This window comes from Lycium barbarum, chromosome 12 (genome assembly GCF_019175385.1).
Source record: "Lycium barbarum isolate Lr01 chromosome 12, ASM1917538v2, whole genome shotgun sequence".
Classification (NCBI taxonomy): domain Eukaryota; kingdom Viridiplantae; phylum Streptophyta; class Magnoliopsida; order Solanales; family Solanaceae; genus Lycium; species Lycium barbarum.
Genome location: NC_083348.1, coordinates 21791883 through 21936061, shown reverse-complemented (window position 1 = coordinate 21936061; position 144179 = coordinate 21791883). Strand labels below are relative to the sequence as shown.

The window sequence follows — 144179 nt, the reverse complement described above, 5'->3', positions numbered from 1 at the left end:
CCTCAGATCGAACCTTTTGTACTACTGGGAACAAATGCGGTACTTAGTCTTCATTGCCTCTTCCGCTTCCCAAGTCACTTCCTCAACATTCTTATTCCTCCACAAGACTTTAACGGAGGCTACATCCTTGGTCCGTAACCGACGGACCTGTCTGCCCAATACAGCCACTGGAACTTCTTCGTATGATAACTGCTAAGTCACCTGAATATCATTCACCGGTATCACTCTCGAAGGATCTCCGATACACTTAAGAAGCATAGATACATGAAATACTGGATGCACCGACTCTAACTCAGAAGGCAATCCTAGCTCATATGCGACCGTGCCCACTGTACGAATGATCTTATATGGCCCAATATATCGAGGGCTCAACTTACCCTTCTTGACAAACCTCATCCCTCCCTTCATAGGCGAAACTTTCAGGAACACCTAGTCGCCTATCTCGAACTCTAGCTTACGTCGCCGATTATCCGTATAGGATTTCTGTCGGCTCTGAGCTGTTAGCAACCTATCTCTAATCACTTTCACCTTATCAACTGCTTGCTGAATTAAGTCTGGGCCTAATAACTGATTCTCCCCGACATAACACCACCCTATGGGCGATCTGCATCTCCGCCCATATAAGGCCTGATAAGGAGCCATCTGAATACTGGAATGGTAACTGTTGTTGTACGCAAACTCAATAAGAGAAAAATGATCATCCCAATTGCCTTGAAAGTCAAGTACACAAGCTCTAAGCATATCCTCAAGGGTCTGTATAGTACGCTCCGCCTGCCCATCTGTCTGGGGGTGAAATGCAGTACTAAGACTCACCTGAGTCCTTAATCCTTGCTGAAAAGACTTCTAGAATTTGGCTGTGAACTATGCTCCCCTATCTGAAATAATGGCTGAAAGAACACCATGAAGTCGTACAATATCCTTAAGATAAAGCCTTGCATAATTCTCGGCTACATAAGTAGTTCTGACAGGTAGAAAATGAGCTGACTTTGTGAGCCTATCAACTATGACCCATATCGAATCACACTTCCGCTGAGTACGGGCAACCCAGTAATAAAGCCCATATTAATTACCTTCCATTTCCATGTTGGAATCTCCATAGCCTACAATAGACCTCCAGGCTTCTGGTGCTCTATTTTGACCTGCTAACAATTTGCACACTGAGCGACAAATTCTGCTACATCCCTCTTCATGCCATCCCACCAGTAAAATTCCTTGAGATCATGGTACATCTTCGCTGAGCCGGGATGAATAGAATAGCGGGAGTAATGTGCCTCTCCCATAGCCTGCTGACGGAGCCCTACAATATTAGGGATACATAATCTTCCTCGATACCTGAGTACTCCATCACCTGTGATCACAAAGGGTGTCTTTTCTTCCTGAGGCGTTGTATCTTGGTAATGAACTAAAATAGGATCCTCATACTGACGCTCCTTTATCTCTACTAACAAGTATGATACCACTGTGTCTTGAATAGTAACTCCTGCATCACCTGAATCTATCAATTGAACCCCGAGGCTATCAGATCGATGAACCTCACAGACCATTTTTCTTCTCTTTGGCGACACGTGAGACAAGCTACCCATAGATTTATTATTAGGGGCATCGGCTAATACATTAGCCTTCCCGGGATGGTACAAAATATCCACATCATAGTCTTTTAACCTCTCCAACCATCGCCTCTGACGCAAGTTCAAGTCCTTCTGCGAAAAGATGTACTGGAGACTCTTACAATCAGTATAGATATCAACATGGACGCCGTATAAGTAGTGCCTCCATATTTTCAAGGCATGAATCACTGCCGCTAACTCAAGATCATCGGTTGGATAATTCTTTTCGTGCTTCTTCAACTGTCTAGAAGCATAAGCGACAACCTTACCATGCTGCATCAACACACAACCCAATCCAACACCTGAAGCATCACAATATACCACATAGCCATCTGCTCCTTCTGGAAGGGTCAAAACTGGTGCTGAAGTTAACTTATCTTTCAGCGTCTGGAAACTCTGCTCACAAGCATCTGCCCATTGGAACTTAGCTGATTTCTGAGTTAATTTAGTCAATGGGGCTGAAAGAGATGAAAATCCTTCCACAAACCTTCTATAATAACTTGCCAAGCCTAAGAAACTATGTATCTCCATTGGTGCCGTGGGCCTTGGCCAATTCTTCACAGCCTCAATCTTCTGGGCATCCACTCTAATGCCTTCCTCTGAAATAATGTGAACCAGAAAAGCCACAAGGTTCAACCAGAACTCACACTTAGAAAACTTGGCATACCACTCTTTACCTCGAAGAATTCCAAGCACTGTCCGCAGATGTTCTGCATGATCGGCCTCTGACGACGAGAATATCATCTATGAACATAATCACAAAAAAATCTAGAAAGGGCCTGAATACACGATTCATCAAATCCATGAATACAACTGGGACATTATTTAGCCGGAACGACATAACACGAAACTCACAGTGGCCATATCTAGTCCGGAATGCCGTCTTCGGAATGTCCTCTTCCTTGACCCTGACCTTGTGATATCCGGATCTCAAGTCTATCTTCGAGAAATATTAGCACCTTGCAACTGATCGAATAAGTCATCAATCCTCGGGAGCGGATATTTATTCTTTACAGTCACTTTATTCAATTGCCTATAATCAATACACATTCGCAAAGAGTCATCCTTCTTTCTTACAAATAGTACCGACACTCCCCACGGTGATGTACTAGGCCTGATAAAGCCCTTCTCAAGCAAATCTCTCAACTGCTCCTTCAATTCTTTCAACTCCGCAGTTGCCATCCTATAAGGAGGGATAGATATTGTTGAGTGTCCGGTAATATGTCAATAGCAAATTCAATCTCCCTCTCTGGGGGAATGCCTGGAAGCTCATCTGAAAATACTTATGGGAACTCATTAACCACAGGAACAGACTGAAGAGTCAGTGACTCTGCTTGCACATCTCGAACTCGAACTAGGTGATAAATATACCCTTTTCTGATCATCTTCTCTGCCTTAAGGTAGGAAATAAACCTACCTCTAGGCGAAACAGCATTGCCCTTCATTGTAGGACTGGCTCGCTTGGGAACTGGAATCGAACCATCTTTGCTCTACAATCAACATTAGCATAACAAGAAGCCAACTAGTCCATGCCCATAATAACATCAAAATCAATCATATCTGACTCAATTAGATCTGCTATGGTATGGAGATCACAAACTATAACAACACAGTCCCGGTCTACTCACCTAGCTATAACCGGATCACCAACTGGAGTACACACCACAAAATGTCTAATCAACTTGGGCTCTACCCCAAACATTTCGGCAACAAAGGGCGTAACATATGATAATGTGGAACCTGGATCAATCAGTGCATAAACGTCATGGGAGGAAATTGATAATATACCTGTAACAATATCAGGAGATGTCTCACGGTCCTGACTACTAGCCAATACATACACGCAGTGCTGAAGGCCACCCGAGCTGGATTATCCACTCCTCCCCTGACCTCGCCCTGTTGGCATCTGAAAAGCTTGCCCTGAAGGGCGTACTGCAGAAGATGAGCCAGCCACAGACCCTGTAGGCTGAACCATACCTGAACCAACCCCCATCGGGCACTTCCTCATCCTGTGGCCTGGCTGTCCACAAGCGTAGCAAACATCTGAACCCAACCGACACTGACCTGCATGTAACTTGCCACACTGGGTACATCGCGGAAAAAAGGGGCCTTATCTGGCCTGACTCTGGTCGGTACTGAGAGCCTGACGCTCTAGAACTCTGGCCCACTCCAGAATAAGAAGATCGGTCAAACCTCGAACCTGGGAACCGTGGAAGGGCACCCTCCGCTGGCTGATAAGAATACTTGGGATACTGCTGTCTCTGTCCACCCCTGAACTCACTAACCATATCAAAAGATCTAGACCTCTTACCACGGCTTCGGTCACGCTCACGCTCTATCCTCTACTAGCGTTTACGATCCTCTAAATTCTGTGCTAACGCCTGTATACGGGAGATGTCCATGCCTGGCTGTAGTGCAGCAGTCGTGCACCCATCTATCAAGTGTGGCCCTAGACCGACAATGAAGAGATGAACTCTATCCTCCATCTCCGCCACCATGACTGGAGCATATCTAGCCAAAGAATCGAAGTGTACACAATACTCTTGTACATTCATACTACCCTGCTCAATACGTAGGAACCTGTCTATTCGGGCCTGTTGGACCTCTGGAGGTAAGTAATGGCGAACAAAAGCATCTGAGTACTCTCGCCACACAGCTGGAGGGGCATTTTCTCCTCTTGATAACTCCCATGCCTGATACCATTGTATCGAAATATCTCGGAGTCTATATGAAGCCAACTCTACCGATTCAACCTTATCCGTGTGCATAACCCTCAAGGTCCTCTACATAACATCAATGAAATCCTGGGGGTCCATATTTTTCTTCACCACAGAAAACTCAGGAGGATCTAACCCAAGGAAGGTCTTAACCCTCTAACTAATGGCCCTGTCTGCCGGGTCAATACCAACTCTCTACTGCTATTCCTGGGTGGCTACTAATCTGGTCTACAACTATACCGCATCCCATACATCCTGGGCCTCTCCATCCTGCTGAGGAACTGGGCCTGGTGCTGGAGGCCGGGTATGCAATGTCTCAGACGGCCCCTCACTCGGAATCTCATCCTGGGCCCTCGTGGCCTGTCGGGTATGGCTAGTGGCCTCACCGGCCACCATCTTGCCTTTCTGGGCTGCTGTAGCTTTCTTGCGGGGCATCGCTGAAATCAGAACAATTCATCAGGAGCGAACGCATAACACAGGGCTCTATCGCACAATCTAAGAGAAAAAAAATGACATCATCTTAAATGTTCTGTAGCCTCATGTTTATAAGTATGGTGCACAACACGCAGATAAACAAGACTCTTCTAGACACGGTCTGTAGACAACCCTAGAACGAACTTCTCTGATACCACTTCTATCACGACCCAAACTAATGATCCACGATGGGCGTCTGACCTCTAGCGGCCAAACACCCCTAAACACTTATCTGAAACATACTGAATATCAAAGGCCCATAAATGGCATAAACTGATCTCAAAAAAGGAACATCAGAACTTTGTACAATCTGCATATATATATACACAACATGCGGAAGAACAGTGCAAGCTGGCTAGGCTGCTACATATACTATACACAAAAGAATAGAAGCCGACAAGGATACATCATCTGACTACTACATACAACTGTCTACAGAACTCTACAGGAATAAAAGCTGTAGAAAGGACGGGATAAGGCCCCGTCATACCCATATGCATACACATCTCTAAAGGGGCATACCAAAACTGACTGTAGCTCCGGATCGAATGGAGCGTACTGACCACTGCTAAATCTAGAGGTCCTACTGAGCTGGACCACCTGTCTGTCTCCCTGTACTTGCGGGCATGAACGCAGCCCCCTGAGTAACGGGGAGTCACTACGGTATCCGTACCGAGTATGTAAGGCATAAGAACAACATATACATAAAAATCATGGATAAAATCTGAACTCATAAACTGAAATGACTGATTGCATGTACTTATATGAACTAGTAACTGTCTAAATCGACATAAATCTGCGTGATTGACAATGCCCCTATGGGCACATAATATGCATGCTCATACCTATCAATGATGATCGTGCATCTATATGAGTGCGTATATAACGCCTAATGTGTGTGCGTATATAACGCCTGTAAGCTTCTATGGCATCTCATCATATCATATTGGCTCCTCTCTAGCCATAATCAATATCATTATCATAGTAGTAATGCGTATATAACGCCTGTATTTCTTCTCATACTTTACATATATCTAGTATTCGCGTATATAACGCCTGATATGCGTGTGCGTATATAACGCCTTCTAGTCAATTGTACATAAATATATAATGAATGTAATGCATGACTAAGCTATATGCACAGAACTGGCTACATAAGACTGGATCCATGAATAGAGGGATTTCTCATTAATAGGGTAAATGAACATCAAAGACTGAAGTACTTCTAATTCTTCTAAGAGTAGAGTAATGTGAAAGCTCGCTTACTCGCTTGTTGGATCATATCATAGGATCATGCCAAAAGAAGATAGGAATGACCTCAACATACCTTGGAGTATACTCAATCGTCCAACTTCTACCTCTTGAACTTGCAAGTCTACAATTAAGATAACACAGGGATTAGTTAGATTAGTTACTTCACTTACTAACCATCCTCAAATACATACAAAGCTCACAAACTATAGACAATAATATCCTTTATGAGCTTACAACTCTCCAACTCCTCATTCGATCCCACATCAACTACAATACTCACATTAACAATGAAAACATATATGCATATAAAAATATAATCACATCCATCCCTAATCATCTCTTAACATAACCCTAAGTCACTATCTTGCCCATCATCAACTTACCACTTCCACAACTATCCCCTCTTTACTATAATCACTAAAACTCTTGATATTAAACTTAAATACAAGGGTAGGAATCATTTACATACCTTGAGGGGTCAATAATCTCAAGAATCACTTTAACTTCAACTCCCTAAGCTTCACATTCTTGGAGAAACCCTAGAAGCAACCTTTTTCTTCACAAGCTCGGGTTTACGGGGTCCGGGTCTTGTCAAATCTTCACTAATATGCTATAAATGTTGGGAGAGCAAAATATTAGGGTTTTCTGATTTGGAGAGAAGGAAAATATGAAATAGGGTCGTGGACCACCTATTTATACTTGGAAGTCAAAAAGGCTACAGCGGTCCGGCTCGACGAGCGGGTCGACCATCGACTTGCACCATCGACCTACGCCTGTAGATGCTAGGATGAGGGATCCAATCGACGCCGCACGTCGACAATCCATCGAACATGTCGATGACCCGTCGATGATGACTGGTGTCCTGCAGGTTTTCTGATTCAGTTCAGATCACGTCGATTCGATTCGTTCAACTTCTAACTCTATAAATTGCCAGGAATATCTGCTGGTACCCTCGTACACGGGGTAAGACATTTTCTACCTCCAAACTCAGGCTCGGATCTCTATTCCAAGGGCAGACCCAACTAGGAAACCATAATTTCTACTACTATGAACACGAGGGGTGTAACACGAATGATCGATGATATCCTGAGATTAGGCCATCTATACATAAACCATAACTAGTTCTGACGGAAAGGGCCATATACCTGTAAATAAGATGATGGAGAACTTAGGTCAGATATATATGAGAATACAGCCCCTTTGTCCTTATTAAAAGGATTGCTCCTTAACTGACTCTCTTTTTCCTCTATCTCGTACTCCGCACGATCTGTGGGTATCTCCTGGATAACTAAATCCCAAGATAGGGAACTAGGTACCTTTGTGATACTAACATCAGAAGCTGGCCTAATATAATGCTGAAATGTAGGGAAAATCTGGATGTACCAAGCTCTGTACTTCCTCATTTGCGTCTTCGTCCACAAGAGTCTCGTGAAGCCTTAAACGGGTCTTTGTCATATGATTTCTCAGTCGGGTCTCCTCCTACTAGAACCACATCCTCCGATGGGCCCGTCTCAATGGAATAGCTGATGCTCTTTCTTATACCTCTCGACATCCCCGATCCTAAGTCGACGGGTGATACGGGTCTCATGTCCACCATCGGATCCTTACTTACACTCCCATTAACTGTCCTCTTCTCCAATACAATCCCGCAATTTAACAAAAATCATACCAAGAATGAGCTTTCCTATCATTGGCTCTACTGCACTATCTATGATCAGAAAGAAAGATGACCATCCTAAATATCCTACAGCCTCCTGCCTATAAGTGTGGTGCACGACACACCCATAGACAAGACTCTGCTGGATACAGCTCATAGACAACCCTAGGACGAACTGCTCTGATACCACTTTTGTCATAGCCCAGCCGAAGGGCTATGATGGACACCCAGAAGCTGACCTCCTAGATGCTACAAAACATGCATAACATACCTGCTCATGCTCATTCTGGGCCACCTGAGGGCGCTCACAACATGATCTGCTGACTGATAGATATCACAAACTGGAGGGTCACAGCCCTCAAAAGATATATATACATGCATCACTAAACTGAAACGGGGTACAAGCCGACAAGGCTACCCGATAAAACTATGTAACCAAACATGTGTCGAGCTGGCTACACTGTCTGACTGAATATAAGCTTCTATGAGCCTCTACTGACATACTAGACATGCTATGGACGGGATAGGGCCCTTGCCTTACCCATATACATCAAAACATATATCCGGTCTAGACGGAAACTCCGGCAAGAGAGGAGTGCTCCGCTATCCAGCTGAAGAAGCAGCCTAAGGATGCGATCTGTCTTCCTGGCTATCTGAACCGGCGGGCATGAATACAACCCCCCGAACAATAAGGGAGTCAGTATGGATAATGTATTGAGTATGTAAGGCAGAAGAGTAACATACACATAGGAGTCACGAAGAAAATATGAAAATCATAAGCTAAACTGACTGACTGAGTACATCTGTATGAATGCATCTATATGTATGACTATCTGAACATATATGTATATCTCTGCTTACTGAAAATGCCTCTGAGGGCATATGATATGCATAAGTCATAGTGCCGAGGAACGTACGGCCCGATCCATATCCCATATGATAGTGCCGAGGAACGTACGGCCCGAACCATATATCATATAGGCCCCTTGGGGAAGCCCTTTCGGGCATCATAATCATCATCACTTTGCACCAGCTGATCAGGTGGTAATGCTTATATAATGACTCGTCCTTTCCCCATACCCTGCATACATATAATATACGCGTATATAACGCCTTCTGGTCACGGGTCTATATGTATATATGTAAATGACTGCAATGTATAAATGTGAACTAACATAATCATGATACAAAATTCAGGACCCATGAACAAAATGGACAATCATAAGAGGGGTACAGGAATATCAAAGACTGAAGTACTCCTAGTGCTTCTAAGAGTAAAGTAATATGGAAGCTCGTTTACTCTTTGTTCGCTCATATCATAGGATCATGCAAAAAAGAAAGAAAGGGAAAGCCTTAACAAACCTTTTTCGTCGCCTTAACTTTAATTACTCAACGCTTGGCCTCCCAAGCTAGTAAATCTATATTCAAAAAAATTTATACTATTGTTAGACTCATCTTCATAGGCCTATCTTAAGCCCTCAAACTAACTCTTTCTAGAATCTGCCGAAATTTCGGCAGCATCTCCCCTGTTTATATCCCTAGCCCGAAATCGCAATTACCAACAACCAACAACAACAACAACAATACCAACATCAACAACATCGTCACTAACATCAACATACTCCACCTTCGTAAATAAACCTAGGTCAACATTAATAAGGAAAGATTCATACCTTAGTCTTATTAAAACAGCAACATCTCCGATGTTCACCTTGAATCCACGCCAAATTCCACCGTGAAACTATGCTATAGTCAAAACTATGCACCACCCGAGCCTTGATTAGCTAAAGTCACTCAAATCCCTCAATTTTTTATGACCAAAATGACATTATATTTTGCTGAGCCTTTAGATCTGATTTTTGGTGAAAACAATGGGGTTTTGATCCTTTTATAGATGGATAAAGTCGGTTCGGGCACTGTAGCAGTTACTGTAGTACGTCGGTTACAGTAGCACGTCGGTTACTGTAGCGCGCATTTTGCTCTGTCAGCCTAACTTGTAACGTCCGTAATTCTCTACTCTGATGTCGTATCGATGAGCGGTTTGTTGCGTTGGAAACTAGACTCGACGAGCTTCATTTTAGGCTTTTGAAACACCTTAAAACTCCTTAAAACTCCAAATATACTAGGAGAAATCCCGGAACCTTTAGACACTTGCTTAACACTTGTTAAGAGTATTCATTAACCTTATAAGGGTTCCATGACCTCTCCGAGCTTACGTTAGTTTACTCACAATGCACATGACGCGAAAATTTCGAGGTGTAAGAGGAAGTCTCTTCATGGAAGTCTTGAAAATAAGGATCCTAGCATAAGACACACAGCGGACAAAAATTGCGATTAAATGTGAAAGAAGGTCAAAGCTGACCATGGGTTTTCCCTCTCCACCATTCGGAGGAAATAATTCTCCAAGTGCGAGTCAGGTCGCGAGAAGTGCCAAGCAACGCAACGACCCAGTCAAAAATTCTGATTATAAGCTCCAATTTAATCGAGATTGGAGTGGGGTTCCACACTTCAAGAAAGGGTTCTGATAGAGGACGATAGAGTTGATCCGTCCAGATAATCAGAAACCGGTGTAGCCATCCTCTGTCATAGTCATCTTCCGGGTCAATAAGACCTAATTTTCCACGAGGATACAAATGCACTAGACCACCTCGAATAACTCGAGGGACGTAGATATAGATCAAATGGTCGAGGGTAAGAGAAACTCTGGCTATGTTAGCCAAAAGATTGATGCAGTATACCAATCTCCAAATTTGCGGAGCAACTTGTCCGATAAAAATTCGATAGCGACGACATAAATCTTATATTACCTGAGGAATGGGGAAAGAGTAACCAATTGCAAAAAGATATGTAAACCAGGGAGTAATCTACAACTTGATGATTCATCCTCATCTCGTTGCTAACCTGGACGGCGTCAATGTCGGCACTGAAATTATGGTTGACACGAACCTTAGAGATAGTGATAGCATCAACAAAAGATTCAAATTTATCAATGGACTCGAGATGGTTTGAAACCCTACAATCATATTGATACTTGAAGCCGACGGGAAGGATGTCAGCAGCAAGAAACACAAGTTCGTCTTTGGAACTAGAAGCAGCCATTGAGTATTGAGGTGAAGAAGGAGATGGCGATGCGGGATTAGCAGGAGACTAAGTTAGTAGAGCAATAGAAGACATTGTTGAAAGGGGTTTCAAAAGCTCTGACATAGGGTTTCTATTTAGGGTTTTTGATGTGTAAGGAAAATAACTGCATGGCTAATGTGAATGAAACACTTACCTTTTATACACAAAAAGATTGGAAGTTGAAAGGTTAGACGTCCTGATGTCACACGGTTTCCAAGGATGATCGCTTCAGTGGAGTAATAATGATCGATCAACATCGTGCAGAGTACAAAATTGGAGAATGTCTTTTCAGGCAGCAGAGCTGGACCTTCAGTGTTGCTACCATGGTTCTTTTTTGTTATTGGTTCAAATCCATTCCTCGGAATCAATACTTTCCACCGGGAAATGGAGGAACTATCTGTATACGGTATAAACCAGGGTAAAATATTTGGGTCCGTCGATGGGAGATCGGAGGTCGACGGACCCAAATATGAGAGTTGGCTTTAAGATGTAATGTCAGTTTAGGTTCGACCAGTCGGATAGAAGAAAGCCTAAGGGATCACAAACCGGAGGGGCAATAGTTGACACAAATGCGAGAAATCCAACCTGAAACGGATTTCTCGCCATCCGTTAAGCAAGCCGTCACCCTACCGACCGTTGAGGCGCCCGAGATCTTCAGAATCATTATCTCCTTAACAGTTTTAGTTACCATGTATAACTCTAACTCTTGTAATATAAATACAGAGGTGGATCCTCTCATTAGGGGGGCAGATTCTCGCTTTACACACATATTTCATATTCTTACCTCTGTAATCACAAAAACTATTCAAATTCTCTTAAGATTGGATCTAGTTCGTGACAAAAAGGCTCCAAGCTGGACCAATTAGCTGTGTTACTCAATTACCAATCAAGGCTATCTCTTTTCTTGCTCTTTACGAATCTTTGCTTGTTATTGCTTATTTCATTACTTTACAAACATATTACACCACATATCCTTTAACCACGTATAAATTCAATTGTTACCTTTTTAAGGGAAAAAACATAATTATTGTGTTAATTGTGACAAGGTTGAGGCTTTTCAGATAAGTTACTCACGGTAAATCCTCTTGAATCCTCACTAAGCCGTTAAGGTATGTGAGTTCAACCTACTTCAAATATTTATTTTTTATTTTCATAGTTAAATCTTTCTGGAAAGAGTTGTATTTGTCCGATTTTATTATTGCAGAATCTTTTTCATACTAATAGGTGAGATGAAATTGTTAAGTTTCAGTTATTGAAAGAGATCAGTTATGATAATTATTTTATACCTAATTCCCTTGAATATTCATCAAACAATCAAGCTAATGTATGTGACTTCAACCCACTTCCACAATCTATTATTTATTTTTATATTTTTATCTTTCTGGGAAAACTAATAATAATTTTATCCAATATGAAATCTATTGTTGAAGGATAAAAAAGGTAAACATATTTCGCTAAGGGGTTTAATATAGATATAGAGAGATAATATTTCTTTCTCCTTTTCTATCAAACCAATATTATATTTATTTAATTTTGAAAATTATATTAAAAAATTAGAGAAATAATTAAAAAAATATGTAATCTAATTAAGTATAAACATCTTATTTATTTAAGGTAGTAACAATATATAGAAATTTCCCCTTTTAATTAGTAACCCTATGGAAATTGCCATCACGTTGAAAACTGCTTTAAAATATTATGACAAAATAATTAAGTAAATATTTAATTAAGGTATAATACTTTCACTTTTAATGGTAGTACAATATATAGAAACTTCCCCTTTTACTTATTACATTATAATTAATTAATTATAAATGCCGTTTATGGAAGTTGCCGCCCGCAAATATAAGAAAAAGAAAACGTAATAATCCTATTTGTCCCAAATAATATATATTTTAAGGTCTCAAATAGTAGGACTTTCTACATAACTCAAATAAGGAAGAAATTAATAGCCAAAAATTTAGTTGATATCAGAGTCGAAAATATTAGGAATTATAATTTCGTCCAATGTGAAATCTATTTTTAAATCGTAAAAAAGGCGAATGACTATATATGTAGATAATTTTAGCATACAATCTCTAAAATAATTTACACGGGATGTCACGCACATACTATAAACATACGGTATAGATGAAATCATCATTTATTATTTTTCTCAAATTATTATTTAATTATTTTACCTTATAAAAATATACCCTGAAAATTAATACTTACCAAAAATTAATACTTGTAGGTAACCAATTTTATTTCATTGTTGCTCCCAAATGCACACACAAGTATACGCGGTCGTACAAGTAATATAGGATTTTTAATTCCAGATATCGTACCCACAGAGACTTATGATTAACTATTTACTAAATTAAACTAATGCTAATTATCTAAACAAGAAATAAAATCCAAAGTTATATTTATAAACTAACTAAAAATTAAAGAAAAACAAATAATGAACTTCAACCAAGAAAGAGCAGATTATTATCGGAGAAGAGGATGATCTAGGGCTATGACCACTAACAATCCAGTTGAATCTTTTAATGGTTCTACCTATTTAATTTCTTGGGTTACTAGTTGACGGGTTAATTGTATCTTTATGATATTCTCATGAACTACTCACAAACCTGTAGATGCTACTATAACGCCTATATCTCTATGGTCGCCAGAGGTAACAAGAATACATTTATTTATTCGTATTAAACTAAGTAGGGCTAAAGGGTATATCTCTATCCTTAGTAGCTAAACGATTAAATCGAACAAATTCTATTTATTCTTATTACGTACGTGAATTTCCTCTCTCAAGTCCAATTCACGCACCACAGATAGTGTCTAACTATTGGCCAAATAATCAAACAATTAAGCACAAGAATAAATAAGCAACCCAAAGATGAAAATTCAATAGATATAAACAATAATCAAACGTCAACTTTCGTGTCTGTGTCAAAACCCTAGAACTAAAGAGTTTAGCTCCACATAGATATGAAGGAAAAACAACAAATCATCTAAATAAAAAACGTAAAAATAAGTATTACAGATAAGAGAAGATAAAACCCTATAACTACGGCCTCCACGATGGCTCCAAATGTCCAAAATTATGTAAAAACCATGTATAATATAAATTTATAGGGTACCAAAAGGCCTGGACTTTTAAAAATCAATTCCAACTCGGATCGGGAAAAATAACAGGCTTGCGTCGCGGGTGCAACACGGAAGACTAGAAAAGATTCAGCGGCTGATTTTCTTCGCGTCAGGCGGGCGACGCGAGTGGCAATGTTGCCTTCGTCAATTTGCTGCCACGTAAACGAAAATCACCGACCCCAAGTCTTCCACTTCAATTGCATTTGTGGACTGTGATATGAATTTGTGCAAGTTAATACTCCATTTTTATGGAGTTAGTTATAATGGAAATGATCAAGCATTAAGTTGGGGAAACTTGTGGAAGAAGAAGAAGTATATTTTTATTTCATATATGTGCATTATGATGTTGCACGGTTTTTATACAACTTTTGTACATGTGCACGTGACTATCACATGTTAATCATCTAACTAACTTTCTCTCACTCACATGCTAACTAACTCTAACAAACTCATTTAATGCTAATCTAGTCTAATCTCCCATACTCCCCCTCAAGCTGGAGGTTGCGTAGACATCAAGAACTCTAAGCTTGCTGAGTAGTAGGTGATGCTGAGATGCTCCCAAACCTTTTGTAAACAAGTCTTCCAGTTGGTTTCTTGTGTTGACATACTCAGCTTGCACAAAACCTGCTTTAATTTTCTCTCTTACAAAGTGGCAATCTATCTCTATGTGTTTAGTTCTCTCGTGAAAGATAGGATTTGCAGCAATTTGGATTGTTGCCTTATTATCACAGTATAACTTGACTGGTGTCTTGACTGGTACATCTAGTTCCTTCAGAATTCCTACTAGCCAAATTATTTCTGATATTGCAGCTCCCATACTTCTATATTCTGCTTCAGCTGAGCTCTTGCTTACTGTATGCTGTTTTTTTTTACTTCCTTGATATAAGAGAGTTTCCCAACTTGACCAAATAACCTGTCACTGATCTCCTAGTGTTGGGACATGCTTCCCAATCTGAGTCACAATATGCTGACAGTTGTGCATCTAAATCACTACTTAAAAATAACCCTTGTCCTGGACTCCTTTTGATATATCTGATCAGCCTCAAGGCAGCCTCCCAATGTGAATCTTTTTGTTGTTGCATGAACTGAGATAGCATTTGAACAGTGAAGCTTATGCCAGGCCTTGCGATTGTGAGATATAACAATCTCCCAACTAGTCTTTGGTATCCAGTGGTGTCCTTTAGTAGAGGATCATCTAATTTCCCTGTGTATTCATCATGATCCACAGTTGTGAGTTTCACATTTTGTTCTAATGGTGTGCTTGCAACTTTTGCACCACCAAGACCTGAGTCTGATATTAGCTCAAGAGCATATTTTCTCTGAATGAGTAAGATCCCAGACTTGGACCTCAATACTTCAATTCCTAGGAAATACTTGAGATCTCCAAGGTCCTTCATTTTGAAGTGACGGTGCAAGACTGATTTCAGTTCCTGAATCAACTTCATGCTCCTGCCTGTGAGAAGTAAATCATCTACATAAACTAATACAATTACAATGTCAAGACCATCATTCTTTGTGAACAATGAATGGTCATAGGAACTTTGTGCATACCCTGCAGTGAGTAATGCTTCAGTGAGTTTGAGATTCCACTCCCTAGAAGCTTGTTTTAAGCCATAGAGTGATTTGAGTAACCTGCACACCTTGTACTCCCCCTGCCTTTGGAAACCTAGAGGCAACTCCATGTATACCTCTTCTGATAAATTACCTTGTAGAAAGGAATTATGAACATCCATCTGGTATACGTGGTCGTACAAGTAATATAGACTATTAACTCCAGATATCGATCCCACAGTGACTTAGATTCTACTGTTAAACTAATTCAAATTCGAATGAAACTATTCAAGAAAGCGAAAAAATCAAGATTGTTTGTGGTACTAAACTAAAATTGAAAAGTAAACAATTTGTGATGGGTGTTTTTATGACTGGGACTACGTCGACAAAGATTGTAAGAAATTTCAGATGAGAGAAAGATCTAGGGTTATGGCGTTCGACAATCCAGATGATCTTCAGACAATTCCACCTATTTTATTTCCTGGGTTACTAGTTGACGGGTCAATTATGCTTTATGATATTCTCTCGAACTACTCACAAGCCTGTAGATGTTACTTTAATGCCTCTATGGTCATTAGATGTAAAAAGAACGCCTTTATTTTACCGTATTCAACTAAGTAGGGCTAAAGGGTATATCTCTATCCTCAGTAGCGAAACGGTTAAATCAAACAAACTCTATTTATTCTTATTACGTACGTGAATTCCCTTTCTCAAGTTCAACCCATGCACCACAGATAGTGTCTAACTATTGGCCAGATAATTAAACAATTAAAACCAAGAATAAATAAGAAACCCACAATATGGAAAATCAATAGATAATAATCGTCATCCAATCAACTTTCAAGTGTTTCTCCACAACCCTAGAACTAGGAGATTTAGCTACTCATGATTCGATCATAGACAAAAGAAGCCATGAATAAACTAGGGTTGAAAAAGATGAAAAATAAAATAACCTAGAGAGATAAAAAGGAGAACAGTGGCTTACAAATCCTTGAATAATCCCAGCATACCGTTCTCAGCTATAAAAACGTGTATATATAGGCTAGGGTAAACATAATAAATAAGGAATCCAAATCCTAGTCTAATCGGGAAAACGTCCGCAGAGTCCCGCTTTCCTTCCCCATCGCGAAAGGATCGCGCAATGGTCTACAGCTTCACGCCTTCTTCACGCGATGCGGATCGATCGCCTAACTTTCTGGAGCTTCTCGCAATCCTTCCGCGATGCGGAAGGAAGGCGAGGATCTGTAGTCGATTAACTCTCCTTTTAGTTCGTCCTTTGCGGTCATCGACTCGCCACCTCAGCCAATCGACATATGCTACGAATTCCAATCATTTCAAGCACATTTTCCATCGTTTGTCGTCATCGTACCTATACATAAGAAATGTAACGACATAAGTTCAAATACGACGGTTTCGTCATGAATTAAGCGATAACAGTCATAAGAAGAAGTTATAATACGACACAAAACATGATATACTCCCCTTGCCTCTGGAAACCTAGAGGCAACTCCATGTATACCTCTTCTGATAATTACCTTGTAGAAAGGAATTATGAACATCCATCTGGTATAAGGGCCAGGTATGTGATGCTGCAACACTTATGACAATCCTGACAGTGACCATTTTTGCCACTGGGGAAAAAGTCTCATAATAGTATAATCCCTCTTGATGGTTATAGCCCTTAGCTACCAATCTAGCCTTGTATCTCTCCACTTCACCATTTGCCTTATGTTTTACCTTACACCTACTTAGAACCAATAGCTTTCTTACCAGGAGGCAAGTCAACTACCACCCAAGTCTGGTTCTGTTCCAAATTATCCACCTCTGCTTGCATTGCCTCAACCCAATGTTCATGCCTAGAAGCATCCTTGAAATTAGATGGTTCTAGGGCAACTGAAAAAGCAGCAACATAGTCTTGATATGCAACACTAAGATGAGAGTAGTATAAGCAGTCTCCACTGGGATCTAAGCAGGCTGAATTGGCTTTGTGTTGCAGAACATAATCTCTGTGCCAAACAGGAGCTTTAGAGGTTCTACTTGGTCTGCTAGGATTCTCAGCAGTGGTAACTGCCACTGCATCGTCAGTCACAGGTTCTACTTGATCTATATCAGCCACAGTGTTTGTGGTGAATTCAAGTATGGTAGTATTCTCCAAGCCATCTTGAGTTTGCTGTTCAATAGGTTCAGCTGGAGGCAGTTGCTCAGCAGGCTCTATCGCCTGAACTGGTTGTATGGTGTGATCAATAGATGGAGGTGCTGCCCTTAGATCAGCATCAGCAACAAAAGAGACTGATCCAAGTGGATCTGCAGGTAGGAATATGTCTTTAGATTCTCCTGAGTTGGTCTTGAATGGAAAAACATGCTCCATGAAGGTGACTTCTCTACTTACCAAGAAGGTTTTGGATTCTATGTCTAGCACCCTATAACCCTTTTGTGTCTCTGAATAACCCATGAGAACAGCCTTCCTGGCTCTAGGAGCAAATTTGTCTAGTCTTGGTAGAACTGTGACAAATGACATTCATCCAAATACCCTTAAGTGATATATTTTAGGTGGCTTTCCATATAGAACTTCAGATGGAGATTTGCCTTGTAAAACTCCAGTAGGGAGTTTATTAATCAAGTAAGTAGCAGTTTTCACACAGTGTCCCCAAAATTTGATGGAAATGTTAGCCTGAGTTCTCAAAGCTCTAGCAGTGTCTAGTATGTGTCTGTGCTTTCTCTCCACAATGCCATTCTGTTGTGGAGTATATGCACAAGAGCTTTGATGAACAATGCCAAGAGTAGAAAATAATTCTCCACATTTTGATTTAAAAAATTCTGTGCCTTTGTCTGATCTCAACACTTTCACTTTAACATCAAATTGAGTATTGACCATAGTGAAGAAGCCTTGTAAAACAAAACACACTTCAGCCTTAGATTGAAGCAAACAAATCCAAGTAAATCTGCTGAAATCATCAACTACTGTAAAAAAATATTGTTTCTTATCATAAGTTGGAGTTTTTTAAGGACCCCAGACATCTACATGTACCAGCTGGAAAATATGAATGTCAGTCTACTTTGCTTAGCTATAGGACAAATTTGACAGCAATCTAGATCATTAGCATTTATGTTATCCTTGAGAGAGGAAATGTGTTGCATTGCTTTGATGGATGGGTGGCCAAGTCTAACATTCCACGGTTCAGTCAAGCTAGTGTCCCTTATTGCTGCTCCTACAGTTGCATTTATTTCACTCCTCAACAAATCCAAGCCATTTGACTATCTACCAAGCCCAATTACCTTGCCACTGTAAAGTGCCTACAAGACAAATAAATTAGGAAAGAAACTAACACTACCTTATAGTACCTTGGTTAGTTTAGCAACTGAGAGAAGGTTGAATTTGAAGTCAGGAACATGCAGAACATCCTTCACTGTCAAGTTTCGCAAAATAACTGAATTTCCTGTATTTGTTATTTGAACTTTGTTTCCTGTAGGTAGCTGAACTGTACTAGATGCATACTCTTCTAGACACTTCAAATCTTCTAACAAGCTTTTACAGGCAGTTATATGGTGTGTTGCTCCTGAGTCTACAATCCAATTACATATAGTAGAATTTGGAATTAGAGACATATTAACTGCCAAATTTTCTCTGGAATCACTTGGTCATGCACTGTGATTCAGGTTCAAGTTACTCAGTTGATTATGCTCCTCCTCAAAAAGGCCAAAGTCCTGCACTTGTCCATCAGCTTGTGTATTGTTTGCATAAGGTCTAAAGTTGGTTGTCCTTTGTTGAGTTTGAGTGTTTGTTCTAAAACCACCAGTGTTGTTTTGATAAGATCCAGCTGCATTGTTCCTTCTCTTGCTCTTAAAGTCAGCAGGATACCCTACTACTCTATAGCAGTCCTCTATCAAGTGATTTTTAAATCCACACACTTCACATCCTGCACCTCCTAGACCTGGTACTTTCTTTCCCTTAAAACCATATCCTCTTCCTGCCATCATTGTGAGGGGTTCCTTATGCCTTTCTACTACACCTAACAACCTTTGGCTCTCCTTTTGTGTTACTATTGCATAGGCTTGATTCACACTTGGAACATTAGTCTTGAGTAGAATGTCACTCCTCACGTGACTAAATGATTCATTTAATCCCATTAGAAACATCAGTAACCTCTGTTGACATAAGTGTTCTGCATATGGTTTTTATTCAAGGCATCCACATGCAGGTGCTGGAACTATCATATCATATTCATCCCACAGGTTTTTCATCTTAGTATAGTAGTCAGTCACAGAATCAATACCTTGTCTTAGAGTTGCTACTTCTGTCTATAGTTGATACACTCTTGTTAGGTCTGATTTTGCAAATCTTTATTTGAAATCTTCCCACACTCGTTTTGCATTTGAAGCATAAACAATGGTAGTCATCAAGCTAGGTGCAACTATACTACTAATCCAAGAGAGAACCACTACATTACATCTCTCCCACTGGTCAGCCAATTCTCTTTTGTATTGACTTTTCGAACAGGTTCCATCTATGAACCCTAATTTGTTCTTCACCAATAGTAATAGTCTCATTGCTCCACTCCATAATCCATAATTCTCAGGACCTGTGAGTTTAACGACAATTAATGCTACACCTGGTGTGTCAGAAGAATGGAGATATAAATGATGACTGTGTTCGAGTGTTGCAACAGTTAATTCCGCCATTGTTGAGTTTCAATTCGAACCAAAAACTTCAATTTTCAATCTCTAATTCTATTCAGTAATCGCTGCTCTGATACCATGTTAATTTGTGGAATGTGATACGAATTTGTGCAAGTTAATACTCCATTGTTATGGAGTTAGTTCTAATGGAAATGATAAAGCATTAAGTTGGGGAAACTTGTGGAAGAAGAAGAAGGATATTTTTATTTCATATATGTGCATTATGAAGTTGCACAGTTTTTATACAACTTTTATACATGTGCATGTGAGTAGCACATGTTAATCAACTAACTAACTTTCTCTCACTCAGACGCTAACTAACTCTAACAAACTCATTTAATGCTAATCTAGTCTAATCTCCAATATCTACACATCGTTTTATAAGGAAATGAGTGGAAGAAATGGAGTAGTACGACTTTGGAAAAAGGATGGGTAATGTTTTGTGTGAAACTTTTGGTCCAACTTGGTAGACGAATATCTCTTAGGATATTAAGTGTTTTAAGGTGAAGCAAAAGCCTAAAATGAAGTTCGTCGAGTCTAGTTTCCAACGCAACAGATCACTAGTCGATTTGACTTCGGAGTAGAGAATTATAGTTGTTAAAAGTTCAGCTGACAGAGCAGAAAAGTGTAAAATTAGTGCTACAGTGAACCGACCCGAATTTGAACTTTATAAAAGGGGAAAACTCCCATTTGTTTCACAAAAAAAAATCAGATTGGGAGCTCAGCACATATAGGGGTATTTTGGTCATAAAAAGTTGAGAGAATTGAGTGATTTTAGCTAATCAAGGCTCGGATAGTGCGTAGTTGTAATCACGGTATTAACTTGCGTTGGATTTAGCTTGCATTCAAGGTGGAATCTTGAAGATATTATCGTTTTACCAAGAAAAAGGTATGAATCTTTCTCTTTTGGTATTATTTAAGGCTTATTTACGGAGATAAAGTCGTTAAATAATTGTGTAGTAAGTTGGTTAGTTATGGAATTTGGAAAACAGCGTGTGGGCTGTTTTATGGTACATATTTGTGTTGGAAATGATGTTATTGATGTTGGTACTGTTGTTGTTGTTGTTGGTTACTGAATTGAGATTTCGGGCTAAGCATATAAACAGGGGAAATGCTGCCCGATTTTCAGGAGGATATAAAATAGTTTGACTTGAGAGCTTAGCACAAATATACTACGATGAGTTTAACGATTGTGTCACGACCCGACTAGGGGCCGCGACGAGCACCCGGTGCTATCCCACCCGGGAACCCCCTTGACATACTTTTACATAACATCTAGGTGAGCCGTAAATCAAATCATGCATTCAAGTCATCCATCATACTAGTCCCATTGGACGGCAACATTTCTTATATCATCATAGGCATCTTTGCAACATCAATATACATGGGCCGACGAGGCCAACAAAATGATTTACACAATATAGGCCGATAAGGCCAAACACATCTAACCACATACACATGTCTACGAGCCTCTAAGAAGGGTATAACATATCACATGAGCGGGACAGGACCCCACCCATAAATATGTACACAAAAGAATCTATACCAAAAGCTGCGGCTCCGGATGAGATGGAGCTCCGCAATGTAGTCCCTGAATAATGAGGCTATGGATCGAGTCTATCTCCCTGGCCACCTGCAGGCATGACGCAGCGTCGACAAACAAAAGGACGTCAGTACGAAGAATGTACTGAGTATGTAAAGCATGATTAACAACAATACAGAAGCATAGTAGTCAACATATGAGATAGCATAGCATGGGAGATAATAATATCGTCGTCATAGCACTTACTTGCGTTCCACAAGGACATTCCATTTCTATTGCGTATCCGTGTACATACACCCATGTCCGTACTTAGTTACCTTCACATTCATTTTCGCATTAATATTCTTGTTCCCAATCATAATCATATTCATAACACATTCGTACTCATATTGATGTCATATACTTAGCATATATGTATATATATATACATAGCGTGCCCGACCATGAAGGTTCGGTGTTTCATGCATACTTGGCCAACCCAGGCTCAAGGTCATACATACCTGGCCCTACCAAGGCATCAGGGTTATCCGTACCATCTGCAGAGGTGTGCGCGTGTTACGTAATCATATACATACTCTATACATATTCATTTACATATATTCTACCCGGCATCATAAGCTCGGGGACTTATTATAGCCCTTCATAGGCACACATACATATCATAGCTCATAAGCATCTTTAGCATCATTTTATTCTCATCATCATTACTATCATTATCATTACATCTATCTTATAGGCCTACTCGTCATACGAGGAACTTAGTACTATCGTAGCACACCAAGCATCGTGAGCTTACTAGCTTAGAAGGTCAATCATTCGAAGAAATCATAGACTTATAGAAGATTTAGACGTTAGGCCAAAGAACCATGCCTTATGAAATAAGGGTTAGCCTTACATACCTTTCGTTCGAATATATATCACTAGTACGTTCTCTTTCAACGCTTGCGTTTATACCTTCATTAAAGGTCATACTATCGTTAGAATCGACAACTAGCACACATGGCTAAAGCTAGAGAAAATCGGGCAGCATCTCCTCTATTTATACGACATTCCTTTCATAATGTATTTCAACTCCCAAACATCAATAATACATTCACAATACCATAACAATAGTCATTATTCATCCACATTATCCACATTCCTCAATTGCTTTCAATTACTCCTCTCCATGGCTATAATACACACGACTACGCCCATTCACATACATTGTTCATCTCATGTTCTCAACGTCATTTATATCGTATTTACATCACAACACATCAAGAACCATAATTCAATTCAAACTATTTCTCAAAATGACACTATTCCATATTCATGACCCATTTTACCATCCCCTTCTACCATCCAAGCATTTCAACTCTTAATACCTTAAACAACATATAAATATCATAAATCTTACCTTAGATGTTGTAGGAACAAGCTTTAGTTGATAATACTCCACTTGAGCAAAAACCCTAGTTTATCTCCATGAGATTTCTTGACTTGAATGATCCTTAATGGGTTTGCTTACACTTGATTCACTTGATTTATGTTTTTGATCACTAAATATCCTTGAACATTTGTGGAATAAATGTAGAGAGATGTTTTAGAGAGAAGGGGTGTGATGTAGAAGTGAAATGAAATAACACTTGGCCCCTTCATTTATTGATCCAAATCTGTCCCGACCAAATATACGGACCAACATACGGTCCGTATAAATTGTACGGACCATATGTTTGGTTGTAAATTTGGTCCAGAAACCTTTTCCTTGCTGGGCTGATTATACTGTCCCAAACATACGGACCGTATAAATTATACGGCCAGTATGTTTGGCCGTATAATCCCCAGTGATTCCGAAGTCCGTTTCGTCGACTCGTTTGATCTCCAATCCTTATGGAACCTTCTTAACACTTGTTAAACACTTCAATACCAATCTAAGGTACGTTGTCACTCTTCTCCAAGACATCCTTAATGCCTCGCTAACTCGTTACTCGTATTTCCTTTCCGATACGTATCAAATACTTTGCCTTCTCTTGGCGATCTTCTTCCCCCAACTCTAACATCTTTGAAATCTTATCTAGAGTTCGTCGAGCGTCATCGCTTACTCATGAACATATCGTATACTCATACCCTTTGCTAGCCCATTCACTTATGCATTAACAAAAGATTTTCCAAGGTGTAACATTCTTCCCCCCTTAAGAACATTCGCCCTCGAATGTTAAAGTGTTCGGGAATTCTATAAAAATTTCGCCAGAGTTTCCCCTATAATATGGCGCTACCATCCTGTCACAACAACCCACAATAGCAATGCCTCATAGGGCAACAACATAATAGCAACAAAATTTGGCCACACACGACCCAAAAGCATAAAAGGAAAACATACATACCTCATGATCTTGATATCTCATCTTGGATCTCCTCCAAGGGCTGAAATAAATGTGGGTGTTTGGATCGCATTCTTTCTTCCGCTTCCCATGTCATCTCCTCTCGTTTACTGCTTCTCCATAGAACTTTAACTGAGGCCACTTCTTTATTTCTAAGCCTCCGTACTTGCCTATCTAATATGGCAATGGATATTTCTTCATAAGTCAACTTTTCTGTCACTTGAACATCATTTACTGGGACGATCCTCGTAGGATCTCCAACACATTTTCGAAGCACGAGACATGGAACACTGGATGAACGGACTCTAACTCCTGAGGTAAATCTAGCTCATAGGCCACTTTGCCTATTTTTCGCATAATCTCATATGGCCCAATGTATCGGGGACTAAGCTTCCCCTCTTGCCAAATCTCATAACGCCCTTCATCGGCGACACTTTCAAGAACACCAATCTTTCACTTGGAACTCTAATTCTCTTCGATGATTATCGGCATAGGACTTTTGGCGACTTTGAGCTGCCAATAATCGATCTTGTATGAGTTTGACTTTCTCTATGGCGTGCTGGACCAAGTCTGGCCCTATCAATTTGGTCTCGCCTATCTCGAACCACCCAATTGGGGATCTACACTTTCGCCCATATAAAGCCTCATACGGTGTCATTCGAATGCTAGAATGATAACTATTATTGTAAGAAAATTCAATGAGTGGCAAATGATCATCCCAATTACCTCCAAAATCTACCATACATGCCCGTAACATATCTTCAAGATTCTGTATGGTGCGCTCAGCTTGTCCATCAGTCTGTGGATGAAATGTCGTGCTAAGGCTCACTTGGGTCCCTAGGCCCTCTTGGAAAGACTCCCAAAATTTAGCTGTAAACTGAGTCCCTCTATAGGAGATAATCGATACCGAAGCACCATAGAGTCTCACTATCTCTTTAAGATAAAGTTTTGCATAATCTTCTGCCACGTAGGTCGTTCTGACCGGTAGGAAATGAGCTGATTTAGTGAGTTTATCCACAATCACCCATATGGAATCATACTTATGTCGAGAACGGGGCAAGCCTGAAATGAAGTCCATGTTAATCACTTCCCACTTCCAAGTTGGGATTTCTATAGCTTGCAACAATCCACCCGACTTTTGATGCTCGATTTTCATTTGTTGATAATTGGGACATTGAGCTACAAATTCTGCTATATATTTTTTCATTCCATTCCACCAATATACAGACTTAAGATCATGATACATTTTCATCGCATCGGGGTGAACAGAATAACGGGAACAATGAGCTTCCCTCAATATCTGGTGGCGTAGACCCGCCACATTGGGAACACATAATCTGCCTCGGCATCGGAGAACTCCGTCTCCTGAAATATCAAATGAGGACTCCTCTTTCTGAGGGAGTGTATCTCTGCACCGCATTAGCATGGAATCTTCATATTGTCGCTCTTTCACTTCTGCTACTAGCGGCGAGACTGCTGAATTCTGAATTGTAGTTCCCCTACTACCTGAGTCCACTACTCGAACTCCTAGGCTAGCTAACTGTTGGAGCTCACGAGCCATCTCTCTCTTCTCTGGTTGTATATCACATAGACTTCCCATAGATCTGCGGCTAAGAGCATCGGCTACAATATTTGCCTTTCCGGGGTGATACAAGATATCAACATCATAGTCTTTTAGCAGTTCTAACCATCGTCGTTGCCGTAAATTTAACTTTTTCGACTTGAAGATATAGTGAAGGCTCTTATGATCTGTGTAAATATCCACATGGACACCGTATAAATAATGTCTCCATATCTTTAAAGCATGAACCACTGCAGCCAATTCTAAATCATGGGTCGGGTAATTCTGTTCATGTTTCCGTAATTGCCTTGAAGCATAAGCAATCACCTTACCAAGCTGCATCAATACACAGCCCAGCCTAATGACCAAAGCATCGCAATATACAACATATCCTTCCAATGCCTCTGGAAGTGTCAAGACTGGGGAAGAAGTCAACCTATCTTTCAACTCTTGGAAGCTACGCTCACAAGCGTCTGTCCATTGAAACTTTGCTGACTTCTGGGTCAGCTTTGTAAGTGGTGCTGAAATAGAAGAGAAACCTTCAACAAATCTCCTGTAATAACCTGCTAAGCCCAGAAAGCTACGAACCTCTGTAGGAGTTGTGGGCCTTGGCCAAGTTTTCACGGCCTCAATCTTTTGACTATCCACTCGAATACCATCGGCTGCAACAATATGCCTGAGGAATGCCATTGAGTTCAACCAAAACTCACACTTGGAGAATTTTGCAAACAACTCTCGAGTTCGAAGAACTCCAAGGACAGTGCGCAAATGGTCCGCATGTTCTGCCTCGGATCTAGAATACACCAAGATATCATCGATAAATACGATCACAAATAAATCCACGAAGGGCCTAAACACATTGTTCATCAAATCCATAAATACTGTCGGTGCATTAGTTAGCCCAAATGACATCACCCGAAACTCGAAATGACCATATCTTGTTCTAAAGGCTGTCTTAGGGATATCTTCCTCCCGAACCCTCACTTGGTGATACCCAGACCTCAAATCAATCTTCGAAAATCACTTGGCACCTTGTAATTGATAAAATAAATCATCAATCCTCGGAAGAGTATATTTATTCTTAATCGTCACCTTATTCAATTGTCGATAGTCAATGCACATTCTCAAGGAGCCATCTTTCTTTCGGACAAACAATACGGGTTCCCCCCACGGAGATGAACTAGGCCTAATAAAGCCTTTTTCAAGCAAGTCTTTCAATTGCTCCTTCAACTCTTTCAATTCTGTCGGAGCCATTCTATAAGGAGGGATAGATATAGGCTTAGTGTCTGGCAACACATCAATAGCAAAATCAATCTCTTGCTCGGGAGGAAGGCCTGGAAGCTCTTCCGGGAACACATCCGGAAATTCGTTTATTACGGGAACTGACTGAAGGGTTGGCGATTCAACTTCCATATCTTGAACTCGTACTAGGTGATAAATACATCCCTTTGTGATCATCTTCCTTGCCTTTAGATAGGAAATAAACCTACCTTTTTGTGATGCCGTATTCCCTTTCCATTCTAAAACTGGTTCTCCCGGAAACTGGAAACGAACCATCTTCATTCTACAATCAACATTAGCATAACAAGAAGCCAACCAATCCATGCCCATAATGACATCAAAATATACCATCTTTAGTTCATGCAAGTCAACTATAGTACGGCGGTCACATATCACAACTACACAATCTCTATATACTCAGCTAGCTATTACCGATTCAGCCACGGGTGTAGACACCTCAAAAGGTTTGATCGACTCTGGTTCGACTCTAAATCAACCCGCAATATATGGAGTAACATAGGACAATGTGGAGCCCAGATTAATCAAAGCATATACATCATGAGAGAATACCGATAATATACCTGTGACCACGTCACGAGAAGACTCAAGATCTTGGCGTCCAGCCAAAGCATAAATACGGTGCTGAGGACCGCTAGAAGTGAGAGCACTCCCTCTGCCTCTACCATGGCCGACTGGCGCATGTGGCCCTGGCCCCATAGGGCATACAGATGCTGAAGATCCGGCTACCGACCTTGAAGGTTGGGTCCTACCTCTACCATGAACTGAGGGGCAATCACGCATGATATTTCCTGGTCGACCACATGAATAGCAAATATCTGAACCCAATCGGCATCGACTCCAATGCAACTTCCCACACTGGGAACATCGTGGTGCGGGTGGCCTTGCCTGACCCGAATCATCTCTAAACTGAGACCCTGAAGAACTCGGACTCGTCCCTGCACGAGCAGATCTATCAAATCTCTGGCCTGAAAACCGTGGAGGTGCACTGGTCATAGAGTAGCCTGAATGCCTGGGAAACTGCTGCCTGTGCCCACCTGTAATCTCACTCATCGGACCCGAAGATCTGGCCCTCATGCTATGGCCCCTATCTTGCTTACGTTCCCTTCTTTGTTGTTGCAGGCTTTCTTCTAAGTTCTGAGCATGGGCCTGAATACGTACAATATCCATACCATCTAGAAGGGACGCAGTCAAGCACCTATCCATCAAATGTGGCCCTAGGCCTTTCACAAATTGGTGCACTCGGTCACCCATGTCCGCTACCATGGCCGAAGCATACCTAGCAAAGGAATTGAAGCGGAGACTATACTCTAGAGCACTCACGCTACCTTGCCTCAAGTTTAAGAATTTATCGGCCCTAGCTCGCCGAACTTCTGGAGGCATATAATGTCGGAGAAAAGCATCAACGAACATTTGCCATACCGGGGGAGGTGCATTGGCTCCCCGTGAGGCCATCCAAACCGTATACCACTGGATCGAGACATCTCTCAATCTATACGACGCTAAGTCCACCGACTCGGTGTCTGAAGCATGTATCAGGCGAAGCGTCCTTATCATACCATCAATAAAATCCTGAGGGTCCTCCTCCGTCTTTGATCCAAACAATTTCGGAGGGTTCAAAGTAATGAAGTCACGGGCCCTTGCACTAACAGCCCTATCACCTGTCCCTGTACTTTGCCGCTGAGTCAGAGAAGCAACCAACTGAGTAAGCAAGTGTATGGCCTCTTTCACATCTTATCCTGAGGCATCCGGTGGAGGAGCTGGAAGTGCTGGAGCTAGGGCTGAGGCTCCCTTACGCTCCTCAGTAATAGGCACTGTCTGGGAGGACTGGGATTGAGCCGCACTCTGGGACTCATTTTCCTCTACTACCGGTGGCGGTGCTCTTTCAGTCCGCTTTTCTGCCACCGTCTTGCCCTTTTGGGCTGCTGTAGCTTTTCTCTTACTAGGCATTTCTGAAATACACAACACACGATTAAGGAACAAGAATTTCTTACACCATAGCTCTTTCGCACGATTCTTATGAAGAAAGAAGGCCATTCATTCCTAAAAATGTCCGCAACTTCTTGTTTATAAGTGTGGCGCGCAACACACCCACAACCAAGACTCTACTAGACATGGCCTGTAGACACACCCTAGGACTGAACTGCTCTGATACCACTTTTGTAACGACCTGACTAGGGGCCGCGACGAGCACCCGGTGCTATCCCCCCCGGGCACCCCCTTGACATACTTTCACATAACATCTAGGTGAGCCGTAAATCAAATCATGCATTCAAGTCATCCATCATACTAGTCCCATTGGACGGCAACATTTCTTATATCATCATAGGCATCTATGCCACATCAATATACATGGGCCGACGAGGCCAACAAAATGATATACAGAATATAGGCTGACAAGGCCAAACACATCTAACCACATACACATGTCTACGAGCCTCTAATAAGGGTATAACATATCACATAAGCGATACAGGACCCTGCTATGCCCATAAATATGTACACAAAAGAATCTATACCAAAATCTGCGACTCCGGATGAGATGGAGCTCCGCAATGTAGTCCCTGAATAATGAGGCTATGGATCGAGTCTATCTACCTGGCCACCTGCGGGCAAGACCCAACGTCCATAAACAAAAGAACGTCGGTACGAAGAATGTACTGAGTATGTAAAGCATGATTAACAACAATATAAAAGCATAGTAGTCAACATATGAGATAGCATAGCATGGGAGACAATAATATCGTCGTCATAGCACATACTTGCGTTCCACAAGGACATTCCATTTCTATTGCGTATCCGTGTACATACACCCATGTCCGTACTTAGTTACCTTCACAGTCATTTTCGCATTCATATTTTTGTTCCCAATCATAATCATATTCATAACACATTCGTACTCATATTGATGTCATATACTTAGCATATATATATACATAGCGTGCCCGACCATGAAGGTTCGGTGTTTCATACATACTTGGCCAGCCCAGGTTCAAGGTCATACATACCTGGCCCTACCAAGGCATCAGGGTTATCCGTACCATCTGCAGAGGTGTGCGCGCGTTACGTAATCATATACATACTCTATACATATTCATTTACATATATTCTACCCGGCATCATAAGCTCGGGGACTTATTATAGCCCTTCATAGGCACACATACATATCATAACTCATAAGCATCTTTAGCATCATTTTATTCTCATCATCATTACTATCATTATCATTACATCTATCTTATAGGCCTACTCGTCATACGAGGAACTTAGTACTATCGTAGCACACCAAGCATCGTGAGCTTACTAGCTCAGAAGGTCAATCATTCGAAGAAATCATAGACTTATAGAAGATTTAGACGTTAGGCCAAAGAACCTGTCACGACCCAACTCAGTAGGCCGCGACTAGTGTCCGTGCTGGACACCCAGACGTACCCGATAACCCAAATTAGCAAAATGACAGAATATTTCAAATATAAAAGTCACTTGACGTTAGTAATTAGCATAAAAGAACCGACACAGTACATGGAGGCCGATGAGGCTGTCACAGATCGTATCATACCCGAACATATCAGAACCCACACAAGTATGTCTACAGACCTCTACAGATCATAACATAATCATAAGACGGGACAGGGCCCCGTCATACCCCTGAATAGCATACATATATATAATAGCGGCAAACTGTACCAATATACAAACTCTGAACAAAAGAGCGCTCCCAATATAGCAGAATAGATGTCCTAGGCAGGCGGTCAGCAAATCTGTCTTCTGTACCTGCGCGGCATGAAAACGCAGCCCCCGAAGAAAGGGGGTCAGTACGAAATATGTACTGAGTATGTAAAGCACAAAACGTAGTAAACAAAGTCATAATCAGAACAGAAGGTACAGAAAATGGACAGAATATCCAGATTAGCAAAATATTGATCATAAAGCATAAATAGTATTTGTTGAAAACATATGTCGTACCTGGTCCCAATACGGAACAAGATCATAACCGAAACAGGACTTACAGAGAAGTGAGTGTGACATCTGAAGTATCAAATGCATATTAGCAAAACATGAGGAGTGTGTTCAGAAACATACAACATATCATATCCGGCCCCTGTCAAGGGCTCGACAAACAGAACGTGGCCACCCCCCGACGCTGGTGCCACCATACATACGGAACAGAGTAGGGGATAACCCCGTAACATAACATATCATATCAGATGGCCATATCAGATCATAGCATATCAGAATGTGTGCACATGGCACAGCATACTCCAAAACCCATGTACATATATACCTGCCCCCTCACATCGAGGCACGGCGAACAATGCAGTGGAATACGCTTGACAACATATCCTGGCCCGGGCTCAGTGTGGGAAACATTGAGGCATCCACGAATGGAGTAGTGAGAAGCTAAATGCAATAAAAACATCATAGATTTCCAGAGACTCAATGAGGCATATCGAATGACAAATCAAATCGATGAAGTCGGACGAAATCATAGCAAGTGTATGTCATATGTCATAATGAGTTACGGAAGAATAATCCTCCTGAAATCTTTTTCATATTCCAAAATAGCTTACCAAACTCGAGGGAGTCAGCAAACGATTTTCCTTAGTAGTTGAAAGGATAGTTAAAACATTTTATTTTATATTATTCGAAAATAAGGCAATAGTACAATAAGAGGGCAAAGCGGGAATAGTGGAGCTAAATGTAATACAAAATATCGTACCTTTACAGAGACTCGATATAGTATCCAGAATAAGTATCATTAGTAGTCGGAAAAGTAGTTAAGACGTTTCCTTAAAAATTGCTTGAAATCAAGTTACAAAGGACCATAAGGGTAAAATCGGAAATAGTGGGCCTGCCTCGGGACAAACAAGGCGGCGGGCTCAAATTACGTATATTAAGCTTATGGGGTCACCTACAGAGGTCTTAGGGGTATTCCATAACTTTCTAGGCAGTTTGGAGAAGTTTGCATAATTTTTCAGTAAGCCTGCTTAGAGGGTTCAATTCTATTGAACGAAAAAGGAGCATTTTCAATTGCGGATTCCAATGGGCAGGATGTCTTCCGAAGTTCAAATCCAATCCTAGTACACCTAGGACATGCCAAGAGAAGAATCGGGATAGCTTTACATACCTTTTACGCACTTTATGCCTTTCCAAGTTCACTTCCCGTTTCGTCCAAAATCTGCAAATGGTCACATTTACCAAATGTTAACCATAAGGCTTTAGGCTTAAATCTCAAGTCAACACTTTTCTACAAATATTTGGGCAGCATCTCCCCTATACACGTAGCATCCCCGAGAATTTAACTCGGCCAAAACAATCAACAACAACCCAACAACAACATCAACAACAACAACAATCACTATAACCACAATATAACTTAACTAGCTATCTTTTCAACATAATGTCATAACCTTCATTTCAACTTCAATTTCCAAACTAATCTCAATGGTTTCACATTCATCATTAATCTAGATCATCACAATATAATTTGGAAATATTTCATATCATTTCTACGAAATATTCACAAGATATACAAAATATACAAACTTTCCACCAAAACATAATTCACCCAAAACTTCAAATCTTCAACCTACATATTCATAACATATTTCCATCTTCCAATTTCATCAACCATAATCATAATTTACATCTTAACAACTTCATTTCCATAATATCACAAAATTATTCTAAGGTGACATAATCTTCTACATTCCAACTTCAATCAAAATTCATTCAACTTTCATTCCCAATATAATTTCCATCATTACCACAACTAGAATACAACATAAATTCAACTCATATCATATATACAACAATATACACACACGGCTACATACACTATATTTCATACCCACTTTGAAATCTTCCATTTTTCCATATAATCAACTCATTCCCACATACTACAACACAAACAAGACTTCATAACACAAATAAAAGGGATGAATTCTTACCCTTTTTCCTAATCTTCTTCACTTGAATATATGATCAAATTGAGGAACCAAGTGCTCCTTCTTCCAAAACAACTACACCAAGTTGTAGAGGGACCTTGAATTAGTAGGAATTCAACAAGAAAATAATTTTAGAGGCAAGATTTTGGGGGTTGATTTTTCTATGGCCAAACCCGAAATTGGCTTGAGTTGTTGTTCTTGTCTTCTCCTTATGTTGTTTTCTTGAACCCTCTATAGGATAATGACTACTATATATTATTAGCACATGGAAAATTTAATTAGGACCATGGGTTTGGGCCATTGTTGGCCGGCCACCCCTTTGAGTTGGGCCCAAATTTTTCTTTTCATTTTTTTGGGCCAACTCGGTTGGTCCCGAGTTGGGCCTAGCCCACTGACCTTTCGACCTTAAAACGTTCATATCGCCTTGTATCGACGTCACCTTGGAATCCACGACCTATGGATGGAAAGCTAATTCAATTAGCTACAACTTCTATTTCTTGGTATTTTCCAAATTCGAAACTTATAATACCGTTTTTTCCCCCCAAAGTCAGGTCACCCGAAAACGTTTTCTTAAAAATATTCGTTTGGAGGACTTCCACTTTGATTTGGCCCAAGGGTCCTTCTTGAGTTGTGTTTAACTTCACATATGTGATTCATATAATTTGTCACATGTCCCAAAAAAAAATCTTGACGTGTGGGCCCCACCTCAACTTACAATTAATTCGACGTTCAAAAATACGGGATGTAACATCCTCCCCCCCTTTAGAACATTCGTCCTCGAATGTTAGATTAGGCTTATAGGGTCTGTAAGTACTTCGGGGAAGTTTCTCTTTATGGTCAGCACACATAATACACATTCATTAATGAATATAACTAAGCAAAGCTTTTAAATTACCTGGAGGGATAGCGAACAACTGAGGATATTTCTTCTTCATCTTCCCAGGTCATCTCCTCCCTGTTATTATTCCGCCACAGCACCCTAACGGAAGCTACATCTTTGTTCCGTAATTTTCTTACTTGGCAATCCAGAACGGCTACAGGCTGCTCTTCGTACGATAGTTCCTCCGTCACCCGAACATTATTTGCTGGAAATATTCTAGGAGGATCGCCGACACATTTTCGGAGCATGGATACGTGAAATACCGGATGTACTTCTTCCAAATCAGATGGTAGGTCTAGCCCGTAAACGACATTCTCAATTCTTCGAACAATCTGATAAGGTCAGATATATCGCGGATTGAACTTACTCTTTTTACCGAATCACATTATGCCTTTCATAGGCGATACTTCAAAAATACCCAATCACTAACCTGGGATTCCAATGGTCGACGCCGTTTATCAGAATATGACTGCTGTCGACCCTAAGCTGCTAATTGTCTCTCTCGGATAAGTTTCACCTTATCAACTGCCTATTGGATCATATCTGGGCCTATTAATTCTATTTCGCCAATATCAAACTAGCCGATGGGTGACCTGCATTTTTTTGTCATACAAAGCCTCGTATTAAGCTAGAATGGTAGCGGTTATTATAAGCAAACTCGATCAACGGCAGATGATCGTCTCGGCTACCTCCGAAATCAATAATACAGGCTCGCAACATATCTTCTAGCATTTGTATAGTGTGCTCGGCCTGTCTGTTACTCTGAGGATGGAATACTGTGCTTGGACTTACCTGAGCCCCTAATCCTTCCTGAAACGAATCTCCAGAAATTAGTCATAAACTGAGTATCTCTGTCAATGACAATAGATATAGGAGCTCCGTGGAGTCTCATTATTCCTTTAATACATATAGTCTGGCATAATCCCCAACCGAATAAGTGGTTCTGACGGGGAGAAAATGGGCTGATTTTTGTCAGTTTATCAACTATACCACATATGGAAATCATACTTCCGTGGAGCGCGAGGCAAACCCGTAATGAGATCCATACTAATTATTTCCCACTTCTAAGTCAGAATTTTCATTTCCTGAAACAGTCCACCCGGTTTCTGATACCCAATTTTAACTTGCTGACAATTTGGGCACTGGTCAACGGGTCTTACGATGTCGGGCACACATAATCTTCCTCGGTATAACAATACTCATCCGGTAAAACCTCGAGCTGGATCTTTTCCTTTTCAAAGGTTGTATCTCTGTACGATACTAGAATAGAATCCTCAAACTGACGCTGTTTTACCTTTCCCATGATCGATGATTCAGTAACTTCTTCGGACAAAATTCCAATATCTTCAGAACCGACCAAACGGACTCTAAGGCTAGCTGACTAATGAGTTTTACAGACCAATTCTTTACTTCTGAATGTACGCCGGTCAAGCCGTCCGTAGACTCACGACTAAGTGCGTCTGTCACAGCTTTAGCTTTTCTGGGGTGGCACAAAATATTAACATCATAATCCTTCAATAATTGAACCATCTTCTCTGCCGCGAATTCGGCTCCCTTTTTCTTAAAACGTATACTGGCAGCCCTTAGGATCCGTATAAATATCAACGCGCACCCCACGTAAGTAATACCGCCATATCTTTAAAGCATGAATCACCATAGCTAATTCCAGACCATGGGCGAAATAATCTTTCCTCGTGCGGTCTGAGCTGCCGAGGGACATAGGCCATAATCTGACCATTTCTAGACAACTACATATTTCAGTCGATGTCGAAGGCCTAGACCAGTCCTTTATCGCTTCAATCTTCTGTATGTCAGTTATTTTCGTTCATGCTTAATTTATTTTACTTTCATTCGCTCCCCCTCCTTGGGGTTATACTTACACCATATTCGAATCTTTTCCTTCTAACCTACAACTTGATTATCTTCGTACGAAACCTTAACAGAATCATAATTACATAGTACACAATCTTACTCGATAGTTGGCACTCAAGTGATATAATTAGGGTAGTTGCTTATCTCATAGTAACCACATACGTTCTTCATACCCATTCCTTATCTGTCGTCCTATTTTCTCGACAATCGAATTATTTGATATTCACATAATTCATCATTTCATGTCGTAAGTTTTTCTTTGCCCTGTACTATTCCATTTTAGTTTGCTTTCGCAATTAACTTCGTGCTTTGCCCGTCGACTCTTTCAGAGGCTCCGCTTAATTACGTTTCTCATGGTTCACTTCTCCTGACATTTGGATCTTCCAATCTCAACCGGTAGCGAAATAAGTATCAATCTATTTCGTAACATTGGCACCACACCTTTCCCTTTTTCTCGTACATTCTCTCCAGTTAATGTTTTTCGTATATGACAACACTGGCTATTAGGGTTCACCAATCAATCGACATCATCATAAATGGGGGGGGCCTACACATACGCATATATATCACTGCCATTTCTTTTACAATAAATCTTCAATCACTTGTTCGAATTTACTCTAATTTCAGGGCTGCGCTGCTTTTTCTTTCTTTTTAACAATCCAATCCGTCTCAGCTCGTGTGACCCCTATAAAATTTCTAGCCATTCCACATATCCTAATTCCATTTAGGTTACCCCGAATTTCCTATTCGTCTCTCATATCTATGTTGCGAAAATTTTGTACATTTCCCAGGGGGTCACCCATCCCAGAATTGCTCTGGCCCTGGCACGCTTAACCTTACAACTTTAATGCATTTAGGCACGTTAAGACCGGTATAATTACATCGATTGCCCTGCACAACCTTTGTCACGTAATTTAAGGCAAATCGGGGTCTTAACAACTTTTCAAAACGTTCTCGTGGCGGGTGCCACCCCGACTTAGCGAGAATTCTTTTACTTTTCTGACTATATAGTTACCGTGTCGCCCCTTGTACGTCCTCAATATTTACCTCCATGTATATATATATTATTCTAGACGGCCCCCGAGTTGGAGTTTTTATTCCACAAATTCCATCTCCAATCAGTCGAGGAAAACTGATAAAATGTTACTGTAAGGCATCTTCCGACCACCAACAAAAGAAAACTAGAGTCCGACGAACTTCGCGGAATCTTTTAGTACTTAATTCACATAACTACCTCCATATTTTTATATATATATATTTGAGTCGTGAGCGAACCACTCAATTCCCGCCTGCTTGTCATACGCTTTGTATTCTTTCAATTAGAGGAAACTTGATCGTCGGACATTTTTGCCCTTCCGCATATTTTGCCCTTCACATGGGCTATGCTAAAACAAAATGGGGTTAGAACATATTTCTGGTCCCTCCAAATAAATTGTGAATTCGCTACTCGTATATGCTTTCTCGAGATAAAATTTTCCATATGAGGATAACGCTTCTTACGAATGACATGGAGGGTATGTCTTAAACTTTTAACCCAACATAAGAGATTTACCCTATCGGTATCGACTTTCAAGACATATTAAGAATTTATATCTTATTTTCCTGTTTATATTTCTGGAAAAATTTGGGCAGAGGTTCCTCTGTATTTCTTACTATCCCAAAACCTGTACACAGGAAATACCAACCATGCCTCACAGGGCCAACACATATACGTATATACATATCATATCATATCATATCATATCGCATCATAGCCACACGGGGCTAACAATTTCAAATAAAAGTACAAAGATCCCGAGGCTTACCTCACATGCCCAACTCAAACTGCACCTGTTACACTTTCCTGTTTACTTTCCCTTACGATTTTAAACTTTATGTTTCAATCGTACTTCAATACCTTACCCAGCATACGTCTTTCATACCATTGCTTACCTGTGTACTGTGTAGCTTCCAATATCATCAATCGCTGTCTTACGTCGATACCGTTCTCCAGCTGCAATCAAGGGTTAGTAAAAAAAAGGACTTCATTTCCTACAGCTGGCTCTATCGCACGATCTAAGATTCAAAGAAAGGTAACACCCTAAATGCCCTGTAGCCTCCTGTTTATAGATGTGGTGCACAACACACCGATAAACAAGACTCTACTAGACACGGTCTGTAGACATTCCGAGAACCAAACCGCTCTGATACCACTTTTGTCACGACCCAACTCCGTAGGCCGCGACTAGTGTCCGTGCTGGACACCCAGACGTACCCGATAACCCAAATTAGCAAAATGACAGAATATTTCAAATATAAAAGTCACTTGACGTTAGTAATTAGCATAAAAGAACCGACACAGTACATGGAGGCCGATGAGGCTGTCACAGATCGTATCATACCCGAACATATACAGAACCCACACAAGTACGTCTACAGACCTCTACAGATCATAACATAATCATAAGACGGGACAGGGCCCCGTCATACCCCTGAATAGCATACATATATATAATAGTGGCAAACTGTACCAATATACAGACTCTGAACAAAAGAGCGCTCCCAATATAGCAGAATAGATGTCCTAGGCAGGCGGTCAGCAAATCTGTCTTCTGTACCTGCGCGGCATGAAAACGCAGCCCCCGAAGAAAGGGGGTCAGTACGAAATATGTACTGAGTATGTAAAGCACAGAACGTAGTAAACAAAGTCATAATCAGAACAGAAGGTACAGAAAATGGACAGAATATCCAGATTAGCAAAATATTGATCATAAAGCATAAATAGTATTTGTTGAAAACATATGTCGTACCTGGTCCCAATACGGAACAAGATCATAACCGAAACAGGACTTACAGAGAAGTGAGTGTGACATCTGAAGTATCAAATGCATATTATCAAAACATGAGGAGTGTGTTCAGAAACATACAGCATATCATATCCGGCCCCTGTCAAGGGCTCGACAAACAGAACGTGGCCACCCCCCGACGCTGGTGCCACCATACATACGGAACAGAGTAGGGGATAACCCCGTAACATAACATATCATATCAGATGGCCATATCAGATCATAGCATATCAGAATGTGTGCACATGGCACAGCATACTCCAAAACCCATGTACATATATACCTGCCCCCTCACATCGAGGCACGGCGAACAATGCAGTGGAATACGCTTGACAACATATCCTGGCCCGGGCTCAGTGTGGGAAACATTGAGGCATCCACGAATGGAGTAGTGAGAAACTAAATGCAATAAAAACATCATAGATTTCCAGAGACTCAATGAGGCATATCGAATGACAAATCAAATCGATGAAGTCGGACGGAATCATAGCAAGTGTATGTCATATGTCATAATGAGTTACGGAAGAATAATCCTCCTGAAATCTTTTTCATATTCCAAAATAGCTTACCAAACTCGAGGGAGTCAGCAAACGATTTTCCTTAGTAGTTGAAAGGATAGTTAAAACATTTTATTTTATATTATTCGAAAATAAGGCAATAGTACAATAAGAGGGCAAAGCGGGAATAGTGGAGCTAAACGTAATACAAAATATCGTACCTTTACAGAGACTCGATATAGTATCCAGAATAAGTATCATTAGTAGTCGGAAAAGTAGTTAAGACGTTTCCTTAAAAATTGCTTGAAATCAAGTTACAAAGGACCATAAGGGTAAAATCGGAAATAGTGGGCCTGCCTCGGGACAAACAAGGCGGCAGGCTCAAATTACGTATATTAAGCTTATGGGGTCACCTACAGAGGTCTTAGGGGTATTCCATAACTTTCTAGGCAGTTTGGAGAAGTTTGCATAATTTTTCAGTAAGCCTGCTTAGAGGGTTCAATTCTATTGAACGAAAAAGGAGCATTTTCAATTGCGGATTCCAATGGGCAGAATGTCTTTCGAAGTTCAAATCCAATCCTAGTACACCTAGGACATGCCAAGAGAAGAATCGGGATAGCATTACATACCTTTTACGCACTTTATGCCTTTCCAAGTTCACTTCCCGTTTCGTCCAAAATCTGCAAATGGTCACATTTACCAAATGTTAACCATAAGGCTTTAGGCTTAAATCTCAAGTCAACACTTTTCTACAAATATTTGGGCAGCATCTCCCCTATACACGTAGCATCCCCGAGAATTTAACTCGGCCAAAACAATCAACAACAACCCAACAACAACATCAACAACAACAACAATCACTATAACCACAATATAACTTAACTAGCTATCTTTTCAACATAATGTCATAACCTTCATTTCAACTTCAATTTCCAAACTAATCTCAATGGTTTCACATTCATCATTAATCTAGATCATCACAATATAATTTGGAAATATTTCATATCATTTCTACGAAATATTCACAAGATATACAAAATATACAAACTTTCCACCAAAACATAATTCACCCAAAACTTCAAATCTTCAACCTACATATTCATAACATATTTCCATCTTCCAATTTCATCAACCATAATCATAATTTACATCTTAACAACTTCATTTCCATAATATTACAAAATTATTCTAAGGTGACTTAATCTTCTACATTCCAACTTCAACCAAAATTCATTCAACTTTCATTCCCAATATAATTTCCATCATAACCACAACTAGAATACAACATAAAATTCAACTCATATCATATATACAACAATATACACACACGGCTACATACACTATATTTCATACCCACTTTGAAATCTTCCATTTTTCCATACAATCAACTCATTCCCACATACTACAACACAAACAAGACTTCATAACACAAATAAAAGAGATGAATTCTTACCCTTTTTCCTAATCTTCTTCACTTGAATATATGATCAAATTGAGGAACCAAGTGCTCCTTCTTCCAAAACAACTACACCAAGTTGTAGAGGGACCTTGAATTAGTAGGAATTCAACAAGAAAATAATTTTAGAGGCAAGATTTTGGGGGTTGATTTTTCTATGGCCAAACCCGAAATTGGCTTGAGTTGTTGTTCTTGTCTTCTCCTTATGTTGTTTTCTTGAACCCTCTATAGGATAATGACTACTATATATTATTAGCACATGGAAAATTTAATTAGGACCATGGGTTTGGGCCATTGTTGGCCGGCCACCCCTTTGAGTTGGGCCCAAATTTTTCTTTTCATTTTTTTGGGCCAACTCGGTTGGTCCCGAGTTGGGCCTAGCCCACTGACCTTTCGACCTTAAAACGTTCATATCTCCTTGTATCGACGTCACCTTGGAACCCACGACCTATGGATGGAAAGATAATTCAATTATCTACAACTTCTATTTCTTGGTATTTTCCAAATTCGAAACTTATAATACCGTTTTTTCCCCCCAAAGTCAGGTCACCCGAAAACGTTTTCTTAAATATATTCGTTTGGAGGACTTCCACTTTGATTTGGCCCAAGGGTCCTTCTTGAGTTGTGTTTAACTTCACATATGTGATTCATATAATTTGTCACATGTCCCAAAAAACAATCTTGACGTGTGGGCCCCACCTCAACTTACAATTAATTCGACGTTCAAAAATACGGGATGTAACAGAACCATGCCTTACAAAAGAAGGGTTAGCCTGACATACCTTTCGTTCGACTATATATCACTTGCACGTTCTCTTTCAACGCTTGCGTTTATACCTTCATTAAAGGTCATACTATCGTTAGAATCGACAACGAGCACACATGGCTAATTTAGAGAAAATCGGGCAACATCTCCTCTATTTATACGACATTCCTTTCATAACGTATTTCATCTCCCAAACATCAATAATACATTCACAATACCATAACAATAGTCATTATTCATCCACATTATCCACATTCCTGAATTTGCTTTCAATTACTCCTATCCATGTCTATAATACACACGACTACGCCCATTCACATACATTGTTCATCTCATGTTCTCAACGTCATTTATATCGTATTTACATCACAACACATCAAGAACCATAACTCAATTCAAACTATTTCTCAAAATGACACTATTCCATATTCATGACCCATTTTACCATGCCCTTCTACAATCCAAGCATTTCAACTCTTAATACCTTAAACAACATAGAAATATCATAAATCTTACCTTAGATGTTGTAGGAACAAGTTGATAATACTCCACTTGAGCAAAAACCCTAGTTTATCTCCATGAGATTTCTTGACTTGAATGGTCCTTAATGGGTTTGCTTACACTTGATTCACTTGATTTATGTTGGTGATCACTAAATATCCTTGAAAATTTGTGGAATAAATGTAGAGAGATGTTTTAGAGAGAAGGGGTGTGATGTAGAAGTGAAATGAAATAACACTTGGCCCCTTCATTTATTGATCCAAATCTGTCCCGACCAAATATACGAACCAACATACGGTCCTTATAAATTGTACGAGCCGTATTTTTGGTCGTACATTTGGTCCAGAAACCTTTGCCTTGCTGTGCTGATTATACTGTCCCAAACATACGGACCGTATAAATTATACGGCCAGTATTTTTGGCCGTAGTGATTCCGAAGTCCGTTTCGTCGACTCGTTTGATCTCCAATCCTTATGGAACCTTCTTAACACTTGTTCAACACTTCGATACCAATCTAAGGGACGTTTTCACTCTTCTCCAAGACATCCTTAAAGCCTCGCTTACTCGTTACTCGTATTTCCTTTCCGATACTTATCAAATACTTTGCCTTCTCTTGGCGATCTTCTTCCCCCATCTCTAATGTTATATCCCGTATTTTTATATGTCGATTTATTCGCAAGAGAATCGAATCAAGTTAAAGACGGGATCATTTTCGGATACGAAATAGGAACCTTTAATTTTCAATTTTAATTAGAACATAAATTGTTATAAATTTTATTTAGTGTAAAAATATTATTAGATATTAGGGATTGATTAATTGTGATTAGATTATTAAGTAAGAATTAGTGATTAATTAAATTAATTAACCTAATTTCTATAATGGGCCCCACCCGAATATATTAAAAAACAACATATACTAAAATGGAGAGTCAGCATGGAGGGGCACGTGTAGGGTGAAGGGAATCCATATATATAGTTAAGCTAAAGATCAAATGAGCATTCATTTTTCATTTTGCAATTTAAGGTTAAGAAAAGAGAGAAGAGCTTGGCCATGGTTGCTGCCTTCGGCCAGCATGGCTGATAAAGAAAAATTGGGTTTTATTGCTTGATTAAATTCTAAGGTGCATTACAAGTTCAAGAGGTTGATAGCAACATTGGCTATTAAGTTGGAGAAGAAGAAATTGTAAAATTGGAGCAATTGAGCGTAGAAATCCCTCCGAGAAAAATTTGGTAAGATTTTCTTATTTTATGGTGTAATTGTGTTAATAGTGTTGGAATAGAATTAATAAAATTGGATTGGACGAAATTGGAATTAAGAAAATGCAGGAAATTGTTATATAAAATTGTGGGTTGAAATGGATTAAGAAAGGTTGTTGGGTTGTTAGAATTGTTATGGGCTGAATTGTAAGAATTTTGTATGTATATCTATATTGTTGGTATTTCTGTGATGACAGGAGAATAATTGGAAATTCGGGTTAGGCGAATATATAGGGGAAATGCTGCCCGATTTTCGTTAAGTCCTTCACTAATGAAAAACCCTAAACGAGAAAGTGTGAGTTAAAGAATAAGTTCTATAAGCGATAAGCTGCGGAATTACGAACTAGAAAGTATAGTACTAACGATAGCGTTACTTTTATATTAAATAGGCTAAAGGGGCGACGAAGCGAATACGATGTCGATTAATCGTTAACAAGTATGTAAAGCTAACCCTTCTTTTGTTTTTGGCATGATCTTTATGAAACAAACAGACGACGTATATATATGACTCCAAAGAAGCTCCTATTCTTAGAGCCACTAGGATGGATAACGTTCTTGACTTCCAGAAGCTATTTCATTATGTCTTGATACGTGTATATGATTCCAGAAGTTCTATTTGGATATAATCCATAGTGATATTCGAAAGGTACTTGATATGACTATTGTCTTGATTTTCAAATGATAGTTCATTTTGATTATTCTATTGAGTCTCAGATATGACTTAGTTTGCATATGGTTGCTCACTACTCTGCTCGTGCATGCCGTAATATATCTTTCAATGAGTCCCGGGCCGGGTATGTTATCGTGCACAGTTTCACTGCATTGTTCACCGAGTCCCTCACTAGAGGGTCGGGTACGGTATATATATATATATATATATATATATATATATATATATATATATATATATATATATATATATATATATATATATATGATATGATGATATGTTATGGCAGCCAGGAGGGCATATGATGACTTTATTCACCGAGTCCCATAATGGGCCGGGTATGATATATGATATTGACATGCATGATTTATGTTTCAAAAGGCAAGTGTTTTGGTATTCTGAATATTGTACTTGCTTCCTGCACTCCCTATTTCGGTTATGATCCTCTTTACTGTATTTCATGCTTTACATACTCAGTACATATCTCGTACTGACCCTCTTTCTTCGGGGGGCTGAGTTTCATGCCCGCAGGTGCAGATACTCGCTTTGGTGATCCGCCAGCTTAGGACATCTATTCAGCTGTTTGGGAGTGCTCCATTGTCCCGGAGCCTAGATTTTTGGTACAGACCTTCTTATGTATATATATCTGTTTGTCCAGGGGTACGACGGGGCCCTGTCCCTTCATATTTCACTGTTGATACTCTTAGAGGTCTATAGACATATGTGTGGGTTGTGTATCAGTTCTGTTCAGCCGTGTTTAAACGTTGTGCTATGGGTATGTTCGTCTGTAATGGCAGCCTTGTCGGCTTGCATATGACATGATATTGATGTGTAGTGGTAGCCTTGTCGGCTTGCATATTATTTCATGATATTATTAGTTGTGACTCCTCAAGAGACAGTTTATCTGAATATATATATATGACGACATTATGAACTTTGGAGTTCCTTTATAAGTTTCCATATTGTCGTAGTTTCAGTTTTACTATATCTAGTAGATACGTATACGGGTGTCCAGATCGGGCACTAGTCATGGCCCACGGGGTCGGGTCGTGACAAAAGTGGTATCAGAGCAGTTCATCCTCGGAGTGTCTACAGACCGTGTCTAGTAGAGTTTTGTTTATCGATATGTTGTGCACCACATCTATAAACAGGAAGCTACAGGACATTTAGGATGTTACCATTCTTTCATATCTAAGATCGTGCGATAGAGCCCAACCATAGGAAATGAAATTCCTTATACTAACCTTTGATTTCAGCTGAAGAAAGACATCGACAGAAGGAAGCGACTGATGATATTGGAAGTTACAAAGTACACAGGTAAGTAACGGTGCGAAAGAAGCATGTCGGATAAGGTAAGAATATTGAGGTATGATCGACATGTAAAGCTGAAGAATTAAAGGGGAGGTAGATCAGAAGGTATGACAAGATAGATCGTTAAAGGATCAGGTACGTCTCGAGGTGCGATATGTGAGGTAAGTTCCGACACCTTTATACTTTTTACTGGAAATTGGGAGCCCTGTGTGGCTATGATACGATATGATATATGCGTATATATGTTGGCCCTGTGAGGCATTGTTGGTATTTCCTACGTGCAGGTTTTGGGATAGTAAGAAGTACAGAGGAAACTCTGCCAAAGTTTTCTTAGGAATAACAAGAAAATGACCTATAAGTTCGTAATATTTTGAAAGGTCGTGTCAACAGTAACGATAAGATTTGACTAAGTCGCAAGTACATTTGACTTCGAGACATGAAGAGTAACCGTTGAATTGATAATAATAGTAAATATGAGGTCGACATTGATATGGTAAATTTATCATGTTGGAGTAAGGCTTTAAGAGATACCCTCCATGTCAACTGTAAGGGGCATCAATCCTATTTGGAAAAATCTGATTTCGAAGAAGAAAATATGGGCAACAATGTTCGAAATTCATTTGAATGGACCAGATACTTCCCAGCCGCATTTTACCTCAGAAAAAGCTCGTGTTGAAGAGCAAAAACATCTAGCAGTTAAGTTTCACTTTTATTCGAAGGGTATGAAGCATACAGTAAATAATTTATGAACTAAAAGGTTCGCTCACTACCCAAGAACAAATCTAGAGCTGAACTATGTGAATCAAGCATTAGGAGCCCCGTGATGCTAGTCAGATTCTAGTTCCCCTTCTTATGGTGGTTTGGAGGATTGTTATAGGAATGAGTAAAGCCCGGTGAGGAAGTAATTAAAAGATATGACGTGATCTATGTGACTAAGGTATAAAGGCAAATATGAAATGAAAAGGTGGGGTATAGAACAAACAAGAAAGACCTACAAGTCCTATAGAGAACGTTCAGAATAGAGGTCAAGTGGTAACGAAAGTGAAAGCGAGCACAGGAAGAGAAGGAGTTAATAGAAGAAAGGAGATAAGAAGAAAGCGAGTGGGATTACAGTGTAGCGATGTGTTATGACGTGTATAGCTGAGAAAATGAGAAATATAAGCGACAGAATTGTGAAAGATCGAAATAAGGGAAGATAAGCAACGAGACAGAGTGAATGCCAGCAATGACTAGTACGATAAGAACAAATAAGGATGAAGAGAATATGTTTTGACAATGAAAAAAAAAGGGGTTATGTAGAAGTAGTGTTTTCCGAAGGATACAGGAGTAGCATGAAATTCCTCGTGCACAAAATAAAAGATGGGCATGGACTGAAGAAATGAAAGGAATACTAAAGGAAGCACCCAAGATAGACGTAATTAATAGAATACGAGTATAGAATAAAAGGGAAATATATAGCTACGAACTTAAAGGAAGTACGATGACAAGGTGTTAAGATATACCATTATTAAGACGAACTTGATGTGATTCTGAGTAAGTCAGAAGTCAGTGTTGGGTACGCAACAGGGGTAAAAGAGCATAAGGCATAAAGGCATACTGCGTGTATATGACTTCACCTCGGAAATAGGGGAATCCTTAACAGACAAGGACTGTAGGCCTGAAGGACAAATAAGATATTATAAACCTAGTAAAGGAAACATATGATACCGGTTGGGATAAAGATAACGTTACAGCAGATCTTTGAACACTTATCATCGAAATATAAGTACTACCCAGTTAAGAATTTAGAATGACTGCAAGTACAGATCCTTAGATGAGAGTTTACACTATATATAGAAAGGTTCTCATCGCTTCGTGATTTTGTTAAGGTCTCGTACGAGGATAATCAAGTTATAGATTATAGAGAAAGACGTGGGTATGGTACAGTATAACAAGTGAATTGGAAAAAGGATCGAGTGAATTTGAGATTAGAAATAGGGGCATAGGGCGGAATATAAACGGATAATGGTATAAGTACACCCTTAAGGGGGGGAGGCAGACAAAAATAAATGCAAGTATAAGATGGAAACAATTGACACTACAATATATTTGATATGGATACTTAAACTTTAGATGAGATCTCTTGCCGAGACTAGTTAACAAGATCTGAAAGCCAACAATCAATGGATAGAATTTAGGATGGTATTTGAGATAGTGCTGAGAATTATTAGCAAAGATTTGGGATAATACGACATTAGAAAGTGAGGCTTATAAAAAAAAAGAATACAAGAAAATGATAACGAGTAACTTAGGAGATAGTATAAAGGGTAGCAATGGAACCCTGGATTAGAGGTTAGAACGTTGACAATAGGGTTACTTGCTAATGATACTGTAACTTATAAGTAGCGAAGAAGAAAGGATAGGAAATCTCCTATAGTAGGATATGAGAAAAGCAAATGGTGAATAAAGGAATGGAAAGGAGCATGACAAGATAGAACGCAACTGAATTTTAGTACAAATAAGATATGCAAAACAGGATGAACCAAGAGAAGGAAGGACTATGACTAAGATTGGATATACTTTATACAAGTTGTACAATAATAGTTATGCAATCTACAAATATTGGTATGTTAAGAATGAGACTAAGCGTGTACTTGATAAGAAGGATAAGATGTCACGACCCAACCCCGTGGGCCGCGACTGGTATCCTAACTGGATACCCATACGTACCTACCTAACCGAATTGGCGTACCATACAGATTTTATTTTTCAAACAGGTGTTTACAGAATCAAGTTAATACATATACGGCGCACGCGCAAACATACGCATACCTGGACATACAGAAATTTACAGACAAGCCGATGAGGCTAACATACAGATGGAGTCACAAAATCGTTCGTACTTACCTAAACAGATGAAACCCATAACCCACATATCTATCTACAGGCCTCTACATACATACAGAATCAGATGACGGGACAGGGCCCCGCCGTACCCCAAAATACCATACATACAGAGTCTACAGATGACAGAAGATATATACCAAAAGTATTTGCTCCGGATCAAAGGAGCTCTTCCAAAACAGCAGAATCGATGCCCTAAACTGGCGGCGTATCACCTGGTGCGTCTGTACCTGCGAGCATGTAGCGCAGCCCCCCGAAGAAAGGGGGTCAGTACGAAAAATGTACTGAGTATGTAAAGCAGAAACACAACAAACATAATCATAGTCTGAACCGGAAGCATATATATATATAGCGGACAGAACCATAAATCAAATGGACGGACGGAATCATAATCCCGACAGACGGACAGAATCATGGTTCAGACAGACAGATAGAATCGTAAACCATACGGACATACAGAATCAGAATCCATACGGACATACAGACAACATTGTAATCCAGACGGACGGACAAAATTATGCATGCAGAATCATACAGAGTTATACAGAATCATATAGAGTCATACAGAATCATACAGAGGCATGTACTTATATAAATTCTGATGGCACATGCATACATACATACAGATCCCGGCCCTGTCTGGGGGGCACGGTAACAGAACCCGGCCCTCTTAGTACGGGACGCGGTGGACAGACAGAATCAGATTAGATCATATGCCATCCTGGCCGCCATCCCCATACACAGATCTTAATATCATACAGATATAAACAGATCCCGGCCCGCACACCAAGGGACGCGGTGAACAATGCAGAGGAATATGCACGATAACAGAACCTGGCCCGGGACGCAGTGAAGGAATGCATTGAGACAGCCACGAACGGATTAATGAGAAACCACATACATACAGACTCAATCAAACTGAAGGGTGCCAAACGGCGAGTGAAATCAGAGTATCCGGATAGTATGCATAATACGCGCCTATGTCCTACTTGGGAAGGCACGACAGATTATTATCAGAATCAGATTCTCAGATGTCCAGAAATCATTTTGTAAGATTTGCATAAAAATAGTCATTTCATAATCAAAATAATAGTCCAGATGTTTTCTGAGAAAATCGGACAGAACCAAAGTAATTAGGGTTATACAGAAAGCATCGGGCCTTGTGGGCCCGCCTTGGACCAACTCGAGGCAACATATCTAAATCACTGATAATAGACCTTATGAGGTCATCCATAATCATTTGGAAGTATTCCGACTCCGTTTAGGAAAGTTTTATACAAAGGTTCACTTTAGGGACAAGTTATAAGAGAAATGATTCAATCTTACTAAAGGAATTGGAGCGGATTTCCATCTCGAATTCCGAGGAACGGAGTCATACTTAAGGCTCGCGGCCGAGCCTATTAAATTCAGAACATACCTAAGAATGAAGGGGTAGGCTTTACATACCTTGGTTGCGGCCTACGCTCGTCCAAACTCGATTCCTGTCTCGCTCAAAAACTGCAAATGGTCACATTTACCAGTTACTATTCATGAGACTTAACATTTCTAATCTTAACCGATACTTGTCTATAAGAATTTGGGCAGCACCTCCCCTATACATATAGCCTCCCCGAGATTCAACTCGGCTCCAAACAACCAACAACAACCCAACAACAATATCAACAACATCAATAACAACAACAAGCATAAAAACACATAATATGGCATAACTAGCCATCTTTCCGACATAGCACAATATCTTTCGTTCCGACCTTACACTTCCAAACCAATCTTATTATTTTCATATTCATCACTTATCAAGATCACTACAACATGATTCGGAGGCATATCATATCGTTTTCACCAAATATACATAAGGTATACGCAATATACAAGCTTACTACCAAAGTCATATTTCACCCACAACTTCTAATCTTTAGCATATATGTTCATGACATATTTATATCTTCCAACATCATCAATGACAATCATAATTTGCATCTTACTACTTTCATTACCACACTTACATAAACTATAATAAGGTTGCATAGTTTCTTACAACAACTTAACAACAAGTTTTCCATGACAACAAAAACCATTATTCTTTCATTCACTTCACAATAACACAATTAGCATACTAAAGAAATTTAATTCACTTCCATTTCAATCCCTACAACACACGACCACATTCCTACATTTTCCAACTTCCACTAATTCATTCAACTTTCATTTCTAATACAAATTCCACCATCACCACAACTAGATTATAACATAAATTCAAGTCATCATAACATACAATAAATACACACACACGGCCTCCATCATATAAACACACCCACTTTGCAAACTTCCATATTTTCATAATTTCTACTTACTTCTACATATTACAACATAAACCAAACTTCATAACATAAGAAAATGAATTGATTCTCACCTTTTCTTCAAGTTCTTCACTTGCCACCAACACTACTTTCTTGCCAAGATACTTATATCACTTTGTAGAGAAAATCTCACTTAGTAATAATCCCACAAGAAATGGATTTTTGAACCAAGGATTTAGCTCCAAGATTTTTTTTTCTTTTTTCCTTTCTTTCTCTCTATCTTGGCCGTGATCCTCTCCTATTCTTGCTCTTGATTTTTCTTGAATGTTCTAAGGATGAACATTGATGTAAATATACATACTTATCCTCTTAATTAATTGGTCACATGGAATAAATTCCATGGACTTGGGCTTGGGCTTGGCCGGCCACTTCTTCACTTTGGGCCTTAGTTTTCTTATATTTATTTTTGGCCCAATTGGCTATGGATCATAATTTGTAATTTCCGAAACCAATTTCCAAATTTCCTATTTTGCCCTTGGCCTCCTCTCGTATTTCCACACCAATGTTGTCATAGCCAACACATTCATACTAAGTCAAATCCAAATATAGCTTCATTCATTATAAGTCCAGTTATCTCGAATTTTTCGAATATACAAAAATGCCGGATGTAACATAAGAATTCAGTAACAACAATGTGGGTATGTTAAGGAAAGTTGGAAAATGGTTTGAACCAAATTACCGGGACAGAACTAGTACTGAGGACTATACTAGGTTATACCACAAGGAAATAGCGAGACTTCAGGTTCCCACAGCTATTATCTCCGATAGAGGAGCCCAGTTTACATATAACTTCTGGAGATCCTTCCAGGAGGAATTGGGGACACAAGTGAGTCTTAGCACAGCATTTCATCCTCAGACTGACGGACAGGCTGAGCGTACCATTCAGACACTACAAGATATGTTACGGGCCTGTGTTATTGATTTCAGGGGTAGCTGGGACGATCATTTGCCACTTATCGAATTTTCTTATAATAACAGCTACCATTCGAGTATTTAGATGGCACCGTATGAGGCCTTGTATGGGAGGAAGTGCAGGTCACCTATTGGCTGGTTTGATGTTGGTGAGACTAAATTAATAGGCCCAGACATGGTTCAGCAGGCCGTCGATAAAGTGAAGCTTATTCAGGAGAGGTTACTGGCAGCCCAGAGTCGACAGAAATCATATGCAGATAATCGACGTCGACACTTAGAATTTCAGGTTGGTGATTGGGTGTTCTTGAAGGTGTTACCCATGAAGAGTGTCATGAGATTCGGCAAGAAAGGGAAGCTAAGCCCGAGGTACATTGGGCCTTATCAGATTATCCGTAGGGTAGGCCGGGTTGCCTACGAGTTGAACCTACCGTCTGATTTGGAAGCAGTACATCCAGTCTTTCATGTGTCAATGCTTCGCAAATGTATAGGCGATCCCTCCAGATTATTTCCCGTAGATGATGTCCAGGTGACGGAGGAGTTGTCATATGAGGAGCAACCTATAGCCATACTTGATCGGCAGGTAAGGAGATTGCGAACCAAAGGCGTGGCTTCCGTCAAAGTATTATGGCAAAACAACAATAGAGAAGAGATGACCTTGGAGGACGAGGAGGAGATGAATAATAAGTACCCTTACTTGTTCCCTACGCCTACAGGTAAACCTAAACTTCTCACTCGATTATATTGATTGACCGATGAAACTATATGTTATAACAATAAGGGAGACTTCCCCAAGATTCATATAAAACCTTACGGGACCAATTCAACATTCGAGGACGAATGTTCTAAAGGGGGGGAAGGATGTTATATCCCGTATTTTTATACGTCGAGTTATTCTCAAGAGAATCGACTCAAGTTAAAGACGGGATCATTTTCGGATACGAAATAGGACCCTTTAATTTTCAATTTTAATTAGAACATAAATTGTCATAAATTTTATTTAGTGTAAAAATATTATTAGAGATTAGGGATTTATTAATTGTGATTAGATTATTAAGTAAGAATTAATGATTAATTAAATTAATTAACCTAATTTCTATAATGGGCCCACCCGAATATATTAAAAAAATAAAAAAAATAATAAAACCATATACTAAAATGGTGAGTCACCATGGAGGGGCATGAAGGGAATCCATATATATAGTTAAGCTAAAGATCAAATGAGCATTCATTTTTCATTTTGCAATTTAAGGTTAAGAAAAGAGAAAGAAGAGCTTGGCCATGACTGTTGCCTTCGGCCAGCATGGCTGATAAAAAAAAATTGGGTTTTATTGCTTGATTAAATTCTAAGGTGCATTACAAGTTCAAGAGGTTGATAGCAACATTGGATATTAAGTTGGAGAAGAAGAAATTGTAAAATTGGAGCAATTGAGTTTAGAAATCCCTCCGAGAAAAATTTGGTAAGATTTTCTTATTTTATGGTGTAATTGTGTTAATAGTGTTGGAATAGAATTATTGAAATTGGATTGGACGAAATTGGAATTAAGAAAATGCAGGAAATTGTTGTTATATAAAATTGTGGGTTGAAATGGATTCAGAAAGGTTGTTGGGTTGTTAGAATTGTTATGGGCTGAATTGTAAGAATTTTGTATGCATATCTCTATTGTTGGTATTTCTGTGATGACAGGAGAATAATTGGAAATTCGGGTTAGGCGAATATATAGGGGAAATGCTGCCCGATTTTCGTTAAGTCCTTCACTAATGAAAAACCCTAAACGAGAAAGTGTGAGTTAAAGAATAAGTTCTATAAGCGATAAGCTGCGGAATTACGAACTAGAAAGTATAGTACTAACGATAGCGTTACTTTTATATTAAATAGGCTAAAGGGGCGACGAAGCGAATAGGATGGCGATTAATCGTTAACAGGTATATAAATCTAACCCTTCTTTCTTTTTGGCATGATTTTATGAAACAAATAGACGACGTATATATATGACTCCAAAGAAGCTCCTATTCTTAGAGCCACTAGGATGGATAACGTTCTTGACTTCCAGAAGCTATTTCATTATGTCTTGATACGTGTATATGATTCCAGAAGTTCTATTTGGATATAATCCATAGTGATATTCGAAAGGTACTTGATATGACTATTGTCTTGATTTTCAAATGATAGTTCATTTTGATTATTCTATTGAGTCTCAGATATGACTTAGTTTACATATGGTTGCTCACTACTCTGCTCGTGCATGCCGTAATATATCTTTCACCGAGTCCCGGGCCGGGTATGTTATCGTGCACAGTTTCACTGCATTGTTCACCGAGTCCCTAACTAGAGGGTCGAGTACGGTATATGATATGATGATATGTTATGGCAGCCAGGAGGGCATATGATGACTTTATTCACCGAGTCCCATAATGGGCCGGGTATGATATATGATATTGACATGCATGATTTATGTTTCAAAAGGCAAGTGTTTTGGTATTCTGAATATTGTACTTGTTTCCTGCACTCCCTATTTCGGTTATGATCCTCTTTACGGTATTTCATGCTTTACATACTCAGTACATATCTCGTATTGACCCCCTTTCTTCGGGCGGCTGCGTTTCATGCCCGCAGGTGCAGATACTCGCTTTGGTGATCCGCCAGCTTAGGACTTCTATTCAGCTGTTTTGGAGTGCTCCATTGTCCCGGAGCCTAGATTTTTGGTACAGACCTTCTTATGTATATATATATATTTGTCCAGGGGTACGACAGGGCCCTGTCCCGTCATATTTCACTGTTGATACTCTTAGAGGTCTGTAGACATATGTGTGGGTTGTGTATCAGTTCTGTTCAGCTGTGTTTAAATGTTGTGCTATGGGTATGTTCGTCTGTAATGGCAGCCTTGTCGGCTTGCATATGACATGATATTGATGTGTAGTGGTAGCCTTGTCGGCTTGCATATTATTTCATGATATGATTAGTTGTGAATCCTCAGGAGACAGTTTATCTGGATATATATATGACGACGTTATGAACTTTGGAGTTCCTTTATAAGTTTCCATATTGTCGTAGTTTCAGTTTTACTATATCTAGCAGATACGTATACGGGTGTCCAGATTGGGCACTAGTCATGGCCCACGGGGTCGGGTCGTGACATATAACATCTTTGAAATCTTATCTAGAGTTCGTCGAGCGTCATTTCTTACTCATGAACATATCGTATACTGATACCCTTCGCTAGCCCATTCACTTATGCATTAACGGAAGATTTTTTGAGATGTAACAGATTGTGTGAATCCTCTTAAATGTAGACTTGCAAGCTCGGACGAATAAGTGTAGATAATTGGAGGCTGAACAGGTATGATAAGGCTCGTCCCTTTCTTTCAAAGGCATGATTCCTATGGTATGATTTCATAAATGTTTCCATAACCTTCTTGTTTTCAAAAACTAAAAGTCCATGGTTCTTAAAGCTTCTCATGATGTGGAGGATAAAAATGATTTTATAATGGTGACAACGATAATGATGATTTCGTGTTTTAAGAACTCAAGTTTATGATTTCAAAGCAAATATGAGAATGTGGAGCTACTTCTAGATTTTCTCAATTTTACTCATTGATGATTACTCTACTTCTAAAGGCTCCAAAGTGTATGTAAAGTTATCCCTTCCTTCTCTTTTCCTTGAATTACATAAACTGAGCGAACGATGTATATACATGACTCCAATGAACTCTAGTTCTCAGTGGTACTTGACATGACAGTTGTCTTTGATTCTCAAGTGTTGGTTCATTCTAATTATTCTATCAAACCTCAAATGATGAATCAGTTTGTACATGATTGCTCCTAATATTCTATTCATGCACGTTGTTAGGGCCTCATTTCACCGAGTCCCTCACTGGAGGGGCGGGTACGGTATATATATGATTATTTCACCGAGTCCCTCACTGGAGGGTCGGGTACGGTATATATATGATTATTTCACCGAGTCCCTCACTGGAGGGCCGGGTACGGTATATATATGATGATTTCACCGAGTCCCTCACTAGAGGGCCGGGTACGGTATATATATGATGATTTCATCGAGTCCCTCACTAGAGAGCCGGGTACATTATATATATATGATAACTTCATCGAGTCACTCACTAGAGGGCTAGGTACGGTATGTATATGGTGATTTCACCGAGTCCCTCACTAGAGGGCTGGGTACGGTATATATATAATTATTTCACCGAGTCCCTCACTAGAGGGCCGAATACGGTATATTATATATGTATGCATGACTCATCTTATAAGGCACAGATGCATTGGTATCTTTGATTATCATACTCGTCTCCTGTCAACTTTTTGCTCAGTCATGATCTTCATTATTGTACTTCATGCTTTACATACTCAGTACATTTTCCGTACTAACCCCCTTTCTTCGGGGGCTGCGTTTCATGCCCGCAGGTACATACACTCAGTTTGGTGATCCTCCGGTCTAGGACTTCTGCTCAGCTGCTTGGAGAGCTCTATTGTTCCGGAGCTTGAGTCATTTTGGTACAGATCCTTTGACATAGGCTTTGTTATACTCTTAGAGGTCTGTAGACATATGTGGGTTGTGTATATACGGTTTGGTCAGCTATATCGATGTAGTTCGTCTGGGACGTCCCCGTGTATAGCGGCAGCCTTGTCGGCTTGCATATTTGTTATGTTTTGGTTAACTGTGACTTCTCAGCAGACAGGTTCTTTCTGATGTATGATATGATGAGTTCACAGCATGCTTTTACAGAGTGCCATATAGTTTTCTGTTTCAGTCTGATTATATCTAGCGGGTCGTATACGGGTGCCCAGCTCGGGCACTAGTCATGGCCCATCGGTTTGGGTCGTGACAAAAGTGGTATCAGAGCAGTTAATCCTCGGAGTGTCTACAGACCGTGTCTAGTAGAGTCTTGTTTATCGATGTGTTATGCACCACATCTATAAATAGGAAGCTACAGGACATTTAGGATGTCATCTTTCTTTCTGATCATAATCGTGCAGTAGAGCCAATGATAGGAAAGCTCGTTCTTGGTACGATTTTTGTTAAATTGTAGGATTGTATTGGAGAAGAGGACAAGTTCAGTTAATGGGATCGTAAGTGAGGCTCCGAAGGGGGACATGAGACCCGTATCGCTCGTCGACTCAGGATCGAGGATGTCAAGAGGTATAAGAAAGAGCATCAGTTATTCCATTGAGGCGGACCCATCGGAGGATGTGGCTCCAGTAGGTGGAGACCCGACTGGGAAATCATATGACAAAGACCCGTTTAAGGGTCACGAGACTCCTGTGGATGAAGACGTAATTGAGGAAGTACAAAGTTGGCACATCTAGATTTTCCTTACGTTTCCGCATTATGTTAGGCCAGACTAGTGGTCGGTGGGAAGACAAGGATGAAGAGCACACTTCACTCTATAGCCTACCAGATCAGGCTAAGCACCGATCGGCTACAGGCATACGTGTTCTTATTAGAACTTCCTATGTGCGTATGTATTTACTTCAGGGTAATACTAAATAGTGATGACCGAAAATCCTAAAGGGGATCAGTGACTTAAGTATTCGGAAGTAACTGTGATCAAGATGCCTTCGCCAGCATTGGGAATCTTGAAAGCTAGGATGAAAAGTAGTCATACATGCAGATTGAAGGTGATTATTGAGGATTTCAAAGGCCAAAATAACATTTGCTTAGTCGGACGAGTAAGCGATCCTTTCTAATTCGGAGGGAGATGCATTACGAGAATGTTTTGGAATCTGTTAAAACATCAACTTGCTTTAGGTTATGTGATGAAGGTCACGCAGTAAGGTGTATGCAATTATACCAGCACTAACACACCGGATCCCATTATCACTCCAAGGTTAAGCATGCTGGGTGAGAGAAATACTAGGATGGGTGACCCCCTGGGAAGTATATTAAGAGTCCTACAAATTCAGACATAAGAGACAGATAAGCTAGAGTAGCCTAAGGGAAATTGGAGTATGCGGAGTGGTTAGAAACCATAAAAGATCGCGAAGGATGAGGCGGACTAGACCGGCAAAGAGAAAAAAAAAGTGCATCACAGCTTTAGAATTAGGATGCGTTCGAATAGTATTAGGAAGTACTTCGTAAGCGAGGCGTTAGTAAACATATATATATATATATATATATATATATATATATATATATATCTGTGTGTATGGCATCCTATATGCGGCTATGCCAACCGGTATGTGTTTCCCAGCAACTGACGTTGCTATATACAGATGTCACGACCCAGCTAGGGGCCGCGACGGGTACCCGGGGCTAACCACCGAGCACCGCTCGTTCTATTATTCGTCATACTCATTTAATGCTCTTCTATCAATTTCATATTTAAATCATAAGGAAATCATCTTCCATTTGAAAACGTAAATACTTTCATGTACATATGACTCTCGGCCATCAAAATAATATATACACATAATAGCATCTTGCGAGACCATCTAACCCACACCGCGTATCTACGAGCCTCTACTAGAGTACTAGCCATACGGACGGGACAAGACCTATGTCAAGACCCAGCTAGGGGCCGCGACTGGTACCCGAGGCTAGCCATCGAGCACCACTCGTGCTACCACTCATCTTGCTTATTTAACGGTCTTTTATCAGCTTTATACTCAAATTACAAGAAAATCATATTTTATATGGAAACATAAATACTTTTATATACATTTGCTTCTCGGCCATCAAAATGATATATACATATAATAGCATTCTCGTGAGACCATCTAACCCACACTACGCATCTACGAGCCTCTACTGGAGTGCTAAGCATAAGAACGGGACAAGACCCGGTCATGCCCAAAAGTACATATACATGAATATACACAAAAGAATCATCATAAGCACCTCCGAACGAAGGTGCGCTTTCAATCAGCTGACGGCTACTGCTGGTCGGGGTTGAGCTCTCCTGCCTGTCTACCTGTGGGCATGATCACAGCGTCCAAAGAAAACGGACGTCAGTACGAACATTGTACTGAGTATGAGAGGCATAAACAATGAAATAGAACAATGACATAAAGGAAATATCAATATGGAACATCTATATCTAACTGTCATGTATAAAAGAATTAAGCCATGCTGTCTTACTCATACTCGTCATCATATCATGTATGCATAATGTATAAGCTGCCCGCTCATATAGGTGCAGTGTAATAATGTATAAGCTACCTGTCCATATCGGATCGGTGTAATAATCATAACATTAGCCTGCGTCCAGGCCTCCCGCGCCCGGGGTATCATCTCATGCCGCCCACTAGTGGTGTCTGCCCATGCCATTGGCCATGGTGTATCGTATAGCTGCCCGCCTTAGCGGTGACTGCCCGACCAACTAGGTGCGGTGTTATATCATCATCATACATACTCATCATAATATGCTTATCGTAACATAATTATCATAATACATGCATAAGGCTTATGAACAACTTTACTCGACCGGGGTGACGTAAGGTCGTGATCCCCCGATTTCATTATGGAGTATTCATTGACATGCTGCCTCACCTTGAAGGAACTAACATATAAGGTGAGTGTGAGCAATAAATAACATCATGCCATTTTAAGATCATCATATCATATCTCTTATCTTATATTACCATTCATAGATATAGGCTTTTAGCTTTCCGGAATATAGGAACTCATGAAGAGGAAGGAAATTCATGCTAGGAGATTCATGCCATTACAAAGAAGGGACTAGCCTCACATACCTTTGACTTTTAACTAAGCTATCGTTCGGTTGTTTTCCTTCGATATCACGTTTCTACCTTCAAGAGTGAATTCGTACCATCGTTAGTCAATCGGCGATAAGAACACGCTACTATTTCTAGGGAAAATTGGGCAGCGTTTCCTTTATTTCTACTACTTTTCCCATGTTTCATTTCAACTACCAAACATTCATAACAACACTCACAATATCACATCAACAATCGTCATTTATCTACATCTACCACATCCCACCATTTTTCTCCAATTTCTCCACATTTATGGGTTTTAGCTCATCGTCACATTTTCTTATATATCACACCCATTTAATGGTCTACACGTCATTTATAACATCTTTATACTCACAACACATCAACATTCATAATTCAATCCAACTATCATTCAATTATGGCACTATTCACATTTTATGACCCATTTACTACACTCTTCCATAATCCAGTGTTCCAACGTATAAATACTTCAATAATAATTAGAAGGTCATCAAACTTACCTTAGATGTTGTAGGAACGAGCCTTGAGTAGCAATACTCTTCTATACCAAAAATCCTATTTCACTTCCTTTGCAATTTCTTGGTGTAAATGAACTTTGATGAGTTTCACACTCTTGATTTCATGGATTTGGTGTTATTGACCTTGATTTCCCTTTGGTCCTCTTGAATTCTTGTGAATGAAGTATTTAGAGTGTTCTAGAGACTTCTTGAGTCGTGTAGATGAGAAATAAATAAATGAGCTTAGGGTCCCTTTTAATAACTCAAAAAGTGATTTTTAATGAACAGTAGTCGGTTGCACAGTGGCCGTAAACCCAGTTTACGGGCCGTATTCTGGTTTACGGTCCGTCCTTCACGACCGTTTTTAAGCATATCAGAAACAAAAAGGTTTGCTGGAGTCCTGGTGGTTTACGGTTGCAGTTTACGGGTCGTATTTCAATTTACAGTCCGTATTATGAGTCGTATTTAACCATTTAGACATTTGGCAGAAAGTTGAAGTTTTTGGAATGTTGAAGGACGATGGCAGTTTACGGTCCGTAAACCACTTTACGGGTCGTATTCTATTTTACGACCCACTGGGTTGAAGTGCAAATCTGTAACTTTCTCATTTCCAAATTTCATAAATAGTCATTCCCTACATAGTAAAACATCACACACTCATACACTTCGTTGGTCTACTCGTTGTACGTTCACGGAGAAATTTCCGAGGTGTAACATTCTTCCCCCTTTTGGAACATTCATCCTCGAATGTTAAACACTCGGGATTCTACGAAAATTTCGCCAGAGTTTCCCCTGTAATTTGGCCCTACCAACCTGTCACAACAACCCATAATATCATTGCCTCACAGGGCTACATCACAACATCGACATATCTATGGCCACACGCGACCAAAAGCATGAAAAAAATTAAGCATACATACCTCATATCGTTGGCGTTTCATCTTGAATCTCCTCTGGGGGTTGGAATAAATGCGGGTACTTGGACTTCATCTTCTCTTCTGCCTCTCAAGTCATTTCTTCCCGATTGTTGTTTCGCCATAAGACTTTGACTGAAGCTACCTCTTTATTTCGGAGTCTTCGTACTTGCCTGTCTAAAATAGCGATAGGCACCTTTTCATAGGTTAGCTTTTCTGTTACTTGCACATCATCTATCGGGACAATCTTTGTGGGATCTCCAATACACTTGCGGAGCATCGAAACATGGAAGACTGGATGGACTGATTCAAGCTCCGAAGGCAAATCCAGTTCATAGGCTACATGGCCCACCTTGCGGATAATTCTATAGGGTCCGATATATCTAGGACTTAACTTTCCTCTATTGCCAAATCTCATCACCCCTTTCATGGGTGAGACTTTCAAAAATACCCAATCATTAACCTGGAATGCCAAGTCTCATCGACGATTATCCGCATACGACTTTTGGCGACTTTGGGCTGTCAGCAACTGATCTCTGATCACCTTAACTTTTTCCACCGCTTATTGAATTAATTCCGGGCCTACTAGTTGTGATTCCCCTATTTCGAACCATCCGATTGGGGATCTACATTTCTTTCCATATAAGGCTTCATATGTGGCCATTTGAATGCTAGAATGATAACTATTATTGTATGCAAATTCGATTAGCGGTAAATGATCGTCCCAACTTCCACCGAAATCCAACACACATGCTCGTAGCATATCTTCCAAGGTTTGAATAGTACGCTCGGCTTGTCCATCGGTCTGCGGGTGAAATGCCATGCTAAGCTTCACTTGAGTGCCTAGACCTTCTTGGAAGGACTTCCAGAACTTAGCTGTGAACTGTGCTCCTCTATCTGTGATAATGGATAATGGTATACCATGGAGGCACACAATCTCCTTGAGATACAACTTTGCATAATCTTCAGCTGAGTATGTAGTCTTGACTGGGAGAAAATGGGCTGCTTTCATCAATCTATCCACAATCACCCATATAGAATCATACCTGCCGCGGGAACGAGGAAATCCCACGATGAAATCCATGTTGATCACTTCCCATTTCCAAGTAGGGATTTCTATTGCTTGCAACAAGCTTCCTGGCTTCTGATGTTCAACATTTACTTGTTGGCAATTTGGGCACTGTGCTACAAATTCGGCTATGTTTCTCTTCATGCCATCCCACCAATACATCATCTTGAGATCACGATACATTTTAGTTGCGCCCGGGTGAATAGAATACCGGGAACAATGTGCTTCTTCTAGAATTCGTCGGTGCAATTCTGCTACATTCGGCACACATAGCTTGCCTCGGTATCTAAGAATTCCATCCATAGAAACTTCAAATGAGGACATCTCTTTTCCATAAGATGTGTCTCTGTAACGACACAATTGAGGATCTTCATATTGCCGTTCTTTCACTTCCATGCCCAAGGAAGAAATTGTGGGATCATTGATACTAATACCCACATTACCCGAATCGATTACACGTACTCTAAGATTAGCTAGTTGGTGGAGCTCATGAACCATTTCTTTCTTTTTCCGAGGGACTTCACATAAACGACCCATTGATCGGCGGCTAAGCGCATCGGCTTCTACATTCGCTTTTTCAGGTTCAACTCCTTTGGCTTGAAAATGTACTGAAGACTTTTGTGATCTGTATAAATATCAACATGCACACCATACAAATAATGCCTCCATATTTTTAAGGCATAAATAACTGCAGCCAATTCGAGATCATGAGTCGGATAATTCTTTTCATGTTTCCGTAATTGTCTCGAAGCATATGCAATAACTTTCCCATGCTGCATTAATACGCATCCTAATCCGACACCGGAAGCATCACAATATACCACGTAGCCATCTAACCCTTCTGGAAGTGTTAAGATCGGAGCTGAGGTCAACCTGTCTTTCAACTCTTGGAAGTTGCGCTCACAAGCATCACTCCACTGAAATTTGGCTGACTTCTGGGTTAGCTTCGTCAATGGGGCTGAAATAGATGAAAAGCCCTCTACAAATCTTCTATAATAACCTGCCAACCCCTGGAAGCTACGAACTTCTGTACGCGTCGTAGGCCTCGGCCAAGTCTTCACAACTTCGATTTTCTGAGTGTCGACTCGAATGCCATCATCTGAGATAACATGGCCCAAAAAAGTCACAGAATTTAGCCAAAAATCGGACTTTGAAAATTTTGCATATAATTCCCGGGCTCGAAGAATGCCAAGAACAATTCGCAAATGATCTGCATATTCTGATTCCGTGCGAGAATACACCAGAATATCATCAATAAATACTATCACGAATAAGTCCAAGAGAGGCCTGAATACATTGTTCATCAAGTTCATAAACACGGCCGGAGCATTAGTCAACCCAAATGACATTACTCGAAACTCATAATGGCCATATCTTGTCCTGAAAGAAGTCTTGGGAATATCCGCTTCTCTAACTCTTACTGGATGATAACCCGACCTCAAGTCTATTTTAGAAAACCACTTGGCACCCTGCAGCTGATCAAACAAGTCATCAATCCTTGGAAGAGGATATTTGTTCTTTATCGTCACCTTGTTCAGCTGTCTGTAATCAATGCACATTCGTAGGGAACCGTCCTTCTTTCTCACGAACAAGACTGGTGCACCCCACGGCGATGAACTGGGTCTAATAAACCCCTTTTCAAGCAAATCTTTCAACTGTGCCTTTAGCTCTTTTAATTCCGCCGGAGCTATTCAATAAGGAGGAATAGAAATAGGCTTGGTGTCCGGCAACACGTCAATAGCAAAACCTATTTCTCTTTCTGGAGGAAGACCTGAAAGCTCATTAGGAAATACATCTGGGAAGTCATTCACTACTAGAACGGATTTGAAAGTTGGCGACTTTGCCTCGGTGTCATGGACCCGAACTAAATGATAAATATAGCCCTTGGCTATTATCTTTCTTGCCTTAAGATAGGAAATAAACCTACCTTTCGGAGATGCTGCATTACCCTTCCATTCAAGTACGAGCTCTCCCGGAAATTGGAATCAAACTACTTTCAATCAGCAATAAACATTTGCATAACACGAAGCCAACCAATCCATACCCATGATTACATTGAAATCTATCATTTTTAGCTCAATCAAATCAGCTCTGGTCTGACGATCACATATCACAATGACATAATTTTTGTACACTTGCCTTGCTATCACGGGATCACCAACCGGGGTGAGTACCTCAAAAGGTTTAATTGACTCGGGTTTCACCCCAATGCAACTAGCAACATATGAGTAATATAAGAAAGAGTAGAACCCAGATCTATCAGTGCATATACATCACGGGAGAATATAGACACTGTACCTGTGACCACATCCGGGGAGGACTCTAGATCCTATCGTCCGGCTAAAGCATATACACGGGGCTGAGTGGCAACTGAAGTAGATGCTGCCCCTCTACCTCTACCTCGGCCAGCTGACATCTGGGGAATCTGTCCTACCGGGCGTGCTAAGGAAGAACCAGCTGCTGAGCCTGTAGGCTGAACTCCAACTCTGCCACTCATCGACGGGAAATCTCTCATCACGTGCCCCACCTGGCCACAAGTATAACAAGCGTCCAAACCCTGGCGACACTGTCCGGAATGCAATCTATCGCACTGGCTGCATCGCGGTATTGGGGGTCTCCTCTGGCTATAATCTTCCCTGATTTGGGAATATGGGGCCCTCGAGCTCTGACCCTGTCCTGAGCGGAAGGAGCGATCAAATCTCCTACCTTCAACTCAGGGAGGTGCACAGGTCACCGACTGTCCTGAGTAACCAGAATATGTCTGCCTTGATCCCCCTCTATAACCACTACCTACTCCCATAGATCTAGCCCTCTTGCCTTCTTTCGTCATCGCGGTCACTTCTTGGTTGTTGTTATCGCCCCTCCAAATTCTGAGCATGGGCCTGTATTAGGGAAATATCCTTCCCGTCTTGCAAGGAAGCCGTCAAACAATCTCTGAATAAATGTGGCCCTAGGCCACTTACAAATCTATATACCCGATCTCCCATGTCGGCCACAATAGCCGGGGCATATCTAGCCAAAGAATTAAATTGCATGCTATACTCCCGGGAACTCATTTTTCCTTGCCTCAGATTTAAAAATCTGTCCACTCTAGCTCAGCGGACCTCGGGTGGCAAATAGTGACGAATAAATGCAACCACGAATTCTTGCCAAACCGGAGGAGGCGCATTCTCTCCTCTTGATAATACCCAGTTGTTGTACCATAAAACAGCCACATCCCAGAGTCTATAAGAGCCAACTCCACGGATTCAGTGTCCTCAACACCTCATCTATGAAACCTTGCGGGTCTTCATCCGGCTTTGACCCGAAGAACTCCGGAGGATTTAGACTCATGAAATCACAGGCTTTGGTACTTGCTTCCTGATCACTTGAACTTGTATTTTGTCGTTGTGCTTGTGCGACAACCAATTCCATCAATAAATGAATGGCCTCGGTCATTTGTTGACCCGAAGCAGCCGGTGGAGGAATTGGAGCTGGGGCTCCTCCTTGCTCTTCCACATTAGGCGGGGTAGAAGAAGTATTAGACAAGGCCTCATTATGTGATTCACCTTCTTCTGTATTCATCGGAGGCTCTCTTTCTACCCGCCACTTAGCTGTAGTCTTGCCCTTCTAGGCGGCTGTAGCGTTTCCCTTTGGCGGCATTCTGAAATCACAACACACTATTAGGGAGGATAAAGTCTTATACATGGCTCTATCGCATGATTTCATAAGAAGAAGGATGGTCATTTTTCCTAAATGCCCTATGGCCTCTTCTTTATTGATATGGCGCGCAACACACCATAAACAAGACTCTACTAGACACGGCTCGTAGACACTTCCTAGGACAGAACCGCTCTGATACCACTTTTGCCACGACCCAGCTAGGGGCCGCGACGGGTACCCGGGGCTAGCCACCTAGCACCACTCGTGCTACCACTCATCTTGCTTATTTAACGGTCTTTTATCAGCTTTATACTCAAATTACAAGAAAATCATATTTTATATAGAAACATAAATACTTTTATATACATTTGCCTCTCGGCCATCAAAATGATATATACATATAATAGCATTCTCTTGAGACCATCTAACCCACACTACATATCTACGAGCCTCTACTGGAGTGCTAAGCATAAGGACGGGACAAGACCCCGTCACGCCCAAAAGTACATACACATGAATATACACAAAAGAATCATCATAAGCACCTCCGAACGAAGGAGCGCTTTCAATCAGCTGACGGCTACTGCTGGTCGGGGTCTAGCTCTCTCTCTGTCTACCTGTGGGCACGATCACAGCATCAAAAGAAAATGGACGTCAGTACGAACATTGTACTGAGTATGAGAGACATAAACAATGAAATAGAACAATGACATAAAGGAAGTATGAATATGGAACATCTATATCTAACTGTCATGTATAAAAGAATTAAGCCATGCTGTCTTACTCATACTCGTCATCATATCATGTATGCATAATGTATAAGTTGCCCGCTCATATAGGTGCGGTATAGTAATGTATAAGCTGCCCGTCCATATCGGATCGGTGTGATAATCTTAACATTAGCCTGCGTCCAGGCCTCCCGCGTCCGGGGTATCATCTCATGCCGCCCACTAGTGGTGTCTGCCCATGCCATTGGCCATGGTGTATCGTATAGCTGCCCGCCTTAGCGGTGACTGCCCGGCCAACTAGGCGCGGTGTTATATCATCATCATACATACTCATCATAATATGCTTATCGTAACATACTTATCATAATACATGCATAAGGCTTATGGACAACTTTACTCGACCGGGGTGACGTAAGGTCGTGATCCCCCGATTTCATTATGGAGTTATCGTTGACATTCTGCCTCACCTTGAAGGAACTAACATATTATAAGGTGAGTGTGAGCAATAAATAACATCATGCCATTTTAAGATCATCATATCATATCTCTTAGCTTATATTACCATTCATAGATATAGGCTTTTAGCGTTCCGGCATATAGGAACTCATGAAGAGGAAGGAAATTCATGCCATTAGAAAGAAGGGACTAGCCTCACATACCTTTGACGTTTAACTAAGCTATCATTCACTTGTTCCCCTTCGATATCACGTTTCTATCTTCAAGAGAGAATTCGTATCATCGTTAGTCAAACGGCGATAAGAACACGCTACTATTTCTAGGGAAAATTGGGAAGCGTTTCCTTTATTTCTACTACTTTTCCCATGTTTCATTTCAACTACCAAACATTCATAACAAAACTCACAATATCACATCAACAATCGTCATTTATCTACATCTATCACATCCCACCATTTTTCTCCAATTTCTCCACATTTATGGGTTTTAGCTCATCATCACATTTTCTTATATATCACACCCATTTAATGGTCTACACGTCATTTATAACATCTTTATACTCACAACACATCAACATTCATAATTCAATCCAACTATCATTCAATTATGGCACTATTCACATTTTATGACCCATTTACTACACTCTTCCATAATCCAGTGTTCCAACGTATTAATACTTCAATAATCATGAGAAGGTCATCAAACTTACCTTAGATGTTGTAGGAACGAGCCTTGAGTAGCAATACTCTTCTATACCAAAAATCCTATTTCACTTCCTTTGCAATTTCTTAGTGTAAATGAACTTTGATGAGTTTCACATTTTTGATTTCATGGATTTGGTGTTATTGACCTTGATTTCCCTTTGGTCCTCTTGAATTCTTGTGAATGAAGTGTTTAGAGTGTTCTAGAGACTTCTTGAGTCGTGTAGATGAGAAATGAATAAATGAGCTTAGGGTCCCTTTTAATAACTCAAAACCTGATTTTTAATGAAAAGTAGTCGGGTGCACAGTGGCCGTAAACTCAGTTTACGGGCCGTATTCTGTTTTATGGTCCGTCCTTCACGAGCGTATTTAAGCATATCAGAAACAGAAAGGTTTGCTGGAGTCATGGTAGTTTACGGTTGCAGTTTACGGGCCGTATTTAAATTTATGGTCCGTATTCTGAGTCATATTTAACCATTTAGACATTTGGCAGAAAGTTGATGTTTTTGGAATATTGAAGGACGATGGCAGTTTACAGTCCGTAAACCACTTTACGGGTCATATTCTATTTTACGACCCACTGGGTCGAAGTGCAAATCTGTAACTTTCTCATTTCTAAAATTCATAAATAGTCATTCCCTAATTAGTAAAACATCACACACTCATACACTTCGTTGGTCTACTCGTTGTACCTTCACGGAGAAATTTCCGAGGTGTAACAACCCCGTCAAGCCCAAAATATATATGAATGTACACAAAAGAATGATCATAAGCACCTCCGGAACAAGGGAGTGCTCTCTAATCAGCTACTGGCACCTATGAGTCTGGAGAAAATTCTCCTCCCTGTCTACCTGTGGGCATGAACACAGCGTCCAAAGAAAACTGACGTCAGCACGAATATTGTACTGAGTATGAGAGGCATAAACAAATATGAAACATCAATGAAATGAGGAGGCATCAAATGAGAAACAATCTATAACTGACTGTGAATCATAAAAGATATAAATCATACTGTCTTACTCACACTCGTCATCATATTATATATGCATAAATGTATAAGTGTAAGGTGCCCGACCATATAGGTACGGTGTAATATCATCATCATAATATGCTCGTCATCATGTACCCCTCATCATATACTCATCACAGTATTGATTATCATAATGCATGCATAAAGGCTCATGGACAATTATACTTGGGCGAGGGACGTAAGGTCGTGATTCTATGCCACAATCGACGCTCTTCTGCAACTAGTTTTACTTGTTTTTAAGCAAGTCTATCTGATTTTACGCGGCTTTATGTGTTTTTCAGTAAACGGAACAGATTTGGAATGAACAATAGTTAAAAGTGTAATAGTGGTCGTAAACTTAGTTTACGGTCCGTATTCCAAAATACGGGTTGTATTCCATGGGCGTATTAAAGGATGACAGAGCCAGAAAGTCAGGCTGAGGACATGGTGATTTACGAACTCAGTTTACGGTCCATATTTCAGTTTACGGTCCGTATCTCAAGGCGTATTTAACCATTCAAGCATTTGACAGAAAGTCGAAGTTTTGGAATTTGAAATACGACATGGCAATTTATGGCCCGTAAACCACTTTACGGTTCGTATTTCATTTTACAATCGACTGGGCCAAAGTGTAAAAATCTGCAACTTCCACTTTTTCAGAACCTATAATTAGTCATTGTGGAGCATTTCACGAGTATTCTGAGGTGAGTATATACAATACATAACATCATCGATCTTTAAAGGAACATCATCTCATAGACTCTTGGCTTTCCGTGATATAGAGAATTCATGAAGAGGAAAGAAGGATCATACCATCGGATTCATGCCATTGAAAGAAAGGACTAGCCTCACATACCTTTTACGTTTAACTAATCTATCGTTCGCTTGTTCTCCTTCAATGCCACGTTCTACATTCAAGAGAATTTGTATTGACATTAGCTAAACAATTACAAGAACGTGCTTACTATTTCTAGGAGAAAATCGGGAAGCATTTCCTTTGTCTATACTACTTTTCCCACATCATATATCAACTCCCAAACAACCACAACAACATTCACAATATAGCACAACAATCATCATTTATCTACATTTACCACAATTCACCATTTCCTTCCAATTTCTCCACCATTATGGTCATAGCTCATTATCGTGTTTTCTCATATATAATACTTATTTCATGTTCTAAATGTCATTTATAACATGTTTACAATCTCAACATATCCATTCTCATGATTCCTTCCAACCACTATTCAACCATGATACTATTCACACATTTATGACCCACTTTCTACACTCTTCTACAATCCAAGTGTTTCAACCTATCAATACTTCAAACATCATGAGAATACCATAAAACTTACCTTAGATGTAGGAACAATCCTTGAGTAGCAATACTCTTCTTGCACCAAAAACCCTAACTCACTTCCTTTGAATTTTCTTGGCTTAGATGACTTTAATGAGTTTCTTACTCTTGATTCTTGTTGGTTTGATGAAGTTGATCATCAATTTCCTTTGAATTCTTGTGGATGAAATATATGGAGCCACCTAGAGGTCTTGAAAGATGAAGGAGTCTGAAATGAAATGAAAATGAAGTGAAATGAGAAGGGTCCCTTATATAAAATCATAAAAGCTGTCCCGACCAACTTATACGGACCAATCTAAGGGACATCATTACTCGTCTCTAAGGTGTCATTAGAACGTCATTAACTTAATGCTCGTAATTCTTGTCCGACACACAACATATGATTTTCTTTCCTTAACAACTTTCTTTCCTTGCCTTATATGCCTTCGAAATTTCGTTCAGGGTCATCAAATACTATTTCTTACTCATCAAAACGTCGTATACGTTATGCCCTTCGTTAGCCTATCCACTGTACGTTCACGGGAAAATTTTTCCCGAGGTGTAACATTTTTCCCCCCTTTTGGAACATTCGTCCTCGAATGTTTAGTCATCGGGGATTCTAGAAAAATTTCGCCAGAGTCTCCCCTATGATATGGCACTACCATCCTGTCACAACAACTCATAATTTCACTGCCTCACAGGGCCATAACACAATAAACTCTAAGAAAGATTTACGAAAGCTCCCGAAGGAATGGGATATAATATCTGAGTGATGATGGAAATAGGGGTGTTCAGTTACTCTAATTATTACACTTCATTTACTGCATACATACCTTATATTGTTGGCATTTCATCTTGAGTCTCTACTGGGGGTTGGAATAAATGCAGATACTTGGACTTCATGCTCTCTTCCGCTTCCCAAGTCATTTCTTCTCGGTTGTTGTTTCGCCACAACACTTTGACCGATGCTACTTCCTTATTTCGAAGTCTTTGTACTTGCCTGTCCAGGATGGCAATAGGCATTTCTTCGTATGCTAGTCTTTTTGTTACTTGAACATCATCAATTGGGAAAATCTTCATAGGATCTCCAACACACTTGCGGAGCATCGAAACATGAAAAACTGGATGAACTGATTCAAGTACCGGAGGCAAGTCCAACTCATAGGCTACATGACCCACCTTGCGGATAATTTTATAGGGTCCAATGTATCAAGGACTTAACTTTCCTTTCTTGCCAAACCTCATCACCCCTTTCATTGGTGACACTTTACCCAATCATCAACCTGAAATTCCAAGTCTCGCTGGCGGTTTTCCGCATAAGACTTTTGACGACCTTGGGCTGTCAACAATCGATCTCGAATCACTTTGACTTTTTCTACCGCTTGCTGAATCAATTCAGGGCCTATCAATTGTACTTCTCCTGTTTCGAACCATCCAATTGGAGATCTGCACTTTCTTCCGTACAAAGCTTCATACGGAGCCATTTGGATACTGGAATGATAACTATTGTTGTATGCGAACACAACCAGAGGTAAGTGAACATCCCAGCTACCACCAAAATCCAGCACACACGCTCGTAGCATATCTTTAAAGGTCTGAATAGTACGCTCGGCTTGCCCATAAATTTGCGAATGGAATGTCGTGCTAAGCCTTACCTCAGTACCTAGACCTTCTTGAAAGGACTTCCAGAACTTGGTTGTAAACTGTTCTCCTCTATCGGTGATAATGGACAGTGGAATAACATGGATTCGCACAATTTCCTTAAGATACAATCTCTCATAATCTTCTGCTGAGTAGGTAGTTCTAATCGGAAGAAAATGGGCTGATTTCGTGAGTCTGTCCACGATCACCCATACAGAATCATACCTGCCTCGAGAACGGGGTAATCCCACGATAAAATCCATATTGATCACGTCCCATTTCCAAGTAGGAATCTCCATTGCTTGCAATAAGCCTCCTGGTTTTTGATGTTCGACCTTTACTTGTTGGCAATTTGGACATTGGGCTACAAATTCTGCTATATCTCTCTTCATGCCATCCCACCAATACATCATCTTGAGATCATGATACATCTTGGTTGCACCTGGGTGAATAGAATACCGGGAACAATGTGCTTCTTCTAGAATTCGTCAGTGCAATTTTGCCACATCCGGCACACATAGCCTGCTTCGGTATCTAAGAATTCCATCCGTGGAAACTTCAAATGGAGACTTCTCTTTGTCATGAGACGTGTCTCTATAATGGCACAATTTAGGATCTTCATACTGAAGCTCCTTCACTTCCATATTCAGGGATGAAACTGTAGGATCATTAATGCCAATCCCTGCACTACCTGAATCAATTACACGCACTCCAAGATTTTCCAATTGGTGGAGCTCATGAACTATCTCTTTATTTTCCAGAGGGACTTCGCACAAGCTGCCCATTGATCGGCGGCTATGCGCATCAGCTACTACATTTGCCTTTCCGGGGTGGTATAAAATGCTAACATCATTGTCACACCCCGACTTTACTAGGGTGTGATGGGCACCCGACCCCATATCTGGAGCCGAGCGAACCCGCTGACTCTTGTTACATATAGAAACTCTTGAATCAATTAAGAGAGAAATACATAGTAAGCTCTCCCGCATATTTTTTTTTCATAAGTAAGATCTGACATCATATAAGACTCGTGACATGAGCATAATAACATATCGGCTGCTGGAGCTGCTTATAGACTGACAACCCAATACATACGACTCTGTCTGCAAAGTCTCTAACATCAAACAAACATCATAGCTCAGATACTCTGACTCGGCAGCACTCCAGAACAACTGGAGCCTGCCAACTCCGCTGGAACATCTTCTATGATAGCTGTGGCTCATCTGGTGTACCTGCGCGGCATGAACGCAGCCCCCGAAGAAGAGGGGTCAGTACGAGTAATGTACTGAGTATGTAAGGCATGAATAGTAACATAATAAAGGAATATACAGTATGAATAATAACGGAATAGACATATGGAGATTATCCTGGGACAGATGTAACCTGCACATATGAATGCCTTTCTGCGGATGCCATGCATGCTTAGTTTCTTATTCAGAAAAACGGTGCTTCTTCTTTACATATACAGAAAAACAGAACATTTCAGAAAACGGTGTTCTTTATTTACATTCACAGACGCCGAGTACATCGGCTCTCCTACCCCCCTCCCCAACAGTGTCCCAACATATTATATATATATCACATATACAGACTGTCACGACCCGACTAGGGGCCGTGACGAGTACCCGATACCTGAACCGAGCACCCCTTGTCTATCATTTTACCTTTAGCTCTTAGCAAGCCGTATAAACAGTGCCATGTTTTTTTTTTTGAACATCAACGAACATTAACATTAGCAGCTTTATTATGAACATAAACTAGTAAACTTCGTTATCACTTTATACAACAACCATGCCAAAACACCATATGTCTAACCGTACCTGACTGACTGTACATATCTTTCTACGAGCCTCTAGACATAGTATACTTATATATAGAGAGGGCCGAGTACTGTCGGGCCCGAATATACATACACAAAATAGTACCGCTGGAGTGAGGCTCCGAAACAACTGGAGCGCTGTCAAGTGCGGCTGGTAGGGCTTCTAAAGATCACGTCCACCTGTCTGCTAACCTGCGCGGCATGAAACGCAACGTCCACAAGAAGGGACGTCAGTACGAATAATGTACCGAGTATGTAAGGCATGGAAGATAATACAAGTAGTAACATAGAGTACAATTAATAGTATCATGGAGTCGTAGGACGTACAACGAGGTAAGAAAGTAACCTGCACTTAGGGAGGCCCCTTTTCAGGCTGGCTGTCATGTAGGCTTGTCCTTTTTTTTCTTTTTTTTTTCTTTGAAACATTTCTTTTTCATAAACATGGAAAATGGGGTTTAAATCATGTTATTTTTTTTATCATATTACATTCTGCACTATCATAGCATGTCGTATCATATCATATCGTAGCATATCATGTCATGGAAGTATTATATCCTAGCGTATCATGTCACAGCATAGCTTGTCATATCATAGCATAGCTTATCATATCATAGCATGGCCTGTCATATCATAACATAGCTTATCGTATCATAGCATGTCATGTCATGGCATATCATAGCATATCATGTCATAGCATAGCTTGTCATAGCATTTCTTATCATAGCATCGCGTTTCATAGCGTATCGTGTCATATCATAGCATAGCATGTCTGGTCATGACATGGTAGGTCATATCATAGCACCGAACAATGTCGGCTCACCCACATAGCGCTGATGTAGATACGCACCGGCTCACCCATATATCCCGCGTCCGGGCACCCCGCGTCCGGGATGATAAGCCAGCTGATCAGGTGGCAGTGAAACATATTTCCCTTCCCATTCCCCCATGTATCCCTTCCCCCCAGCCCAGGTTCATATACATAGCTTGCATATATGTACTCTGTATGCATATACACATCTTTTATATGTACACATATTTTTGTATTCATATACATAGCTTGTATACATATACATGTCTTATATACCTTTACTTATCTTATATACATATACATATTTTATATACTTATACATATCTTATATACATATACATGTTTTATACATATATATCATATAAGCACACAAAGGAGCCCAAAGAAAAATCACGTAGCCATCAGAGTGACGTAAGGTCGGTGACCTCCGATTACATTATGGAATACTCGTGATCGCTCTTGTCTCACCTCGAAGGGACGAATAATTTAAGGTGAGATGGTCAACGGAGAATAGTAATAAAGTAAACGTAGAATGAAATCATGGGCGTCGTAGATGACAGTTCATAGGTTTGGGAGTCTTTAGAAAATAAAGTCATAGCTAGGGGATATAAATAAGATTCAAGAATTAGTTTATCACTTTCATATTCACATAGAATACTTAGCTTATAAATCTTAGTCATAGGATCGTTCCGGTAGTACATATCATTGGCATATCCTCTTGTCTAACATCATTGTTATCATTATCATCATGGAAGTCTCCTCGTTGGAGTACTTATAGTACTTATCATTTGGTAACGAAATCGGGATCAAAAGATTCCCTTGGATTCAACTTCTAGTAAGTACAACAAGACTATAAGGAAAATCCGATAGTAATGGGCCCACCTCGGGCCGGATGAGGTAGCATATACTATTTGTATATGATACATGTCGTAACGTTACTTGTGAGGGTTCTAGGGTAATCGGGTCCCATTTGTACAAGTTCTAAGGGTGTAGGAGGTTTTTCCAACAATTGGCACACTTTCTAGTTCAATTCTAATGAACAAAAAGTGGAAAACTTTAGGTGCGGATTCCGGGAAACCGAGTTGTCCCCGAGGCTCGTACCCAACTTATTACAACTAAGACATGCCATAGAAAGAAGGGTGAAGCCTTACATACCTCTTTCCGCTCCTTTAGCTATTCCAAATTCACGTTGCAATCTCGTCGAAATCTGCAAATTGGTCATTTTTACCCAAAACTCTCATTAGCATACTCAGAGTTAGAATCTTAAGGAAACACTTGGCTACCGAAATTTCGGCAGCATCTCCTCTGTACATACACCATCCTCAACATTCAACATAGCCAAATTCTCAACCAACACAATCCGGGAATTCAAACCCGGCCAAACTATTAACAATCGCACTAGCAATTCACATATTTCATCCAAGATGCATGATTTCAATTTATTACTTTCTTCAAAACCTTCCGACTCCAATGAACACGATAACAACCTTATAGTATATATTCCAACGACATCATACCAATAGCATTACATACTATCCATGCAAGACATTATTCTTCAATATACATAATCTTCCAATTACCAATACTTTACCAAACTTATCAAGTCTTTACTTGCAATATGCAATATAAAATCTACAACACAACAACCAAAACACTAGATATAACTTGCTCATTATTCTTTCACAACTCACCAATATACACGGCCATACATCATGTATACACGGCCACATATACATGCCACAACTCATGGCCACAACATGCATACACCACTACAATCTCTCCAAACTCATTAAACTTCCATTTTCCACATATCATTCACAACAATAACAACCAAACATTAATTAAAATAATTGAAGCATGACTCCTACACATATATATATATACACGGCCATATACTATATTCCTCTCCTTCATGAATTTCATTCATTTTAGCATACTACAACACATATAAACCATGTATAACACATAAAACAAGATCAAAACTCACCTTTCTTCTTCAACTTCTCACTTGCCTATACCTTGGCAACTTGTATGATAATGAGTCTTTCTTGCTCCAACAACAACTCCACCTTGTTAAGCACCCTCTACTTGGTAGAAAATGATTTTTGAAAGAATTTTTATCAATTTTTCCTTGGAAATTTTACTATGGCCGAAGGCCTTGAGGGTTTTCTCCTTCTTTGTTTTGTTCTTCTTTTCTTGAAAATTCTAGAGATTATGAGATAAAGATGACTTAGTCATCTTATTTATTGACCAAATTTAGTTCAATGTGGGCTTGGACCCTATGCATGGCCGGTTGGGCCTTCCATTTCTTTACAAAAAAAAATGTCAAGCCCACTTTGTATTCTTGGCAAATTCTTTTAATTTATGAAACATTTTTTCCTACTTCCAAATTTGCCCTTCGCCTTTCGCCATATTTCCACTTCTAGACTTTTCATAAGCAACTCACGTACCAAACAAAATAAAATATGGCCTTACTTGTTATCTTCCCGCGATTGTCTTGAATTGTCCGATTGCACGAAATGCGGGATATAACATCCTCCCCCCCCTTTAGAACATTCGTCATCGAATGTTAAACTGGCCTCATAGCGTAGTATAATACTTCGGGGAGGTCTCTTTTGTGGATACCTCGTGTCGCTTAGCATATCCATCTTAGGAGCTTAGGTTGCCCTTTGCAATCTTTATGGATGTAATCCCTTCTTCGTGGCGTCTGTCGCGTCTATCCCCTCACTAGACATGTTCCCATACATCGCCACACCGGGGATTTGTTGCCTTAATTAGTGTGGACTCAATATCGGTCTCACCCTGTGACATCTGTACCCTTTTCCTTCATCCTCAAAGCTTTCTGTTGCTATGGCTTCCCCTTTTCTGTTAGTTTAGCCCGTCTCGGCCTATATGACTCGTACGGGGTTTCGCATTTACGAAATTTTACGCTCGTCTCTTGTTTTCGCATTTACGAAATTTTCAGCATATTTCCCAGGGGGTCACCCATCATGGAATTACTCCCACCTGAGCACGCTTAACCTGGAAACTTTAATGCATTTCAGGGTCTCGGTGTTAGTATTTTTACTTCCGCTTTTCCGTGCTACCTATATCGCATAATATGGGACGCGTTGGGGTCTTAGCAGGTTTCAAAACATCCGCGTAACACATCTTTTCTTTTATTTACAGTTCTAACCTCCGCAATCTCCAGTATCCGCCTTTTACCTATGCGTATGGCCACTTTTCGTCCAAATTTCCAAAATCTTAATATGTTCCGTAATACAGAGGATAGTATAGAGTAAAATAAAATCCGAATTGATTAACACACGGTTATAATAGAAAATACTGAAAAAGTACCTGTGGCCGCATCGGTGGAAGGTCCAGTATCCTGCCGCCCTGTCAATGCATATATGCGGCGTGAAGGACCAGCTGAGCTAGGCGTCCCTCCTCTGCCTCGGCCACGACTTGCAGGAGCCTGGAAGGCTTGTCCCGGAGGGCGCACGGACGGTGACGAATCCACAGCTGATCCGGCAGGCTGAACTCTGCTTCCCTCATTCCTTAGCGGACAATCTCACATCAAATGGTCGGTCCGTCCGCAAGCATAACATGCACCTGTGTCCCGGTAACACTGTCCCGAGTGTGGCCTGCCACACCGAGTACACCGTGGCGGGGGTGGCATCATCCTGCTAGAATCATCCCTATACTGGGATCCTGAAGCTCTAGTGCCCTGACCTGCTCCCGAATAAGTAGAACGGTCAAATCTCCTATCCGCAATTCGAGGAGGTGCACTGGCCGCTGGTTGGTCTGAGTACCTGAATTGCCCCTGTGCCTGTCCCCCTCTGTACTCGCTCCTAGTCCTGGAAAACTTGTCCCTTTTTCTGGAACCCCTATCCGGATAACGCTCCTCTCTCCGTGGCTGATATTGTTCCTCCAGATTTTGGGCGTGGGCCTGGATGCGGGTAATAGTCATCCCATCCTGGAGTGAAGTCGTCAAGCATTCCTTAACCAAATGTGGCCCTAGCCCACTTACAAACCGGTGCACATGGTCTCCCCTATCAGCTATCAGGGCAGGGGCATACCTGGCTAGCGAGTTGAAACGAAGGCTGTATTCTCGGACACTCATATTTCCCTGTCTCAGGTTCAAGAACATATCGGCTCGAGCCCGTCGAACCTTTGGCGGTAGGAAATGTCGTAGGAAAGCCTCAGTAAACTCCTGCCAAACCGGAGGGGGTGCATTAGCTCCCCTCGATGATATCCAGTTACCGTACCACAGAACTGCCACATCCCGCAACCTGTATGAAGCCAACTCTACGGACTCCGTATCCGAAGCATGTATAATTCTCAGAGTCCTCAGCATCTCGTCTATGAAACTCTGCGGGTGCTCCTCTGGTTTTGATCCATAGAACTCTGGTGGCTTCAGGGTAATAAAGTCTCGGGCCCTTGCGCTTACCGCCCTGTCTCCCGTGTCTACATCTTGCCGCTGAGCTTGTGCGGCGACTAACTGGGTCAATAATTGGATGGCCTCTGCCATCTGATGGCCCGGAGCTGCTGGCGGTGGAACTGGAAGTGCGGGGGCTGGAGCTGGAACTCTTCCCTGCTCTGCCGGTGCAGGGGGAGCAAGAACAGTCTGAGGGGGGAGCCTCATTATGAGATTCTTCTTCTTCTAGCTCCCGTTCAACTCTGCTGGCTGCCACCCTCTTGGCTTTCTCGGCCATCGTAGCCTTTCTCTTCCGCGGCATTACTGAAACCATAACATAGGTTTAGGAAAAGGAATATGGAAGCCTGGCAACTTAGCTCTATCGCACGATTTCAGAATGCAAAGAAGGTCACATTTCCTAAATGCCCTGTAGCCTCCTGTTTATAAGTGTGGCGCGCTACACACCCATAAACAAGACTCTACTGGACACGGCTCATAGGCAAACCCTAGGACCGAACTGCTCTGATACCACTTCTGTCACGACCCGACTAGGGGCCGTGACGAGTACCCGATACCTGAACCGAGCACCCCTTGTCTATCGTTTTACCTTTAGCTCTTAGCAAGCCGTATAAACAGTGCCATGTTTTTTTTTTTTTGAACATCAACGAACATTAACATTAGCAGCGTTATTATGAACATAAACTAGTAAACTTCGTTATCACTTTATACAACAACCATGCCACAACACCATATATCTAACCGTACCTGACTGACTGTACATATCTGTCTACGAGCCTCTAGACATAGTATACTTATATATAGAGAGGGCCGAGTACTGTCGGGCCCGAATATACATACACAAAATAGTACCGCTGGAGTGAGGCTCCGAAACAACTGGAGCGCTGTCAAGTGTGGCTGGTAGGGCTTCTAAAGATCACGTCCACCTGTCTGCTGACCTGCGCGGCATGAAACGCAGCGTCCACAAGAAGGGACGTCAGTACGAATAATGTACCGAGTATGTAAGGCATGGAAGATAATACAAGTAGTAACATAGAGTACAATTAATAGTATCATGGAGTCGTAGGACGTACAACGAGGTAAGAAAGTAACCTGCACTTAGGGAGGCCCCTTTTCAGGCTGGCTGTCATGTAGGCTTGTCCTTTCTTTTCTCTTTTTTTTTTCTTTGAAACATTTCTTTTTCATAAACATGGAAAATGGGGTTTAAATCATGTTATGTTTTTATCATATTACATTCTGCACTATCATAGCATGTCGTATCATATCATATCGTAGCATATCATGTCATGGAAGTATTATATCCTAGCGTATCATGTCACAGCATAGCTTGTCATATCATAGCATAGCTTATAATATCATAGCATGGCCTGTCATATCATAGCATAGCTTATCGTATCATAGCATGTCATGTCATGGCATATCATAGCATATCATGTCATAGCATAGCTTGTCATAGCATTTCTTATCATAGCATCGCGTTTCATAGCGTATCGTGTCATATCATAGCAGAGCATGTCTGGTCATGACATGGTAGGTCATATCATAGCACCGAACAATGTCGGCTCACCCACATAGCGCTGATGTAGATACGCACCGGCTCACCCATATATCCCGCGTCCGGGCACCCCGCGTCCGGGCACCCCGCGTCCGGGATGATAAGCCAGCTGATCAAGTGGCAGTGAAACATATTTCCCTTCCCATTCCCCCATGTATCCCTTCCCCCCAGCCCAGGTTCATATACATAACTTGCATATATGTACTCTGTATGCATATACACATCTTTTATATGTACACATATTTTTGTATTCATATACATAGCTTGTATACATATACATGTCTTATATACCTTTACTTGTCTTATATACATATACATATTTTATATACTTATACATATCTTATATACATATACATGTTTTATACATATATATCATATAAGCACACAAAGGAGCCCAAAGAAAAATCATGTAGCCATCGGAGTGACGTAAGGTCGGTGACCTCCGATTACATTATGGAATACTCGTGATCGCTCTTGTCTCACCTCGAAGGGACGAATAATTTAAGGTGAGATGGTCAACGGAGAATAGTAATAAAGTAAACGTAGAATGAAATTGTGGGCGTCGTAGATGACAGTTCATAGGTTTGGGAGTCTTTAGAAAATAAAGTCATAGCTACGGGATATAAATAAGATTCAAGAATTAGTTTATCGCTTTCATATTCACATAGAATACTTAGCTTATAAATCTTAGTCATAGGATCGTTCCGGTAGTACTTATCATTGGCATATCCTCTTGTCTAACATCATTGTTATCATTATCATCATGGAAGTCTCCTCGTTGGAATACTTATAGTACTTATCATTTGGTAACGAAATTGGGATCAAAAGATTCCCTTGGATTCAACTTCTAGTAAGTACAACAAGACTATAAGGAAAATCCGATAGTAATGGGCCCACCTCGGGCCGGATGAGGTAGCGTATACTATTTGTATATGATACATGTCGTAACGTTACTTGTGAGGGTTCTAGGGTAATCGGGTCCCATTTGTACAAGTTCTAAGGGTGTATGAGGTTTTTCCAACAATTGGCACACTTTCTAGTTCAATTCTAATGAACAAAAAGTGGAAAACTTTAGGTGCGGATTCCGGGAAATCGAGTTGTCCCCGAGGCTCGTACCCAACTTATTACAACTAAGACATGCCATAGAAAGAAGGGTGAAGCCTTACATACCTCTTTCCGCTCCTTTAGCTATTCCAAATTCACGTTGCAATCTCGTCGAAATCTGCAAATTGGTCATTTTTACCCAAAACTCTCATTAGCATACTTAGAGTTAGAATCTTAAGGAAACACTTGGCTACCGAAATTTCGGCAGCATCTCCTCTGTACATACACCATCCTCAACATTCAACATAGCCAAATTCTCAACCAACACAATCCGGGAATTCAAACCCGGCCAAACTATTAACAATCGCACTAGCAATTCACATATTTCATCCAAGATGCATGATTTCAATTTATTACTTTCTTCAAAACCTTCCGACTCCAATGAACACGATAACAACCTTATAGTATATATTCCAACGACATCATACCAATATCATTACATACTATCCATGCAAGAACATTATTCTTCAATATACATAATCTTCCAATTACCAATACTTTACCAAACTTATCAAGTCTTTACTTGCAATATGCAATATAAAATCTACAACACAACAACCAAAACACTAGATATAAGTTGCTCATTATTCTTTCACAACTCACCAATATACACGGCCATACATCATGTATACACGGCCACATATACATGCCACAACTCACGGCCACAACATGCATACACCACTACAATCTCTCCAAACTCATTAAACTTCCATTTTCCACATATCATTCACAACAATAACAACCAAACATTAATTAAAATAATTGAAGCATGACTCCTACACATATATATATATACACGGCCATATACTATATTCATCTCCTTCATGAATTTCATTCATTTTAGCATACTACAACACATATAAACCATGTATAACACATAAAACAAGATCAAAACTCACCTTTCTTCTTCAACTTCTCACTTGCCTATACCTTGGCAACTTGTATGATAATGAGTCTTTCTTGCTCCAACAACAACTCCACCTTGTTAAGCACCCTCTACTTGGTAGAAAATGATTTTTGAAAGAATTTTTATCAATTTTTCCTTGGAAATTTTACTATGGCCGAAGGCCTTGAGGGTTTTCTCCTTCTTTGTTTTGTTCTTCTTTTCTTGAAAATTCTAGAGATTATGAGGTAAAGATGACTTAGTCATCTTATTTATTGACCAAATTTAGTTCAATGTGGGCTTGGACCCTATGCATGGCCGGTCGGGCCTTCCATTTCTTTACAAAAAAAAAATGTCAAGCCCACTTTGTATTCTTGGAAAATTCTTTTAATTTATGAAACATTTTTTCCAACTTCCAAATTTGCCCTTCGCCTTTCTCCATATTTCCACTTCTAGACTTTTCATAAGCAACTCACGTACCAAACAAAATAAAATATGGCCTTACTTGTTATCTTCCCGCGATTGTCTTGAATTGTCCGATTGCACGAAATATGGGATATAACACAGACGCCGTATCCGGCTCTCCCATATCCCGCGTCCGGGATGAAATCCAGCTGAATCAGGTGGTGATATAACAGTGGCCCTTCCCCTTTCCCCATATACACATACATATACATATACATATTCACATTCATATACATATGTCATACAATTGGCATGCATGAGAGCCCAAAGAAAGTCATGTGTCCATCGGAGTGACGTAAGGTCGGTGACCTCCGATTACGTTATGGAATAATCATGGTCACTTTGTCTCACCTTGAAGGAACGAGTATTTTAAGGTGAGACTACCAACGGAAAATAGCCTTAAGAGAGAGCATAGAATGAAATCATGGGCATTATAACCGCCAACTCATATGCTTTGAAGTGTTTTAGAAACTAGTGTCATAGCTAAGGAATAGAATTGAGGTTCAAGAACTAGTATAACACTTTCACGTTCTCATTAAATTCTTAGCTCAAGACTCTTAGTCATGGAATCATTCTTATCGTACTTATCATAGGCATATTCCCTTTCTTAACATCATCATTATCATTGTCCTCATAGAAATATCCTCGTTAGCATACTTACAGTACTTGTCATTCGATGAACGGAATAAGGATCAAAAGTTTTCTTTGGATTCTGCTTCAGTTTAGATCAAACGGAACAATAAGAAAAATTCGGGGATAATGGGCCCACCTCGGGTCAAATGATGCGGCGTACCAAATTTATGTACATTACACTTCGTGACGTCACTTGTGAGGGTTTTAGGGTAGTCGGATCTCATTGGTGCAATTTCTAGTTGTTTAGGTAGTTTCCCGACATTTGATAACATTTTGAACTCAATCTTATTGAATGAAAAAGGGCCAAATTCAATTTCGGATTTCTAGGGATAGGATCGTCCCCGAGGCCCGTATCCAGTCCTATTACATCTAAGACATGCCAAAGAAGGAAGGGTAAAGCCTTACATACCTTTTCTACTTCTTATGCGACTCCAAATTCACGTTCCAAATCCGCCCAAATCTACAAATTGGTCGTGTTTACCAAAACTTAATTAGATCATTTAGAAGTGGAATCTTAAGGCAACATATGTCTACCGACATTTCGGCAGCACTTCCCCTATAACTACACCATCTCCAAAACTTCAACTTAGCCAATTTTAACCAACAACAATCCGGGAATTCAACCCGGCCAACCCAACAACAATACTAGCAATCATTCTAGCAATACTCCAACATTCAATTCAATTCAATTCAAATCAATTCATATGATATTCAAAACGATCCAATCAACATACTACATTATCCGAAACCTTCAAATTCAACACCAACCATACATTTCATTATTATTCATATACGTTAAATTCAGCAACACCCTTCATTCTACATCACATAATCCATAATGACAACAACTAAAATGTCAAATAACATCAATTTACCATAACTTACCAAAACACCTACCATTCGGCCACAACCACTTCTTTACATATTCCAACACAACACAAGACTAAGTAAAATTAATTAATTCTTTCTTTCCATGCAACACAACACCCACACGACCAACTTAGGCAATACAACACACAACACAACACACGGCCAACCTTAACATGCACACTTCCATAAATTTTCATTCATTTCTTGACATAACAACAACCAACATGATACATACATAATCAACCACCACATACACCACACGGCTTCTACCATATGCATGTATTCCATGTTTTTCATCCATTTTCTATACTACAACATATACAAACCATCCACAGCATACAAAAGAAGATGAAACCTTACCTTTTCCTTCAACTTCCCACTTTGTTTAGGGTTGGTACATGACACCAAGGAGTGTTCTTCTTGCTTCAATACTTACTTCATGTTGTAGAGGGCCTTCCATTAGGTACGAAAAGTGGAAGAAAATAATTTTTCTTGGCCAATTCCATGGACCCAAATTTTTGGGGAGTTGGCCGAATTCTCCCCCTTCTCTTCTCCTTTTTTTTTGTTTTGCTTGTTCTTTCTTTCTCTTCCACTCTCTTTAATTAAAAGATGACCACATATATATATAGCTCTACAAGCATATGAGGGGCACATGCCCCTCCTTCCTTCTTCTTTTCTCTAGATCTTTCTTTCTTTTTCTTGAAATTTCCTTAAAAATAAAAGATGACTCCTAGTCTTGCCATGTGCACTTTGGCCCTTATATTTCCATCACATGGCCAATATGCCCTTTTTGGAACCTTCATGAACCTTGTGTAAAATTCCCATTTCGCCCCTCGACTTACTTTAATATTACCATTTTGCCCCTAGCCTTCCACATTATTTCCATGGCCCGTTTTTGTGAATTTCTCTTTTTACCCTTAGTATCTTCTCGACATTTCCATACTAATAATGTTCATAAATGATATTCATAACCAACTTGTACATTAAAATAAATTTGGAGAATGGTCATCCCCTTAACTTACCACGACTTTCTTGAAATATCCAAACGTATAAAGTACGGGATATAACATCCTCCCCCCCTTTAGAACATTCATCCTCGAATGTTCAACTAATCTTGTGGGGCGTCACAATACTTCGGGAGGGTCCCTTTTTAGTCGTTCTTCTCTTTATGCCTGTTCCTTATCCTTTACCTTATTTCTTTTATACTTGCACTTCTCAGTTTTTACCTGAATCTTCTTCCCATGTCATGGGTTTGCTAATTTTGTTGGGCCTACGTATTATCCTTGTATTTCTCAGATCATCTCTTTTCTGTTACTTTTTCATGACCATATCTTATCAAAAGCCACACCTTCAGATTCTTACTACAACTATTCTTTAGTCTCTTTTCGTATCTCTCAATACAGGTACACTTGTCTTTGACTTCATGTGCTGGTGCTCGTTTCGTTTATCGTCATTCCCTGTAAGCCCAATATGGCCTCCCCCCCCCCCCCCTTTAAGGGGTTCCTTATATGCTCATAGTCCTTTATGAAGTCTTCGCTTATACCTTTATCCCTCACCTTCTTTTCCAGCTTTGTGCCTAACATAACGAAAACTTCTTATCTTAAGCTTTTCTTTTACTTCCTGTCTAGGTCCTCATTTGTCCACATTTCCATACCTTTCTATCCTTTATTCGTCCTTTCACTTGCTTAGCTCTCTTGTTCGTAATTCTTTCTTAACTACGTGTTCGTGTTGTAGCTGTGCGTCCGTATTTCTTAAGCGGCCCGTTACTTTCTTAGACCTCTAAGCATATTACTATAGCTACATACTTGTCCTTTTACAGATCTTAACACCATCACCATCCTGAGCATTCCTTCTCTTACTTCACATTCCTCTACCCTGGTCACCATTCTCTTAGACCTACTTGTTGAAATCAACTCTCAACCTCTCCACATTTCTCCTTGTTTCCTTTTGCCTCACTCTATCTCGTCTCACATGCCTACTTGAATTTTCATCCTAGTGGTCTCATACTTTTACCATTAATTTCTCACAGGGATTTCACTTACTAAGGTTTTCTTAACTCTCACTCTTTTTCTACATTTAAGATTTCTATCTTCCATCCATTTACTCTCTTTCCTTTCCAAGTATCGCTGCACTAAATCTTTCAATTCTAACCACGGTAAAATAATAACGATTTACCTTATGACGGTGGCACCATTTATTCTTGCTGTCACTCATACTTCTGCACCTTTGCGTGATCAATACCTTTCTTCCCGTAGTTTCGGTTGTTGGGGTTCGCACGCCACCGATACAATCATATGCGGGATATCTTACACATTCATATATACATACATATTTACTATCAACTAGTTCACAAAATACTTTCAAGCGCTGTTCAAGCCTATCCTAATCCCGGGACTGTGGTGCACTTTCTGTCCTTTCACCGAGCTAGTCTGCCTTGTTCTACGTGTCTTCTTATGGTCTCCAGCCACCTTATATGCCGTAGTTTCACGTAGGCTATTCTAGTTTTCCATTTGTCTTTTATGTCAGAATATGTAAAATTCCTTATAAACTTCCCAGGGGGTCACCCATCATGAAATTGCTCCCAGCTGAGCACGCTTAACCCAAAAGCTTCGCTGAAATTCGGTGCCTTAATGCCGATATTTTCGCGTCAGCTTCCTCACATGACCTTTATTGCATGCTCTGGAGCAAGTCAAAGTCTTACAAGCTCCGAAACATTTTCGTAACATGTCCTTTCTTTTATAATTACCGTTTTGCCCTCTTTGATTTCCAATGTTCACCTTCCGCTTGTGTATATGGCTACCCCCTATTCTGGACTTCCGGATTCTCGATAGTAACGTTCATACCTCCGTTGCCATACCAAATCCATGACCTTTCTGGAACAACGCATCTTACCTATTGCCGGTTTGCAATATTTCCTTTCCACGCGCCTTCCTGTTAGGCGTATCCATTCTTACAGAATCTCCTTTACCATTCCCACTCTTCACAGTCTGTACGTAACAATTATCGACGATACTTTACAGAACATACAGCTGTATGACATATTCCAGCCATTCAGAACTTCCTGTCCCAAGTAACAGAACAAATATCCCAACTTACCTCTGTGTCTTACCGTGTCGTCATTCGCCTTTCTCCGTCGCTATTGGACGTCTGTGAAAATTAACGATTAGTACCAGGAATCTCATTTCCTATAGCTTAGCTCTATCGCACGATCTAAGACTGAATGAAGGTCAACATTTCCTAGATGCCCCGCAGCCTCCTGTTTATAAATGTGGCCGGCTTCACACCCATAAACAGGACTCTACCGGACACGACTTTGCAGACAACCCCTTAGACCGACCTGCTCTGATACCACTTTATCACACCCCGACTTTACTAGGGTGTGATGGGCACCCGACCCCATATCTGGAGCCGAGCGAACCCGCTAACTCTTGTTACATATAGAAACTCTTGAATCAATTAAGAGAGAAATACATAGTAAGCTCTCCCGCATATTTTTTTTTTCATAAGTAAGATCTGACATCATATAAGACTCGTGACATGAGCATAATAACATATTGGCTGCTGGAGCCGCTTACAGACTGACAACCCAATACATACGACTCTGTCTGCAAAGTCTCTAACATCAAACAAACATCATAGCTCAGATACTCTGACTCGGCAGCACTCCACAACAACTGGAGCCTGCCAACTCCGCTGGAACATCTTCTATGATAGCTGTGGCTCATCTGGTGTACCTGCGCGGCATGAACGCAGCCCCCGAAGAAGAGGGGTCAGTACGAGTAATGTACTGAGTATGTAAGGCATGAATAGTAACATAATAAAGGAATATACAGTATGAATAATAACGGAATAGACATATGGAGATTATCCTGGGACAGATGTAACCTGTACATATGAATGCCTTTATGCGGATGCCATGCATGCTTAGTTTCTTATTCAGAAAAAACGGTGCTTCTTCTTTACATATACAGAAAATAGAACATTTCAGAAAACGGTGTTCTTTATTTACATTCACAGACGCCGAGTACATCGGCTCTCCCACCCCCCTCCCCAACAGTGTCCCAACATATTATATATATATCACATATACAGACGCCGTATCCGGCTCTCCCATATCCCTCGTCCGGGCATCCCGCGTCCGGGACGAAATCCAGCTGAATTAGGTGGTGATATAACAGTGGCCCTTCCCCTTTCCCCATATACATATACATATACATATTCACATTCATATACATATGTCATACAATTGGCATGCATGAGAGCCCAAAGAAAGTCATGTGTCCATCGGAGTGACGTAAGGTCGGTGACCTCCGATTACGTTATGGAATAATCATGGTCACTTTGTCTCACCTTGAAGGAACGAGTATTTTAAGGTGAGAATACCAACGGAAAATAGCCTTAAGAGAGAGCATAGAATGAAATCATGGGCATTATAACCGACAACTCATATGCTTTGAAGTGTTTTAGAAACTAGTGTCATAGCTAAGGAATAGAATTGAGGTTCAAGAACTAGTATAACACTTTCACGTTCTCATTAAATTCGTAGCTCAAGACTCTTAGTCATGGAATCATTCTTATCGTACTTATCATAGGCATATTCCCTTTCTTAACATCATCATTATCATTGTCATCATAGAAATATCCTCGTTAGCATAGTTACAGCACTTGTCATTCGATGAACGGAATAAGGATCAAAAGTTTTCTTTGGATTCTGCTTCAGTATAGATCAAACGGAACAATAAGGAAAATCCGGGGACAATGGGCCCACCTCGGGTCAAATGAGGCGGCGTACCAAATTTATGTACATTACACTTCATGACGTCACTTGTGAGGGTTTTAGGGTAGTCGGATCTCATTGGTGCAATTTCTAGTTGTTTAGGTAGTTTCCCGACATTTGATAACATTTTGAACTCAATCTTATTGAATGAAAAAGGGCCAAATTCAATTTCGGATTTCTAGGGATAGGATCGTCCCCGAGGCCCGTATCCAGTCCTATTACATCTAAGACATGCCAAAGAAGGAAGGGTAAAGCCTTACATACCTTTTCTACTTCTTATGCGACTCCAAATTCACGTTCCAAATCCGCCAAAATCTACAAATTGGTCATGTTTACCAAAACTTAATTAGATCATTTAGAAGTGGAATCTTAAGGCAACATATGTCTACCGACATTTCGGCAGCACTTCCCCTATAACTACACCATCTCCAAAACTTCAACTTAGCCAATTTTAACCAACAACAATCCGGGAATTCAACCCGGCCAAACCAACAACAATACTAGCAATCATTCTAGCAATACTCCAACATTCAATTCAATTCAATTCAAATCAATTCATATGATATTCAAAACGATCCAATCAACATACTACATTATCCGAAACCTTCAAATTCAACACCAACCATACATTTCATTATTATTCATATACGTTAAATTCAGCAACACCCTTCATTCTACATCACATAATCCATAATGACAACAACTAAAATGTCAAATAACATCAATTTACCATAACTTACCAAAACACCTACCATTCGGCCACAACCACTTCTTTACATATTCCAACACAACACAAGACTAAGTAAAATTAATTCATTCTTTCTTTCCATGCAACACAACACCCACACGACCAACTTAGACAATACAACACACAACACAACACACGGCCAACCTTAACATGCACACTTCCATAAATTTTCATTCATTTCTTGACATAACAACAACCAACATGATACATACATAATCAACCACCACATACACCACACGGCTTCTACCATATGCATGTATTCCATGTTTTTCATCCATTTTCTATACTACAACATATACAAACCATCCACAGCATACAAAAGAAGATGAAACCTTACCTTTTCCTTCAACTTCCCACTTTGTTTAGGGTTGGTACATGACACCAAGGAGTGTTCCTCTTGCTTCAACACTTACTTCATGTTGTAGAGGACCTTCCATTAGGTAGGCAAAGTGGAAGAAAATAATTTTTCTTGGCCAATTCCATGGACCCAAATTTTTGGGGAGTTGGCCGAATTCTCCCCCTTCTCTTCTCCTTTTTTTTTGTTTTGCTTGTTCTTTCTTTCTCTTCCACTCTCTTTAATTAAAAGATGACCACATATATATATAGCTCTACAAGCATGTGAGGGGCACATGCCCCTCCTTCCTTCTTCTTTTCTCTAGATCTTTCTTTCTTTTTCTTGAAGTTTCCTTAAAAATAAAAGATGACTCCTAGTCTTGCCATGTGCACTTTGGCCCTTATATTTCCATCACATGGCCAATATGCCCTTTTTGGAACCTTCATGAACCTTGTGTAAAATTCCCGTTTCGCCCCTCCACTTTCTTTAATATTATCATTTTGCCCCTAGCCTTCCACATTATTTCCATGGCCCCTTTTTGTGAATTTCTCTTTTTACCCTTAGTCTCTTCTCGACATTTCCATACTAATAATGTTCATAAATGATATTCATAACCAACTTGTACATTAAAATAAATTTGGAGAATGGTCATCCCCTTAACTTACCACGACTTTCTTGAAATATCCAAACGTATAAAGTACGGGATATAACAATCATAATCTTTCAATAGTTCTAACCACCACCTCTGCCGCAGATTCAACTCCTTCTGTTTGAAAATATACTGAAGGATCTTGTGATCTGTATAGATATCAACATGCACACCATACAAGTAATGTCTCCACATTTTCAATGCATGAATAACCGCCGCCAATTCGAGATCATGAGCTGGATAGTTCTTTTCATGTTTCCGCAGCTGTCTCGAAGCATAAGCAATAAATCTACCATGCTGCATTAGTACATATCCTAATCCAACACCAGAAGATACACAACATAGCCATCTGACCCTTCTGGAAGTGTTAAGACGAGAGCTGAGCTCAATCTGTCTTTCAACTCTTGGAAGCTGCGTTCACAAGCATCATTCCACTGATATTTAGCTGACTTCTGGGTTAGCTTCGTCAATGGGGCAGAAATAGATGAGAAGCCCTCTACGAATCTTCTATAATAACCTGCCGAACCCAGAAAACTATGAACTTCTGTAGGCGTTGTAGGCCTTGGCCAAGTCTTCACAGCTTCAATTTTCTGAGTGTCGACTCGAATGCCATCATCTGAAATAACATGGCCCAGAAATGTTACAGAATTTAGCCAAAACTCGCACTTTGAAAATTTTGCATATAACTCCCGGGCTCGAAGAATGCCAAGAACAATTCGCAAATGATCTGTATGTTCTTATTCTGTGCGAGAGTACACCAGAATGTTATCAATAAATACTATCACGAACAAATCCAAGAGAGGCCTAAATACATTATTCATCAAATTCATAAACACGGCCGGAGCGTTAGTCAACCCAAACGACATCACCCGGAATTCATAGTGGCCATATCTCATTCTTAAAGCTGTTTTGGGAATATCTTCCTCTCTAACTCTCACTTGATGATAACCCGACCTCAAGTCTATTTTAGAAAACCACTTGGCGCCCTACAGTTGATCAAATAAATCATCAATCCTCGGGAGAGGATATTTGTTCTTTATCGTCACTTTGTTCAATTGCCTGTAATCGATGCACATTCATAGGGATCCGTCTTTCTTTCTCACGAACAAGACTGGTGCTCCCCAAGGTGATGAACTGGGTCTAATAAACCCTTCTCAAGCAAATCTTTCAGCTGTGCTTTTAGCTCTTTCAGTTCTGCCGGAGCTATTCAATACAGATGAATAGAAATAGGCTTGGTGGCCGGCAACACATCAATAGCAAAATCAATCTGCCGCTCGGGAGGAAGGCCTGAAAGCTCTTCCGGGAATACATCCGAAAATTCATTCACTACCGGAACTGACTAGAAAGTTGGCGACTTTGCCTCGGTGTCATGAACCCGAACTAGGTGATAAATATAGCCCTTGGCTATCATCTTTCTTGCCTTAAGGTAGGAAATAAACCTACCTTTCGAAGATGCCGCATTACCCTTCCATTCAATCACGGGCTCTCCCGAATATTGGAATCGAACTACTTTCGACCGGCAATCAACATTAGCATAGCACGAGGCCAACCAATCCATACCAATAATTACATCGAAATCTAACATTTCTAGTTCGATCAAATCAGCTTTGGTCTGGCGATCACATATCACAAGTGCATAATTTTATACACTTGTCTCGCTATCACGGGATCACCAACCGGAGTAGATACCTCAAAAGGTTTAATTGGCTCAGGTTTCATCCCAATACGACCAGCAACATACGGAGGAATATAAGAGAAAGTAGAGCCCGGATCTACCAATGCATATACATCACGGGAGAATATAGACAATGTACCTTTAACCACATTCGGGGAGGACTCAAGATCCTGCCGTCCGGCTAAAGCATATAAACGGGGCTGAGTGGCACCTGGAGTAGATGCTGCCCCTCTGCCTCTACCTCGACCTGCTGACACCTGAAGAGGCTGCCCTACCGGGCGCACTGACGATGAACCAGCTGCTAAACTTGTGGGCTGAGTCCCAAATCGACCTTTCATCGACGGGAAATCTCTCATCATGTGCCCAATCTGGCCACAGGCATAGCAAGCATCTGAACCCTGGCGATACCGTCCGGAATGTAATCTACCACACTGGCTGCACTGCGGTACTGGGAGTCTCCTCTGGCTATGATCTTCCCTGAACTGGAAATCTGAGGCCCTCGAACTCTGACCCTGTCCTGAACGAAAGGAGCAATCAAATCTCCTGCCTGCGAATCGAGGAGGTGCACTAGTCACTGACTGGCCTGAGTACCTAGAATGTGTCTGTCTTGATCCCTCTCTATAATAACTGCCTGCTCCCATAGATCTGGCCCTCTTACTTTTCCTTCTATCAATATCACGATCACTTCTTTGTGGTTGCTGTCGTTCCTCTAGATTCTGAGCATGGGCTTGTATTCGGGAAATATCCATCCCGTCTTGCAATAAATCTGTCAAACAGTCTTTAAGTAAATGTGGTCCCAAACCACTCACAAATCTATGTAACCGATATCACATGTCGGCCACTAAAGTCGGGGCATATCTAGCCAATGAATTAAATTGAAGGTTATATTCCCGGGCACTCATGTTTCCTTGCTTCAAATTTAGAAATATATCCCCTCTAGCTCGGCGGACCTCGGGTGGAAAGTAATGGCGAATGAAAGCATCTATGAATTCTTGCCAAACCGGAGGAGGCTCATTCTCTCCTCTTGATAATACCCAGTTATTATACCATAAGACTGCCACATCCCGGAGTCTATAAGATGCCAACTCCACGGATTCAGTTTCGGAGGCATGGACAATCCTCAACGTCCTCAACATTTCATCAATGAAACCTTGCGGGTCTTCATCCGGCTTTGACCCGAAAAACTCCGGAGGATTTAGAATCATAAAATCACGGGCTCTGGTACTTTCTGCCCGATTACTTGAACTCACATTTTGCCGCTGTGCCTGTGCGGCAACCAATTGAGTCAATAGATGTATGGCCTCGATCACTTGTTGACCCGAAGCAAATGGTGGAGGAATTGGAGCTGGAGCTCCTCCTTGTTCTTCCACATTAGGCGGGGTGGAGGAAGTATTAGATGGAGCCTCATTTTGTGACTTTCCCTCTTCTACATTCATCGGAGGCTCTCTTTCCACCCGCCTCTTTGTCGTAGTCTTGCCCTTCTGGGCGACTGTAGCTTTTCCCTTTGGCGGCATTCTAAAATCACAGCACACTATTAGGGAGGATAAAATCTTATGCACGGCTCTATCGCACGATCTCATAAGAAGAAAGATGGTCATTTTTCCTAAATGCCATGTAGCCTCTTGTTTATTAGCGTGGCGCGCAACAAACCATAAACAAGACTCTACTAGACACGGCTCGTAGACACTTCCTAGGACTGAACTGCTCTGATACCACATTTGTCACGTGTTATATCTCGTATTTTTGAACGTCATATTATTAACTGAGGTGGGGCCCACACGTCAATATTGTTTTTGGGACACGTGACAAGTTATATGAATCGCATATGTAAAGTAAAACACAACTTATGAAGGGCCTTGGGGCCAAATCAAAGTGGAAGCCCTCCAAACGAATTGTTTTAGAAAACGTTTTCGGATGACCTGACGTGGAGGGGCAAAATCGGCATTATAAGTCTGGAACTTGGGAAAGCGCCCAAAGTAAAAGTTGTAGATAATTGAAATATCTTTCCAACGGTAGGTCGTGGGCTTATAGGTGACATCGGGATAAGGAGATATGAACATTTTAAGGCGCAAAGGTCAAGCTGGGCAGTGAAATGGGCCCAACCCGATTCCAATCCGGGTCAGGCCTATTTCCTTGTTATTTAAGGGAGGTTTCAGCCTCCTCCTCCACATTTTCAGATCAGAAAAGATCCAGAAAATTCTATAGAGAGAGAGGGAGGAAAGACTTAGAGAGATAAATAAAGTTTGATCAAAATCTGAGCCCTGAATCCCGAAGCCCATGAAGAGAAAACTGTTCTACGTCGCGTTGCCTTCGATTTGAGCTAAAAATCAACTAAAAATAAGAGGGTGGACGTGGTAGCTGTGCACTTAAGGTATGATTAAGGCTCTTTTTCATTGCCAACAAGTTTATTTAAAGTTTCAACGGAATAGAACGGGAAAATAGCGATATAAATTCGTCCGTTGGCATTGAAATTGATTGTAGAAGATTATGTCATTTTAATATGATTTTATGATATTATGGAAATGAAGTAGTTAAGATGTGAATTATGATTATGGTTGATGAAATTGGAAGGTGGAAATATGTTATGAATATGTATGTTGAAGATTTGAAGTTTTGGATGGATTATGGTTTGGTGGAAAATTTGTATATTTTGTATATCATGTGAATATTGTATAGAAATGATATGAAATACTTCCAAATAACATTGTAATGGTCTTGATTAATGATGAATATGGAAATTATGATACTAGTTTGGGTTTGTGAAGTTGAAGTGGAAGTTGTTGGACCATGTGGAAAACAAGGCTAGTTATGCCATACTATGTGTTTTGTAATGCTTGTTGTTGTTAGTGATGTTGTTGTTGGGTTGATGTGTTGATATATTAAGCCGAGCTAAGTCTCGGGGATGTCATATATATAGGGGAAATGCTGCCGAAATTTCGGTAGGCAATTATGTGATTAAGCTTAGATTCTCGAAAAGCTTGAAATTGACAATTGGTAAACATGACCATTTGTAGATTCTGGACGAAATTGGAATTGAAGCCAAGCGAGCGTAAGGCGCAATCGAGGTATGTAAAGTCTTCCCCTTTGTTCTTTGGCATGTCCTAGATGTACTAGGTCAAGATCGGAGCCTCGGGGGCGATTCTGCTCATAGAAACTCGAGATTGATTTTTGATACTATTCATTCAATTCAATTGAATTTCAAAAGGCGCATTTTGCTAGAAAAGTGGTTAAACCTCCATAACTTGTACAAATGTAACCCGATCACTATGAAACCTTCCTGGATGACTCCGTAGAGTCTAATGGGTGTGATTCTTGTCCGCCGCCTCGACTTGGCCCGAGGTGGGCCCGTTATTCCCCGATGCCTCTCTTATTGTTCTGTCTGTCTTATTCCCATACGATAAGTCGAGGAAACTTATGGCTATTGTTCCGACTACTAAACGGGAGTTATTTTAACGAACCTGAATTGATTTAATGTTCATGGAAACAATTATAGGGACAGAAACCCTGATATAAATTTTGTATGGCTTTAGCCAATGTACTCGTGTCCGGAGCTCGCAGGTAGCTCCTGGTTATTATGTTGTTTACTATACGATAGGTGCTATGACCACCTTTATGAGCTTTATAAAATATTTTTTTGACATTTAAAACGTTTTGAAAATATTACCCTGATATTTTGGATAAACTACTTACCTCCCGTACATACTGATATACGATTTTGGTATACCTGAATCTTGTGTGATGTATGATCCTGGCGTGTGTGATTATGTTGGGAAAGTGATAATTTGGCATTCTGTATGGTTGTTTTCTGTTTTACCGAGTCCCGGGCCGGTTATGTGAATATGCGCATATGTAATATTGGCCGCTGGACCCTCCACCGCGGCGTGTCCGACATTGACAGCTGGACCCTTGACCGCGTCATGCCGGACGTGTGGCATTGACTGCTGGACCCTTGACCGCGTCTGCCGCACTTGTGATTGTGCCTGACATAGACCGCTGGACCCTTGACCGCGGTATGTCAAATGTGTGATTGTGACCGCTGGACCCTCGACCGTGGTATGTGTGATTGTAACCGCTGGACTTTTGGTCGCGGTGTGTGTGATTATAACCGCTGGACCCTTGGCCGCGGTACGTGTGATAGTGACCGCTGGGTACTTGGCCGCGGTATGCGTGGTAGCAACCGCTGGACTTATGGTCGTGGAAATTGTGCGTTGATTCCTTTATATGTGTGAAACAAAAATGTTTTTCAAAAGAAAGTAAAGCATTTTGACATTCTAACTGCCGTATTTGCCTGCTGGAACCTCTTGGGTATGACTTGTGGACTAGAGGCGACCCTGTGGCGACCTGGTTATTCGTGCACACCCCAGTGCACTGTCCATTGCGCCCCTCACTAAAGGGCCGAAACCTGAGGTAAATATATACTACCTGTGCTTGTGTAAGTTTATGATTCTGCATGCATGGTTCTGCCTGTTACATTTCTGGACAGCGGATTCGGAGAATGATTCTGTTGGTGTTGCTTCTGCATGATTGAGCCGGACTATGCTTGAGTCGGCTATAGTTCTACACCCCTAGCTTCGGTTGCGGGTATGTCAGTAGCACTCTGTGCCCCGATCCGCACGATGATCCTGCCAGTTAGGCTTTGTACCTCTGTTTCATATCACGATTCAGACGGCTACACCCCGTGCTTATGATATATATCGTGGTCCTGGCCACACACTCTGTATTTCCGTTTCGGACTTGGATCCGATACTACCTGTTCTATTTCTATACTTCTGGCTCGGTTTTGCTTATATTGTTATATTTCCGCTTTACATACTCTGAACATTTCCGTACTAACCCCCTGTTCTTCGGGGGCTGCGTTTCATGCCGCGCAGGTACTCCCAGTTGAGTTGAGGACAGATGGAAGATGTTCCAGTGCAGATGGCAAGCTCCATTTGTTCCCGGAGTGCTACCGAGTCAGATTCTGTATGTTATGCTTTTGGGATCTTATTAGAGACTTTGCAGACAGTGTCGTGGGTATTGGTTGTCGGTCTGTGTACGTAATGAATTTTGTATGATCACAAGTTTGTTCGGCTTGAAAGCCAGGAGAAAGAATATTTCTGAAAGAAAAGTTTTGCTATGTACTTTATGATTTGTTTTAAAGAAAAAAAAAGAGTTGACGTGATTTTATGTGCAGCGAGAGTCTGAGGGTTCGCTCGGCCCTAAGTAAGGGTCGGGTGCCCATCACACCACAGCGAGGTCGGGGTGTGACATCACGACCCACCTAGGGGCCTCGACGGGTACCCGGGGCTAACCACCGAGCACCGCTCATTCTATTACTCGTCTTACTCATTTAATGCTCTTTTATCAATTTCATATTTAAATCATAAGGAAATCCTCTTCCATTTGAAAACATAAATACTTTCATATATATATGCCTCTCGGCCATCAAAATAATATATATACATAATAGCATCTCGCGAGACCATCTAATCCACACTGTGTATCTATGAGCCTCTACTAGAGTACTATACATACGGACAGGACAAGACCCCGTCATGCCAAAAATATATATGAATGTACACAAAAAAATGATCATTAGCACCTTCGGAACAAGGGAGTGCTCTCTAAGCAGCTACTGGCTCCTATGAGTCTGGAGCAAATTCTCCTCCCTGTCTACCTGTGGGCATGAACACAACGTCCAAAGAAAACGGACGTCAGTACGAATATTGTACTGAGTATGAGAGGCATAAACAAATATGAAACATCAATGAAATGAGGAGGCATCAAATGAGGAACAATCTATAACTGACTATGAATCATAAAAGAAATAAAATATGTTGTCTTACTCACACTCGTCATCATATTATATATGCATAAATGTATAAGTGTAAGTTGCCCGTCCATGCAGGAACGGTGTAATAATAAGTAACCTGCGTCCAGGTTTCCCGCGTCCGGGGTATAAGCTGCCCACTATAGTGGTGTGTATATCTGCCCGACCATATAGGTACGGTGTAAATCATCATCATAATATGCTCGTCATCATGTACCCCTCATCATATGCTCATCACAGTATTGCTTATCATAATACATGCATAAAGGCTCATGAACAATTATACTTGGGCGGGGGACGTAAGGTCGCGATTCTATGCCACAATCGATGCTTTTCTGCTACTAGTTTTACTTGTTTTTAAGCAAGTCTAAGTGATTTTACGCGGCTTTATGTGTTTTTCAGTAAACGGAACAGATTTGGAATGAACAGTAGTTGAAAGTGTAATAGTGATCGTAAACTCAGTTTACGGTCAGTATTCCAAAATACGGGCCGTATTCCATGGGCGTATTAAAGGATGACAGAACCAAAAAGTCAGGTTGAGGACATGGTGATTTACGAACTCAGTTTGCGGTCCGTATTTCAAGGCGCATTTAACCATTCAAGCATCTGGCAAAAAGTCGAAGTTTTGGAATTTGAAATACGACATGGCAGTTTACGGCCCGTAAACCACTTTACGGTCCGTATTTCATTTTACGGTCGACTGGGCCAAAGTGCAAATCTGCAACTTCCACGTTTTCAGAACCTATAAGTAGTCATTGTGGAGCATTTCACTAGTATTCTGAGGTGAGTATATACAATACATAACATCATCGATCTTTATAGGAACATCATCTCATAGACTCTTGGCTTTCCGGGATATAGAGAATTCATGAAGAGGAAAGAAGGATCATACCATCGGATTCATGCCATAGAAAGAAAGGACTAGCTTCACATACCTTTTACGTTTACCTAATCTATCGTTCGCTTGTTCTCCTTCAATGCCACGTTCTACCTTCAAGAGAATTTGTATTGACATTAGCTAAACAATTACAAGAACATGCTTACTATTTCTAGGAGAAAATCGGGCAGCATTTCCTTTGTTTATACTACTTTTCCCACATCATATATCAACTCCCAAACAACCACAACAACATTCACAATATAGCACAACAATCATGATTTATCTACATTTACCACAACTCACCATTTCGTTCCAATTTCTCCACCATTATGGTCATAGCTCATTATCGCGTTTTCTCATATATAATACTTATTTCATGTTCTCAATGTCATTTATAACATATTTACAATCTCAACATATCCATTCTCATGATTCCTTCCAACCACTATTCAACCATGATACTATTCACACATTTATGACCCACTTTCTACACGCTTCTACAGTCCAAGTGTTTCAACCTATCAATACGTCAAACATCATGAGAATACCATAAAACGTACCTTAGATGTTGTAGGAACAAACCTTGAGTAGCAGTATTCTTATTGCACCAAAAACCCTAACTTACTTCCTTTGAATTTTCTTAGCTTAGATAACTTTAATGAGTTTCTTACTCTTGATTCTTGTTGGTTTGATGAAGTTGATCATCAATTTCCTTTGAATTCTTGTGGATGAAATATATGGAGCCTTCTAGAGGTCTTGAAAGATGAAGGAGTGTGAAATGAAATGAAAATGAAGTGAAATGAGAAGGGTCCCTTATATTAAATCATAAAAGCTGTTCCGACCAACTTATACGGACCAATCTAAGGGACGTCATTACTCGTCTCTAAGAAGTCATTAGAACATCATTAACTTAATGCTCGTAATTCTTGTCCGACACACAACATATGATTTGCTTTCCTTAACAACTTTCTTTCCTTGCCTTATATGCCTTCGAAATTTCGTTCAGGGTCATCAAATACTATTTCTTACTCATCAAAACGTAGTATACGTTATGCCTTTCGTTAGCCTATCCACTGTATGTTCACGGGAAAATTTTCCTGAGGTGTAACAACTGAAGGCATCAATCGAACAGAGTAGTGAAGTTCAAGTTGGAAAGCCTTAATGTGATAGAATCAGGGAAAGGAAGAAAGTGAATAAATAGAAAGTAAAGAGATTAGAATGTCTTGGAAAAAAGAAGTGTAAGAAACGAGGGTAAGTGAAGCTTCCAAGAGGGATGATGGGTAAGGCAAGGGACTATTTGGATAAAATTCGAAGGTAGGCATGCGAAAGGGATAAAGTATAGTAGTGTGAAACAATAGATGAATGTGTGGGGTTAGAAAACAGACTTCGATAAGTGGGACTAAAGGATAGTAATCACAAATAGGGATGTGAAGTAAGAGAGGGAATGATCAGATCTTGCAACGATACTAAGAGATTTCAAGCTCTCGAGAGGTGTATAAAGGGATAAATGTGTAGTTATACTGACACGGTTGCCTCGGAAACGGAGAAGCTTTCCTAAAAATGATTTAAGAATAGAACGGATTTGCATGTTTAAAGGAATATTTCACGAATGTTACAAGGCAAATTGATGTTATTTTCACTACAGGCTAGAGTTGGAAAGCCTTAATGTGATAAAATCAAGGAAAGGAAAAAAGTGAATATATAGAAAGTAAAGAGATTAGAATGTCTTGAAAAAAAAAGTGTAAGAAACGAGGGTAAGTGAAGCTTCCAAGAGGGACGATGGGTAAGGCAAGGGACTATTTGGATAAAATTCGAAGGTAGGCATGCGAAAGGGATAAAGTATGGTAGTGTGAAACAAAAGATGAATGTGTGGGGTTAGAAAACAGACTTCGATAAGTGGGACTAAAGGATAGTAATCACAAATAGGGATGTGAAGTAAGAGAGAGAATGATCAGATCTTGCAACGATACTAAGAGATTTCTAGCTTTCGAGAGGTGTATAAAGGGATAAATATGTAGTTATACTGACACGGTTGCCTCGGAAACGGAGAAGCTTTCATAAAAATGATTTAAGAATAGAACGGATTTGCATGTTTAAAGGAATATTTCACGAACTTCAGGGTCAATACTATGAAATAACAAGTGGAGAAGGGTGCTCGAGAAGGAAGGAACTCAAGGAAGGTTTGAGGAGGGAAGCAGGAAAGGTACACTAATGGGCTTGTCAAAAGGAGAGCAGAGAAGAAGAAGGAAAAAAAAAGGAAAATTGAGCAATCACCAAGGACAACCTAGAGCATAATGAACTAACAAAGCTAACCGGGAGGTAGTACATCAATGACATGGGATGAGGATAAGGAATACCGAGGTTTAATTATAAAGGAAATAGAAGGATGTATGGGAAATATTCATGAGTATGGACTAGCCTTGGCGGCAGGAAGGAGAAGAAAGAAGAGGGTATATTTGCAAGGAATTCATGACACGAACAAGAGTGACAGAACACTGGAAGAACTACAACGCATAGGTAGGACGCACATAAGTAGTCAAGGAAATTTTCGGATAAGTGAGCTAAGTGAATAAAAGGATTGATAGTGGAAAGGGAAGAGTGTAGCATATTAACTCTCAATGATATATTGTAGACGTAAAGTGAGACCGGAAACTCAGAGTAAGTAGAATTTTAGTGATAATAGTTGTAGAGGAAGACGAGGGATAAAAGAGCGAAGTGTGACCAAACGTTCCGTAAAATGTGTTGATGGATTCCAATGTTCCCATTAACCCGTTGATTTGGGAAATGTTCAGTCATAAAAGGTAGATGTAGAAAGGCCTTAAAAAAAGGCAGCGAGAATGGATCTGTAATACATAAGCGCTTCGTTTAAATGAAAAGCCCTCGATTAGCAGAAAGGAAAATAAGTCAAGCTATACGATGAGAGAATTCCGATATTATAAATGACCAAAATAGTTGGAGGATCGTTAGGGTAGGTCGATGACTACTGATACTCGGGAGTTACTAGTGTATAAGAACACCCTTAAAAAAGGGGGGGCAAGAGTAGATCTAGTCCTGAAACGAGGTATGGCATTGTCAAAAGTCCAAGGAAAGAAAAAGGTTAGCTTAAGGAGGCCACAATTCGGGACGTAGTGGCATACCAAGAATGCATTAAGAGGGAGCAGGAACAAATTAAAGATAAGCATAACACAAAGCAGGTATGAAAAGGAATTAAAATGGATCAAGAGAATACTTCATGCGGACGTGAGATATGATATTTCTAGACTAGGCAAATTTGTGTTGCACCTAAATAGGCAGCGACGTATCCTAAAGAGTAATAAAGAGAGTAAGAAAGCTCTGCAAGCTAACTACAAAGAGAATGATGAAATTGATGATGAGTACAAAGGACACTTTGGGTTACAACGGAAGAAAATCTTGATATTAAAGGAAAAATATAAGAATCTGAACAAAGGGAGTAACGATAAGCGATATGGCGATCTCTAAAGAGAGAAAGAATGATTTGGGTGCAGATAGAAAGGCAGCAACATCAATAAAAATTAGAAAGTATATCACGGGTCACTAACCATACTGAGCATAAGGGTATGTATTATAGAATTATATGAACCATCAGCGTAAGGTTATGCCCCACAGATGGGAATGGACACACCGGAAAGCCAACAAGGAATGACAGCTAACTAAGTGATCACTGGAATAAGGAAGTCAAGGGTAAGTATACCATACCGATGTTGGAAAGAAGCTGTGGTAAAGTGAGAATTTCCCTAACCTTATAATTATAAGTTATATTGCAAGATTTGAGGCAAAGGAATTAAAGGGAGAGTTTGACAAGAACTCTAAGATATTGTGAGCTATAGACCGATCCGAACTATGATTATTGGTTCATCGCAATATATAATCCTACTACGAGGAATAATAGAGATGGTGATGGAACATTAGGAATGTACGTATTTAAGAAATCGTATTGAGGATATGGTTATAACCTATCATGGAAAGGAATTAAGACAGATGGTTGAAGAAACGTAACCGTTAAGAGTAAGGATTTGTCAGTAGTAGAGTAACGTTGAACAAGCAACGGGACATTAGTATAAGAAAATATATGATGAATCGGAAAGCTTGGCTGATGAATTACGAGGGGATAATCTAGCACATATCTAAGCTCAACAAGTACAAATAGGGATAGCCAAGATAGCATCGGAGGAGTCAACAAGAGAAAGAAAAAAGTGCTATATTCGAGCAAGGGAGTTATCCGTTAATAAAGAAATGAGGAACGAAGAGGAAGGACGCTCGCAGGACGGCGAGTAACCGTGGCGTGGCTAGTTAAACCACAGGAAGGAAGACAGAATGAGAATGGAATACTAGCTAACTTGTATACATGAGGATTGAAGACTGTACGACTCACAAATGAATTTGATAAGGAGCTAAGAAAAAGTAGGACAAAACTGACCAAATTATAGTATAAGTATATGGTAATCGAACAAAAATTCAATGAGGATATTAAGGATCGGCTCACTACAACATTCGAGGATGAATGTTTTTAAGGGGGGAAGGATGTTACACCCCGTATCTTCGAAGGAGCACTTATCAAATTTGAAATATCAGTACGTTGAGTTATGGTTAAGTAAAACCACTTTGGAATATAAGGATCAAGCATTATTAAGTATATTTAATGAGGAAGCATGTATATAAGGTATACCAGAAGGTTTTATAAGGAAATGAGGGGAAGAAATGGAGTAGTACGACTTTGGAAAAAGGATGGGTAATATTTTATGTGAAAATTTTGGTCCAACTTGGTGGATGAATATCTCTTAGCATATGAAGTGTTTTAGGGTTAAACAAAAGCCTAACATTAAGTTCGTCAAGTCTAGTTTCCAACGCAACAAACTGCTCATCGATTGGATTTCAGAGTAGAGAATTATGGACGTTACAAGTTTAGCTGACAGAGCAGAAACGTGTGCTACAGTACTGCTACAGTACCGACTTGCTACAGTGTTGATACAGTAAAATGCTACAGTGCCCCCCGAATTTGAACTTTATAAAAGGGGAAAACCCCCATTTTTTCACAAAAAAAAAAATCAGATTGGGAGCTCAGCACATATAGGGGTATTTTGGTCATAAAGAGTTGAGAGAATTGAGTGATTTTAGCTAATCAAGGCTCGGATAGTGCGTAGTTGTAATCACGGTATTAACTTGCGTTGGATTTAGCTTGTATTCAAGGTGGAATCTTTAAGATATTATCGTTTTTTCAAGAAAAAGGTATGAATCTTTCTCTTTTAGTATTATTTAAGGCTTATTTACGGAGATAAAGTCGTTAAATAATTGTGTAGTAAGTTGGTTTGTTATGGAATTTGGAAAACAGCGTGTGTGCTGTTTTATGGTACATATTGGTGTTGGAAATGATGTTATTGATGTCGGTATTGTTGTTGTTGTTGTTGGTTGCTGAATTGAGATTCCGGGCTAGGCATATAAACAGGGAAAATGCTGTCCGATTTTCAGCAGGATATAAAATAGTTTGACTTGAGAGCTTAGCACAAATATACTACGATGAGTCTAACGATTGTGTGAATCCTCTTAAATGTAGACTTTCGAGCTTGGACGAATAAGTGTAGATAATTGGAGGCTGAACAGGTATGATAAGGCTCGTCCCTTTCTTTCAAAGGCATGATTCCTATGGTATGATTTCATAAATGTTTCCGTAACCTTCTTGTTTTCAAAAACTAAAAGTCCATGGTTCTTAAAGCTTCTCATGATGTGGAGGATAAGAATGATTTTATGATGGTGACAACGATAATGATGATTTCGTGTTTTGAGAACTCAAGTTTATGATTTCAAAGCAAACATGAGAATGTTGAGCTACTTCTAGATTTTCTCAATTTTACTCATTGATGATGACTTTACTTCCAAAGGCTCCAAAGTGTATGCAAAGTTATCCCTTCCTTCTCTTTGGCGTGAATTACATAAACTGAGCGAACGACGTACATACATGACTCCAATAAACTCTAGTTCTCAGTGATACTTGACATGACAGTTTTCTTTGATTCTCAAGTGTTGGTTCATTCTAATTATTCTATCAAACCTCAAACGATGAATCAGTTTGTACATGATTGCTCCTAATAATCTATTCATGCACGTTGTTAGGGTCTCATTTCAACGAGTCCCTCACTAGAGGGCCGGGTACGGTATATATATGATTATTTCACCGAGTCCCTCACTAGAGGGCCGGGTACGGTATATATATGATTATTTCACCGAGTCCCTCACTGGATGGCCGGGTACGGTATATATATGATTATTTCACCGAGTCCCTCACTGGAGGGCCGGGTACGGTATATATATGATTATTTCACCGAGTCCCTCACTAGAGGGCCGGATACGGTATATATATGATGATTTCACCAAGTCCCTCACTAGAGGGCCGGGTACGGTATATATATATATATATATATATATATATGATAACTTCACCGAGTCCCTCACTAGAGGGCCGAGTACGGTATGTATATGGTGATTTCCCCGAGTCCCTCACTAGAGGGCCGAGTACGGTATATATATAATTATTTCACCGAGTCCCTCACTAGGGGGCCGAGTACGATATATTATATATGTATGCATGACTCATCTTATAAGGCACAGATGCATTGGTATCTTTGATTATCATACTCGTCTCCTATCAACTTTTTGCTCAGACATGATCTTCATTATTGTACTTCATGCTTTACATACTCAGTACATTTTCCGTACTGACCCCCTTTCTTTGGGGGTTGCGTTTCATGCCCGCAGGTACATACACTTAGTTTGGTCCTCCGGTCTAGGACTTCTGCTCAGCTGCTTGGAGAGCTCTATTGTTCCGAAGCTTGAGTCATTTTGGTACAGATCCTTTGACATAGGCTTTGTTATACTCTTAGAGGTCTGTAGACATATGTGGGTTGTGCATATATGGTTTGGTCAGCTATATCGATGTAGTTTGTCTTGGATGTCCCCGTGTATAGCGGCAGCCTTGTCGGCTTGCATATTTGTTATGTTTTGGTTAACTGTGACTTCTCAGCAGACATGTTCTTTCTGATGTATTATATGATGAGTTCACAGCATGATTTTACAGAGTGCCATATTGTTTTCAGTTTCAGTCTGATTATATCTAGCGGGTCGTATACGGGTGCCCAACTCGGGCACTAGTCATGGCCCATCGGTTTGGGTCGTGACACTATCTACATCTGTATTATTATAAAAACATATGAATACCTTCTGGTTTCTATTTATATCATTTAAAAGAAAAAAGGTGTTCTCATTTTTGTTGGTCTAAATTCGATCATATATTTGTATAATGATATCTATGTATCCATATGAGAGATTAAATATGAACTACTCATTTTCAGGACAACATAGGTAGTTTTTGCCTGCGTATAATTGACAAACTTAAAATTTATTTGCTATTGCATACATGTTAGTTTTAAAGAAAAATGCGCCCATCATGCTACTGAGAAACTTAGATACATCAAATGGCTTATGCAATGGTACAAGGATGGTATGTCGAGGTTTTGACAATAACGTCATACATGTAGAAATCATGATGGGTCAATGTGCTTCCAAGCATGTGTTCATGAATTCAATTGTCGCCACCAGAAAATGAAGGATATCCTTTTAAATTTATCCGAAAATAGTTTCCAGAGCGCTTATGTTTTGCGATGACAATAAATATAGAACAAGGCTAAACAGTCCCGTGTTGGTTTGTATTTGCCTTAACATGTTTTTTTCGCATGGGTAATTGTATGTTGCACTTTCAAGAGGGATACCAATGTCAACAACAAAAGTCCTGGTGATGACGGAGCAACCAAAACGTCAAAAGGGAACCTACAAAAAAAACATCGTTTATAAAGAAGTCTTAGGTAATGTATAATCACATTGCATTTTTCATACTCTAACTACGTAACAATATTATCTAAGTATATAGCTTTCTGTTTTGTGGATTTTTATCTAAATATTATCACATTGCAGGTACATACACTCAGTTTGGTGACAGAGCAACCAAACAAACTATATAACTTTCTTTTTTGTGGATTTTATATGATATGAGGTAATGGGAATCTTTGTAAGAAAATTCGATTAAAAAAAAAGGAAATTAAAAGGTGATTTTGAAGATGGCAATAAATGCTGGGATCGAAATAATTAGAGCGTCATGCGGAAGCTAATAATTTGCAAACCTTGAACGACGATTAATCAGATGACAAAGAAAATATACTAAAAAGATATAATATTCTAATAGGGTTTAGTCAATTGACCTACATATGAAAAACTAATATAAAAAGCATAAAACCTATTGAGAGAATTTATCTCCCCCTAAACAAGACTCTTTAATGACTACATTGTGGATGCTATTGTGTTATGTTGTATGAGAGGGATTTTTCAATGTATAGAGGTCCAGACCTTTTCCTCTAAGAAAAGAACTAGCTAAATATAGAAGAGAATTATATTTTTCCTTCAGGAAAAGTAAAACAATTATGGTAACACTTTGACTTTCCTTCAAGAGAAAAGCAAAACTCAAATTTGGTAAGAAAAAGGGGCAAAACCCCTAACAAATCTCCCCTTGTGGCCTCGATTATCTTGACAAAACTTGATCCATCTTCTTCACATAATCTTCATCACTGCTTCTTGCCATGGTTAAAAATAAGGTTAAAAATATTATGATTTAAAAAATATTTGCTTTATTTTTAAAGATGCAACAACAGTGATGTTGAAAATATGGTTGAAAATTCATCTCCACATGTAGTACTCTGTACAAAATCTTCATTATCTTGAAATTGGTTGCAACTTGATTTGAACACGCATTGAACCTGTCTTCAACTCACTAAACCATTGGCTCTAATACCACTTGTTGGGATCGAAATAATCAGGTCATCATGCGGAAGCTATCAATTGCAAATCTTGAACAACAATGAATCAGATGACAAAGAAAAACATACCAAAAGAAAATAATATTTAATATGGTTTGGTCAAGCGACCTACATATCAGAAACCTAATTTAAAAGAAAGCATTAAAAACTATGGAGAGAATAATCTCCCCATAAACAAGACTCTTTAATGACTATATTGTGGATGCTATTATGTTCTGTTGTATGAGAGGGATTCTTCAATTTATAGAGGTCCAAACATTTTCCTCCAAGAAAAGGACTAGCCAAATATGGAAGAGAATTATATTTTCCCTTCAGGAAGCAATTATGGTAATACTTTGACTTTTCTTAAAAAAAAAAGTAAAACTCAAATTTGGTAAGAAAATCAGGACAAAACCCCTAACAATAAATAGGGCGTGAAACAGTAGGATAATTTTGAAAAAGAGATCAAACCAATTGATGAACTACAATTATGGATAAGTTGATTGACATGGTTCTATTTTGTATTTAGTCAATTGAATTATATTCAAGTCATAATGAAGTGATAGTGATTTACTTGCATTATATGATTACCCTGCACTTTGAACTCTTATAAGACTACGCTGCCAATAGATTGAATTTTGATTTAATCATCGAACGAGCGGTGTCCACAAGTTACAATGTAGAGGTATGATTTCTAACTTTAGTTTCTAGAATGGTGGTATGGCCGTTTTTGTTGGTAATACTGACATCACATGCATATACTCATCTGTCACCACTCACCAAAAGGTATGGGGAGGTTTACCCGATAATGGAATAATTATTTGGTTTAAATTTGGTATTTGCTTGAAATGAACATTTGTTATTCTTTTCCTTATAAATTTAATATTACATCATGTCCAATACATAGTTATTTCCTTTTCTGCCAGTAGGGTATTTGAATCAATTATTTGCTCATACGATTGGTAATGCTTTTGGATTTTACAAATCGAAATTATTTAAATATACAAACTAAAACACTAACAACGACTGCCTACACAAGAATGTTTTATTTTAAAAAAAATATTCTAAATAGTAATCTATTTCAAATTATTTTTGTTAGGTTCCTGAGTTTAGTACTTTTACTTATTTAGATTAGCTGAGAAATCATTGATCATTCCCAATGTTGTACTTATGTTTTATGTATAATTAATTAAGCAATTTGTTTTAACAATATTAATATAATATAATTCTATAAAATGGTATACTACTTGACCCGGCATATACATGCAACACACTTGTCGAGAAGCTAGTACTATATTAAAAGCACGAAGGACTTTAGAAATGTTGATTGAACTTTTTGTCCTCCATTAAAGGACTCTCAAATGGACAAAATTGTCATTTACTATTTTCTTAATATTTAAAAACAATTATTTAATTAATTTTCTAAAACTTATGACTTAAAAACCAACAAAAGTTTAGGTATTTCATACTTTTTTGTTTGAGCTATGTTTAAAGTCATCCTTTTAAGTCTACGACAAGTAAAAATTTGATTTTGTTTACCCCGAATTTCGATAACAATTGAATTTGTAAGTGAGATATAGGATATGTGGATGAATTTTTGGTTGATATGAAAAATGTGTGGATTTGTTTGTTATAATATATATATATATGTATGTATGTGTGCTAATACCGTGGATGAGTATATTGGTATTGGTGATTAAGCTAAATATTTATATACGGCAATATATTATGTTGAATGAATGAACAAAGGTAAAGAACACCGCTGATTCAGACTAAAATCACAGAGAGAGAACTTTTATATCTTTTTCTATTACAATGTTGTGGATCTCAAGAAGCCAACCCCCAAAAGTAGGAAAATGTCATCTAGTTATAGGTTTGCCTCATGGGCCTTGAATACAATACAAAGCCTTTTAGAATAAAGAAACCCTAAAAGGATAAGATAGGACCGTATGGTCTGACACCCGTACGGTTGTCAGCACAAAACGACAAAACGTTCTTATCGCGTAGCAGCACCGCAACTGGTTAACCGGAGCAATGGCCACGTTCAGTTCGGACATGAAGTAACTGAACTAACGGCCACGTGAGTTTGACTTGAAGTAACCGGACTAACGGCCACGTTGGGTTTGGTTCAGAGACACCGGATCAATGGATACACTTCTCTTATGTCGGGTCAGCCGCATTCGGTGCAATCCCTCCGATCTAAAGAAAAGACCGAACATACTCGTGCTCATCTGGACCTACCCTCGGCCCCCGGTCTCACCGGTCTTACATTGACCTGGATTTCACCGTATACAGATAGTCCCCACACTTTCCGGACCGTAGCTTTATTGGAGTAACGGGAAGTGGATAAGTCACAAAACCGGTGGTTTCATAAACTCGTTATTATCTTTTAATTTTGGCGAGAACAGTTATGTCACGTCCTTCTGACATCGACCACGTGTCTCGTCCCGAATGGCTGACCTCGGGAACCGCCGTAACGCACGTCGCTTCATATCACGTCTCATTAATTGTGGGACACGTGTTGCTGCCCGATTGGCTGCCCTCTGTAACCGCTACAGTTCCCACACCTATATAAGGCCCTTAACCATTTCACTTTTCCACTTTCACTTCTTCACTTCTTCATTTCTTGCTCCTGATCATTTCATTTCTTAATTTCTTGCTCATTTGATCGTAAGTAGCCAACTTGCCAGTTCTCTATTTGCTATATTTTGATCGAAAGTGCATCTTTGCTACCTCTTTCATTTGTCATTTTGCATTCTTCAACTGCTTTTTTTCATCTTTCATATATTTCCTTCAACTGTTTCGTTTCCCACTTCAAATTCTCAAATCTTCTCTTTCACACCTTCCAAATGTCTGCCAACCGAAACTACTTCCCAGGACGCTCCCTCGGTTTCTTCTCAAGGAGTCGAGCCAGCCTCTAAACCCAAGGGAAAAACATTTGTTGAACCGACTGCTTTGGAAATTGTGCCCTCCAGACCCAAACGAGTTTGACGTCGGGAAGCCTTCTTTGATCACGGATAGAGGTTTTGACATAAGGCGCTACCCTTCGTCTATTACGGAGGATCTCCTTGACCAGGTCCGGGCCGACTATGGATGGGATAATCGTCTGGTACAAGTGTTCACCCCCGGGCCCGACGACTCTATTACCGACCATAGGGAAGGTTTCCTATGCGTTTACACTTATCCATTTATGCTCAAACTCAACCCTCCAATTGATCCGGTTATTTTGGAGATGTGACGGACGTACAATGTGACCTTGGCCCAAATTGGGCCGATTATCTGGAGGACCGTGGTCTGCCTCTGGTTATTGGCCAATAACGTCAAAAGGAAATTCACAATGGCGCACTTCATCCGGTTATATTCCCCGAGGCTCTTCCGAGGGGGCGTGGTAAAGCTCGCCAAGCGAGGTCGGAACCCAATCTTTTCCAAACTCGACGAGGACAGAGATCGAGGGTGATTGGAACGCTATGTCCGGGTAAGGACCGTAGACATTATTTCGGCCGATTACATGCCCTTTCCAAAGAGGTGGAACGATAGGCGTAAGTTTCTCAATTTTCCCTTCTATAATTATTCTTCCTCCATGCTTTCTCAACACTTGCTCCCTTACATACATATGATTTCTGTCATTTTTTCTTTTTATTAGCCAAGGCATGGATACCTCCGGCTGTCCGGAACATTACCGAATGGGTTGAAGCAATCATCAGTCAACACACTCATGAACGAAGGACACGGGGGGACCCGTCGTGTGGCCGATGGGTTGCCCAAAATCACGGTAATCTTCTCCTTGATTTGTTATTTATTGCATCCTCCCCTTTTTCCTTTTCTTTCTATAACCCCTTCGGTATTCAAGTTTACCCAAGGGCTCGGTGGAGCCAAGACACGAATCAACCACCGATCCTGCTGCTTCGGATCTTGAATTTGAAATGGCAGGGTCATCCCGGCTCATTGCTGTGGCCGATAAGAGACGGAAAAAACCCTCGGCCAAAGGGCAGAAACCGAAGAAGAGGGCGCGAAGTGTTGTTCGGACCTGGGGGATAAATCCGAGCCCGATATAATTATTCGAAGGGTCGATACAAGCTCCTTCGTAGCCTCTATTCTAGAGGAAGAAACTACCGTTCTGGTCTCACCTATAGCGGAGGAAGGAAGTTCCGTCCCGACCCCGTACACAGGTGGGGAAGTAGATGTTCTTTTTCCGATTCCACTGCGATCTGTTGAATTTATCAATATTTCAGGTGATGCCTCGCCTGAAGTGGTACCCTTGGTGAAGAGGCCTAGAAGATCCGCGCCATCTTCGACTATTGATGCCGAACAAAGATCAGAGTCGGCCCCCGATACCGAGGCTCCAATGGATACCAGCCCACTGCCCGGTGGTGAACAAGCTAATACATCTGAGGCACCTGCCCCTACCGAGGCTACTGGAGTTGTTCCTGCTTCTCCTACTCTTGCTGTGAGGTCCGATAACCTTGATGACTTGTTCTCGGATACTCCTCCCGCAACCGGGGAATCTGCCGGTTTCGGACATCTCCCTATTCCTCGAGCCCCGAGGGTAGTTAGCCGAGCCACCGAAATGGGTGCAAGGGACAGTCTAGTACGTATCTTTCCGGCCCTTAGCGTGGAACAGAGAAGGACGAGGTCGGCCATGTTCACCGTCCCCAAGGATTGCAGCTTTTTGTCCCGTCTTGTGGGAGTAGCGAGTTATTTGAGGCCTCTTATTTTAGACTCGGATAAGATAAAAATGACTGGAGTCCCTTAGCAATGCCTTATTAATGAGGGCATGCACGCGGGCAACCGGGTAAGCTTAACATCCAATCTTTCCGTAATCCCATATGATCTTCAACACTAGTTTTATCCAAATTAACTTGATTTGTTTCTTCTGCAGAGTGTTGTACTCGTCAATGAGGGCTTTATCCGTGCCCAACACGAGGTCGATGACTTAAAGGGCCAGCTGGATGCCCAGGGCCGAGAAACGGAGAAGTTCCATCACCTTCTACAGGAAAAAGAAGACCAATTGAGCTGGGCCGCTGCTCTTCCCAACTTTCAACCCGAGCTTGATGCTTCAAAGGCTGAAAATCTTCGTTTGAAGGCCGAGTTGGCAGAAGTGATTGAAAAGAATCGGCTCTTTGAAGCAGATAATGCCGGTCTTAACCGAGACAATGCCCGTTTTATTTTGAGGCTGGGTGAACTCGAGGCCATCATTTTCCAGCTTCGAAGTGAACTTGATTCGGTCAAGGCCGATGTCGTGAGGATGGTAGAAAGGCACCGGCAGCTTGAATTCAAGAGTGCTAGTGACAAGGAGAGGTTTAGGGTGGCCGAACAGAAGGCCGAGGCTCGAGGCTGGATTAGTGATGAGCTTATGAGCAGGTTCGAGGAGGCAGTCGAGGCTAATGACGTGCTTCAGGCCGAGCTTGAGTCGGCTAACCAAATTCACATATTCCTTCTCGAAGAGAGATCTGAGCTATCAGCAAAATTGGCAAAAGTCAAGGCCGACTTGGAAGAGTCTCTTAAGGACATAGAGATCGCCGAGGCTCGTTCTATGATTCTGGTTGAGTACGAGCGGTGGAAATCCCAGAGGGTTACCCGTGAGCATGTTGAAAATGGGATAGACAACCTGCGGGCCTTGATACTCGAAGCCAAAGAGATCGAGGAGAGGGCCAAGAAAGCTCTCGATGCTGAGTCTGAAGATTACGAGCAAACGGTTTCCGAGAACTTCGGTTCCAACCATATCGGGTAGATTAGGGCCTGTACGAGCCTTTATTTTGTTTTTGTTTTTGACTTGTGAAAAGTCCAAATGTAAAGACTTGGTTTTTTATATGAAATGCATATTTTCTAGCAGTCCCTATTGTTTTCTTTATTCGTTTATCTGAATGCACGTTACGACATTTGCCTTAATCGTTTATCCGGCAGCAGATGATCCGAGGTTCGAAGTCACCTTTTTGTCCGAATTGCGCTTATATTATCAAGTATTGGCTTTTTCTTCGTACGGTACGTTTTGATCGGGAATTTTATTAAATGGCTTGCCCGCGGGGCTTATTTATGCTTCGTGAATTCAGACGTCTCTAAATCACATTGGGCATTTTCAGTCGAGGTTTTTATAGTTCGAACCTTATCCGACCGCTTACTTATAATAGATTAGGTTCGGATACCTGAATCCCTGCCTCGTCAAATTTCGAGACGGCAGTCCCCATTCAAGGGTGTTAAATGATTTTGGCTCGGTTCAACGTCACCTTGTTGCCTTTGCCGAATATCGATGGCAGTCCCCGGTATAGAGTATTCCATAAAAATAAACCGAATTTTGACGGTAGTCCTCGGTATAGGGTATTTAATAAGAAAACATGTCTCAGATGAATTTTTCATAATTTTCTTTATATTGCAAGTATTTGCACGTACATAATAAAGACTTCATCCATTTCCTTCTGTTTTTGCCGTAGCAAATACTAAGTGGACACGATTCATTTTTGATCATTGTGTCCTTACATCGAAGCCTAATACAGAAGGTTCGGGAGTAGATAAAAATGAGAAATAAAATTTCGAGAACCTATCCGGGGTAGCCCTTTACAGTGTTTCTTCGTCTGCTTTAGTGAGTTGAACCCATTCGACCTTTCCGGGGTAATCCTCGATGTGGGTATGATAGTCCCCTAGTGTTTATCCGAGCTACATGATCGGTAAGCACTATCAAGTCCCCACTCAGGGGGTAGACAATTCATTCTCGGGCACTTTGCCTCGTTTGACACGTTGTACTTGTTGCCTCATTAAAAACCTAGTCAGAAAACCCACTTCGGGACAAAACCGTACTAAGGAAAAGAGTGCAACATGTGTTTTCAGACCTAACTTCGTTCGGTACTCTACTTCTGCAAAAAAAGAGACAGGTTAATAAAATATGATCACAAGGGTGGGTATCCATACCTTAGCAGTAGTATCTCTTCAAGTGAGCCACATTCCAATTATTGCGCAGCCGTTGTCCGTCCATAGATTCCAGCCGGTACGATACTTTGCCCGTTATTTTGGTTATCTTATACAGCCCTTCCCAGTTCGTACCCAACTTCCCGTCAATGGGATCCTTGGTGTTTAAAGTAACTTTCCGAAGTACCAAGTCCTCAACTCGGAAATGTCGAAGATTGGCCCTCCGGTTGTAGTACCTCTCCATTCTTTGTTTTTGAGCTGCTAAACGGACCAGCACATTTTCGCATAGTTCGTCCGCAAGGTCAAGTTTTACGGCCATGGACTCCTCGTTGGACCCTCTGGTAAAGTATTTGAACCGGAGGCTTGGTTCATAGAATTCTACGGGAATCAGAGCTTCGGCGCTGTAGACCAACGAGAAAGGTGTTTCTCCCGTGCTTGATTTTGACGTAGTTCGGTAAGCCCATAATACCTCCGGCAGCACTTCCCTCCATTTATGTTTCGATGTTTCAAATCTTTTCCTTAGATTTTGAATTATCATTTTTTTCTTGGATTCAGCTTGTCCGTTTGCACTCGGATGATACGGAGTCAATACAATCTTCTTGATCTTCAACCCTTCGAGGAAATTGTTGACCTTATCGCCAACGAACTGGGGGCCGTTATCATAAGTTATTTCGGTTGGGATGCCGAAACGACAGATAATATGGTCCCATATGAAGGCAATGACCTCCTTTTCTCTAATATTTTCGAAGGCCTGCGCTTCAACCCATTTTGAATAGTAGTCAGTCATAAAAAGAATGAAACGAGCTTTACCTTGTGCCCACGGCAAAGGACCGACGATGTCCATTCCCCACTTCATGAACGGCAAAGGTGATAATACTGGGTCCAACAAGTCCCCGGGTTGACGAATCAATGGGGAATGCCTTTGGCACCCGTCACATTTCCGGACAAAATTCTTCGCATCATCCTCCATCTTATTCCAACAATAACCGGCTCTGATAATTTTTTGAACCAAGGCTTCCGCACCGGAGTGGTTACCGCAGGTACCCTCATGGACTTCTCTCATCACATAATTTGTTTCTCCGGGACCCATGCACTTGGCTAGGGGTCTGAAGAAGGACCGTCTATACAATTGGCCGTCTATTAAACAGAACCGTGCTACTTTGGTCCGAAGTGACCGTGATTCCTTTGGGTCATTCGGTAGCTTCCCATCTTGTAAGTAGTCGATGTATCTGTTGTGCCAATCCCTAGTTAGATCCATTGTGTTTATCTCGGCCTGCCCATTCTCCACCACCGAATTCATCAATTGCACTACAATACCGGGGTTGATTTCCTCTGCTTCGACTGAAGAGCTCAAATTGGCCAATTCATCGGCTTCGTTATTCTGCTTCCGGGGTACATGCTGCATGGTCCACTCCTTAAACTGGTGTAGTATCATCTAATATTTCTCCAAATATCTTTGCATACGCTCATCTTTGACCACGAAGACGCCATTTACTTGGTTAACGACCAAGAGAGAGTTGCATTTTGCTTCGATTATTTCGGCCCCTGGACTTTGAGCCAATTCCAAACCTGCAATCATAACCTCAAACTCGGCTTCATTGTTAGTTAATTTAATAGTTCTAACCTATTGTCTAATGGCATCACCGGCAGGGGTTTTAAGGACGATGCCCAACCCGGAACCTTTTATGTTCGAAGCCCCATCTGTGTGTAGAGACCAGATACCTGAAGCCTTTCCCGAGGTTAGCAAAAGTTCTTTCTCGACCTCGAGAACCATGGTGGGGGTAAAATCTGCCACAAAATGGGCCACGATTTGAGAATTAGTTGCCGTTCTAGGTTTATATTCAATATCATATCTGCTAATCTCTACGGCCCATTTGGTCAGCCTACTCGATAATTCTGGTTTATGCATGACGTTTTTTAGCGGGTAAGTAGTTACTACACATCCTGACCCTTCTAGAAGGATCAAAAGGCTATGTTATTTATTGTGATGCCTCCGGTGTTGGGTTGGGAAGTGTGTTGATGCAGCACAGTAAGGTCATTGCCTATGCTTCCAGGAAGTTGCGAAAACATGAGAAGAATTATCAGACCCATGATCTTGAATTAGCTGCGGTTATTCATGCACTAAAGATGTGGAGATATTATTTGTGTGGTGTTCATGTGGATATTTATATAGATCACAAAAGTCTCCAGTACATTTTCAAGAAAAAGAAGTTGAATCTACGGCAGAGACAATTGTTAGAGCTATTGAAAGACTATGATGTGAGTATCTTATATCATCCCAGGAAAGCGAATGTGGTGCCCGATGCGCTTAGTCGTAAATCCATGGGCAGTTTGTGTGACATTCAACCGGAGAAGAAAGAATTAGTCCGTGAACTCCACCAGCTAGCTAGCCTAGGAGTTCGCTTAATGGACTCGGGCAATGCAAGAGTTACTGTTCATAACCCAGCTGTTTCATCCCTAGACATAGTAGTGAAAAAGCATATGTATATATATATATATATATATAAGCGCCAATATGAAGATCCCAAGTTGAGTCACTACAGAGATACACTTCCCCAGAAGGAAAAGTCACCATTTGAGATTGCTGCAGATGGGGTTCTTAGGTATCGAGGTAGGCTATGTGTTTCGGATGTTTCAGGATTACGCCGCCAGATTCTGGAAGAAGCTCATTACTCCCGTTATTTTGTTCATCTAGGAGCGACAAAGATGTACCATGATCTCAAGTCAATTTATTTGTTATATCCCGCATTTTGTACATTCGGATAATTCAAGACAATCGCGGGAAGTTAAGGACAAGGTTATATTTTGATTTTGTTTAGCACACAAGTTGTTCATGAAATTTATTGATGTGGAAATATTAAGAAAGTCTAGGGGCAAAAAGGGAAACTCGCAAGATGACTCATAGAAATGTGGAGGAAGGCTAAGGGAAAATTTGGAATTTGGAGAATAATTTTCCATGAATTGCAAAAAAAAAAAAAAAAAAAGAGATTGGGCTTAGTGGACTGCTTTATTTGGTGATTTATTTGGAAGCAGTTCCCCTCCTAATTCCGAAGCCAGTAAAAGAGGCCAAGGTGGTCGGCCATGTAGAGTGGGCTTAGGCCCATATGGATTAATTATCCATGTGTATAAGATGACTTATGGATCATTTTCATCATCACCCATAGAACAATCAAGAAGCTTGGAGAGAAAAATAAAGACCACTCCATTCGGCCATAGAGGAAAAAAAAATTAGAGCCTCCAAATTTGATCCAAAAAATATTTTCTTCTAGTATTCCAACTAATTTGAGGGTCCTCTTTAACGTGGTATAATTGTTGAAGCAAGAATCCCTCTCTTTGTTGCAAGTTACAAATCTTAGCCAAGTGAGAAGTTAAAGGAAAAAGCTAAGAATTCATCTTCTTTTATATGTTAGGGATGGTGTATTTACAGGGGAAATGCTGCCGTATTTCGGTAGACAAAGTGTTAGTTAGGATGAGATTCTTGGATATCTATAGCTAATGGTTGTATTCATTAACATTGTTATAGATTTTGGGAAGGCCAAGAGTTAAGTTGGATTGACTAAGGAAGCGGGCAAGGTATGTTAAGGCTCGTCCCTTTCTTTCAAAGGCATGATTCCTACGTTACGAAATTTATAAATATTTCTATATCTTCCTTGTCTTCAAATGTTAGAAGTCTATGGTCCAAAGGCAATGATTGTGTTCCCGATAACTCGTCAATGTTTTCCAAAATGTCCATAACTTTTCAAAACAAAGGTTTATGGTATTGTAAGCTTTTATGACAAAAACGATGGATATGTTTTACAATGACATTGATGATGTCGAGCATGAGAATATTTCTATGATGACTATGATAAGAGTGAGTTCATGTTCGAAAGGTATTTGATGTGATCATTGCTTTGATTTTCCAAAAATGGCTTCTGAAACGTTCGTAGAAGGTTCCGTACTTCAAACGCTCATAACTTTCTTATACTATATCGGATTGACTTGATACTTGTTTCTGAGCCTTCAGGTGTCGGTTTATGTATGCTGTTATTCGTTGCTCGTCTCATCTTATAATAATTGTTCCTTCAAGGTGAGACAAAGCGACCATGGTTATTCCATAATGTAATCGGAGGTTACCGACCTTACGTCACTCCGATACATGACTTTCTTTGGGCTCTCATGCAGCTGCTTATATGATATATGTATATGATATATGTATATGTATATGGGGGATATGGGGAAAAGGGCCATATGTTGCGCTATAGACACATTGCCACCTGGTCAGTTGGCGTAATTTAACATCCCGGATGCGGGATGCCCGGACGCGGGACATATGTGGAGGAGCCGACGTCGCTCGACGCTATGACATGTTCTATTTTCTATGTATATGAAAAAGAAATGTTTTCAAAGGAAAGATAAGCATGCATGGCATCCGTCCAAAAAGGCACTCATATGACAGGTTACTCCCTATCTCACTATATGCTCTATGATCCCATGATACTATTATTCATACTTTATGTTCCTTATTATGCTACTTTTCATGCCTTGCATACTCGGTACATTACTCGTACTGACGTCCCTTCTTGTGGATGCTGCGTTTCATGCCACGCAGGTATGCAGGTAGACGGGTTCGATTCCTAGGAGCACCATCAGCGATACATTGAGAGCGCTCCAGTTGTTTCGGAGCTTCAATTCATTGGTACTACTTTTGTGTACATATTTGGGAACGGCAGAACCCTGCCCTCCCTGTGATTATATGTATCTTGTTTAGAGGCTCGTAGACAGATATGTACAGTCAGATGTTTTGCACCCTCGTTTGTCCTTGTCGCTGTGTAATTTGTTAGTAGAGTTTACTGCCACTTGTTACGAGTATGTTATTAATGATGGTGTTGTGTAAAGTAATGACAGTATCGTTCATACGGCCCACTCGGTAGTAAGAATAAGATGCGAGATAAGAGGTGCTCGGTATAGTAGTATCGGGTACCCGTCGCGGCCCCTAGTTGGGTCGTGACATTATTGGTGGGACGACATGAAGAAAGATATAGCAGAATTTGTAGCTCAGTGTCCAAATTGCCAACAAGTGAAAATCGAGCATCAAAAGCCAGGAGGATTGTTGCAAGCTATGGAAATCCCAACCTAAAAATAGGGAGTGATCAATATGGATTTTATTGTGGGTTGCCCCGTTCTCGGCGTAAGTATGACTCCATATGGGTAATTATTGATAGACTCACAAAGTCAGCTCATTTTCTACCAGTTAGGACTACATACTCGGCAAAAGATTATGCAAAGCTGTATCTTAAAGAAATAGTACGATTTCATGGTGTCTCTATATCTATTATCATAGACAGAGGAGCACAATTTAGTGCTAATTTCTAGAAATCCTTTTAAGAAGGTTTGGGAACTCAAGTGAGACTCAACACAGCATTTCACCCACAGACGGATGGACAGGCTGAACGCACTATTCAGACCTTGGAAGATATGTTGTGGGCATGTGTATTAGATTTCAGAGGTAATTGGGATGATCATTTGCCACTTATTGAATTTGCATATAACAACAGCTATCATTCTAGTATTAAGATGGCCCCGTACGTGGCTTTATACGGAAGGAAGTGTAGAATGCCAATTGGGTGGTTTGAAGTAGGAGAGACACAACTAATAGGTCCAGAATTGATTCAAAAAGTAGTGGAAAAGATCAAGCTTATTCGAGACCTATTGTTGACAGCCCAGAGTCACCAGAAATCTTATGCAGACAACCGTCGATGAAACTTGGAATTCCAAGTTAATGATTGGGTATTCCTAAAAATGTCACCGATGAAAGGTGTAATGAGATTCGGTAAGAAGGTCAAGCTTAGTCCTCGATATATTGGACCTTATAAAATTGTGCGCAAGGTGGGCCAAGTGGCTTATGAATTAGACCTACCTTCAGAATTAGAGTCAGTTCACCCAGTTTTTCATGTGTCGATGCTCCGTAAGTGTGTTGGAGATCCTTCCAGAATCGTTCCTGTGGATGATGTCCACGTTACCGAGAAGTTGGCTTATGAAGAAGTACCCATTGCCATACTAGATAGACAAGTACGGAAGCTCAGAACTAAACATGTCGCTTCAGTTAAGGTCTTATGGAGAAACAATAACAGAGAGGAAACGACATGGGAAGCAGAAGAAGATATGAAGTCCAAGTATCCGCATTTATTTCCACCCCCAGAAGAGGTTCAGGAGGAGATGCCATTGACCTCAGGTATGTAATGCTTTCTTTTGATGCTTTCTTGATCGTGTGTGGCCATGCTTTGTTGATGATGTTGTATCCCAGTGAGGCCTTGTATTTTGGGTTGTTGTGACAGGATGGTAGTGCCATATTACAGGGGAAACTCTAGCAAAATTTCAGTAGAATCCCCAAGAGCCTAACATTCGAGGACGAATGTTCCTAAGGGGGGGAGAATGTTATACCTCGGACATTTCGTGTTTTTGTGCTGTGAATAGACTAACGCAAGATTAAGGTGAACATGAAGTCCATATGACCTTAAGGAGGGTATTTTGTAGCTTAAAAGTGTATACTATAAGATTTTTGAAGTATTACGAATCAGAGAAATTAAGTTCATTGAAGGAAGTGAAGCATAAGTTGTGTTTGTGAAGGTGTAGCGATTATCAAAGTAACAATTGGTTAGTAATTTCTTGGGAAGGATTTATAGGGCTCCTTAGATGGTAAATGAAGTATTGTACAAGTGCCAAGAAGGTCCCACAAGGATTGGAAGTCAAACGAATCAACGAGACCAATTTCGGAAAAGTTGAGTTATACGACCACTTATACGGTCCGTATAACTTTATACGTTCCGTATAAGCTTTCCAGAGAAAGTCAGTCCATGATAGTATTATACGGTCACTTATACGGACCGTATAAAGTTCTACGGACCGTATAAGTGTCGGCATAACTCAATCGGGTCAGATTTTTCTCTACTTATAAATAGATGACCCAAGTTCTTATTTCTCATTTCCCACATTGTCCACAACTCTTGAAGTCTCTAGAACATTCCCTATGTCATATTAACACAAATCTAAGAGAAATCAAAGATTAAATACCAAGAATCAAGAGAATCAAGAGTAGAGAAGCTCACTAGGGTTTGTAGAAGTCAAGATTCCCGTTGGTATTAAAGTTGGGGTTTCTCTCAAGTGAAGTATATTCATCCAAAGTTCATCCTTACATGATAAAAGGTGAGTTTTACATCTATTTCATGTTATTAAGATTATGTGGTTGTTGAATAACTTGAGTGAAGGAAGGAAGAAGAATATGAAGCTCAAACATGGATTTAATGATATTCTTGAATAGTAACTTGACTTGAGTCATAATTATTAGTATGCTATGAGTATAATTTTGTTGTGGATGATACTAATACGTTGAGGAAGTATTATATGTGAACGAATATGGTGTCGTGTTGTAGTTATGGTTATGAATGACTTTTAAAGGAGTTTTGAGGATTGAACAATATTTAAATTGAAAAAGTCTATTCATTATGGTATTGTGGGTGTTGCTATTGATGTTTGGGAGTTGTTTATTATATGGAGAAAGTTGTTGAGACAAAGGAAATGCTGCCCAATTTTCGTTAGCTCTTAGTCTCTTTAGTTTAAACTTAAGAAGGTTTTAAATGATCTAATTTAGTACGAATTCTCTTCAATGTAGAGTTGTGAGCTTTGAAGGAGAACGTTTAGTCGTTAAGAAGACGTAAAGGTATGTTAAGGCTAGTCCCTTTCTTTCAAAGGCATGACTTCTATATTATGATTTCCTTTCTATGTTTCCATGACCTTCTTACATTCCAAAAGTTGAAATTTAAAGGTTCTTAAGAGCTTCTTATGAGAAAGAGAAAAGATGTGTTCTATGATAATGATGATTCTATTTCTAGAGATTCCAAAGCTTATGAATTGATGCTAGTATGAGCTTAATGACTTGGTCTTATAATTTCCTTGATCTTATTCATTGTTGGCTATCTCACCATATGATACTAGTTCCTTCAAGGTGAGACATGGCGATTATGAATGTTCCATAATATAATCGAAGGTTACCGACCTTACGTTACTCCGATAGAGTTACAACTTTTACTTGAGCTCTCATGCATGCTTTATGTTATGTATATGTGAGATTACACCATACCTAGTTGGCCAGGCAGACACCACTACGATGGGCGTAGTGGGCAGCTATGATGATAATTACACCGTGCCTAGTTGGCTGGGCAGACACCACTAGTGGGCGACATGAGATGGTTACCCCGGACGCGGGCTAATGATGATCACTCCGTATTTATATGGTCGGCAGTTTATGTATGTATATATATGATATGATGTTGTTTTAATATAAAGGTTAGCATTCATGACTCCGCCTTAAGAGGCAACCAGTTATATGTTATCCCTTTATCTTATGCGCTCTTATTTCTTTATTATGTTGTTATACATGCCTTACATACTCAGTACATTGTTCGTATTGACGTCCTTTCTTTTATGGACGCTGCCTTCATGCCTGTAGGTAGACAGGGAGACAGCACAGACACCTAGGAGCTTTACCAGTGGATATTCAGGAGCACTCCACTACTTCGGAGTTGCCGCTTATTGGTACATTCTTTTGTGTTCATATTTTGACATGGCGGGGTCCTGTCCCGTCCTTATTATTTCAGTCCTCCAGTAAAAGGCTCGTAGATACATATGTGTGAGTAGTAGATGTTATGTGATCTCTTAGTGTATATGCATTGTTTATCATTTTGTAGCCTCGTGGGCTTCTGTACATATATGTTTTGAGAGATAATTGTATATCATATCATAATAAGCTTCTGTTGAGAATGGTGTATGTTCAGGTTGAGTTTGATGATAAGTCTGGCAGGTGGTGCTCGGTATGCCAGCTACGGGTACCCGTCATGGCCCTCTAGTTGGGTCGTGACACAAGATGATCTGGAAAGCTAGTTGCTTGTATTTACTCAAAAAGGGGTGATGAAGTACAGGGCAGGTGCTGCCCAGATTTTTGTTTTACAAGCTCTCCATGTACTATTGTTAGTATTTTGAGCATACATTTTTGTACGAAATTGATATTGGGGTGATTTAAATTTCTATGGAACCCCAAGACATATATCTACAACTTTCATTAAGACCAGAAAGTGTATTTTTGCCGTTTACCCCATTGAAACTGAGCCACAATACAAGACAGTAGTACTATCCAGAATTTCTGTTTTGATAGTTCAGGGTGATTTTCACTGATATCATGTTTAGTTTTGACGTGCAGAAATCATTGAACTTAAATAGATATTTTATTGTGTATTTAAGGTTTATATATACTCTTGTACAAGCTAAAGGAAATTGGCTAGGGAAGTCGACATACTTATTTGATCGTTGCTTTGGGGATTTATGACTTCTTGATGTTTGTTTGAGCTTTAGAAGCACTAAAGCTCCAAGCTTTTCCCTAAACGTGAACTTTTCTTTCAATTAATTTTGTTTGAGATATTGTGAGAAGCTTGAATCTTGGTGAAATAGTATGTACTTTAAATTGTTGTCATATTGATTTTGTTGTTACTTTAATAGTTTACTTGCTTTGTTGGTTGAGAAAAAATATCTTGAGACACTTGAATATGATAACATTATTTTTTTCCCCACCCATTTAGGAGGATTTATAGTGTTTCCACACTTCCCCTCCAGTGTGACTCGAACCCAGGACCTATCGGTCGTAGGTGGAGATGCTTAACCACTGAGCCATCCTCACTTGCCATGATAACATTATCAATGAGGGTATAATTTTGAAATTGAGTTATGAGTATGTGTCACGACCTAGCCCCGTGGGCCGCGACTGGTACCCTACTTGGGCACCCAAACAGACTTACATTTTCAATCGTCATATTATAACTTAGTTCACATTTCAAATTCATCCTTTTTAAACAGTTCTGAAAATAATTATTTTCTTAAGCGGTCACGCGTATCAAAAATATCATATCGGAACAAAAGGGGCGGCGGAATACACATCGCCGATCATATGTACATATGCGAACACATGGGCCATTTTAGCCGCCATAACAAACAGGACCGCATTAAGACGCAAATCAGAAAAAAAACGAACACACATAGGACCCACGACCCACATATATGACTACAGGCCTCTACAAACCAAAACGGAAACATATGGCGGGACAGGGCCCCGCCGTACCCCAAATAGCCACATATACATAAATATATACATAACAGAGATATGTACCAAAATATGGGCTCCGAATCAAAAGGAGCACTCTGTAGTAGCAGAAAGTGTGGCCTACAGTGGTGGATCACCAACGTCTGTACCTGCGGGCATGAAACGCAACCCCCGAGGAAAGGGGGTCAGTATGAAAGATGTACTGAGTATGTAAAGCATGGATATAGAAATTTAAACCATAACCATAGTAAAAGTATAGAAAGGGAATTCCGGATCAGTATATCAAAACCAATACGGAAATCATATGTACATAATGCAAGTAAAAGAAATCATGCATAAGGCTCAGGAACGTGGTCGCCACTCCGACACTGGCGCCACTACACAGCATACTCCGGAAAGTTTCAAATCTCCGTACAACCCCGAACATAACACATCATCACACACATCATATCATAAGCCATATCACAGCATAACTCCATAAACGAAACCCGGCCCTATGGCGAGGTCTCGGGAACCGTAACATAGCATACTGCCGAATATATCATAGTGCGCACGATCACAAAACCGTCCCGGGAACCGGCGAACGATAGCATAATAATGGGCACGAGCAGAGTAGTGCGGAAACCAATGCAATTTACATATCAAAACATTTATGATACTTGATATAATTATATGACAACCCGTTGGGTAAACTAGTCTGAATAACTGATCAATACGGGATTTACCTTACAGAAATATTTCTGGAATCGTATTTATAGTTCAAAATGTAAATCAGAATATTATGGATTAATCAGAACATTATGCTTTAATATCAAAACATTATTCTTTAATAGCTAAAGTCATAAGCAAAAGTCTTTTTCCGATATCGTACAAAGTTAAGTCAATTAGGGCGAACAAAGGAGACTCGGGGCTAGTGGGCCCACCTCGGTTCAAATCGAGGCGGCGTACGAATTTTACAGACATTTGGCCCTATGGAATCGTCCATGAAAGCTTAGGGGTAATTCAATCATATTTACGAAATTTACGAAAGTTTGAACATTTCTATTCAACAAAGCATGAGTTTCTAATTCAATTTCACTTAATGGAATAGTACTAAAAGTAAACGCGAATTTCTATGAATAGAGTAATCCCCGAGGCTCAAACTCAAACCTAGAACATCTAGGACATGCCAAGAGAAGAAGAGGGATAGCTTTACATACCTTTTCCGCCTCCTGAACGTCTCCAAAATCAAGCCTCAAATCCGCCAAAATCTACAATTTGGTCACATTTACCAATTGTGAGCTATAGCTTCTAAGAATTCAACTTAAATTCATATTTGTCTACCGAAATTTCGGCAGCATTTCCCCTATACATATAGCATCCCCCGAGACTTAGCTCGGCCCAATATATCAACAACAACAACCCAACAATGCAAACAACATCAAAATCATCACAAAACACACTATAACTTAAATAGTTCTCTTTACTACATAGTTCAACAACTTTCATTCCAACTTCCCGTTATCAAACTAATATCAACATTTCCATATTCATTTACAAATTTAAGATCATTCAAACATAATTCAAGAACATTTCAAGCAATGCTCATGGATTCAAGCATTCCCGCCAATTCCATATTCTATCCAACACCTCCACAACTGCCACAAGATTAACAACTAGCATTGTTTCCTTCCAAATTCATTAACAACAACCATAATTTACATTTAGAATTTTTACTTTCACAATTATATAAAAACTATATAAAAATCATATAATTTCCCATAACAATCCGCAACCATTTTCAATGCCAACTCAACTCGTTAAACATTCATTTACGTCGTAAATGCCACAACGACACAACTAACACACTAAATGAATTCCCTTTCATCTCCCCTTCACTATACTATGGCTCACGGCCATGATTCACCACACACACACACACACGGCTTCACACACATACATCACAACTCCATAATTTTCTTCTAATTTCAATCCTTATAACATATATACTTATTCCATAACATAAAAGAATAGATTTCTTACCTTTTTCTTCAAACTTCAATCTTGCCGCAAACGTTGCTCCCTCGCCAAACCAATTATATCACGTCGGAGAGCGTCCTGAACTTAACAAGAATTCAACAAGAAAGAGATTTTTAGGATGAAGATTAAAGTACTAGAATTTTTATTTTTTTTTTGAAAGGGGGGGTTCGGCCGAGAACCTCTCTTGAGGTGTTCTTCAATTTTTTTTTTTTTGCTTTGTTTCTTGAAGATTATCTTCATATATATTAATTAGTCACATGACTAACTTCATGGGTTTGGGCCAAGACATGTTGGCCGGCCACCCCTCTAGTTTGGGCCTAAATTTTTCTTGTATTGTTTTGAGCCCAATTCATTAGAAATCTATTTTTGTAATTCCGGAACTAATTTTCCAAAATCCCAATTTTACCCCTAGCCTTCCTCAACACTTCCTCACTAATATTTTTCTTTCATCAAAAACTCATATGTTGAATAAAATAAAAACATAGTCTCATTTCCTACATGACAAGATTATTCCAAATTTTTCAAGTGCGCAAAAACACGGGATATAACATTCTCCCCCCTTTAGAACATTCGTCCTCGAATGTTAAATTAGTCTTATAAGGTCTTATGAACATGGCGGGGGATACTCTCGTTATAAATACCATACATAAGTCATTTGTCAATCAATATAACAAACTTAAAAATTTAGATTACCTGTGGGCGTAGGAAACAAGTGGGGATACTTCTTCTTCATCTCATCCTCCGCCTCCCAGGTCATTTCTTCCCGGTTGTTGTTCCGCCACAAGACTTTAATAGAAGGCACTTCTTTGGTGCGCAGTCTCCTCACCTGACGATCTAAAATAGCTACAGGTTGCTCTTCGTAAGACAAGTCCTCCGTTACCTGAATATCATTCACTGGAAATATTCTGTCAGGATCACCAATACATTTTCGGAGCATGGATACATGGAATACCGGGTGCACAACCTCTAGATCTGATGGTAGGTCCAGCTCATAAGCGACATTCCCAATTTTTCGGATAATCTGGTAAGGCCCAATGTATCGCGGACTGAGCTTCCCCTTTCTGCCAAATCTCATCACGCCCTTCATGGGTGACACCTTTAGGAATACCCAGTCGCCAATTTGAAACTCTAACGGTCGACGCCGTTTATCAGCATAAGATTTCTGTCGACTCTGGGCCGCTAATAGTCATTCTCGAATGCGTTTTACCTTATCAACTGCTTCTTGAATCACATCTGGCTCAATTAATTTAGTTTCGCCCACGTCAAACCAACCAATCGGAGATCTGCATTTTTTGCCATATAGGGCTTCGTACGGTGCCATCTGAATGCTGGAATGATAACTATTATTATAAGCAAATTCAACAAGCGGCAAATGATCGTCCCAGCTGCCTCTGAAATCAATAACACAGGCCCGCAACATATCTTCCAATGTCTGAATGGTGCACTCGGCCTGCCCATCAAACTGAGGATGAAATGTTGTACTAAGACTAACTTGAGTCCCCAATCCTTCCTGGAATGATCTCCAGAAATTCGCTGTGAACTGGGCACCTCTGTCAGTGATAATAGATACAGGAACCCCGTGAAGTCTTACTATTTCTTTAAGATACAATCTGGCATAGTCCTCAGCCGAATAAGTGGTCCTGACCGGAAGAAAATGGGCTGATTTCGTCAATCTGTCAACAATAACCCAAATAGAATCATACCTGCGTGGAGTGCGCGGCAACCCAACAACGAAATCTATATTAATCATCTCCCATTTCCAAGCTGGAATTTCCATTTCTTGTAGTAATCCGCCAGGCTTCTGATGTTCGATCTTGACTTGCTGACAGTTTGGACACTGGCCAACGAACTCTGCAATATCCCTTTTCATGTCGTCCCACCAGTATAAACATTTAAGATCATGGTACATCTTAGTAGACCCAGGATGGATAGAATATCGAGCGTTATGTGCTTCGCCCATAATTTGCCGTCGTAACCCTACAACGTCCGGTACACATAATCTGCCTCTGTATAGTAATACCCCTTCAGACGAAATTTCAAATGGAGTCTTTTCTTTATTAAGGGCCACATTTCTATACTGTGCCAAGACAGGATCTTCGAACTGACGCTGCTTAACCTCTTTCATAATGGATGATTCAGCAACCTCCCGAACCTAAACCCCAACATCTCCAGAATCTGCTAAACGAACTCCAAGGCTGGCTAATTGATGAATCTCACGAACCAATTCTTTCTTATCAGGCTGTACATCAGTCAAACTGCCCATGGACTTGCGGCTCAGTGCATCAGCCACCACATAGGCTTTCTCCGGATGATACAAAATATCGACGTCGTAATCTTTCAACAATTCAAGCCATCTTCTCTGCCGCAAATTCAGCTCCTTCTGCTTAAAGATATACTGGAGGCTCTTGTGGTCCGTATAGATATCAACGTGGACCCCATATAAGTAATGCCGCAAAATCTTCAAAGCATGAATCATCGCGGCCAATTCCAGGTCATGAGTGGGATAATTTCTCTCATGCGGCCTGAGCTGCCGGGAAGCATAGGCTATGACTCGACCGTTCTGCATCAACACACAACCTATCCCAATACCGGAGGCATCGCAATAAACAACGTACCCGTCTGATCCTTCTGGAAGAGCTAAAACTGGAGCTGTAATTAATTTTTCCTTCAACATCTGGAAGCTGCGCTCACAGGCATCAGTCCACTGAAATTTTGCTGCTTTCTAAGTAAGCTTCGTTAATGGTGCCGCAATAGAAGCAAAATTCTCCACAAACCTTCTGTAATAACTAGCCAACCCTAGAAAACTGCGTACCTCTGTCGGTGTAGTAGGCCTGGGCCAATTCTGTACAACTTCAATCTTCTGCGTATCAACCCGAATACCATCAGCTCCGATAATATGCCCCAAGAAGGCCACAGAAGTTAACCAGAATTCACATTTAGAAAATTTAGCATATAATTTCTGCTGCCGAAGGGTGCCAAGTACTGTTCTCAGATGATCTGAATGCTCCTCTGCTGATCGTGAATAAACAAAAATATCATCAATAAATACGATCACGAACATATCAAGGAAAGGCCGGAATACCCGATTCATCAAATCCATAAATACCGCTGGAGCATTAGTCAGCCCAAAAGACATCACTCTGAATTCATAATGCCCGTACCGAGTCTTGAAAGCAGTCTTTGGAATATCTGACTCTCGTACCCGTACCTGATGGTAGCCCGAACGTAAATCTATCTTCGAAAAATATTTGGCACCCTGCAACTGATCAAATAAATCATCAATCTGGGGAAGGGGGTATTTGTTCTTTATAGTCACCTTATTCAGCTGTCGATAATCAATACACATTCGCAGTGACCCATCTTTCTTTCTGACAAATAATACCGGAGCTCCCCAGGGTGATGTACTGGGTCTGATGAAGCCTTTGTCTAATAGATCTTTCAGCTGCTCCTTCAATTCTTTTAGTTCTGCCGGTGCCATTCTGTACGGAGGAATAGATATGGGTTGCGTATCTGGCAACAAATCTATAGTGAAGTCTATCTCTCATTCAAGGGGAAGACCTGGAAGCTCATCTGGGAATACATCTGAGAATTCATTGACAACTGGAACTGACTGGAGCGTAGGTGTCTCGGCCTTAGTATCGTGCACCCGGACCAAATGATAGATATAACCTTTCTGAATCATCTTCTTAGCCTTGAGGTATGAAATAAACTTACCCCTCGGCGACGCTGTACTCCCCGACCACTCTATGACTGGTTCCCCTGGGAACTGGAAACGAACTACCTTTTTCTGGCAATCAACATTAGCATAGCAGGAAGCTAACCAGTCCATACCCATAATGACATCAAATTCCAGCATGTCTAACTCTACCAAATCAGCTTTAGTGCAACGATCATATATGATAACAGAACAATCTTTATATACCTGCCTCGCTATAATAAAATCCCTAACCGGTGTAGCCACTTCAAATGGTTCTATAGGTTCAGGTATTATTCCAATTTTACTAGCAACGAGCGGGGAGATATATGATAAGGTAGAACCAGGATCAATCAATGCATATACAGATCGGGAGAAAACCAGTAATGTACCTGTAACAACATTTGGCGAAGTCTCCTGATCCTGGCGGCTAGCCAATGCATATATGCGGTTCGATGGACCGCTAGAATCTGAAACACTGCCACGGCCTCGACCGTGGCCCGCCGGTGCCGGCAAACCCCGCCCTACAGGGCGCATAGCTGTGGGAGTAGAAGATGAACCAGCGGCTGAGTCCGTCAGCTGAACTGTACTACCAGAACCACTCGCCATCGAACAATCACGCATGACATGGCCCTGACGGCCGCAAGAAAAACAGGCTCCGGTAGCTCGATAGCACTCCCCTGGGTGCGATTTCCCGCAATAAGAACAACGGGGCCTGGGCGGCCTGGACTGGCTGGGACCCCTGGCTGTCTGCGAACCTGATACTCTGGAACTCTGACCGGCCCCAGATGGTCCCGCACTGTTAAATTGTCTGCTGGCGGACTGTGTACCCCGGCCTGATGGAGGAAGATATCTGCCTGACTGCTGCGACTGAGGTTGTCCGCCTCGAAAATCTCTAGAATATCCCGCGGATCTGGCCCTCTTGGGCGGCCTCCTGTCTCGATCCCTACCAGAATAACCGACCCTATGCCGGTCCTCCATACCCTGAGCATAGGCCTGTAACCGAGCGATATCCATATCAGTCTGTGACGCCATCGCCATGCAACTGTCAATCAAGTAGCGGTCCAGTCCTATCACGTACCGGTGCATCCGGTCAGCCATATCCGCTACTATCGCCGGTGCATATCGAGCCAGAGAATCAAACTCCAAATTATACTCACGAACACTCCGACCTCTCTGCCGCAGCTGTAAAAATCGGTCAATCCGCGCCCGCCGTAACTCCGAGGGCAAAACGTGGCGGAAAAAAGCGGCCACAAACTCATCCCAAGTAGTTGGGGGAGCACTCTCACCTCTGGACAGCTCCCAGGACTCGTACCAATTAGCAGCAACATCCCGTAATCTGTGCGAGGCTAACTCAACGGACTCGGTCTCTGAAGCCCTGACCAGTCCCAGCGAGCGCCTCATCCCCCGAATGAAGTCTTGGGGATCCTCCTCGGGCTTAGACCCGAAAAACTCTGGGGGACCGCATGTCAGAAAATCACGAACCCTCAGGCTATCACGCCTGTCATAATCATCGTCACCTCTTAGCCCGCGTCTGCAAGCCTGTCCTGCTACCAAAGTAGTCAATAGCTGTACGGCCTCCCTCAACGTCCTGTCCTCCGCCCCTGGCTGAGGAGCTGGAGGCTCGGGCGCTGGAGCCTCTGGAGCTAATGATGGACCTGCTCCAGGCTCCTCCAGTGGTGGTGTAGCAGAACCCTCTGAGTGGGGCACAACATCGGGCAAATCCTGAGCACGAGCCCGGGTAGCTCTCTGCACCTGACTAGTCTCTCCTACCACCGCTTTGCCCTTCTGGGCAGCCGTCGCCTTCTTCGGAGGCATCACTGAAAGAAAACACAACAACGAATCAGAACAGAATCATCCTAATAGCACGGCTCTATCGCAGGATCTAAGATTAAAAAAAAGGTAACACCCTAAATGTCCTGTAGCCTCCTGTTTATAAATGTAGTGCACGACACACCGATAACAAGACTCTACGAGACACGGCCAGTAGACATTCCGAGGACAAACCGCTCTGATACCACTTTTGTCACGACCCAGCCCCGTGGGCCGCGACTGGTACCCTACTTGGGCACCCAAACAGACTTACATTTTCAATCGTCATATTATAACTTAGTTCACATTTCAAATTCATCCTTTTTAAACAGTTCTGAAAATAATTATTTTCTTAAGCGGTCACGCGTATCAAAAATATCATATCGGAACAAAAGGGGCGGCGGAATACACATCGCCGATCATATGTACATATGCGAACACATGGGCCATTTTGGCCGCTATAACAAACAGGACCGCATTAAGACGCAAATCAGAAACAAAACGAACACACATAGGACCCACGACCCACATATATGACTACAGGCCTCTACAAACCAAAACGGAAACATATGGCGGGACAGGGCCCCGCCGTACCCCAAATAGCCACATATACATAAATATATACATAACAGAGATATGTACCAAAATATGGGCTCCGAATCAAAAGGAGCACTCTGTAGTAGCAGAAAGTGTGGCCTACAGTGGTGGATCACCAACGTCTGTACCTGCGGGCATGAAACGCAGCCCTCGAGGAAAGGGGGTCAGTACGAAAGATGTACTGAGTATGTAAAGCATGGAGTACAGAAATTCAAACCATAACCATAGTAAAAGTATAGAAAGGGAATACCTGATCAGTATATCAAAACCAGTACGGAAATCATATGTACATAATGCAAGTAAAAGAAATCATGCATAAGGCTCAGGAACGTGGTCTCCACTCCGACACTGGCGCCACTACACAGCATACTCCGGAAAGTTTCAAATCTCCGTACAACCCCGAACATAACACATCATCACACACATCATATCATAAGCCATATCACAACATAACTCCATAAACGGAACCCGGCCCTATGGCGAGGTCTCGGGAACCGTAACACAGCATACTGCCGAATATATCATAGTGCGCACGATCACAAAACCGGCCCGGGAACCGGCGAACGATAGCATAATAATGGGCACGAGCAGAGTAGTGAAACCAATGCAATTTACATATCAAAACATTTATGATACTTGATATAATTATATGACAACCCGTTGGGTAAACTAGTCTGAATAACTGATCAATACGGGATTTATCTTACAGAAATATTTCTGGAATCGTATTTATAGTTCAAAATGTAAATCAGAATATTATGGATTAATCAGAACATTATGCTTTAATATCAAAACATTATTCTTTAATAGCTAAAGTCATAAGCAAAAGTCTCTTTCCGATATCGTACAAAGTTAAGTCAATTAGGGCGAACGAAGGAGACTCGGGGCTAGTGGGCCCACCTCGGTTCAAATCGAGGCGGCGTACGAATTTTACAAACATTTGGCCCTATGGAATCGTCCATGAAATCTTAGGGGTAATTCAATCATATTTACGAAATTTACGAAAGTTTGAACATTTCTATTCAACAAAGCATGAGTTTCTAATTCAATTTCACTTAATGGAATAGTACTAAAAGTAAACGCGAATTTCTATGAATAGAGTAATCCCCGAGGCTCAAACTCAAACCTAGAACATCTAGGACATGCCAAGAGATGAAGAGGGATAGCTTTACTTACCTTTTCCACCTCCTGAACGTCTCCAAAATCAAGCCTCAAATCCGCCAAAATCTACAATTTGGTCACATTTACCAATTGTGAGCTATAACTTCTAAGAATTCAACTTAAATTCATATTTGTCTACCGAAATTTCGGCAACATTTCCCCTATACATATAGCATCCCCTGAGACTTAGCTCGGCCCAATATATCAACAACAACAACCCAACAATGCAAACAACATCAAAATCATCACAAAACGCACTATAACTTAAATAGTTCTCTTTACTACATAGTTCAACAACTTTCATTCCAACTTCCCGTTATCAAACTAATGTCAACATTTCCATATTCATTTACTAATTTAAGATCATTCAAACATAATTCAAGAACATTTCAAGCAATGCTCATGGATTCAAGCATTCCCGCCAATTCCATATTCTATCCAACACCTCCACAATTGCCACAACATTAACAACTAGCATTGTTTCCTTCCAAATTCATTAACAACAACCATAATTTACATTTAGAATTTTTACTTTCACAATTATATAAAAACTATATAAAAATCATATAATTTCCCATAACAATCCGCAACCATTTTCAATGCCAACTCAACTCGTTAAACATTCATTTACGTCGTAAATGCCACAACGACACAACTAACACACTAAATGAATTCCCTTTCATCTCCCCTTCACTATACTATGGCTCACGGCCATGATTCACCACACACACACACACACGGCTTCACACACATACATCACAACTCCATAATTTTATTCTAATTTCAATCCTTATAACATATATACTTATTCCATAACATAAAAGAATAGATTTCTTACCTTTTTCTTCAAACTTCAATCTTGCCGCAAACGTTGCTCCCTCGCCAAACCAATTATATCACGTCGGAGAGCGTCCTGAACTTAACAAGAATTCAACAAGAAAGAGATTTTCAGGATGAAGATTAAAGTACTAGAATTTTTTTTTTTTTTTTGAAAGGGGGGGTTCGGCCGAGAGCCTCTCTTGAGGTGTTCTTCAAATTTATTTTTTTGCTTTGTTTCTTGAAGATTATCTTCATATATATTAATTAGTCACATGACTAACTTCATGGGTTTGGGCCAAGACATGTTGGCCGGCCACCCCTCTAGTTTGGGCCTAAATTTTTCTTGTATTGTTTTGAGCCCAATTCATTAGAAATCTATTTTTGTAATTCCCGAACTAATTTTCCAAAATCCCAATTTTACCCCTAGCCTTCCTCAACACTTCCTCCCTAATATTTTTCTTTCATCAAAAACTCATATGTTGAATAAAATAAAAACATAGTCTCATTTCCTACATGACAAGATTATTCCAAATTTTTCAAGTGCGCAAAAACACGGGATATAACAGTATGTTAAAATCATGTTGTTGTTATGTGAAGTATTTTTATAAGACGACTCAATTCGCCCACATATACGGATTGCTTGAGCATTATTGCATTCTTGTCGGGACATTGTCCTTCTTGTGATAGTGACTTTGCCACTTATAATGACATACCTCACGGTATTGTTCGGATCTTGCCCATCTTGACTTTGGATTCACATTTCGTCTTGATGATGGACTTTTGTTCGTTCTCGAGTATGAGCGGAAAGCCACCTTCAACATGGCTCATGATTCTCTTGATTATGGGGTGACGACCCTTCTTGATTTGGGCTTCGGTCCTTCTTGTTATTTGATTATGCTTGATGTGATGGCATGACGTATGTGTTGGGTGAAATTAACTAACTCGAATTAGCTTGCGAAGCTTTCTTGACACTGGATATATGAATACTGTTAGTTGGAACTACTTCTTGGGTTGATATTTGCTTCTCTTGAATATCGTACATAGCTTACATTGATAAGTCTATTCCTTGAATTTAGTTATTGTACTCATTTTTTTATACGTAGCTCACTATTAGATTAACTAATTGAATGACGTTTCATGAATTAGCTTCGAAAGCTTTCTTGACACATGGTATTTGAAATATTAGTATCCTGAACTATCCTATGGTTTGGTGGTTCTCTTGAAATGCCGTACATTGATTAAGAACCTGATGATAAATTGGATAAGCTTATGACTTGAATTTACTTCATGCACACATATTTGATACATAGTTCACTGTTCAATTAACTAATCGGTGGACTTTTTTTTGAATTAGCTTTGGAGAGCTCCTTGACATTTGAGATTTTGAATATTGATATCTTAAACTATTTTTTTATTTGATATTGGATTCTCTTGAAATAATTGTACCTTCATTTAGTACTTGATGATGATTTTGATATGCTCACTTCTAGAATTTATTTTTGTACTCCTTAAATAGTATATTTTTTGATATGAAATGTTTGTTAAGTTTATCTGCCACTAAGCTTTATGCTTAGCGATAATGCAAGGTGATCTTCTCTTCTATAGGAATTAAGCCGTGGCCTCCTCTTCGAATAGAACTAATGAAGATGTTGATCCATGTTCTACAACTATTATGTTTCTCATCACTTGCATTTTCTGGAAGTGTAAAATTTATGAGATTTGATTTTGATGTGCTTGTCGAAAGGCTTTTGGGTAACCAGGCTTTTGTTAACCGAGTTTATCAAGATTATCCTTTCATGATTCGAAATCTAATTTCTTTGTAGACTTGAAATTCATTTTCAAGACTAGTATAAGAAAATTTTCGGGATGAAAGTTTTTTAAGGGGGAGAGAGTTGTAACCCCCCAAATGTTTTATGAAACATTTTACACATTATTTGACTAATTATGTAAAGTATATGTTGACAAACATTCTTACCCTTTTCTTTATATCTGTGTTCTTATGTTATTTAAAAGATGTTTTGCTTAAAGTATTAATGTTCCCTTGTTTAATTCAGAAGTATATTTGTAGTTGGTTCTTTAGACTTTGGAAATTTTCTTAGTTTAGTAACTTGTGGAAAATTATTCTAACCTTAGTGAGATAGAGAGAGTTTGGTAAGGGTAAAATGAGAATGACTAACAAAATATCTTGTATGGAGGTTAGTATAATATTTAAAAATATTATAGTCATCCTCTACACATTATAGATAAGATCGGATATTAAATATGTTGAAAAGTCCTCCCATACTAAGGAAGAGGTATGGCAGCCCCTTTTCTCCCAAAAATATCTCTCTTACTCCTCCTTCTAAACATCCATTGGAGTCTCTCCATACTTGTGGTAAGTTCTTACTCCTTTTATTTCGATTTCTTGAGAAAAAGGAAACCCCAAAACTCCTCTCCTCTCATCAAATTCTTCCACTAAATCACCAACAAGTCTTGTTTTTGTTGATCCACAAGCTACTCCACACTTTTGAGGTAAGTTTACCAAACCCGTTTTTGAACTGGACATTTGGTAGTATTTGTATCATATTTCCTTGTATAAAATTTTGTTTTAAGTGAGCCAAGATGATCTGGAAAGTTATTGCATTGATATACAACTTTTTTTTAGGCTCCAAAAACTAGTTTTGCTTGTATTCACTCGAAAAGGGGTGATGAAGTACAGGGCAGGTGCTGCCCAGATTTCTGTTTTACAAACCCTCCATGTACTACTGTTAGTATTTTGAGCATATATATTTGCACGAAATTAATATTGGGGTGATTTAAATTTCTACGGAACCCCAAGACATGTATCTAAAACTTTTATTAAGACCACAAAGTCTATTTTTTCCGTTTACCCCTTTCAAACTGAGCCACAATATAAGACAGTATTACTGTCCAGAATCTCTGTTTTGATAATTCAGTGTGATTTTCACTAAAATCATGTTTAGTTACGACGTGCTGAAATCATTAAACTTAAATAGGTATTTGTCTGTGTATTTAAGGTTTATATATACTCTTGTACAAGCTAAAGGAAATTGGCTGTGGAATTCGACATATTTGATCGTTGCTTTGGGGATTTATAACTTCTTGATGTGTGTTTGAGCTTTAGTAGCACTAAAGCTCAAAGGTTTGGACCTAAATGTGAACTTTTCTTTCAGTTTATTTTGTTTGAGATATTGTGAGAAGCTTGAATCTTGGTGAAATAGTATCTACTTTAAATTGTTGTCATATTGATTTTGTTGCTACTTTAATAGTTTACTTGCTTTGTTGGTTGAGAAAGAATATCTTGAGACACTTGAATATGATAACATTATCATTGAGGGTATAATTTTGAAATTGAGTTATGAGTATGTTAAAATCACGTTGGTGTTATGTGAAGTATTTTTATAAGACGACTCAATTCGCCCACATATACGGATTACATGAGCATTATTGCATTCTTGTCGGGACATTGTCCTTCTTGTGATAGTGACTTTGCCACTTATAATGACATACCTCACGGTATTGTTCGGATCTTTCCCATCTTGACTTTGGATTCACATTTCGTCTTGATGATGGACTTTTGTTCGTTCTCGAGTATGAGCGGAAAGCCACCTTCAACATGGCTCATGATTCTCTTGATTGTGGGGTGACGACCCTTCTTGATTTGGGCTTCGATCCTTCTTGTTATTTGATTATGCTTAATGTGATGACATGACGTATGCGTTGGGCGAAATTAACTTACTCAAATTAGCTTGGGAAACTTTCTTGACACTGGAGATATGAATATTTTTATTTGGAACTACTTCTTGGGTTGATATTTGATTCTCTTGAATATCGTACATAGGTTACTTTGATAAGTCTATTCCTTGAATTTAGTTTTTGTACTCATTTTTGATACGTAGCTCACTATTAAATTAACTAATTGAATGACGTTTCATGAATTAGCTTCAAAATCTTTCTTGACACTTGGTATTTCAAATATTAGTATCTTGAACTATCTTATGGTTTGGTGGTTCCCTTGAACTTTCCTACATTGATTAAGAACCTGACGGTAAATCGAATAAGCTAATGACTTGACTTTACTTCATCCACTCATATTTGATACATAGTTAACTATTCAATTAACTAATCGGTGGACATTTTTTCGAATTAGCTTTGGAGAGCTCCTTGACATTTGAGATTTTCAATATTGATGTATTAAAATATTTTATTATTTCATATTGGATTCTCTTGAAATAATTGTACCTTCATTAAGTACTTGATGATGATTGTGATAAGCTCATTTCTAGAATTTATTTTTGTTCTCCGTAAATAGCATACTTCTTGATATGAAACGTTAGTTAAGTTTATGTGCTACTAAACTTTATGCATAGCGATAGTTTGTTACTATCGTAGGTGATGTTCCAAGGGAGACTTAAGGATGGCCATTTGAAGTAGACTATTTGGAAGCCTAGATGAAGATCACATTTCCATGAACATGTTGATTTTAAATACATTTGGGGACTTGTACGTGATCCGTGTGATACACTTCGATATGCACATTTGAATGAAATTTGGGTCATGATGCTAATAAACGTGTTCACATGGGCCTATTTCCGCTACTAAATTATTGTGAATATCTTATTAAATAAATTTCTTTTGCATATTGTAAGTATGAAATTGGCTTTTGTTTCGTAAGTGGCATCCTCCCAAAGGGGGTGCTACATGTTTTGGTATATGAGCTTTATGTATGTGGTTCTAGGAGTTTTGTTGTAACCTTTAGTGTATTTGCTTTCATGAAGATTTCTTGGATAATATCATTTATTCGTATACTTTTTCTTTATGTGTTTTGTGGTGTGTATTGTGCATATGTATCATGTACTTGTCCCAAATGCAAGGTGATCTTCTCTTCTATAGGAATTAAGATGTGGCCTCCTCTTCGAATAGAACTAATGAGGATGTTGATCCATGCTCTACAACTATTATGTTTCTCATCACTTGCATTTTCTGGAAGTGTAAAATTTATGAGATTTGATTTTGATGTTCTTGTCGAAAGCCTTTTGGGTCACCGGGCTTTTGTTAACCGAGTTTATCAAGATTATCCTTTAATGATTCAAAATCTAATTTTCTCTGTAGACTTGATTGAAATGCATTTTCAAGACTATCATAAGATAAATTACGGGATGAAATTTTTTTAAGGGGGAGAGAGTTGTAGCACCCCAAATTTTTTGTGTAACATTTTATACATTATTTGACTAATTATGTGAAGTATATGTTGTCAAACATTCTTGCCCTTTTCTTTATATTTGTTTTCTTATGTTATTTAAAATATGTTTTGTTTAAAGTATTAATGTTCCCTTGTTTAATCCACAAGTATATTTATAGTTGGTTGTTTAGACTTTGGAAATTTTCTTAGTTTGGTAACTTGTGGAAAATCATTCTAACCTTAGTGAGATAGAGAGAGTTCGGTTAGGGTAAAAATGAGAATGACTAACAAAATATCTTGTATGGAGGTTAGTATATTACTTAACAATCTTATAGTAATCCTTTACACTTTATAGATAAGATTGGATATTATATATGTTGAAAATTCCTCCCATCCTAAGGAAGAGGTATGGCAGCCCCTTTTCTCCCAACAATATCTCTCTTATTCCTCCTTCTAAACATCCATTGGAGTCTCTCCATACTTGTGGTAAGTTCTTACTCCTTTTATTTCGATTTCTTGAGAAAAAGGAAACCCCAAAAATCCTCTCCTCTCATAAAAATCTTCCACTAAATCACCAACAAGTCTTGTTTTGGTTGAGCCACAAGCTACTCCACACTTTTGAGGTAAGTTTACCAAACCCGTTTTTGAACTGGCCAGTTGTTAGTATTTGTATCATATTTCCTTGTATAAAATTTTGTTTAAGTGAGCGAAGATAATCTGGAAAGCTATTTGATTGATATACAACTTTTGTTTAGGCTCTAAAAACTAGTTTTGCTTGTATTTACTCGAAAAGGGGTGATGAAGTACAGGGCAGGTGCTGCCTAGATTTCTATTTTACAAACTCTCCATGTACTACTGTTAGTATTTTGAGAATATATTTTTGTACGAAATTCATATTGGGTTATTTAAATTTCAACGGAACCCCAAGACATATATCTACAACTTTTATTAAGAGCACACAGTCTATTTTTTCCATTTACACCGTTGAAACTGAGCCACAATACAAGACAGTAGTACTGTCCAGAATTTCTGTTTTGATAGTTCAGGGTGATTTTCACTGATATCGTGTTTAGTTTCGACGTGCTGAAGTCATTGCACTTAAATAGATATTTGATTGTGTATTTAAGGTGTTTATATACTCCTGTAAAAGCTAAGAACCTGACGGTAAATCGAATAAGCTAATGACTTGAATTTACTTCTTCCACTCATATTTGATACATAGTTCACTATTCAATTAACTAATCGGTGGAGTTTTTTTCGAATTAGCTTTGGAGAGCTCCTTGACATTTGAGATTTTGAATATTGATGTATTAAACTATTTTATTATTTGATATTGGATTCTCTTGAAATAATTGTACCTTCATTAAGTACTTGATGATGATTTTGATATTCTCATTTCTAGAATTTATTTTTGTACTCCTTAAATAGCATACTTTTTCAAATGAAACGTTAGTTAAGTTTATGTGCCACTAAGCTTTATGCTTAGCGATAGTTTGTTACTATCGTAGGTGATGTTCCAAGGGAGACTTAAGGATGACCATTTGAAGTAGGCTATTTGGAAGCCTAGATAAAGATCACATTTGCATGAACATGTTCATTTTATATATATTTGGGGACTAGTACGTGATCCATGTGATACACTTCGATATGCACATTTGAATTAAATTTGGGTCATGATGCTAATATTTTGAAACTTGTTCACATGGACCTATTTTCGCTACTAAATTATTGTGAGTATCTTGTTAAATACATTTCTTCTGCATGTTGTAAGTATGAAATTGGCTTTTGTTTCGTAAGTGGCATCCTCCTAAAGGGGGTGCTACAAGTTTTGGTATTTGACCTGTAGGTATGTGGTTCTAAGATTTTTGTTGTGACCTTTAGTGTATTTGCATTCATGAAGATTTCTTGGATAATATCTTTTACTCGTATACTTTTTTTTATGTGTTTTGTAGTGTGTATTGTGAATATGCATCATGTACTTGTCCCTAATGCAATGTGATCTTCTCTTATATAGGAATTAAGATATGGCCTCCTCTTCGAATAGAACTAATGAAGATGTTGATCCATGTTCTACAACTATTATGTTTCTCATCACTTGCATTTTCTGGAAGTGTAAAATTTATGAGATTTGATTTTGATGTGCTTGTCGAAAGCCTTTTGGGTCACCGGGCTTCTGTTAACCGAGTTTATCAAGATTATCCTTTAATGATTCAAAATCTAATTTTCTCTGTAGATTTGATTGAAATGCATTTTCAAGACTATTATAAGATAAATTACGGGATGAAATTTTTTTAAGGGGGAGAGAGTTGTAGCACCCCAAATTTTTTGTGAAACATTTTATACATTATTTGACTAATTATGTAATGTATATGTTGTCAAACATTCTTACCCTTCTCTTTATATTTGTGTTCTTATGTTATTTAAAAGATGTTTTGTTTAAAGTATTAATGTTCCCTTGTTTAATTCACAAGTATATTTGTAGTTGGTTCTTTAGACTTTGGAAATTTTCTTAGTTTGGTAACTTGTGGAAAATTATTCTAACCTTAGTGAGATAGCGAGCGTTTGGTAAGGGTAAAAATGAGAATGACTAACAAAATATCTTGTATGGAGGTCAGTATATTAGTTAAAAATCTTATCGTTATCCTCTACACTTTATAGATAGATCGGATATTATATATGTTGAAAAGTCCTCCCATGCTAAGGAAGAGGTATGGCAGCCCCTTTTCTCCCAAAAATATCTCTCTTACTCCTCCTTCTAAACATCCATTGGAGTCTCTCCAAACTTGTGGTAAGTTCTTACTCCTTTTATTTCGATTGCTTGAGAAAAAAGAAACCCCAAAACTCCTCTCCTCTCATCAAATTCTTCCACTAAATAACCAACAAGGCTTGTTTTGGTTGAGCCACGAGCTACTCCACACTTTTGAGGTAAGGTTACCAAACCCGTTTTTGAACTGGACAGTTGTTAGTATTTGTAGCATATTCCATTGTACAAAATTTAGTTTTAAGTGAGCCAAGATGATTTGGAAAGCTATTTCATAGATCTACAACTTTTGTTTAGGCTCCTAAAAGAAGTTTTGATTGTATTTACTCGAAAAGGGGTGATGTAGTACAGGGCAGGTGCTGCTCAGATTTCTGTTTTACAAACTGCTAGTATTTTGAGCACATATTTTTGTACGAAATTGATATCGGGGTTATTTAAATTTCAATGAAACCCCATGACATATATCTACAACTTTAATTAAGACTACAAGTCTATTTTTTCCGTTTACACCTTTGAAACTGAACCGCAATACAAGACAGTAGTATTGCCCAGAATTTCTATTTTGATAGTTCAGGGTGATTTTCATTGATATCATTTTTAGTTTCGACGTGCTGAAATCATTAAACTTAAATAGATATTTGATTGTGTATTTATGGTGTTTATATACTCTTGTAAAAGCTAAAGGAAATTGGCTAAGGAAGTGGACATATTTATTTGATCGTTCCTTTGGGGATTTATAACTTCTTGATGTTTGTTTGAGCTTTAGAAGCACTAAAGATCCAAGGTTTGCACCTAAACGTGAACTTTTCTATCAATTTATTTTCATTCAGATATTGTGAGAAGCTCGAATCTTGTTGAAATAGTATCTACTTTAAATTGTTATCATATTGATTTTGTTGCTACTTTCATAGTTTACTTGCTTTGTTGGTTGAGAAAGAATATCTTGAGATACTTGAATACGATAACACTATCATTGAGGGTATAATTTTGAAATTGAGTTATGAGTATGTTAAAATCACGTAGGTGTTATGTGAAGTATTTTTATAGGACGACTCAATTCGCCCACATATACGGATTGCTTGACCATTATTGCATTCTTGTCGGGACATTGTCCTTCTTGTTATAGTGACTTTGTCACTTATAATGACATACCTCACAGTATTGATCGGATCTTGCCCATCTTGACTTTGGATTTACATTTCGTCCTGATGATGGACTTTTGTCCGTTCTCGAGTATGAGTGGAAAGCCACTTTAAACATGGCTCATGATTCTCTTGATTATTGGGTGACGACCCTTCTTGATTTGGGCTTCGGTCCTTCTTGTTATTTGATTATGCTTTATGTGATGGCATGATTTATGTGTTGGGCGAAATTAACTAACTCAAATTAGCTTGGGAAACTTTCTTGACCCTGGAGATATGAATATTTTTATTTGGAACTACTTCTTGGGTTGATATTTGATTCTCTTGAATATCGTACATAGCTTACATTGATAAGTCTATTCCTTGAATTTAGTTATTGTACTCATTTTTGATACGTAGCTCACTATTAGATTAACTAATTGAATGACGTTTCATGAATTAGCTTCGAAAGCTTTCTTGACACATGGTATTTGAAATATTAGTATCCTGAACTATCTCATGGTTTGGTGGTTCTCTTGAAATGTCCTACATTGATTTAGAACCTGACGGTAAATCGGATATGCTAATGACTTGAATTTACTTCTTCCACTCATATTTGATACATAGTTCACTATTCAATTAACTAATCGGTGAACTTTTTTTTGAATTAGCTTTGGAGAGCTCCTTGACATTTGAGATTTTGAATATTGATGTATTAAACTATTTTATTATTTGATATTGGATTCTCTTGAAATAATTGTACCTTCATTAAGTACTTGATGATGATTGTGATAAGCTCATTTCTAGAATTTATTTTTGTACTCCTTAAATAGCATACTTCTTGATATGAAACGTTAGTTAAATTTATGTGCCACTAAACTTTATGCATAGCGATAG

The 144179-nt window shown here is 40.0% G+C and overlaps 1 protein-coding gene across 1 annotated transcript; it reads right to left on the bottom strand.

The window, feature by feature from the left end:
* Positions 1-17253: 17253 nt before the first annotated feature.
* Positions 17254-18027, bottom strand: LOC132624166 (uncharacterized). The gene has a single exon (XM_060338987.1). The coding sequence runs from the start codon at positions 18025-18027 to the stop codon at positions 17254-17256; it is 774 nt and encodes a 257-aa protein (XP_060194970.1).
* Between the last annotated feature and the right edge of the window lie 126152 nt (positions 18028-144179).

Bases quoted from the DNA above. Each gene is read 5' to 3' on its own strand.
- LOC132624166 (XM_060338987.1), bottom strand. From the start codon at position 18,027: ATGTCATTTGTCACAGTTCTACCAAGACTAGACAAATTTGCTCCTAGA.